A 134,716-nucleotide genomic window follows, 5' to 3' on the forward strand; every position below is an offset into this window, starting at 1 on the left:
AGAGTGAAACACAGAGACTGAAAGAGAGAGGGCCGAGATTAAAAGTGAGAGAGGCAGAGAGTGAGAGAGAGGCAGGGAATGAAAGACAGAAAGATACAGACAGAGGCAGAGAGTGTGTGTGTGTGTGAGAGAGAGAGAAAGAGAGAGAGAGACAGACAGACAGACTGGAAGGTTGGTAACCATAGGACCCAATTTAAGATAATTGGCAAAAAAAAAAGCCTGGAAGATCAGAGTTAATTTGGGGGTGAGGATTTTTGCGGAGAGAGCTGTTGTGAAACAAAACCAAAAATTGTTGGAGAAACTCAGTTCTGAAGGGTCACTGGACTCAAAACATTAACTTTGCTTTCTCTCCATTGAATTCGCCAGAGCTGCTGAGCTTTTTCATCAACTTCTGTTTTTGTGTCAGATCTTCAGCATCTGCATCTCTTTGTTTTATTTGATAGTTGTTGTAAACTGCCTGAAAGGGTACTGGAAGGAAGTCTAATTGCAACTTTAAAAAGTGAGTTGGATAAATATTTGCAGAGGGAAGACTATGGAGTCAGGACAAGGTTGATTGATTAGCTAACTCCTTCAAAGGGTTGGCAAGGTTCAAAAGCCTGAATGACTTCCTCTTGTGCTGTGTGATTTGATCATTTTCTGAAGTTGTTCAGGACGTGGTGTGCTCAGCAAAATGGCAGGTATTACCATTGGATGCCAACTCTTGATGGGGCACACCCTCATAGGCAGTGATAGCCCGACAGACAGACAGACTGACAGACACACACATATGCATACACACATACACACACACACACATATATACACACACACACACATCACTGTGTACCATGCTATTTTCTGAGATAGTGTGATGGAGAATCTTTTACATCGGGAGATGGGCAGACAGATCCTTGGAATAATGGCACCTCTGACAGTGCGGCAATGCCTTTGTATTGCACCAAAGTGTCATTCTGGCAGGAGTCAGTGTATCAAAGGGAATTAATGAAATGCTATATGTCTTAGGGCCTGCTGACTTTTGCATTTAATTGCTGCTGTTTACAGAAGTTTACAAGAAATCCTTGTAGGTTGTGAGTTAAATACATTCAAACTAATTGACTGTCTGTTTACAGTGCCTGTTTACCATCTGTATGGTACAAGGTAGGAACGTGATGGAATATGTGGACGTGTGCAGTGGATCAAGAGAGCACTTAAAATCACCTTTTCAAGGGCAATTAGGGTTGAGCAAGAAATGTTACCAGTAATGCTTACATTCCATGAATTAATCAAAAATGACACCGCATTGTCGCGTTGACAACCAGAGCCGAGATTTCTCTTTGACAGAGAGCTTTATCACCCAGTGAGCTGTTAGGGTCTGGAATGCAATGCCTGAGAGTGTGGTGCAGGCAGGTTTACAGGATGATTTCTGAAGGAAATTAGACTGTTATTTGAAAATGAACATTCAGGGTGGCAAAGAGGTGAGAGAAGGGAACCAAACAAAGTGCTCATTCGGACAGCTGGTTGAGAAACAGTTGGCTGAATGGTTCCCTCTTAATGGTCACAATTCTGTGATTCTGTGTGCAACTCATTGGGCTCAAGGAAACAAAAGATAAATTGAGAGGTTGGTGCCAGTGACTGGCTGGAAAGCCTTTACAGTTTGAATCAGGACAGCTGATTCATCCCAAAAGGGAAAGGTCTTTGCTCCCATGACATGTTCAAAGAGCATTCCTTTGCTGTTTGGCAAGTGGTTTCCAGCATGTGGTTATTTTTGCTGCCTTGAACATTTTGGACTGTGATCTGCACCCCCAAGCTGTCGAGATTTATAGCAGTATGACAGCAGCTCCTACAGTTCAAGATTGGACTTCTGAGGGGGAACTGGAGGAGTGCAATAACAGCAGCACCATCAGGACCAGCAGGAACACCAGCCGGAACTGCAGCAGCACAGGAACAGGGGATGAATACAGATCTCCAGGAAATGATATCATTAACATAGAGTTTACGGCAGAGTCAGCTCTCTGGGTGCAACTGAGCAACAGGAGGTCAGACATTTTTGGCAGGTCACAGAAGCAATTCAGAGGTAGTTGGGCCCATTGTGTCTACACCGATCCTTAAGTGGAGCATCATTACCTCATGCCAATCTCCTGCATTCTCCCCTGGACAATTGCACATTATTTTTATTCAAAGAAATTGCCCTCTGGAATGCTGCAATTGAATCTGCTTCCACCACATTTCCAGGCAGTGCATTCCATACACTAACTACGTCTAGTGAAGATGTGATCCTCACTTTACCTTTGCTTCTGTAAACTTTCAATATATCCCCCTCTTGTTCTTGTTACCTCTCCCTATCTAGTCTATCCAGCCCATTGATGATTTTGAAAATCTCCATCAAATCTTTCTTCTTCAATCTATCCTCATTGCTGAGGTATCCCTGGAAGTATTCCTGTAAAACTTTTCTGCACTCTCTCCAATGTGTTCACATCCTTCCTGCAATCTGATGCCCAGAATTATATACTGGTGCTGCTGATGCTATTGGTGCAGACCAATGCTGACATCTGCCGCCTTCTAGAATGAGAAGGGGGTTTAGATCAGAGTGGTGCTGGAAAAGCGCAGCAGGTCAGGCAGTACCCGAGGGGCAGGAAAATCGACGTTTCGGGCAAAAGCCCTTCATCAGGAATAGAGGAATGAAGGACTTTTGCCCGAAATGTCGATTTTCCCGCTCCTCCGATGCTGCCTGACCTGCTGTGCTTTTCCAGCACAACTCTGATCCAAACTCTGGTTTCCAGCATCTGCAGTCCTCACTTTTGCCTTCTAGAATGAGACCTCAATCCAAGGTTATGACAGCCTTGTATCCCTTCACCTCCTGCTTCGATCAGGGATCTGGAGTACTCCATTGCATCTCCCAGGTGACTGATCCATGTTTACAAGGAATGCTAATGATTTCCACTTTGCTACTGATGAGGCCAATCGGAATGAGAAGACACTGGGGCTTGTTCCATTGGTTGGATTTCAACAAGATCAGCAAGTGACAGTTTGTGGTCATGTAGCTATTCAGACATCCCCAGACAGATCGGAATTATTCGTCAGTTAAGAGAATTTGCTGTATGAACATTCAGTTGATTTCCAGCCACTAGAAGATATTTGCGGATGTCCATGAAAGATATCCAGGAAGCCGCCATAATTAGTTAAGCACACAAATTGAAGAAATGCAAATGTACTTGGCGTAAGAGTTGTCTTGCCATAGTCATGTGACTTCTACATCTGTGTGCAGCCATTATACACATGACTTTAAACATGCTATCAGAATTGGTGCTGCTTGAAATGTGTGGATGTTTAGAGATGCAAAAAGGTCCAACATAAAATCTATGGATTCTCAGAGCTCTGAGTGAACCAACCCCGAAGAAAAAGGCAAGAAAGTGAAAAGAAAGCAGCAATGTGGAAGTTTGAATTGCAACGTTACTCAGAATAGCAGCGCACTTTGCACTCCCTGCTGCTTGGATGTGAAAGGAGCCAGGAGGCAGAATTGAAATTTCTTTACAATCTCAGTCGAAGAAAACAATAAAATATCTGCATTGCACTGAGATACATACCAGGCCGAACAGGAACAATGTATTTATGAGGAGAAATATTTTCTGAAGAATAAATAATGGAAAGACCCAGGCCAGAGGACAGGACATTGCAGAAGACCTTCATTTATTTATTTATTCATTTTGTGGGCTGTAGGTGTCGCTGGCTGGGTCAGCATTTATCACCCACCCCTAGTTGCCCCTTGAGAAGGCGGTGGTGAGCTGCCTTATTGAACCGCTGCAGTCCACCTGCTGTGGGCTGACCCACAATGCCATTAGGGAGTGAATTCCAGGATTTTGACCCAAAATCATCACACGAAAGAAAGGAAAACATCTCTAAGGTGAAGTAAGTAGTGCTCTAACTGAAAGAAACTTAATTACTCTATATCCAGGGGCATGCTGTTCCATTACAGAAAGTCACTTGGTGAAAGACAGTGCTACAACCACTTTATTGTCTTACATTTATTTAAAGTGAAACATTAACCACTGTTGTATTTTGTTGTAATAGGTCAAAGGATATTTTATGGGCTGGAAGAAGGTTTGCAGTGGAGTTCCCCAGGGACTAGAATTGGGACCCTTATTTTTCTTAATGTATATTAATGATCTAGATCTTGGTGCACAGGGGATAATTTCCAAATTTGCAGATGATATCATATTTCTAATTTGTGAGGAGTACAGTGTGGAACTCCAAAAGGACATGGACAAGTTGGTGGAGTAGGAGGATAGGTGGCAGATGATGTTCAACGCAGGGAAGTGTGAGGTAATGCACTTTGGTCAGAAGAATATTGATAGACATTATAAACTAGAGGATGCAATTCTAAAGGGGGTGTGGGAGCAGAGGAACCAGGGTCTATTTATGCACAGGTCATCTTAAATAGTAGGACAGGTAATAAAGCATATGGTGTTCTTGGCTTTATTAATACAGACATAGGGTAAAAGAGCAGGGCGGTGATGCTGAACTTGTACTTGACACTTTGACCTCAGCTGGTGTACTTTATACTGTTGTGGGGTGCCACGTTATGGGAAAGATACCAATACACTGGAGGGAGTGCAGCAGGGATTTACTAGAATCTCATACCAGGTATGGGAGATTTCAGCTATGAGGCTTGATTGGAGAAGTTGAGAATGTTCTTCCCAGAGAGAAGGAGGCTGAGACAAGATCTGATTATGAGCAGACTGAACAAATTAGTTAGGGCGAAGCTGTTTCCGCTTGTAAAAGAAACAAGAGTAAGAGGGCAGAAATTTAGAGACTTTTTCACACAGTGAGTTGATAGGTTATGGAATGCACAGCCTGGAAATGTGGTGCAAGCAGGTTCAATTGAGGTATTCAAAAGGGCATTGGATGGCTATCTGGACAGAAATGGTATGTAGGGACATGAGGAGAAGGTAGGAGATTGGCACAGGCTCATCAAACTGGTGTAGGCACAATGGGCCAAGTAGTCTCCTCCTGTACTGTATTAAGTCTGTCTTATGGTTGGTATGAGGTATACCTTTAATTAACATGCTCATACTATCATCACTGTATAATAGCATGTGACCTCAATATATAAAGATCTCTTAATCCATTTTACTGAGATCACAAAGCATGACATGCCATTGAAGGCATACTTTTCTTTTGTTACCTATTAACTCAAAATAATGTGAAAGAAATGTCTATATATAATAGCAAATTGTAATAAGTATGTAAGCGCGTGTATAGCAATGCCTGTTTTGTTCTTTGCTATTCTGATATCCACACTTCGTTTTACATGTTACTAGGGACAACATAAGCATTGCTCCATCAGGTACAATTGTACACAAATTATTAAAAGGGAATGATATACTTCACAACTCAGGTCAACGACTTGAACTCCTTCCACGCGATCAGTCCAGTGGAATGTAACCCTCAAGTTTACGTTAGAGATGATCCAACTGGGAAAGTTGGCCCCATGATTTGTCCCTCAGGAATCTCCAGTAATTGACCAGCAATGAAACATTATGGAGCCCTGCCTTTTAAATTAAATTAAAACAGAAAATGCTGGAGGAATTCAAGATGTCTGATAGCATCTGCAAACAGAGAAACAAGACACTTTGAATTTGAAACTTTGACTGTTTCTCTCTCCATAGATGTTGCCAGATCTGACAAGTTTATTCAGCATATGTTGTATGTTGCTTTTACACTGACTTATACCTTGCGGGGACATCATCCTAACATTTAATAATTGGTTTTGCTGTTGCGAGGTTGACATGCTCGGTTCTTAATCACAGTAACCACTTGCCCTTAGTATCTCAGACGAGAATACAGACACAAAATAAAACAATAAACTGCAGATGTTGGAGGTCTGACACAAACTAAAACAAAGGACTGGAGAAACTCAACAGTCTGGCAGCGTCTGCAGAGAGAAAAACAGAGATTGTCAGAACTCATTGGTCACTGGACTTGAAACAATAACTCCTTCTTCTCTTTCCACAGATGCTGCAATAATACAGTGACAGCTGTAAGTGTTTCTTAATCTGATAATAAACAATTTCTCTATTGACTGAATGGCCTTCTTCTACACTATAACAATTCTGTGATTCTATCATGACATGCCTTTCCCAGTGAATTCTAGTAAGAATCCAGAAGGCTTCATGGCTGGAACACTTTGGATGAAACTGCATTTTCTTGCACAGAGACTGCAGTAATTCACCGTAAGCTTTAATTGAAAAACCAGTTTGAAAATGATCATTAACTGACTATTTATACAACCATCTGTTTCAGGATTGCTAACTAGCTTAATATTGTAATTTTATTGGTATATGTGGTTAATGAATAGTGTGAAATAGTTCATTTGACCATATTGGTTATTATGTTGAGTACACTGTAAAAATGGTCAGAACGAAACAACACAAAAAATGATTAGTTTCACATTGAGTTACTGCTAGATGGGAACTTTAGTGTGCACTTTTGCAGACTTAACCTTCAAAATATTTTATTTGTCTGTAAACCATTCTGGACTTTAGGTTGTTTCATCTTGGTGCTTAATTACACCACAGCAAAAGTATAATCTGGGTTTGGTTTGGGTACATAACCTGTTCAATTGACCAATCAAGCTTTGCAATTGCGCTGTCTCTTCTGCATGCATTTTGTTTTTGTACTGACCGAACATAATTAGCTGGAATGTTCTTTAAATAGGATTGTTGATTCAAAGTTGTTCCAAACCTACACTGCTTTGTATCTAAATCAACGCAGTTCAAACAATTACTTTCAATCTTAAATGCTTATTTTATTGATTATCCACGTGAAATTCCAGAGAAGCGTTCCATAAGAATCAGCAACATGCTATGACGAATGCTTACTTTTCCTTCATAATACCAATAAACATTGTGAAATATGTTTTTAGCTGAACATAATCTATTACGTACAACTGATTGAATAAAGAGTAGGAAGCCATTCAATCCTTCCAGCCTGCTCCGCTATTTTATAAGATCACGGTTGATATGGTTGCAGTCTCTCTCTCTCTACTTTCTCTTGACTCCTTTGTCGACTGTTGGCTTTAAAAGGGTCATGTTGCCACAGCTTTCTGGGAAGAGAATTCTTGACCATCAGAAAATAATTCTGATCTCGGTCTTGAACCAGAAGCCCTTCATTTGTAGAACGTTTTGATTGGTTTTAGCTTCTCTTAGGTTACGTATTAAATATTAGCTTGGATAGTGAGGTCACATATTGGAAATGAATAGAAGAAACCCCTCCCCCTCTCCACCAATTGGTGCATACCTCTATTTATTTGGCCCCTTTAGAATACATGTCACCCAAGTGCCTGTTCTGGTGTTTGAAAGTGATGGCTCTATCATAATCATGCACATTATCATTATCCTGTCCTTGATCTAATGTATACTATTCATCAAGAATCCCAGCACTGAACATATGGGCCCTTGTAACTGGTGCCTTGAATACTCCCAGCAACGCGGTCTGAGGTTTTGTAAATGAATCAGAGGAAGGAGTACCTCTTTAAGAATTCATTCATGGGATAGAGGCATCCCCCCACTTGAAAAGCCAGCATTTGTTGCCCATCCCCAGTTGCCCTTGAAAAAGGGGTGGTAAGCTGCCTTGTTGAACCTCTGGAGTTCATGTGGTGTAGGTACACCCAGTGTCGTTTGGAATGGAGGTCCAGGAGTTTGACCAGGAGTAATAATGAAAGTACAGCAACACAATTCTAAATCAGGATGGTGTGTAGCTTGGAGGGGAACCTTACAGGAGGTGAATTCCCTTGTATCTACTGTTCTTGCCCTTTTCGAAGGCAATGGCCACAGGTTTGGAAGGTGAGGTTGAATGAACCCTTGGTGATTTGCTACAGTGCATCTTGCAGATGATATACACTGCTCCCACAATGGAGCACAGGTAGAGGGACTGAATCTTTGAGGTGGTGGATGGAGCGTTAATCAAATATACGACTTTGTCTAGACAACTGAGTTCTTCAAGTGGTGTTAGAGGTGCAATCCTACAGACAAATGGTGAATATTCCACTGCACTCCTAACATGTGACTTGTAGATGGTGGGTTGGCTTTGGGGAACCAGGTAGTGAGATACCTGCTACTGAATTCCTAGCCTCTGAACTGCTTTTGGCTCTGCAACATTTATATATGGCTCGTCTAGTTCAACATCTGGTCAATGGAAACCCACAGATTATTGAAAGTGAGGGATTCAGCAATGGTGTGGTAATGCCATTGTATGTCAAAGGGAGATGCAAAATTCCCTCTTGCTGGAGATCATCATTGCCTGGTACTTGTGCAGCACGAATGTTACTTGCCACTTATCAGTCCAAGCCTGGATAGTGTCCAGGTCTTGCTGTATATGGACATGGGCTGCTTCAGTATCTGAGGAGCATAAATGGTGCTGGACATTGTGCAATCATCAGTGAACATCCCCACTTCTGACCTTATGATGGAGGGAAGGTCTTTGATGAAGAACTCCGTAGTTGTATCCTGGACTGAGATAAAAACAATGACTGCAGATGCTGGAAACCAGATTCTGGATCAGTGGTGCTGGAAGAGCACAGCAATTCAGGCAGCATCCGAGGACAGGCAAAATCGACGTTTCGGGCAAAAGCCCTTCATCAGGAATAAAGGCAGAGAGCTTGAAGCATGGAGAGATAAGCTAGAGGAGGGTGGGGGTGGGGAGAGAGTGGCATAGAGTACAATAGGTCAGTGGGGAAGGAGATGAAGGTGATAGGTCAGGGAGGAGAGGGTGGAGTGGATAGGTGGAAAAGGAGCTGGGCAGGTCGGACAAGTCAGGGGATCGAGTTTCTGGAGGTTAGAAGCTAGGATGAGGTGGGGGAAGGGGAAATGAGGAAACTGTTGAAATCCACATTGATGCCCTGGGGTTGAAGTGTTCCGAGGCGGAAGATGAGGTGTTCTTCCTCCAGGCGTCTGGTGGTGAGGGAGCGGCGGTGGAGGAGGCCCAGCACCTCCATATCCTCGGCAGATTGGGAGGGGGAGTTGAAATGTTGAGCCACTGGGCGATTTGGTTGATTGGTGCGGGTGTCTCGGAGATGTTCCCTAAAGCGCTCTGCTAGGAGGCGTCCAGTCTCCCCAATGTAGAGGAGACCGCATCGGGAGCAACGGATACAATAGATGATATTAGTGGATGTGCAGGTAAAACTTTGATGGATGTGGAAAGCTCCTTTGGGGCCTTGGATAGAGGTGAGGGAGGAGGTGTGGGCGCAGGTTTTACAGTTCCTGCGGTGGCAGGGGAAAATGCCAGGATGGGAGGGTGGGTCGTAGGGAGGCGTGGACCTGACCAGGTAGTCACGGAGGGAACGGTCTTTGCGGAAGGCGGAGAGGGGTGGGGAGGGAAATATATCCCTGGTGGTGGGGTCTGTTTGGAGGTGGCGGAAATGTCGGCGGATGATTTGGTTTATGCGAAGGTTGGTAGGGTGGAAGGTGAGCACCAGGGGCGTTCTGTCCTTGTTGCGGTTGGAGGGGTTGGGTCTGAGGTGCGGGATGTGGATGAGATGCGTTGGAGGGCATCTTTGACCACGTGGGAAGGGAAATTGCGGTCTCTAAAGAAGGAGGCCATCTGATGTGTTCTATGGTGGAACCGCTCCTCCTGGGAGCAGATACGGCGGAGGCGGAGGAATTGGGAATACGGGATGGCATTTTTGCAAGAGGTAGGGTGGGAAGAGGTGTAATCCAGGTAGCTGTGGGAGTCGGTGGGTTTGTAGAAGATGTCAGTGTCAAGTCGGTCGTCACTGATGGAGATGGAGAGGTCCAGGAAGGGGAGGGAGGTGTCAGAGATGGTCCAGGTAAATTTAAGGTCAGGGTGGAATGTGTTGGTGAAGTTGATGAATTGCTCAACCTCCTCGCGGGAGCACGAGGTGGCGCCAATGCAGTCATCAATGTAGCGGAGGAAGAGGTGGGGAGTGGTGCCGGTGTAATTGGACTGAGATGTCAGGCAAGTGTGACTGGACACAAATACTTCACTGGAGGCTTGCTAATGCTATTGCCTAGCATGGTGATGAAACATCTGAGAACAAACCCACCAGCTCAGCGAACAAACAGACAACCTGAAGAAGGGGTTAGTTTATAAGAATAGGTTGAGCAGGTTGGGTCAATGTCCACTGCTGTTTGATAGAATGAGAATTGATCTTACTGAAGCACTTAAAGATCCTGAGGAGACTTGACTGGAGGCTGAGAGGATGTTCCCACTTGTAAGGGGGTCTAGGGTGAGGACACACAGATGGATATGCTTTCTCTAAGAGGGCTTTTGGCATTCTCTTTCCCACTTGCAGTGGACGCTGAGTTACTGAATATATTCAGGGTTGTGTTGGACAAAGTTTTGCTTGATAAAGGAGACAAGGTCAGACAGGAAAGTGGAGTTTAGACCACGGTCATATCAGCCATGGTCTTATTAAATGGCAAAGTAGGCTAGAGAGACTGAATGAGGCCCTCCTCTTGTGTTCTTGCTTCGAGTAAAAACTCAGACCAGAAAAACATTTTACAATGCAAGTTGATCCAACTTGAAGTTCCCTCAAATGAAGGCTTGCAAAATGAGGAACACGTTCTTTCAGAAGTCAAGCTGAAATCCGTCACAGCACCTAAGGAAGGAACAAATAAAATTAGAGAATACATTAACACGGATAAACTATATTACCACAGTCCATTTGAAAAGAACATAATGGGAACTTTGTTGAAACATCCCCTCCCACAAATGATAATTTGTGGTGGAACAGCCATACAACGCCTGGGTCATGCCGATAAGAAGATTAACCAGGGAAATTAAAGCAATATCAGTTCACAATCAATGTTGTTAGACTTAAAGGCATAAAGATTGACTGTGAATCCCACGTACTGAATTGAATGTCAGAATTTCTTATACCGCAGGCATAGCCCATTTTTGTGATTTTTTTTCTCTTAATGTCAATGGGAAGATACAATGTACCACGAATAGTGTAACAGCAATTTTTCAGGAAGGTGCCCATTCTGAAGGAGGCCTTGCTTAGGTGTAGATTATATGGAAAATTGATTTGGTCAGATCAAGAATCAGTATTCACCACCAGTGAAACAATGTTGCCAGACTTTCAGCAAATTAATAATAGAAGGAACCAAAGTAGGCAACTGAACTCCTTCAGCCTGTCCCGTGATTCAATGACATCACATCCAACCTGTGACCTCTATTGTAATAACGTTACATTATAATAATATTGTAACTGATGAAGTAATTATTTGACATATCCACTATTTCCTTATTTTCCTTGTCAGTACTACCATCAATTTTCATTTTGCTCTTGATTGCCATATTTTTCTATTAGAGTTATTAAACATTTAACATTCTTTGCAAATTTATTTTTTGCACTCCCTTTTTGTAACTCTTACAATCTGTTTGTCACCATTCTTTTATATCTTTCCCATTTGTGATTCTCTGTCTATCTCAAGTTGGGGAAGAAAACAACAACATAGCAGTAATTGGGCATAGCATAGTTAAGGGAATAGATACTACTCACTTCAGCCAGGAGAGAGAGTCCCAAAGGTGGTGTTGCCTACTTGGTGCCAAGGTAGAGGACCTCTCTCCTGGGCTGAGAAGAAACTTGGAGAGGGAAGGAAAGGATCCAGTTCTCATGGTCCACATAAGCAGCAACGACATACAGAGGACAAGCAAAGAGGTTCTAGAACATAGAACATAGAAAAATACAGCGCAGTACAGGCCCTTTGGCCCTCGATGTTGCGCCGATCCAAGCCCACCTAACCTACACTAGCCCACTATCCTCCATATGCCTATCCAATGCCCGTTTAAATGCCCATAGGTTCTGCTGAGAAATTAACAGCTGCTAAGGTTTAAATTAAAAAGCAGCACGAGAAAGGTAATAATCTCTTGATTCCTACCTGAAATATGTGCAAATTGGGGAAATAAAGTTGAAGAGGTAAATGGGAGGGGGCTGAAAAGTTGGTCTGTGAGAAATGAATTCCAATTCATGGGGCATTGGCACCAGAACTAGGAAATAAGAGAGTTGTTCCATTTTGATGGACTTCATTTGAATCATGCTGGGATCCATGTCCAGGCATCATTATGGTTACAGGTCGGGCATAGACTAATTAGTTGTGGCAGGGCAGATTCTTGACATTGACAAAAATTTTCTTGATTGTCCTCAAATTTGTTCTTAAATGGCAACTTCAGAATCTTGACCATGAGTGCTGACTATCTTATAGAGTCATACAACAGAAAAGAGGACCTTCGGCCCATCAGATCTGTGCCAACCTATTAACACTAATCCCACTTGGCACATAAATTTGAATGTTACGACATTTCAATTGCTCATCTGCATGTGTTTTAAAGGTTGAGGTTTCCCACCTCTCTGCCAAGGCAGTGAGTTATCATGCATTTATATCTCATTAAAGCCTCAAATCATCACATTTACATCACACTTTCAATTCTCCACCTCCAGCACAATAACAAGTAGAACAAATTGCCAATGTGTAAAGTACATTGGATAACAGATGGTACATTTTAACACATCCTCTGTGCAATGTGTTAAGCCCCTGTGTTGTCCACACTAAAGTGCAATTCCTTGGCAGTAGTCCTTAATTTCATGACTCAAAAAGCCATGACATCGGAGATTATTTGCAGTTCAGGAGTAAGTTGCTTGTGAGAGATGAACAATGTTTGGTGATTGCAACTTGTTTCAGCCTTGGATGTCTAAATAGGCTGCTCAACTCTCTGATAGGTGTGACTTAACCAGGTCCAAAAACAAATATTACACCACAGCTGGGTTCTGTTGGAGGTCAGCAGGAGGAAGAATGACCCTCTCAACAGCATCTCCAGATCCCTATCCTAGAAGCAGGGAGCTAGCTTGCCTTTTCCCTGTGATACTTTGAAACTTCAGAGTTTAGCATCGCAACTTGAGAGGCAGTTTCTGGCTTGCAGCATCTGAACTGGTGTGCAACTGGGCTTTGCACCAGAGATGTGCAAGTTGAAACATCCCCGGAGCGCCGAGCATTTCTGCCTCTCTGGACACACAATTCCCTGAGAAAGGCATCCAGCAGTTTGGTTGCATAATTAACAAAGGGAGAAGCAGGAAAACTGCATGAGAGTTAGCCACAACGGTTTGAATCCATCAACCTGCCATCACAAATGGGAAATTTCAGTCCTACATTAAACTTGATTATACCTTGCATGATATTAGGTAACTATTTAGGCACAGTAGGGCTGTTCACTAAATCTGACTTAATTATTACTACAACAGCCCTCTTATTTGTTTTGGGAGTTAATGGTTTGGGTTCAGTGACCTTGAAGTTCTGAAGAAGGGTCACTTTCTCTCCACAGACGTTGCACGATTTGCTGCATTTTTCAGGCAATTTCTGTTTCTATTTTCCAGCATCTGCAGTTCTTGGCTTTTTTTTAAGAGACTATTTCAATTTTTTTTAAGAGGCATTTGTTTTTGACTGGCACAGACCTGATGAGCTGAAGGGCCTTGTTCTGTGCTGTAGACTTTTACGACTCTACAAAGTGTCCTTTGCTAATATGCCAGCAGTAATTTCTAAGTTGTATAGTTTCCACAACATATCAATAGTTTTGTTGACTCTCATGGGAGGAGGAATAGTTTATATCTGCATCTGAATTTGGTGTCCTTTGAACATTTTAACAAATACATGTACAGTAGATGAAAATAAAGCAAGTTTCCATATGTCCAGATGTCATGGTCTGTGATTTATGAATTTGACTAACATATGGAGTTGACTTCCCTTCTCTTGCTTGAAGGGAAAAGTGTTAGGATTGAACAGTCATTTTAAATACGGAAAGCAATGAACCAGGTCTAGACCACTGAAAGTTGCAGGGCAAATCAACTTTATTGTCTTGGTGGAACTCAAAGCCACAAAGTATAAAAATTAGGGCTACGGCTCTTTTCCTCTTTATAGCTGGAAATTCTATCATAATCCACCTCTTACAGTGCAGTTCTTTCATTGTACACTCTTGAAATCCCTACTCATGTTGCATTTGAGATTAGGTTAGATTCCCTACAGTGTGGAAACAGGCCCTTTGGCCCAACCAGTTCACACTGACCCTCCAAAGAGTAACCCACCCAGACCCATTTTCCTCTGACTAATGCAACTAACACTACGGGCCATTTAGCATGGCCAATTCACCTGATTGTGGGAGAAAGCCGGAGCAAACCTACACAGACAGGTGCCCGAGGCTGGAATTGAACCTGGGTCCTTGGCACTGTAAGGCAGCAATGCTAACCACTGTGCTACCGTGCCACCCATTTCATGACAAGTATTCAACATGCAGGAAATGAAAAATGACCTACCTTCAAATAACTGTCACATTGATGCAGAAGCTGTTTCTCATTTTTGTACACGTTCACCTTAACACCCATCATCTTCAGTTCTTTTCCTGTCTCACAGGACAATGTTTTTGATGGATTGAATATGATAACATTAATTTTATCTGAGTGATCTGCTACAGTGATATAAAGTGGAAATGCATCTTTTTTTTTGGGTGCATTTGAAACCTACAACAAACAAGATACACAAATACAGGTTTATTCAATATAACTTGCATCTTCTTTAAGAACCGCGTTAACTTGACCCCAAATAAACACAAACAGAAATTGCTGGAGAAACTCAGCAGATCTTGCAGCATCTCTGGAGTGTAAACACAGTTAATGTTTTGAGTCCAGTGCCCCTTCAACAGAATCGATAGCATCTAGGAAAAAGTGGCATTCATGCTGATTCTTGAAGGGATGGAGAAGGACCTCAGACAGAGAGAAGAAGGTTGGCAAAGGAATTGTTGATAGTGAGCATGGGAAGGAGAGACTTGAAGCTAGATGGGTGACAATGGGGACAATAAGTAGGTGAAAATAGGTTGACTGTGCTGAAATCAGCCCATTTCACAACAGCACCTGCATTGTGAGGGGTAGGTAACAATAATGGAAGCAAGTGGTCATATGCTGTAAAATTGTTAAAACTCAATGTTGAGTTGTAAAGGCTGTAAGATCTCCAAGCAGAAGATAAGGTATTGTTCATCCAGTTTGCGTTAAGCCTCATTACATCACTATACTAGGAACATGGCAGTGTGTTGAACTGGCAGGCAACTGAAAGCGAAGTCATTTTTACGGACAGGATATAGGTCTTCGTAAAAGTGTTCACCTTGTCGGTGTTTTGTCTCCCCAATGTGGAGTAGACCGCATTCTGAGCAACAAAGAGAGTGGACTAACTTGATTGAAGTGCATTTGCTGCTTCACCTGGTAGGTGTGTTTGGGGCCTTAGATAGTGAGGAAGGGGGTGGTAAGCAGGCAAGCGTTGCACCTTCTATGATTAGGAGAAATTGAGGACTGCAGATGCTGGAGATCAGAGTTGAAAAGTGTGGCGCTGGAAAAGCACAGCACGTTATGCCCGAAATGTTGGTTCCCCTGCTCCTCGGATGCTGCCTGACCTGCTGTGCTTCGCCAGCGCCACACTTTATCGATACCTTCTATGACTGCATGGAGAGGTGCTACAGGAATATGGGAATCTTGACTTTGTCTCATTCAGTAATTAATCAATTTTTACAAGGGATATAAACCTTAAGAAAGCAAGAAAGTTGCATTTATGTTGTGCTTTCACATTCCCAGATCATCTTAAAGAACTTAATTAGAATGAGCTGACTTTTTTGTTGTTTTGTTGCTCCTTTCCAAGGATCTATTGTAACTATTCACACCTCCTGCAGACCTGTCTTTCCTGGTTTCATTACTGCCCCCTGCATTCCACCACCAGCACCATCATTTCTTGCCCCATTTAAGCACACACCCTGTCCTTTATTTCTTCTCTGACAATCTCCCCGGCTTAAGAGCTGTTAAACATCAATGCCACAGCAAAAAGGGGGAAGTAGTAGAGAGATTGGATAGGATTAAAAAAAATACTTTAAACACATCAATAAAAAACATCACCTTCTATGATTCCACCATGTCTTGATGGAATTCATTCAAAGTTGCTGAATGAGTATGAGGGTAGAAATTACGGAGGCTCCCAATCAAATCATGTTTGGAAATTGGGATAGTGCCAGAAGGTGGGAGGATTGTAAATGGCATACTTCTGTTCAGGAAAAAAGGCAGTGGAATAATTCCAGCAATGTAGACGAGTCAGCCTAACATTATCGGTGGAAACATTTTTAGAGACAATAACCTGGGGTTAAACTAAGCACCCTACTTGAAAATATATGGGTTAATTATTGAAAACCAGCACAGATTTTTCAAAGCAAGTTCCATTTGGCTAACCTGATTAAGTAACAGAAAAGATTGGTGTTGTATATGGAGACATCTCAAAAGGCATTTGATGAAGTGCCAATCAGTAGACTTGTCAGTAATTGTGAAGACCATGGAATTAGAGGAGTAGCAGATTAGAGGAGCTGTGTAGATACAGAATTAGCAGTGAGGCAGAAGGCAGATTACTAGCAAAAAATGGTGTTTCAGGCTGAAAGTATGTTCTCTGCTGCCCCACTCCTATTTTTGATATGTACTCGTGATATCCACCTTAGTACACATAGTTTCAAAGTTTGCAAGTAAAGTAAACTCGGGAAAGTAGCAAAGAGTGAGAATGATGACAACAGACCTCAAAACAACACAAGGACTGAGGAAAAGGGCAGATATGTGATGGATGACAAATTGTGGAACTTTAAAGCTTGCAGGGATGTGTTTCAAATAAAGTGGCAAGAGAACTTGAGAAGTTTGTCAAAAGGATTCTTGGCTTTATAGATGGAAGCAGAGCCCAAAAGGCACATGTTATGCTAAATCTGTAAAAGATTGGTTAAGGCTCAGTTGAAATTTTATGCCCAGTTTTGAAAACCCCCTGAAAAAAGATATCTTATAGACAGAGTCATAGGGATATACAGCATGGAAACTGACCCCTCGGTCCAACTCATCCATGTCAACCAGATATTCTAAATTAATCTAGTCCCATTTGCCAGCACTTGGCCCACATCCCTCTAAACCCTTCCTATTCATATACCCATCTAGATGCCTTTTAAATGTTGTAATTGTGCCAGCCTCCACCACTTCCTCCAGCAGTTCATTCCATACATGCACCCCCCTCTGTGTGAAAAGGTTGCTCCTTAGGTCCCTTTTTCATCTTTCCCCTCTCACCCTAAACCTATGCCCTCTAGTTCTGGAATCCTCCACCCCAGTGAAAGACCTTGTCTATTTACCCTATCCATGCCCCACATGATTTTATAAACCTCGATAAGGTCACCCATCAGCCTACAACGAAAATAACCCCAGTCTATTCAGCCTCTCCCTATAGCTCAAACCCTCTAACCCTGGCAACATCATTGTAAATCTTTTCTGAATCCTTTCAAGTTTCACAACATCCTTCACAACATCTGGTCTTCCAAAGAAGACCAGAATTGCACACAATATTTCAAAACTGGCCTAACAAATGACTCATCCAGCCGCAACACTACCTCCGTATACTCAATGCTCTGGCCAATAAAGGAAAGCATACCAAACGCCTTCTTCACTATCCTATCTACTTGCGACTCCACTTTCAAGCAAGAATGAAACTGCACTCCAAGGTCTCTTTGTTCAGCAACCCAGGACCTTACCATTAAGTTTATAAGTCCTGCTCTGATTTGCATTTCCAAAATGCAGCACCTCACATTTATCTAAATTAAACTTACCATCTGCCACTCTTGGCTCATTGGCCCATCTGATCAAGATCCCATTGTACTCCAAGGTAAACTTCTTCGCTGTCCACTACACCTCCAGCTTGGGTGTCATCTGCAAATTTACTAACTATACCTCCGATATTCACATCCAAATCATTTACATAAATGACAAAATGTAGTGGACCCAGCACCTTGTGACACCACTAGTCACAGGCCTCCAGTCTGAAAAGCAACCTTCCACCACCACCCTCTGTCTTCTATCTTTGAGCCAGTTCTGAATCCAAATGACTAGTTCTCCCTGTATTCCATGAGATCTAACCCTGCTAACCAGTCTCCCAAGAGGAACCTTGTTGAACGCTTTACTGAAGTCCATATAGATCACATCTACTGTTCTGCCCTCATCAATCTTCTTTGTTACTTCTTCAAAAAGCTCAATCAAGTTTGTGAGACATGATATCCCACACACAAAGCCATGTTGGCTATCCCAAGTCAGTCTTTGCCTTTTCAAATACATGTACACCCTGTCCCTCAGGATTCCCTACAACAATTCACCCACCACTGATGTCAGGCTCACCAGTGTATAGTTCCCTGCGTTTTCCTTATCACCTTTCTTAAATAGTGGTACCACGTTAGTCAACCTCCAGTCTTCCGGCACCTCACCTGTGACTATCAATGATACAAATATCTCAGCAAGGGGAACCAGCAATCACTTCCCAAGCTTTTGGGGTATACCTGATCAGGACCTGGGGATTTATCAACCTTTATACATTTTATGACATCCAGCACCTCCTCCTCTGTAATATAGACATTTTTCAACATGTCACCATCTATTTCCCTACATTCTATATCTTCCATTTTCTTCTCCATAGTAAACACTGATGCAAAATACTTGTTTTGTATCTCCCCCATCTCCTGTGGTTCCACACATAGGCCGCCTTGCTAGCTTTGAGGGACCATGTTCGCTCCCTAGTTACCCTTTTGTTCTTAATATACTTATAAAATCCCTTTGGATTCTCCTTAACCCTATTCGCCAAAGCTATCTCATGTCCCCATTTTGTCCTGCTGACTTCCCTCTTAAATATACTCCTATACCTTTATACTGTTCTCAGGATTCACTCGATCCTTGCTGTCTACACCTGACGTATGCTTCCTTATTTTTCTTAACCAAACCCTCAATTTCTTTAGTCATCCAGCATTCCCTACATCTACCAGCCTTGCCTTTCACCCTGACAGGAACATACTGTCTCTGGACTCTCGTTATCTCATGTTTGAAGGCTTCCCATTTTCCAGCCATCCCTTTACCTGTGAACATCTGCCCCCAATCAATTTTAGAAAGTTCTTGCCTAATACTGTCAAAATTGGCCTTCCCCCAATTTAGAAGTTTTAGATCTGCTCTATCCTTTCCCACCACTATTTTAAAACTAATAGAATTATGGTTGCTGGCCCCAAAGTGCTTCCCCACTGAAACATCAGTCATTTGCCCTGCCTTTGTTCCCAAGATTAAGATTACTTTACAGTGTGGAAACAGGCCCTTCGGCCCAACAAGTCCACACCGACCCGCCGAAGCGTAACCCACCCATACCCCTACATTTACCCCTTACCTAACACTACGGGCAATTTAGCATGGCCAATTCACCTGACCTGCACATCTTTGGACTGTGGGAGGAAACCAGAGCACCTGGAGGAAACCCATGCAGACACGGGGAAAATGTGCAAACTCCACACAGAAACTGGTGAAGTCCACATTGATGTCCTGGGGTTGAAGGGTTCCGAGACAGAGGATGAAGCTTTCTTTCTCCAAGCATTGGGTGGTGAGGGAGTAGCGATGGAGGAGGCCCAGGACCTGCATGTCCTTGACAGACTGGCAGGGGGAGTTGACATGTTCGGCCACAGGGCAGTGGGGTTGATTGGTGCGGGTGTCCCAGAGATGTTCTCGGAAGCGCTTTGCGATAAGGCGTCCGGTCTCCCCAGTATAGAGGAGACTGCATTGGGAACAACAGATACAATAAATGACATTGGTGGAAACTTTGACGGATGTGGAAGGCTCCTCTGGGGCTTTGGACGGAGGTAATGGGGTAGGTGTGGGCGCAGGTTTTGCAATTCCTGCTGTGGCAGGGGAAGGTGCCAGGAGGGGATGGTGGGTTGTTGGGGGAGCGTGAATTTGAATAGGTAGTCGCGGAGGGAATCGTCTTTGCAGAAAGTGGAGCGGAAGGGGAGGGAAATATATCCCTGGTGGTGGGGTCCGTTTGGAGGTGGCGGAAATGTCAGTGGATGATGTGATTTATGCGGAGATTGGTGGAGTGGAAGGTGAGGACAGGGGAGTTCTGTCCTTGTTGCAGTTGGAGGGGTGGGGTTTGAGGGGGGCGGTGCAGGACGTGGATGAGATGCATTGGAGGGCATCTTCAATCACATGGGAGGGGAAATTGTAGTCTTTAAAGAAGGAGGCCATCTGGTGTGTTCTGTGGTGGAACTGGTCCTCCTGGGAACAGATGCAATGGAGGCAGAGGAATTGGGATAGCATTTTTGCAGGACGTAGGGTGGGAGGAGGTGTAACCCACTTCTAACTAGGAGAGGAGCCTACTAGGAAAGACAGCCGAACAGCAATGGCAGGAGTTTCTGGGAGTAATTCAGGAGACACAACAGAGATTCATCCTGAGGAAAAGGAAGCAAGGTACAGGGAGGATGAGGCAATCCTGGCTGACTGGGGAAGTCTGGGACAGCATAAAAGCAAAAGAGAATGCATTTAATGTGGAAAAGGGCAGTGGGAAACCAGAGGATTGGGAAGCTTACAAAGACCAACAGAGGGCAACAAAAAAAAAACGAAATAAGGAAGGAGAAGACAAAATATGAGGATAAGCTCACCAGCGATATAAAGGAAGACTGTAAGAGTTTCTTTAGATATATAAAGGGCAAAAGAGAGGCAAAAGTGTAGATTGGGCCGCTGGAAAGATAACAGTGGGAAACAAAGAAATGGCTGAGGAACTGAATAATTACTTTGCATCAGTTTTCATGGTTGTACACATGAGTAACATCCCAAACATTCAAGAGAGTGAGGGGCAGAGCTGAGTATGGTTTCATAGTAATAAAAGTAGGAGTAGCCATTTGGCCCACTGAGTCTGCTATGCCATTCATTAAGATCATGGCTGATCTATCTATCATCTCAGCTCCTCCCACCTGCATTATCCTCATAACCCTAATTCCGCTACCATGCAAAAACCCATCCAACTGTGTCTTGAATACATTTAATGAAGCTTCCTCTACAGCTTCCTTGGGCAGAGAATTCCATAGATTCACTACTCTCTGGGAAAAGCAGTTCGTCCTCATCTCTGTACTAAATCTATTCCCCCCCCACTCTGGGTCTATATTCAATGGAGTTTGGAAGAATGAGGGGAGATGTAATTGAAACATACTGAATGCCTGGACAGAGTGGATGCTGGGAAGATGTTTCCATTGGTAGGCGAGACTAGGATCCATGGGCACAGCCTTAGGGTAAAGGGAAGACCTTTTAGATTGGAGAGAAGGAGAAACTTCTTCAACCAAACAGTAGCGAATCTATGGAATTTATTGTCACAGAAGGCTGTGGACGCCAGGTCATTGAGTATGTTTAACAGCGAGATAGATAGGTTCTTGATTATCAAGAGGATCAAAGGTTACAGGGAGAAAGTGGGAGAATGGGGTTGAGAAACTATCAGCCATGATCGAATGGTGGAGCAGACTCGACGGGCTGAACGGTCTGCTCCTACGTCTTATGGTCTTAATTGAAACATACAAGATCCGGATGGGAATTTTATAGGGTGGACTTTGAAGGGATATTTTTCCTCTTGAGGTAGAATCTACAACTAGGAGTCGCCGTTTAAAAATAAGGGGGCACCCATTTAAAACATAGATGAGGAAACTTTTTATCCTCTCGGAGGGTTCAGAGTCTTTGGATTCCTTTCCTGAAAAGGCACTGAATGCAGAATCTTTAAACAGTTTGGCGGCAGAGGTTTTTAGAATCTAGATTGCCAACAAGGTAAAAGATTACTAGGGATATGGAGGAATGTAGAGTTGAGGTTAAAATCAGATCAGCCATGACCTTACTGAATGGTGGAGCACATTCAAAGGTTTGAGTGACCTACTCTTGTTCCATGTTTATAACCAGATATGACATGAGGAAAACAATCTCACAACAGGCTGTTGTGATCCAGAACACATTACCTGAAAAGGTTGTTGGAGACAAATTCAACAGAAACTTTAATAAAGGAATTGGATAAATACTTAAAAAGAGGAAACGCTATGGCATTTTGGTTTTAAAAAAGTAAGGGGGTGAAATTAATTGGGTGACTCTTTCAAAAACTGGAACAAGCATAATAAATTGAATGGTAGCCATGAAGCAGAGGAGCTGGTGTTGGACTGGGTGGACAAAGTTAAAAATCACACATCAGGTTATGGTCCCACAGGTTTATTTGCATGACACTGTAATCTTTTACCATAAATTCTGTCTTATGGTCCTGCTTCACAACCACCTGATGAAGGAGCAGCGCTCCGAATAAACCTGTTGGGCTGTAACCTGGTGTTGTGTGATTTTTAAAATTGAATGGTGTCATTCAGTGAGAGCTGTCTCTGTTAAAGTTCAGAATACGCACTCAGTTTCTCTCTCCACCGATCCTCAGTGTTTCAAGAATTTTCTGTTTGGCTTTCAGGTTTCCAGCATCCTTAGAATTTTCCTCATGTTCCTTCTTCTCTTCCTTATAAATTGTTAGATGTGTTTAAATAATATTTAATTCAGCAATAATAAATGCCTTGAGTGTGATGGCACTCACATCCCCAAATTCAGCCTGGATACCTCCTGAAATTTGCAAACTCGAGCTGAAACAAATGCCAAATCAAACCTGGGATCATTGTGACCAAGACGGGACTCTTTCACACACTACTCAGTAAATTAATGACATGCACAATGTTCCCAAACTACTCGTCATTTGGAAAAGCACTCCTTGCTGAAACATACCTTTATGATCTTGAAACATCCGCTTACAAATGTTCCTTCAGGTTTTTGTTTGATTTCTCTCACACTCAGGACTGGTACATCTTCTAATGGCTTGATCATACCTTTCGCCAGCTTGGTGATTTGCGAGACTTTTGTTACGGTCATCACCCCATCTGAAAACCTAAAATCAGTGATGTGAACATTGTTGCCTTTACAAAATTCCGTCTGTTCTCTGTTATACACCTTTACTTGGATGGTGTCGGTTTCATCCGCTATTGTTGCATGGAAAACCTTCATTTTCTTTTTTTTGGCATTTATGTAATTGTGGGTCAACTTCTCAATAATCTTCCCTCTGGCAATCAGATTTTTCTGAACATCCTTTTCATTTAACTGCAGTGCTTTCAGTTCCTTTAAAGTTATGATCTGAGCTCCAGGTTTCTGTGTAAAATGTAATTCATTGACTGGGGTATTTATACAAAACAAAACATCAGCACACCTTTCAAACACATTTCTTTAAAAGTGTTAATATAATATCCCTTAAACATAATGTCCTATTAAAATGCTAATATATATAAAGCAAACTCTATTGGCTTAGTGCCTAAAAACACAACTGGATGTAACATTAAGCTATCGAGAGCAAAGATTGTGCTTATATTAAGTTTGCCGAACTCAGGCAAAGTTTCTGCAATTGACTTTCTGGGATGGGCAGATAAAATCATCATGATTCTTGCTCCTCATCAAGTGAAGTCAAGAACTGACTACTAGCTCAGCACTGTCTAACAGTGTATTGACGCTCATTATTTCAGTCAATGGAATGTTAACAATTTGGGTGAGACACTGGAGACCTTGGATGGTGTAGTTAATACAGAAGTGAACAGACAAAATATTGGAAGACACTAATAAATTTGCATAATAAGCATAAGTCGGTAAATAAAATTCAAGGTAAATAAATGGAATTATGGTCTTTAAGAAGTGTTAAAGAGACCCCACACACTTTAAATGAAGAACCTAAATGAGAGAGAGGAACACAAGGGTCGGATAACTAATATTAGTGTACAGCTTAATATGGCTGTTACAAGCAACAGAGGACTGGGGTTCCTTTTGAGAGAAATATAACTTTCCTGATTGACAATTCTGTTAAATTTGTGTAGAATTCTTGTAAGATTACACAGACTACTGTAGACTATAGCTCTCCAAACCCGTAGATGAAAAAAACCTGGAAATATTATGGACTGTGAGGAGGGAAAAGATGGACCTCACTGATAACCACAGGCAATGGTTGCAGACAAAGGCAATTAATGAATGCGGAGAAAAAGATAATTATATATTTTGATAATGAGAACAAGAATGTTGTGAAACTTGAAAGGGTTCAGAAAAGATTGACAAGCATGAGCTATAGGGAGAGGCTGAATAGGCCGGGACTGTTTTACCTGGAGCCTCAGAGGCTGAGGGGTGACCTTATAGAGGTTTATAAAGTCATGTGGGGCATGGATAGGGTAAACAGACAAGGTCTTTTCCCTGGGGTGGCAGAGTCCAGAACTAGAGGATATGGGTTTAGGTGAGAGGGGAAAGATTTAAAAGGGACCTAAGGAGCAACTTTTTCCACACAGAGGGTGGTACATGTATGGAATGAACTGTCAGAGGAAGTGGTGGAGGCTGGTACAATTACAACATTTAAAAGACATTTGGATGGGTATACGAATGGGAAAAGAGGGATATGAGCCAAGTGCTGGCAAATGGGACTAGAATATCTGGTTGGCATGGACAAGTTGGACCAAAGGGTCTGTTCCCATGCTGTATATCTTTCTGACTCTAAGTGGCAATAACATGTGAAGGATTCAGTTCTAAAAAGGAATGCTGGAGCAGAGGAACCCTAGTGATTAAGGGCAAGTTGAAAGATTGAAAAGCATATAGGATCCTGAGTGTTACAAATAGAGACATTGAGTACAAAAGCAATGTGTGGATAGCGAACCTTTATAAAACTGGTTCAGCCTAAACTGGAGCATTGTGTCCATTTCTGGGCTCCACACTTAAAGTACAAGAGGCATGAGACATTGTAGAAAGCATTCATGAGAATGATTCCACTGCGGGGGAGTTGTGGGGTTCTTCAATTATGTGGCTAGATAGGAGCAGCTGAGACTGTTTTCTTTAGAGAAGGGTGAGAGGAAATTTGATAGAATGTACAAAATCACAAGGGGTGTAGACAAAGAAGACTGGAAGAAAAACTGTTCACAATACTGGAAAGACCAAGAAACAATCTAAGATGAACACCAAATGGAACGTGAGGAAAATTTGCTTTAAAAATGTAGTAAGTGGTTAGGTTCTGGAATGCACTGCTCGAGAGTGCGGGAGATGCAGATTCAACTGTGGCTTTAAAAGGAAACGTGATGATTTTCTGAAAACAAATTACCTCAATGGCTACAGGAAAGACAAAACAACATAGTGACAGCATTTCTCTGATTCATTTCTTAGGATAGTGACTTGATCAATCAGAGTCAATCTGTCTGGTTTCAAATCTAAACAAGGCCTGACAGTTAACTGTCGGTCATCCAGCTGCTGCATTCTCCATGACATCATCTCTATCAGAGTTTACTTGTCAAGCAATAAGCACTCTCCTTGTACAGTTTTGATGTTTTCATCCCTTTGTTTTGGTACTTCTAGGAAATTGTCCTGAGGAATGGATGACAAAAAATGTGCAGCAAGAGGAAACAAAGTGGTCGACAATATTAATATTCATTTTTTATAATTGTAAATGGTACCTTTACTGCTGGGGTAATGTTTTGATTCTTTGCCCTTGACTTTTGCTGTAATAGGGCCAGACGACGTAATGATGTTTTGGTACCTTTGACCACCTTTACTTTGGATTCAGTTTTTCCTTTCTTTGTGCTTGACATTTGCTGTAAATCTTGTGCATTTTTGCGTTTTAATGGACCTGTAATACAAAATCTGTTACCTCTATTTAATAATAAAATTGGAACGATTGGAACACAGCAACAGGAGTAATTCATTCAGCACATTATATTAATACCTCTTGTTTTAATGCCAATTGTCTGTTTGCACGTTCCTTCCTGCTTGTTGCACCCTTTAGCGTAGAAAGACAGGTCCATTAAGAAGGTCAAGCATTTCAAGCAATTAAAACTACATTAGAAAAAAACACAAGGATCAATCTTGCTCTCTTCAAAACTAACAGCAGTGAAACTTGCAATGAAAATAAGCAAGTGTTGGTTATACTTAATAATTACCTTATTTCAGTATTTACAATAAGGAAGAGGTAAATGTACCAGATGTTCCAATGAAGTAAGGACCGGGACTGAACAAAAATCAACATGAGGAAGAAGGCAGTAAGAAGAAAATAATGGCACTGACTTCTGAACTTGTCCACCCCAGTCCAATACAGGCCCCTCCACATCAAATCTACACAGTAAAAAGGACCAGTCTATCCCCAAAAAAAAGCCACAAGAATAGGCCCTTTAGCCTCTCAACCTTGCTCCGACATGGCTGATCTGACATTTGTCATATGTACTTCCCTGCCTTTTCCACATAACCCTCAATTCTCCTAGTGATCTAGCATCTACCTCTCTCAGACTTAAACAGACACAACAACTCTGGCCTTACAGCTCTCTATGCAAGGAATTCTAAAGGAGTCAGAACAAATTCCTCCTCATCTCAGTCATAAATTGACATCCTTTATTCCCTCTGGTTCTAGACTCTCTAATGAGGGGAAACATCCGCTCAGCATTTACCCTGTCAAGCCCCTTAAGAATCCTATGCATTTCAATTAGGTCACCTCATCTCTCATTCTTCTAAACTCCAGTGAGTAGAGCCCCAACTTGTGGAACCTGTGTTTGTGATGACAATCCTACGACAATGGGGATCATCCGAGAGAAACTTCTTTGAATTGCCTCCAGTTAAGTTATACTTGGTATTTAAAAAGTGGACCAAATCTGCTCACAGAGCTCCAGATATGGTCTCACCGGCACTTTGTCCAGTTGCAGTAAGACTTCCCTACTCTTATACTTCAACCATCTTGAAACAAGGGCCAACGTTCGATTAGCATTCCTGATTCCCTGCTGCTCCTGTGTGCTAGCTTTCTGTGTTTCACGCACAATCACCCACAATTGCAGCTTTCTACAATTTTTCTCCAATTAAATTATACATTGTTGTTTTGTTCTCTCTTCCAAAATTAACAAGTTCATATTTGCCCACTTCACATTTTATTCCAGCTGCCAACTTTTTCCCCACTGATTAACCAATTGATATCTTTCTGTTTGTATCCCCGGTCTTTCATCCTAAATTTGTGTTGTCTGCAAATTTGGCTCCGGTACATTCGCTACCTTCCTCCAAGTCATTAGTATATATTGTAAACAGTTGCAATGCCAGGTCGCCAACCTGAAAAAGAACTCACTACCTCTATTCACTGCTTCCTGTTTGCTCTCCAATTCTCTATCTACACCAATATACTACTTTGGACACCATGGCTCTTATCTTATGACTCAATTTTTTGTGAGGTACCTTGTCGAATGCCTTCTACAAGTCCAAAAACAACCTATCTACTGGTTCCTGTCTATGTATTCTGGATGAGACTTTCTCCAAAAACTCTAATAAATTAGTCAGACATAATTCCCTTTCACGAGGCCAAGCTGACTCTGCTTGATTAGATTATGATTTTTCAAATGTTCAACTGTTACTTCCTTGATTATTGATTGCAATACTTTCCCAGCAATGGATGTTAGGCTCATCAGCCTATGCTTACCTTCATTCTGCCTTGATAAATTGATTGATTGATTTATTGTCACATGTACCAAAGTACAATGAAAAGCTTTGCTTATGAGAAGTACAGGCAGATCATTCTAAGCAAGGATGTACAGATCAAAAGGACTTAGACTGAGGCATACACATTGCATTGCACAGAGTGTGTGCTAGGTGAGATCAACGCGAGCAAGATCACCATTATTTGAGGCTAGAAAGTCCATTCATCAGTCTAATAATGGCCGGGAAGAAGCTGTTCCTGAACTTGTTGGTGCATATGTTCAGGCTTCTGTACGTTCTGCCTGATGGAAGAGGCTGTAGGAGATCATCACTGGGGTGCGTTGGGTCTTTAATGATGTTGGTAACCTTTCTGTGGCAGTGAACTGTGTAAATGGATTCCACATATGGAAAGTTGGTTTCTGTGATGGTCTCGGCTGTGTACACCGCCTTTAGTTTCATACCAGGCCGTTGTGCATCAGAATGTATACATAGTGCATATGTAGAAATTAGTGAGGGTCCTTATGGACATGTCAAATTTCCTGAGTGGCCTGATGAAATAGAGGCGTTATTATGCCTTATTGACCGTCACATCTATGTGGGAAGTCCAGTACAATTTTCGTCACTCTGAGGAACTTCATGCTCTCCATCCTCTCAATCTCAGTTCCATTGACGTAGATGGAAGTGTGTTCTCCTCCTTTCTTTCTGAAGTCAATGATCAGTTCTTTAGTTTTTCCCTTCTTGAAGGATATCACATTGACAGTTTTCCAGTTCTCTGGTACTTCTCAGAAGTTACCAGAAACTGGAGGTTGGCTAACACTCTGTGCTACTATTTAAGAAAGGTGGTAAGGAAAAGCCAGTGAGCCTGACATCGGTGGTAGGCAAGTTATTGAAGGGAATCCTGAGGGACAGGATTTACACGTATTTGGAAAAGCAAGGACTGATCAGGAATAGTCAACATGGCTTTGTGTGTGGAAATTGTGTCTCATTAACTTGATTGAGTTTTTTGAACAAGTAACAAAGAGGATTGATGAGGGCAGAGTAGTGGATCTGATATATATGGAGTGGATGGCATTCAACAAGGTTCCTCATGGTAGACTGGTGAGCAAAATTAGTTCACATGGACTGTAGGAAGAACTAGCTATTTAGATACAAGACTGGCTCAAAGGTAGTAGACAGAGGGTGGTGCAAGGTTTGTGAAGGTTGGTAGTTCGGGTTGAGGTTTAGGGTGCTCGGTTTGCTCGCTGAGCTGTAGGTTTGATATCCAGAGAGTGGTGGTGGAGGGTTGATTTTCAGACCGGAGGCTACTTCAAAGACTGTAATTTTCCCTCCTCAGTGATCAACGGTGTGCTCAATTGCATCTCCTCCATTTTCCACACTTCTATCCTCAAACCCCACTCCCCCAATTCCAACAATTCCACTGGTCCTCACTTTCCGCCCCACCATTTTCCAAATCCAGCGCATCATCTGCCACCGCTTTCACCACCTACAGTCAGACTCTACCACCAAAAATATATTTCCCTCCCCACCCCTATCTGCATTCTGCAGGGACCATTACCTCCATGACTCCCTCATTAGGTCCACACTTCTCACTAACCCCCTGTCTACTCCTGGCACCTTCCCCGCTACTGTAAGAGGCACAAAACCTGTGCCCACACCTCTCCCTCAACTGCATTTTAGGCCACCCAGGATCATTTTAAATCCAGGAGAGATCTATTTGTACATTCTCCAACCTCATCTATTGTATCCGCTGCTTTCAGGGTGGTCTCCTCTACACCAGAGAGACCAAACACAAACTCTCGGAATGATTCAGAGAACATCTCTGGTCCGTATGCATCAACCAATCCCACTTTCCAGTGGCCATCCACTTCAACTCCCCACCCCACTCCTCTCAGGACATATCCAATCTGGGCCTACTCCATCACCTACACAACACCACCCGCAAACTGGAGGAGGAACACCCTATCTTGCACCTCGGGAACCTACAACAACATGGCACCAACATTGAATTCACTAGTTTCCAAATATTCCTTCACTCCCACTCCATCCCAGATCCAACCCCCCAACTCAGATCCACCCTCTTGACCTGGCCTATCTGTCCATCTTCCACTGTCCACTCCACCATTCCCACTGACCCATCACTATCATCTCCCTTCTTTGACCACCTATCGCTTATCTTTCCCCTAGCCCCACCTCCTATTCCCCCCCATTTATCTCTCAACCCACTTCCCCACCCCCCCAAACCTGAAGAAGGGTCCTGCAGAAACATCAACTCTCTTGCTCCTCAGATGTTGCCTGACCTGCTGTGCCTTTTCCAGCACCACGCTTTATCAACTGTGATTTTTCCAGCATTTCCAGTCCCCACTGTCTCGTTTCAGACTAGAGGTCTGTGACCAGTGCAGTGTCACAAGGATCGGTGCAGGGGTCCAGTGCTTTTTGTGATTTATATAAATGATTTGGATGAGGTACAGTTAGTAAGTTTGCACATGACACCAAAACTGGAGATGTAGTGGACAGTGAAGAAGGTTACCTCAGAGTACAACGGGACCTTGATCAGATAGGCCGAGGAGTGGCAGATGGAATTTAATTTAGCTAAATATGAGGTGCTGCATTTTGGAAAGGCAAATCAGGGCTGGACTTATACACTTAATGGTAAGGTGCTGAACAAAGACATCTTGGAGTGCAAGTTCATAGTTCCTTGGAAGTGGAGTCACAGGTAGATAGGATAATGAAGAAGGCTGGTATGGTATGTTTTCCTTTATTGATCAGTGCATGTTACGGCTGTACAGGACATTGGTTCAGCCACTTCTGGAGTATTGCATGCAATTCTTCTCGCTCTCCTATAGGAAGGATGTTGTGAAACTTGAAAGGGCTCAGAAAAGATTTATGCAGAGTTTGTCAAGGTTGGAGAGTTTGAGCTGTAGGGAGAGGCTGAATAGGCTGGGGGCTATTTTCCCTGGAGCGTCAGAAGCTGAGGGGTGACCTTATAGAGGTTTATAAAATCATGAGGGGCATGGATAGGGTGAATAGCTAAGATCTTATCCTGAAGGTGGGAGAGTCCAAAACTAGAGGGCAAAGATTTATGATGAGAGGAGAAAGATATAAAAGGGACCTAAAGAGCACCATTTTCACACAGAGGGTGGTGCATGTATCGAACGAGCTGCCAGAGGGAGTGGTGGATGTTGATATGATCACAACATTCAAAAGGCACCTGGATGGGTATATGAATAGGAAGGGTTAGAGGGAGATGGGCCAAGTGCTGGCAAATGGGACTAGATTTATTTAGGATATCTGGTCGGCATGGACGAGTTGGACCAAAGGTTCTGCTTCTGTGCTGGATATCTCCATGACTCTATGAATCTAAGAATATTTTGGAAAATTACAACCAATGCATCAAATATCTCTAGCAACATTGTTTAGGATCCTCTGACACAAACCTTCAGGGCCAGGGAAGTTATCTGCCTTTAGACTATGAGTGTGTCCAATACTAGGTCTCTAGTGATGGTTATCATGTTAAACTGGCTGCAATGGGGCCACCCACCACTTTAATATGGTAACTTGACGTGAAAGTGGCAGCAGGGATGCCCCACTAGAGTGCGAGGTGAAGTTAGTGTCTCAATGGCTTTGGTTGTGAGCCAAACATCACCCACTCTGTGCACTGTGATACCTTCTAATGACAATACATGGCTCATTTCCTTGACATCTGCTATGTGCCAGACTTTGGTCATCTTGCTAGCCATGTCCATCAGTCACCTTATTCAGAGCAGAGGACTGTTTGGCCCAGAATCAGTGTTATGATCTCAGCTGTTGACATGGCTGTAACTGGTTTCTGAAGCTTTCTTACTAATATCTAAGCACTGAAAGAGCAAATACTTGTGTTTCTAAACCCTCAGCTTCAAGTAATTTTGTATGTCTGGATGATGTCTTTTAAGCCACTCGGGGCTCTTTGCATAGCCTTGACCTTTGGAAACTGCCAAACTATCAGCACCTTTTCACTGCAACCACGTCATTCAATGGTTTTGTCTCTCTGTGACACCAGATATTTATCTCTAGGCAACAAAAGTTTTTCTCTTCCACCATAATTTCTAATGTACTGAACTGTTATCGCAAATCCTACACCGAGCTGTAACCCTTCATCAAAATATATGTATTAGTAGAATTCAGCCATCTGGCACCACTCAGAACAAATCTGTAATCAATCAGAAACTATTAGTCCCCTTCTTAGTATGCGCAATATAGAAACACAAATGAAAAGTAAAGTTATACAACATTTGTCCTCCATAGAATCCAAGATCCCAAATAACAATATTATGAATCTTTGTCACCGCATGCAGAACTGATTAGGGTGTGCCATACAGGCCAGCAAGTATGGCCCTATCCCAAGTAATAAATAATATATAATGAATCTTTGTCACAGCGTGCAGAACTGATTAGGGTGTGCCATATAGACCAGCAAATATGGCCCTATCAATGATTTTGCAGTCTACATAGAGGTACGAGACCAGGGGCCTGTTTTTAAAGAGGTAAAGATGAGTTTTTTCTGAACATGACGGTCATTTTCTCAACTGACAGACATTACAGCTCTTCCACCCCCCCCCCCCCGTGGGGTTCCATGGCTCGCTCATCTAGCAGCAGGAACTTAACTAACAAGAGTAAGAGTCAGCTGCATCAGTTCAAGCACAGCTTCAAGTCATTGAGTATCTCTAGGCTGACTTTTGACAGGTCTTCACAAGAAAACTCTGCCAGCGTCATCACTGGACACACCCAGAAGGAACAGAGGTCTGTAACCGGCATGCAGCTTGCATTGATGTTCTCTGGATCAGAAAGCAGGGGTTAATCATGGTCAGAAGTCTTGGGATCTGCTTAGGGAACCCAGCCAATAAGAGAAGGGAATATTCCTTAAGGAACCGGATCCACAACCTCACTTCCACATCACATTATTTGACAAATAATACTCACTGACTTTGATCGGAAGAAGATCCCGGCGAGGTAACTCTGACAATACTTCTGTCACAATCTTGACCGCCTGTTTGTCATAGTAACCAACTACTGTTTGTACAAGCTCCACTTTTGATTTGTTTTTCAGATTTCCTCTTGGAATTTTTATTTTCTCAGGGATTTCTTCCAGAAAAAACAAAAGTTTGGCATACTCCTCATCTGACAGTTCTTCAAATACTTTTAATAGTGTTGACTGAATGCTGGCCATTCTGAAACCTTTGGAACATGTTATAAAACAGACACATTAGACAATAACAGTATTACTTGTATTTATATTTTAATTATAATTGACTACATTATTTACTTATTTTATTTCCTCAATGATCATTTTTTAAGGCCCACAAAATTTGCTGTATAGTGCAGCAGAGAAACCACATTTAATAGTTGTGCTCACTCATAACTGCAGATATAATCCTCCAACCATCATGGTATTTATCTGCAGCAAAGGGGAAAATTAATATTCAAATGCAGTACTTAATTCAAAAAATTAAGCCAAGTTTCACAAAGCTTTTCAGGGGCATTAACCATGCAGGTCAAATTGAACTATAACATACAAGGAAGTTCAAGATTTGGAGATACCAGTGTTGGACTGGGGTGTACAAAGTTAAAAATCACACAACACCAGGTTATAGTCCAACAGGTTTAATTGGAAGCACACTAGCTTTTGGAGTGCTGCTCCTTCATCAGGTGATACCTTTGACTTGGAGCAGTCTCATGAACTCCCTTTCCTTGATGCATTAGTTGATAAATATGCTGATCATTCTCCACTACAGTCTACTACAAGCCTACTGATCCGTATAGAGGATGGCATTCCAATAGCTTCAAGATTGGCCTAATGGTAACCTTGTAAATACGGTCTAATTCATTTTTTTCACAGCACAAAGTTAACTCCAAAAGCAGGGCATCAAGCTCTTGTTATGGTCCAGGCCAGATCACCTCAAAACATTTCAAGAAAGAAGCCCAGACCCTAGTTGTGTTAAGCAGGTATAACACAGACATTCCAGGAGGGATACAGTTGGTCAAACCACTTAGTTTTAAACAAAACAGAATTTATTTGCAAGATTACTGAATGAAACACAAACCAAAGACAGCAGAATACCCAATAACATAACCTATCCGTAAACACAACAGATTATCCCAACTTAATGACGTTGTTCCCAATACTTGCAACAATTCCCATAAAAATCCCTTGGCACAAAAGGTAAAATCAAACCCAGGGTCCAACAGGAGAGAAGTCAGAGAGAGAGGATCAGCACGGACCTGCTTCTTTAGGTCCAGCAGCTTCAAAACACTACTGTGTTAAAACCAAACCAGAGAAAAGCTGGGCTGGGAAAACTGGCCTCTCCCCTTTCATTATACAAGTGTCTTTTTTAAATTTGAAAGGCTTTTTCCTGAGGCAGCATCTGTTAGCTATAATCAAAATGGCGCTAAAACCCTTCAACGTAGATTTCTCTGAAAAAAAAACAAGGACAACATAACCTTGTTAAAGTAGCAGCATTGTCACACTATCCAAAGGAGTAATGAATAGCCAATCAGATTGTTGCTCAATGCATGCTCATGACTCAACCCCAGGTAATTACTTTAGATCTGAATTTTTAAAAATAATTCCTCATGGGATGTGAGCATGACTGATTGGTGCAGCACTCATTGTCCAATGCTAATTGCCCTGGAGAAATTGGTTGTGAACTGCCTTCTGAACTTTACGGACCTTGTGGTGCCCAGATATTTGCAATGTTGCTTGGGGAGGTGGTTCCAGGATTTTGACCCAGCTTACCTCAAAATACCTTGGAAGGGTAAAACATCTTAAAAATTTGAGCAATGCAAGGAAGCACATTATAATGAACTGGATGTAAGAAACAACACCCTCCCCCACCCCCCCCGGGTCTCATGGGGTGGTGTAGATTGGTGATGAAGCACATCCCCTAAGATTATCTCACAAAGGTGGTGTACCAGAAAACAGAACTATTCTATAAGACTTGGTGGCCCGTTTTAAATTACATCGATACGGACTTGTCGGCAGTACTGACCAGGGCCTTTACATAACCGAGAAGGCCGGATTTGGTGGTCTTGTGGCCCAGAGTCTGCAAAAGTCCAGAAGGTAGTTCATGACCAATTTCTCCAGGGCAATGTCATGCTCACATCCCATGAGGGATTATTTTTTAAAAATTCAGATCTAAAGTCAGTCGGTAGATTCCTGTTAACGTTTTTGTAAGATAAGATTGTAATATTGTTTTTCTTTTTTGTATTTTTTAATTTTGTGAAAGAATAACAACTTCTTCTAATAAAAAAAAATTTGAGCAACACTGGAAGCTACCTTTTTTCCTGCTACATGTACAGGATGCAACCGTCAAGCCACATTGACCTGCTTTACACACAGATGAGTAATATGGGGTGTGAACTTGAGTGCTGGTGTGATGCCAAGTCAGGGTCAAAATATTTCTTTCCCTTTCAAGGAAAGTAGACTTGAGGGCCAGTGTTTGGATTTTAATTCCTCTAACTCCTTTACTAGCTGATTGAGTTACATCGTAACACTGCCTTCTGTATTTATGTCAATGAACGGGGGTTTGGGCTCACACAGGAGCAGAATTAGAAGAATCCAACTACATGCTCAGTATTGATTCTTGTTTCATTAAATCTAAAGCCACACATATCATGAAGACATTAAGTTCTTGGATACCACAGTGCTTACATTTACTAACTTTTACAGATGTTGACTAGCGCAAAGTTTTTCTTCAAAATTATTCGACACACACCTTTACATAAAAAACCATCAGCATTTGTTGCCGGTATCTAATTTCCTCTGGTGGTGAGCCACTTTCTTGTTACAGTTAGTGGCTACCTGGCACTCTCTGCTGAAAAGGGTAGTAGAGAAGGGGGTTAAGTAGTATTATGCTTTAAGTAGTATTTAGATGAACACTTAAGCATACATTGCTTCGGAGAAAGTGAGGATGGTAGATGCTGGAGATCAGAGTCGAAAAGTATAATGTTGGAAAAGCACATCAGGTAGGCAACATCTGAAGAGTAGGAGCATCCATGCTTTGGGCATTAGCCCTTCAGTCTGGAATCTACGAGGAGGAAGGGGGCAGAGAGATAAATAGAAGGGTTGGGGTGGGGTGAAGGTAGCTGGGAAAGCAAAAGGTAGTGCAGGTGGGCGGTTATAGTGATAGGTTGGAGGGGAGGGTGGAGTGTATAGGTGGGAAGGAAGATGGACAGGCAGGACAGTTCAAGAGAACGGTGCTGAGTTGAAGGATTGGATCTGGGATGAGGTGGGGGAAGGGCAGATGAGGAAACTGGTGGTTGAAGTGTCCCACTGCGGAAGATGAGGTGTTCTTCCTCCAATTGTGGCTTGGATTTGGCAGTGGAGGAGGCCCAGGACTTGCACGCTCTTGGCGGAATGGAGAGGGGGAGTTGAAGTGGTCAGCCACAGGGTGTTGGGAGTGTTTGGTCTGTGTGTTCCAGAGATGTTCCCTGAGTTAATGTCCTGTATCCCCAAAGTAGAGGAGACCACATCTAGAGCAACAGACACAATAGATGAGATGTACAAAGGTGAACAGGAAGGTGTGGAAGGTTTTAAACCTCTTGCGGCAGCAAAAGGTGTAAGACCTGCACCCAGATTCCCCTTTCACCTCTATCCAAGGTTCCAAAGGATCTTTTCACATCCAGCAGAAACTTGCCCGCACATCCAAACATCTCATTTATTGTGTCCGTTGCTCTCAATGTGGTCTCCTCTACGCTGGGGAGACAGAATGCTAACTCACGGAAGACTGCAGAGAACATCTCTGGGACATGCGCACAAAACAATCCCATTGCCCTGTGGCTGAAAACTTCAACTCCCCATCCTCCCCCTCCCCCTCCCCCCCCACCCCAGCCCCCCCCACTCCTCCAAGGACATGCATTTGTTGGGCCTCCTTCACTGCCAAATCAAAGCCACCGGACAACTGGAGGAGAAACTTCTACGTTGGGACCCTTCAACCACCCGGCATCAACGTCGATTTCACTAGTTTCCTAATTAACCTTACCCTCCAGATACAACCTTCCAACTCGGCACCACCCTCTTGAACTGCCCTACCTGTCCATCTTCCTTTCCACGTATCCTCTCCAAACTATCACCTTCCACCTGCATCGACCAATCGCCTTCCCAGTTACCTTCCCTCCACCCTCCTATTTCTCTCTCAGCCCCCCCACCAACACCAACACCCCCACCTGTCACACACATTCATTATGAAGGGCTTCTGCCGGAAACGCGACTCTCCTGCTCCTTGAACACGGTCTCACCTGCTGTGCTGTTCCAGCACCACATTTTGATTCATTGTTTTGGACCAAGTCTTGGAAATTGGATTTCAGTTGCTGTGGATATGATGTGCCAAAAAGGCTCTTTCGATGCTATGACTCCAAGCTCTATGATTTTGAAGGAACAGTGATATATTTTGAGTCAGTATGGTGATTGACTTAGAGGGGGACTTGGAGGTGGGGTTCCCATGTGTTTGTCTGCAATTGTACCAGCCTCCACCACTTCCTCTATGAGTTGTGCAATGGTGTCATGAGCCTAGGTCACTGTGGGTAATCCTTGTCCGCAGTCATCAGCCTCGTAAGTCACCTGGGCTCTCAGATGTACCAGATACACAAGAATGCTCCAGGAGTCATAGTAGCTGCCAGAGTAGGAGACACACACCTCCAGAAGTGGTGACAGTGGTCACAGATCACCTGAACATCAATGGAATGGAACAGGACCCCTTCCTGTTGATAAATTCTGCAGTGTTACAATACAGCCTTCTCAGTGCCATCGCTACTTTGTTGAATAAACGTGCAGTGTGTTTATCGCACAGGAAGCTTACACATGCTGTAGGTGCCAAATTGACATCTGTGTCTTCTAGGAGAAAGTGAGGATTGCAGATGCTGGAGATCAGAGTTGAGAGTATGGTGCTGCAAAAGCACAGCAGGTCAGGCAGCATCTGAGGAGCAGGAGAATTGATGTTTCAGGCATAAGCCCTTCATCGGGAATGAAGCTTGTGGGCCGGGGGAGGCTGAGGGATAAATGGGAGGGGGTGGCGGCAGGAAGGGTAGGTGGTGGCACATGGCGTCTTCCCCTTCCCATTTATCTCTCAGCCCCCGAACCCCCAAGCCTCATTCCTGATGAAGAGCTTATGTCTGAAACGTCGATTCTTCTGCTCCTCAGATGCTGCCTGACCATCTGTGTCTTATAGCAAGATGTCCTCCCAGCCCTGGACAATTCCCAACTGACAGGCAGCGTATTTGTGTGTGTGTGCAAGAGCACATCAACACAGCGGTATTGATATTCTTTAGGCTCCAGATGAAGAAAAATCACACCAACAAGCAAGGCACAGCACGTCAAGGCATGGACTCTGTGAACATGCAGGTTTGCATTAATTGGGTGAGCACTAAGAGAGCAAGCAAACATCTCCAAGTTGCAGCTTGGCGTAATCTGTGTGACTGGCATCTGTCCTTGCATAAAAAGTATCCGTGCAGCAGCTTTCCAACCTTACTGCTGCCTTTTCTTCATGATCATGAGGGATTAGCAAAAGTAAGATGCCAGTGTCCATGTGGGAGCTGGTGCCAAGGGATCATGCTGAGACGCTGTTTGGTGCTGTGCAACATGAAGGCTTTTTGCAGCCATCACCTGCTCTGACTTCCATGTTGATAATTCTCAGTGTTTAGTTTGTTCAGTAAGACAGGAAGCTGAATATTAAAATTGAGTTGTGGCATTTATAAGATTCTTAAAGAACTATAATTCCTTAATTGGCAAACTCACCTCTGCCTAGTCAGAAACTCAGCTCTCAGCAAATGCATAAAAGATGCAGGAAGTTGTTCCTGACATTGAAATCACTGCAATTCTCTCACGATTCTGTTACAAATCTTACTTCACGCAGGTGCCTACAGATTTCCACACACTGAAATCTGCATTTCTCCTCTAACACACACACACACACACACCCCTATTCTCCACATCCTTACCCCATTCCACCCCTAATACACACCAATCCCTTTCACAAATCTTATCCCATTAATTCATTCAGCAGGCCTTCTTTTTGAGCCATCATCCCACACACTCACTCACAAGCCCCTTGACTTAATATGACCCTTTCACAAATTGCTCATGTACTCATTAGACCCTCATCCTATTATTTCATTCATTAATGGCAAGACCATCATAGAGATGTACAGCACGGATACAGACCCTTTGGTCCAACTTGTCCATGCCGACCAGATATCCCAATCCAATCTAGTCCCACCTGCCAGCACCCGGTCCATATCCCTCCAAACCCTTCCTATTCATACACCGATCCAAATGCCTTTTAAATGCTGTAATTGTACCTGCCTCCACCACTTCCTCTGGCAGTTCATTCCATACATGTACCACCCTCTGCGTGAAAAAGTTGCCCCTTAGGTCTCTTATATATCTTTCCCCTCTCACCCTAAACCCACTACCACCTTCTGAATTCTATGGGCCAGGCAATTTTGTATCCAGACTGCCAAATTTCCCTGTACCCCATGCTTCCTTACTTTCTGAATGAGTCTACCTTGGGGAACCCAATCAAACGTCTTGCTAAAATCCATGTACACCACATCCACTGCTCTACCTTCATCATATGGTATTGATAAAGCAAGTGAATTTGCTTGGGCCTAGAAACTCCCAAGGAAATCCTATAGTGGTGTGCTGGAGCTGAAGCGATTACCTTCAGCAATCATAACAATCATCTTTAGAAATCATAAGGTTTTGCAACACTGATAGAGGATCTTCAGTCCATAGTGTTTCTGCTAGTCATCAAGTACTAATCTACCTTAAACCCATTTTCCAGCACTTGGTTCATAGCCTTGTAAGTTATGGCATTTCAAATGTTTGCCTGCATACTTCTTAAGTGATGGTTCCACCTATACCACCCTTTCAAGCAGTGAGTTCCAGATACCCACCACCCTCCAGGTAAAACCTTTTCCTTAAATCCCCTCACTTTAAATCATTGCTCCCTAATTATTGAGCCCTCTAAGGGGGCAAGTTTATTCTTATCTACCCTACATATTCCCCTAAATTTTATATACCTTCCTCAGGATTCCTTCTGCCCAGCCTTCTCTACATGAAGGAAAACAACCCCAGCTTATCAAATCTTTCTTCATAGCTGAATCACTCCAGCCCAGGCAACTTCCTGGTGAATCTCCTCTGCACCCACTAGTGCAGTTTTAATCTCCTTATCAGAGGAAGAATGTCCTGGCTATGTAGGGATTGCAAAGGTTTACCAGACTGATTCCTGGGGTGGCAGGCCTGACGTTTGAAGAGAGACCAGATCGGTTAGGAGTTTAGAAGAATGAGATGAGATGTGATCTCATCGAAACAGGATTAGATAGGCTAATGCAGAAATGATATTCCCCCAATAACTAGTGAGTCCAGAACCATAGATCACAATCTAAGGATATAGGATAGGCCATTTAGGGCTGCGATGGGGAGAAATATTTTCACCCACAGAACAATGAGCCTGTGGAAATCTTTGCCACTGAAAGTGGTTAAGTCCAAAGCATTGAGTGTTTTCAAGAAGGAATACAAAAAACTCTTGGAAAAGGAATCAAAGGGTGTGGGGAGAAGGTGGAACATGGAACTGAGTTGGATGATCAGCCATGATCATAGTAAAAATTGTGGAGTAGGCGCGAAGAGCCAAATGGCCTACTCTTGCTCCTAGTTTCTATGTTTCAGTTTCATTCACATCCTTTCAATAGTGTAGCAGCCAGAACTACAGCACTCCAGCTGGGGAGGAACTAACAACTTTTGTAGATCTCTCATTACTCGTCAAGGCATTGAATACAAGAGGTAAAGGCAAGAATTGTATATGCCTGCTTAACCATCTTGTCTGCCTGTCATGCTACCTTCAAGGATGCATGTACATACAAAGGTACTTCCTAGGCTCCCACCATTTATCAAGTACTCATTTCTTAGCGGAAATGACACCAGCCAGTGAAGACCTTTCCATCTGATCTCAATTTCACCAAATCTCCTTGATACCACACCTGACCAAATGTTCACTTGGTCTAAGTCATGTGGAGATATATGAAAACAGATCCTTTGGTCCAACTCGTCTATGCTGACCTGATATCCTAAATAAATCTAGTTCTATGTGCCAGCATTCATCCCATATTCACATAACCATCCAGATGCCTTTTAAGTGCAGTAATTGTATCAGCCTCCCTCACATCCTCTGGCAGCTCATTTCATACATGCACCACCTTTGGATTCTCCATAACCCCATTTGCCAAAGTTATCTCATGTCCCCTTTTTGCCCTCCTGATTCTCCTCTTAAGTATACCCCTACAGTTTTATACTCTTCTCGGGATTCACTTGATCCCTGCAGTCTATACTGGACATATGCTTCTTCTTTCTTTTACTTGACCAAAACCTCAATTTCTCTGGTCATCCAGCATTCCCTACACCTACCAGCCTCACCTTTCACTCTTACAAGAACATACTGTCTCTGGACTCTCATTATCTAATTTTTGAAGGCTTTCAATTTTCCAACATCCCTTTACCTGCAAACATCCACCCCCAATCAACTTTTGAAAGTTCTTGCCTAATACAGTAAAAATTTCAAAAAAACAATCAATCACTCTCTTCTCAGTGAAATAACTCCACGAAGGCCAGAATCCTGTCACCAAGTCACCCTTTATATACACCTGCACACTACATGACATTGATCGAGCTAGCTCAGAACCAGCTAGCAGAGTGAACAGCACCCCTGACATTCCTGTTTTTTTCTGTCAACCAGGGATCCCTGATTGGACCAGATTAACAGCCCCAGTGAGGGAACTCATTCTATGAGGTCAACCTGACTGACCCTTGTTACAATCACTACATCCCTATCCCCTCTTTAAGTCCTGGGATGTAAGCCTGTGCTTTTTTCTGAGACTTCTCCTGGGGTGTATTCACAACAGGTCCACTTCCTCCAATTCTGCATCGGATATTGTTGGCCTGGATGGGAGCACAGCTCGCCTCTTGTGCCCAGAATGTCTAGGAAGAAGTTCTTCTTCTTCAGGAGGTAATGCCATTAAAGTTATGTCATCAACTTTGTCCATCTCGTCCTCAGAGGTTTCCTCAATGAGGGAGAACCCACAGGTTTTGACAGCCTTCCCAGATGTTCTGAGGGCCTTTTGCTCCTGTCCCATTTGCGAGGCTGCAGCTTTCATGTGGTTCAAGTGCCTGTTCAGGACTGCCTCACCTTCTGTGAGGAGAAGGCTAGCTGGGTTAAGGATGTTACATCACTTTATTGTAATGTTAAGCACCTCCAATAACATGGTGTTGTATCTAAGCCAAAGTGCTGCTGTCAGGTGTGCTGTCTTTTGCTCGGAAAGCAGTAAAGATACCGCATGTGGGACCAGTAGGGTCAATTCACCAGTAGCGTCCATGGACTATGTCCCTGGACGCTACAACAGCTTTTTAAGCTGCAGCCACGGCTCGCATGCATTTAGGTAATCCTGCCGCTACGGGGTCAGGTTTAGCCGAAACATAAGCTACCGGCCTCAATTTCCCCCCCATGATCCTGCAACAGCACAGATGTCATGCAGCCACGCCTTCTCATCCACTGTTTGTACAAGGCTTGTTTGGGTTCAGAATCCCCAGTGTAGGTGTAGTTTGGAGCGCCTTTTTAAATTCAACAAAGTCACTCTCGGCCTCTGGGGTCCACTGCAATGGACTCTGCCAAACAACCCTTTGCCATGGGCTATGACACTTAGGGGCGCCTCAAGAGTTGCGTAATGTGGGATAAACATTCTAGAGTAGGAGCACATCCCCAAAAAGGACAGCAACTGTTTCTTCATCTGAGGCTCTGGAATTTGCTGGATTGCTTGAACTCTATCTTGACCAATGGCCTTCCCTTGTTCGGATATTGAGTGACCTAAGAACTTCACCTGTTGTTGCACAAATTGTAGTTTCGCGAGACTGGCTTTGTGCCCTTCCCTCGCTAGGTGGCAGAGCTAAGCAAGGGAATCCTTCTCACATTGGTGCTGCTATTAAGCAGTTATCTACATACTGCAAAAGCGCTGAGCCCGGGGCTAAAACAAGAGTCTCCAGACTCCTACGTAGAGCCTCCTACCTATATATGGTGGGGGACTCACAGTAACCTTGACAGTCATGTGAAGGTATACAATTTTCCCTTGAACAAAAAAGCGAACCAGAATTGCCTATCTGAGTGTACCGGTACACTAAAGCAGACATTTGCTAAATCCACAACAGAGAACCATTTCCTGTCTGGTGGAATTTGAGCCAATATAGTATAGGGGTTGGGAACACATGGGGCATGCGGAACAACAGCGTTATTGACTGCCTGCAGGTCTTGAACAAACCTCCATTCCTCCGGTTCACCTGGAATATTCACTTTTTTGACCAGAAAAATGGGGGTTCTCACCAATGAGTTTTTACAGGGGACTATCACCCCAGCCTTTAGGAGGGATTCAAAGACTGGAGTAATTCCTTCTATAGCCTTGGGTTTTAATGGTATTGTGCTCTGCAAGGACGATACTCAGACTTCGGCGTTATTCTTATGGGTTCACAGCCTTGTATGAGCCCCACATTATGTTTGCCTTTTGTAGGGACCTCTCTCAATCTTCAGTTCGAGACTTCTACCTTCGGAAAACGCCAGGCTACCTTCCTAAGCTCTTCAGGGCTAGCGGGGATTACCTATATTGCCCTGTCTGCCTGAGTTAACCAATTTAGTTTCTTCCTATATGTCCGCATGTCCTCACTGAACCAGATACCCACAGCGTCCCTCAAGACCCAATCTCTCGTTTTTTTGTGCCCACGGTCCCAAATCCTGCCACCTGTCGCTGGACCCCTTGGCCAACGACACATCAAAAAGATTGGGCCTACTTGCCATTAGAGACCTTGGATAAGTCCACACTGACTGCACGTCTGTGATCATTCCAATAAAGCTCGCACAATAGCAACTGATCTGGTTTAACCAATCTCCTGAACCAGTCCCTCTCATTCGTCAAGCCCACTGTGGTTTATATAAGCTGTGCAATGTAGCATGTCTCTCAGTAGAAAATCGGTGTTACTTGCAAGCCTGGAGGGGTGCTAAATAGATCCAATCCCAATCTCACTATGAGATCCCAAGCCATCAGATTTAAAGGACAGAATTCCGATAACAAAAATGAGAATTGGAATGTTTCCCCATTACTGGTTTTGCACAATAGGGATGTGGTAAATCTCTCTCGTATCACGACTCCTGATGCAGCCATTGAGTTCAGGAACCTTCCACTCATCCTTATTTATGTTGAATTGCTGAACTGGCTTGATTTAAGGACTGAATATGTTGCCCCTGTATCTACCAAAAAGGTAACTGGTGCACCTTCCACATATAACATAAGAGGTAGGCATTGACTTATACACATCGTTATACTGAACATATAGTCCACGCTCGGCAATCTCAGCGCTCAATATGGAGGTGGGACATGTTCCAGTACCCTTAAAGTTAGTAGAAGAGATTAGCATAAACGAGTTTGTTGTCAAGCATAAAGGAAAGAGGCTTACCTGTCCCTTGTGGGCTGCCCACCTCCACCTCAGCCTTCCCCTGTCAGTCACCCTGTTGTACAGCCTCCAGGGCCAATTGAGGCTGCCTGTGTGGGCACTGTCTCACCCAGTGGTCCATTGCTCTGCAAACAAAGCAGCCACCGGATCTACCTCTGCCCGCGCCTCTTCCTCTTCTGTGACCTCCACCTCTGCCCCTCCCTTTTCCTGCAGCACCTCCCTCCATCGGTTGGACGACCATTTGCATCATGGTAAGCTGAGCTTTATGTGTTTGCTGTTTTAACTTTAGCTTCCGCTTATCCTTCTCTTGGGCCAGCAATTTTTTAGTATGTGTCGCGTGTTGTTCAATCAAATTCAGCTTTCCCACGTCTCAGGTAATATATGTGCCTTTTACCTTTTTCGCTATTTCATCCTTCATTCCATTGATGAAGCTGTTCCTCAGGTGTGCCTCATACGGCATGATTTCTGCCACCGTTACATCCGCGGGTGGTGTCAGTCCATGTGGGCGTTATGGACTTCAGTGAGGTGCCTAAGGTACTGGGACACTGTTTCACCTTCTGGTTGTTTATACATTGCAATCTTGGTCATGTCCATTCGTACTGGAAATGCCTCTCCACAGGCAGTTGCCAGCGCTGTGACAAAATCATTAAAGTCTCTATTCCACTCCGCTTGCGGGTCGGCTGCTCTGGCATGGATGTTTAGCGGCTGGCCAGTTATACCTGATCTTGGTGACATCGGCACCCAGTTTTCATCCCAGGAGACGTCTCATCTCATCTGACGTGGGACGTAACTCGGTACAGAATCTTGCCACTTCCTTGGCGAACTTAGTACCTTCAACCTCGCGTGGTTCAGGCAACTGTCCATCGGCACTTTCCAAATCCTTCATGGTCCATGGCCGGTGGACCAACATCAGGTACCCTGCTGGGCCCGCAACTTCAACCACTGGGGCTTGCAGAACCACCTGGTTAGGTGATCATGTGTCAGTACTCTCACCGTCTGACTCATCGTCCGTCGTGGGGTGATCTCGGACAGGCCCTGGATGCCTTTCTGTCTTGGAGTGGCTGTCCTTCCTTTGGCCTTCTTGCATTGATCTGTTGCGGGTATGAGATGCTACCGGTGATTCAGTGGACCCTGAGGCGGTGGCCGCTGACTTTGAAATCTTTGGGTCTCAGGTATAGATGTTGTCCTGTCACTGCCTGCTCTCTTTCTTGCTCGTATGGACGCAGATCTCGTTGCGGGGAGAACTTAAGACACTGTACAGCTTCATTATGTTGTTTTCCGTCCACGTCTGAGCTGGTGTTTGTATGTGTATTTGATCGATCTTTCACTTGAGATTTCCTTTCCCTGATATCGGCCTCAGCCTTCCACATGTTATAAGCACTCCCATTCACAGGTTCTATTTTTGTCTTCCGTTTCGCCTTCTCTCTCTCTCTCTTCCAACCGTGACTTCAGTATCTCCAAATGCCTTTTATTAAAACTTCCTCCCTCTGGAAAACCACATTTTTTGATCCACAATTCTAACTGCTTTACAGATTCTGGGCTGTAATTATTTAACATGCATTGTTTTTTAGTTGTCTATTTCAAGTCTGCTGTGGACCCTCTTTGTTTGCTCTTGCCAGAACCCATTTTTCACCGTTATTGGAAAAGTGTTCAGCTCTCTCTCTCTCGCGGTACCGTTATCTTTTCCCTTTGACTTGCTTTTACCTCCAGAGGTCCCCTTTCATTGGGCGCGTCCACCTCAATGCCTTGGTTTTCGTAAACCAAGAAAGCATGTACCCGGTACGTCTTTGGCGAGTGCAACTCACTCAGTGGCGGTTCCAAGTCTAAAACCACCCTTAGACTTGCTATCTCTTAAACACTCTAGAGAGGGCAATCCTTTCCCTTGAGCTTTGCTCAAATACTGCACGAGAGTTCACTGGACCCTCCTCCTGATTTATTTACTATCTTAGAACGAGTCTCTATGCTAAGCCTCGACTCTTACCCTGAACCTATTTGATTCGGATCCCGGCGCCGGGGCGATCCACAGATTCCCAGCCCTCTCGTGCAAAGGGGCCAATTCAGCACTCGAGATGAAGTGAAAGGTGCTGGCACCTACGCCTCCTGGGATTCTTCAGAATCTTCCCGAGTCACGTGATCCTGGGCGAGCCCCCAGGTTTACTGTCGTTGAAATTAAATCAACTTGACTCAAATGCTAGCAAGAGCAAAGAAAAAGTTTATTTCAGACCTTTGCAAAGGGAGCCAGTACATCGGCAAGACACCTCATGTAAGGGACATTTGATAGCTTTCGCATACTCCCTTTATACTATAGTTCGCTTCCAGGCCCGGAACATTAGAGTTCCTTTCCATATTTGGAGTTGGTTTTCTCATTTCTTGACTGCTGATATGGCAGTACAACTGGCCTTGTAAGTTTGCAGTTAGGTCGGATCGCCTTTTACATTTTTGTTTGTTTGCAATACTCCTAGTTTCAGCCAAACCCTTACTTCTTTATTCCCTATGCTTTTATAAATTTCACAATAAATGTTAACTTTCCATTACACTCCCCTACCCAAACTTACGGGACCTGACCACACATGCCTCTTACCCGTACAAGGCCATTCCACGGTTTTGACACCAAACCTCATCTCCTGGAGTAAATGGCCTCTCTTGCTTAGAGGTATCTTGTGACCAGCATTGGCATTCCTGATGCCGTTTCACCTTACATCTTTGAGACTCTGTTTTGAAAAAGATGCTCAAAACTTTTCAACCGTCTCCATATTTCACGAATGAACTCTGTGCACATCCAACCATTTTGAACGAGTGCCCACAATGACTAAAAACAGAACCCTTGACAGGGCCCACGGCCGATGTGTAACAACTCCAGGGTTTACCCAGTCGTTTACATGAATGATTTGGAGATGCTGGTGTTGGACTGGGGTGTACAAAGTTAAGAATCACACAACACCAGGTTATAGTCCAACAGGTTTAATTGGAAGCACACTAGCTTTCGGAGTGATGCTCCTTCATCAGGTGATTGTGGCGGGCTCGATCGTAACACAGAATTTATGTGTTATTTATTTATTTATAAATTCTGTGTTACGATCGAGCCCTCCACAATCACCTGATGAAGGAGCATCACTCCGAAAGCTAGTGTGCTTCCAATTAAACCTGTTGGACTATAACCTGGTGTTGTGTGATTATTAACTTCGTTCACATGAATGTGGGACAGAGCTGCTGGTGGTTACTTTTGTCCTTGTTGGCACTCTGCGCATTGCTCCATCAATACGGCATCCAAACCTGGCCACCAGTCTTAACATCTTGTCGATACCTTCATTTTGGAAACTCCTGCATGACCCTGGTGGAGTTCAACCAGTATTTGGCAATGACCTTTGCTTGGAACAATCACTCCTGCTCTCCATAACATGCTGTCCTCACAGTGATTTGGTCTTGCAGAGTTCAGAAAGGTTTCGATTCTGCTTGTGATGGCCCCTTTGTTTTGCCCATCACCACCAGCTGTTTTAGTTTTGCCAGGGTAGGATCTTTTTGGGTCCACAGTCTGACATTGGCAGCAGTGACTGGAAGGATGCTCAGAAAGTCTAAAACGTCTTGGCTACAAGACCATTTCCAATGCTGACCCATTTTCAGTAGCCGATGTAAGGGTGCCAGGATGGAGGCCAGGTTATGTATTAATTTTCCATAATAATTCACCAACCCGAAGAAAGACCTAAGCTCCGGTATAGATGTGAGGGGCATGGTACCTTTGATTGCCCTGACTTTATCATCCAATGGATGTAACCTAGTCTTGTTGACATGACAATGCAAGTAGTTCACTTGGGGTGCCTGGAACACATATGTTTCCCTCCTAAGGTGTACACCCACCTTGGTGAAATGTTTAAGCACAATGTCCAAGTTCTCTAAATGCTCTTCATTGGTCTTCCCAGTTATTAGCACTGATAAATGGCGATCTGGTGTAGCCCTTGTAAAGTGTTCTCCGTTGTCTGCTGGAAAATGGCACAGGCTCATGATACCCCAAAAGGTAGTTTCATATATTGGCACCAACCCTTATGGGAATTCATTGTAGCGTTCATCTGAGAGTCCTTATCGAATTGTAATTGCAGGCATGCATGACTTATGACTAGCTTCATGTAGGACAGCAGAACCCCCACTGCTCCCCACCCCCCACCCAGTTCTGTGTATAAGTAGTTAATTTGAAGAATTGGGCATTTATCTAGCTGCGAAAAGTGGTTCAACATTTATTTGGAATCCCTGCAAAGGTAAACTGAAACATTATACTTCACAATTGTATTTGTTCCATTCTGCAAAATGTACTGGTTTGATGATTCCTTTGCTTTCCACCCTCCTGATTTCTGTCTCTACTTTTGCACATAAGGCAAATGTCACTTGGCGGGCCTTATAGAAATGTGGAATTGCTTCTTGATTAACATGTAAGGTGGCCTTGGCCCCCTTGTCGGTCCAGAGACCTCCCTGTAAAAATTCCAGGCATTTAATTATGACTTCACTGGGGCAGCCATTTTCTAACCAAAAAATGTTCAACCAATCAAATTGAATCAACCTCTTTCAGCCCATCAAACTTGGGCCTGGGCCTTTTACTACAATCAGTGTTATCTGAACCAGGAACCAGAACCGAGAGCCTTAATCTGTAGAGGCTCCCCAGTATAAGGCCTTAACCTGGTTGAGGTCCTACACAAACTTAAGGGTTGGAATCCAGAGTGAATTTTGGTAAAGACTAGTTCTGCATTCACTGATATAGCCACGCTGGTATACGGTTCTGATATGGATGTTGCTAAGCAATATACCTATTCCAAACCAGATATAGGTGCACTTTCCTGGGTGTGCACTCTTCTGGATACCGGCCTATGAATTCTCTTATTCAGTTCAGGCCTAGTGGGATTATTTTGCTGCCTCGAGTCCGCATACCACTAGCAACTACAATGGCCTGCCGGCCCAGATCCTTAAGAAAATTTCAACCCTTTGACCGAGGCTTTGCTTTGTTTTAGGGTTTTGCTGTGGGCTGATCGGGGGTCCATCTGTTCAGGATACGTTTTGAATGAGGCTACACAATTGCCTTCACTCAAGTGGTGTCCCTCAAGCTCTGTCAGCCTGGCAAAGGTGTCCACTTCCCCCATCATACCTTGTAACTCATAAGCTCCATTTACTGCATTTTCTATCAAACAAAGCCAGTTGCAATGCCTGTTTAAAGTCCAGTTGGTTTTCAGCTAGTAAGCACTTTTGCATGTTGACAGTAATCCCACTATTGTCACCACTGAAATAACTCCACAAATGCCAGTATCCTGTCACAAAGTCACCTTTTAATTATACACGCAAAGTATATGACACTGACTCAGCTAGCACACAGCCAGTTCCAAGAGTGAACAGAACCCCTGATGTTACTGTTTATATCTGTCAGTGAGGGCTCCCTGATTGGATCAGACTAACAGTCCCAATCAGGGAATGCATATTCTTTGAGATCCACTGGCTGACATAGCTCCAATCAATACACTCAGCTCTAGAATTCAGTTCTTTTTGTAGAATTACAGGATGATTACAGCACAGAAAAAAGCCATTCGGCTGAATGAGCACTTTAAGACAGCCTTGCAAATTCTCTCTTTTTGTTCTTATTTCATTTCCTCTCAAAAGCCACAACTGACTTTATCTGAAACCATTCACTTGAGACACAATGGGCAACAGAAGCAGACCACAGAAAGCAGCAGCACACGGAGAAGATAAATTGAAGGGCACTGGAGAATGTTATTGAACAGTGAGATCTAGGGGTTCGGGTGCATAGTTTGCTGGAAGTTGCATCACAGGTAGACAAGGTGGTAAAGAAGGCACTTGGCCTCATTGCTCAGGCCACCAAGTTTAGGAGTTGGAACATCACATTGTGGTTGGTTAGGCCACTTTGAGTACTGTATACAGTTCTGTTCACCCAGCTAATGAACATGATAATCTGATAGCTAGACTCCAGGCTAGTGTGTTATCTGCTCCGTTTGAGTCTCTGGCTAAGAAATGTGAAGGCTTGGAGGCCCACTCCAGGTGGAATAATATTCAACTTGTAGGTTTACCAGAGGAATTCGAGGGTCCTCACCCCACAGAATTTATGGTTCAACTTATACAGGACTTGTTCAGACTTGAGGCTAAACCCATGTTCGATAGGGCTCATCGCATGCTGTGTGCTAAACCAAAAGAAGGGAAGCTACCTTGCCCGATGGTCGTCAAGGTGAACCAGTTTTGAGTGAGAAATCACATTCTAGGCCATGCTGGAGATGCTTTTCCCATTGTACATAATGGAAAGAGAGTACACATTTTTCCGGATTTCACCTCAACTGTGGCTAAGCGGGTGCGGCTTTTGCCAAGGTAAAAAAGAAGCTGCACTTATGTCCTAACGTTAAATTTGGTCTTCGTTATCCAGCAATATTACCTATCATCTTACTGAGCAGCCTAACTCATAGGTTTGATGACCCAGGTTGGGCTATGGACTTGGTGAATAAAAACCTTGAAAAGATTGCGGTTCCAGAGCCGGATTAATAGTTGGGCCTAACTAGGCTGATAGCTGGTATGCTGTGTTTACGGACTTGGATTTAGTATTCTTCTTATATTTGACTTCATTCACCAAGAGGTATTGGTTTTCTTACTCAAGATATTATTTTGTCGAAAGGTTGCTGTATTGGTACCAAAGCATGTAGAGTTTAAATATTTAAGTATATATAGTATATATTTTTACTACATTTTTTTCTTTGTAGTTTCTGTACAGTTGGCTTTTACATTCCTAGGTCGCCGTGTAGTTTCCTTGAGCTACAAAAGATGACAGGTTTTCTTTTTTACTATAGGGGAAGACAACACTCACCCATCTAGAGGATACTTTTGCTGGGAGAGGGAGGGGTTGGTGGAGTTTGTTTTGTTCTGATGGGGATGGGGAGGGGTGACACACACCTCACGTTTACAATTGTTTATCTATTATTGCATATTTGGGATTTTGCATGTGATTATTACATATGGCACAGTTTAATGCTTCACCACCTTTTGTAGGTGGGGGCATTAAATTTGCCAGTCTGAATTGCAGAGGCCTGAACAACCCAAATAAACGCTGTAAAGTTGTTTTTTATGCCATCTTAATGCTCATATGATTTATTTACGAGAAACTCACTTGAAAAATATAGACAGCCCTAAGTTGAAACGAGGTTGGGGATTGGACAAGTGTATTTTTCCTCTTCTTCTAACAGATCTTGAGGAGTTGCTATTCTTTGACATAAATCTATTCCTTTCATCCATGCTAAAACTATCTCTGACTCTACTGGCAGATTTATTATTATTGGACAGATTTTTCACATTGATGTAATTTTGGCTAATGTTTATACTTAAAATGGGACAATGACGCTTATTTCAACGGTTCCTTTCAATGTTACAGGATTTATCTTCACACCAACTAATCTTGGGTGGAGATTTTAATTGTTGTTCGAATCCTCACTTAGACCTCTCTTCCTCTGTTCTGAGTGCCCAGTCCAAATCTGCTAAAATAATTCAGACTTTTATGGAGGAGTTTAATGTTGTTAATTCCTGGCAGTTCTTTAATCCCTCTAAAAAGGAGTATTCTTTTTTTTTCCCACATGTCCACCACATATTGATTTCTTTTTGGTGGATGACAGACTGCTCACATTCCTTTCTGGTTGCAAATATGATTCAATTGCTTTATCAGACCATGCATCTGTCTCAATGATTGTTCGTTTTCAGAAGTTTCTTAATACACGCCCACCTTGGCATCTCAATACACACTTGTCCTTAGAGGAGGATTTTGTTAATTTTGTTTTAAATCTAACCACTGAGATACAAGATTAACAAAATTTTCCTCTAAGAACAAGCGCGTACTGAGATGCCAAGGTGGGCGTGTATTAAGAAACTTCTGAAAGCGAACACTCAGAGACAGATGGATGGTCTGAAAAAAAAAATCATATTTTCAGATTTTGTTAATTTTGTATCTCAGCAGTTAGATTTTTATTAAAAAATTAACAAAATCCCAGGTCTTACAGCTTCCTTGCTGTGGGAAACCCTGAAGGCACTCATCAGGGCTGAAATAATTTCTTATGCAGCCCACAAGAAGACTTATGAAAGAGAAATTGGCATGGTTAGCACAAGGTCTTTCTCAATTGGAGTCTCTTTATGCAATCTCCAAGTCTTCAGAAGTATATAAAGAACGCATATCACTACAGGCAGAGTATGATGTTGTAATGTCACAATACACCACCGAGATTTTACTTCACTCTTGGTCTAAATTTTCTCAACAAGGAGATAGAACAAGTAATTTGTTGGCAGATTCAGTTGCACCAAGTATCCTCATCTCAATTAATACCCCAATTAAGGCTAATTCAGTTGTCACATCAGACCCATTAGAAATCAACAAGGCTTTGAAGGAATTTTACATTTCACTTTATTCATCTGAATGTTCTTCAGCTATACTGCAGATTTTGATACCTTTTTTGATAAGATTAACCTTCCTACTATGTGGCAAAGGAATTGGAACAACCAATCACAGCAATAGAACTTGAGGCTGCAGGTAGATCACTACAAAGTTGTAAAAGTCCTGGTCTGGATGGTTTTCTGGTCGAGTTTTATAAAATGTTTTGGAAGAGGCTAGCTCTGCTTTTGGTAGATGTGTTTGTTGAAGCATTTAATTCTTCTTCAAACTTTAACTCAGGCATCAATTTCTTTGCTTTTAAAGAAAGGCAAAGATCCCTTATTGTGTGGTTCATATCGTCCTATAAGTCTGCTAAATGTTGACTTTAAATTATTGTCAAAGCTATTGGCCCGACCCTTGGACCATCCTTTCAACTATCATATCCTTGGATCAAATTGGATTTATTCACAACAGGCACTTCTTTTTTAATCTTAGGTGGGCAATTAACATTGTTTACAATTCTTGCCCATCCACTCTCCCTGAGGCATCACCGCAGATCGCTGTTAGGCCCAATAACTTGAATTCTGATTATTTCCACCTTTATCACTCCAAGATAAGGTTGTCCTTTGAGTCCACTGCTGTTAACCATTGTAATTGAACTCTGTCTATTGCTCTACGGACTCACCCTGATTTCTCTGGCGTTATTAGAAATGGTGTGGAGTCAAAGGTTGCCCTCTATGCAGATGACCTTTTGCTATTTGTCTTGAACTTATCTCTCTCTCCATTCCCACCACACTTTCAGTTTAGAATCTTTCAGTAAGATTTCTGGGTATAAATTGAATTTTAGCAAAAGTGACATATTTGTTATCAATAGGCCTGGCAGGGAATACCCACTAGATAATTTACCATTTAAAATTGCCAACTCTGCTTTCGTTTATCTTGGTATACGTGTTGCAGGTACATTAGATAATTTGTACAGGAAACATTTTGAACCATTACTGGTATAAATTAAATGAGCAATGACTTCAAACGATGGTCTCTCCTTGATTTTCTTATTTATCTAAATGCATACCAATTTTTCTCCCTCTTTCCCTTTTCCATAGATAGTCTCATTCTTGAATTTATCTGGAATAAATTTATGTAAACAGTTGTTTCAGAGACCTAAGACACTAGGTGGAATGGTGCTGCTGAATATTTTGTTGTATTATTATTATGCTATTTATTATAACATTAGAAATTTGAACTATTGGCTCCAATATGAGAACCTTGATGCTCTCCCAAATTGGTTGACCATTGAGGCAAATTCCACCCATCCGGTAACATTGCATTCACCTCCTTTCTTCAACCTGTATTTACATGAACAATGTAATTGTTTTATCCTGTCTTAAAATCTTCAATTTGGACATCAGTTTGCCTTTCAGTCATTTTCCACTAAGACACCACTGTCGGCAAGCCATATTTTTTCCCCCATCTTTAATGGACAGTGCCTTTCCTGGTTGGTCTAAGTTAGGAATAAAAACTGTGAAAGATTTATGTTGATGGTATTTTTGCATCTTTTCAACAATTAGTTGATAAGTTTTCACTTCGTAAAAGCCACTGCTTTAGAACCATCCAAGTTGGCAGTTTTGTCCATGGTTCATTTCAGGTTTACCCCACCCTTCCTAATGATACTGATTTTGACATCTTTCTAGAACCGCTTCCTTAATTAAAAGGGGCCTATTTCAGCTATTTATTCAGACATTCATAAAGTATGCTCAGATTCTCTTGATTCTATTAAAGCTATTTTGGAGGCAGATCTGGAAGAGGTAATTCCAGGTGATGTGTGGAATGAGATTTGACAAAGGGTGCACAGATCATCTATCTTAACAAAATGGCATAGTGGCTCAGTGATTAGCACTGCTGCCTCACATCACCAAGGACCTGGATTCGATTCCTGCCTCGGGTGACAGTCTGTGTGGAGTTTGCACATTCTCCCCATGTCTGTGTGGGTTTGCTCCGGTTTACTCCCTCAATCCAAAGATGTGCAGGTCAGGTGAATTGGCCATGCTAGGTTGCCCATAGCTTTTCAAATTCCCTACAGTGTGGAAGCAGGCCCTTCAGCCCAACCAGTCCACACCAACCCTCCAAAGAGTAACCCACACAGACCCATTTCCCTCTGACTAATGCACCTAACACTATGAGCAATTTAGCATGGCCAATTCACCTAAGCTGCACATCTTTGGACTGTGGGCGGAAACCAGAGCACCCAGAGGAAACCCACGCAGACACGGGGAGAATGTGCAAACTCTACACAGACATTTGCCCGAGGCTGGGATCGAACCTGGGACCCTGGTGCTCTGAGGCAGCAGTGCTAACCACTGAGCCACTGTGCATTAATAAGGGGTAAATATAGGGTAGTGAATGGGTCTGGGTGCGTTTCTCCTCAGAGGGTCGGCGTGGACTTGTTGGACTGCAGGGCCTGTTCCTATACTGCAGGGAATCTAAAACACTGCACTAAATAAAACAAGCTTCTACACTGCACACACTACACTAAAACTAGACTTGCAAAAATATTTGAGGAGGTGTCTCCATCCTGTGATCAGTGTCAATAAACCCCAGCAAGTTATATGCACATTAGATTGGATTACTTACAGTGTGGAAACAGGCCCTTCGGCCCAACAAGTCCACACCGACCCGCCGAAGCGCAACCCACCCAAACCCATTCCCCCACATTTTATCCCTTCACCTAACACTATGGGCAATTTAGCACGGCCAATCCACCTAACCTGCACATTTTTGGACTGTGGGAGGAAACCACAGCACCTGGAGGAAACCCACGCAGACACGGGGAGAATGTGCAAACTCCACACAGACAGTTACCTGAGGCAGGAATTGAACCCGGGTCTCTGGCACTGAGGCAACAGTGCTAACCACTGTGCCGCCCACATGTTCTAACCTTGCCCTTCTTTAAGTAGATATTGGACTGATACCTTTGACATCTTATCCAAGGTAGCGGGTGAAAATCTTACTCCTAATGCTATTACTGCTTTGTTCGGGATGTCACCCTCTTTACCTAATCTTTCTTCCTCCAAAAAAAGACAAGATAGCATTCACTACCCTATTGGCCAGAAGATTGATATTGTTAAAATAGAAATCTCTAATTCCACCTATTCATGAACACTGGGTTAGAGATGCGCTATACTTTCTTAAGTTATCATTATCTGGCTCATCTAACAAATTTACAAAAATCTGGAATCATTTTCTTTCAATCTGTTGAGGGTATTGTCTTTTTAACTGCTCCAGACTGAGGTATCTTCTGTTGTGGTGATTTTTTCTTTTTCTTTTGCTAAAGCAGTTATCTTACAGCTGGTCTAATTTATTATGGTTTTTGTGCTTTGTATATGTTTATATTTATTAGAGTTTTTTTTTGTATTTTGGGGGAGGTATGTGCCATGGGGAGGGTGGTCAGGGTATTGCTTACAATTGGTTATTGCTTGTGATTGCACCTTGTTCTGCTGTCATTTTTTGGGAAAAATTAATAAAAGTTAAGAAAAAAAAGAACCTGAGCAGCAAAATTTTCACACAGAAGATGGTGCGTATGTGGAATGATCTGCAGAAGAACTGGTAGATGCAAATATGGTTACAACATATAAAGACATACATACAGGTACATGAATAGGAAAGATTTACAGGGATATGGAGCAAACACAGGCAAATGGGACTAGTTTAGTTTGGGAAACCCAGTTGGGTTTCTGTTGTATATGACACTAGTTAAAAGTCACACAACTCCAGGTTATAGTCCAATAGGTTTATTTGGAAGTGCAAGTTTTCGGAGCACTGCTCCTTCATCAGTTAGCTAGTGCAGGAGGATCAAAGGACACAGAATTTATAGCAAAACATCATAGTGTCTTACAACTGATGCGATATATTGAACAAACCTACATTGCTGTTAAGTCTTTCATCTTTTAGAAAGGGTTGCAAGTTTCAATTCATTAATACGTAAATCCCAGAATTTTACATATTAATGAATCAAAACCTGCAACTCTTTCTCAAAGACTTAACAGCAATCCAGGTTTGTTCATGATTTGGAGATGCTGGTGTTGGACTGGGGTGTACAAAGTTAAAAATCTCACAACACCAGGTTATAGTCCAACAGGTTTAATTGGAAGCACTAGCTTTTGGAGTGCTGCTCCTTCATCAGATGATTGTACAATCTTATACTCCGCAACCACCTGATTAAAGCTGTTGGACTATAACCTGTGTGGATTTTTAACTAGGTTTGTTCAATATATCACATCAATTGTATGACACTATGATCTTTTGCGATAAATTCTGTGTCTTATGATCCTGGCCCACTAGCTACCTGATGAAAGAGCAGGGCTCCAAAAGCTTGTACTTCCAAATAAACCTGTCGGACTATAATCTGATGTTGTGTGATTTTTAACTTTGTCCACCCCAGTACAACACCGGCATCTCCACACCATGTCTCCGACTCTGTACTTACCTGGAAAGACAGTCCACCGCAGGAGAAAAAAAAATTTTTTGCAGCCTTGCTCAATTTTCTTGGAGCCTTCTTTTCGATTCTCACCAACTCCTTTATTAGGTGATGGGATCACTCCACCAAGTTATTCACTGTAGACGAGTCTCTATGACAATGAAAATAAAATTGTGCAAATAATAATTCACATTACAATAGCATTTACTAGTTCTTTACTGAAAGGTGTGCATCCGCACTCACCCCTTTAGAATCCATTCTGCCCAAAATCCGCAACCTTAGTTTGCCCCTTTACAGCAAGCACCCGAGAACTTCTACTCCCTCAGCAACCTAATGGGAACTGCTTTTCCATCAATGTACCAGCCCCCACCTAATTCTTCATCATACCTATCTTTCTCTCCTGCTTCTTTTGTCGGTGCAAGAAAGGTGACCCGGAAAAGTGAGACCACCAACACGCTCGCTGCTGACAGGCTAGGCACCAGGGACGTCAACCTTGATTGGCCAAGCTCTTCGCTCCGTTCAAATTAGTCGGAGGGAACTTCTCTCATTGGCCGATCGTATTCCCCGCCCTCTTCAACCCAGTCAATTTTGGCGCCTCAGGAGTTCAGCTCTGGTTTGAAGAAGGGTTATTAGACTAGTTTAAAGTCAAAAATCACACAATACCAGGTTATAGTCCAACAGGTTTAATTGGAAGCACACTAGCTTTCGGAGCTCCTTCACGACTCGTTTACTCTTTCTCGCCAAAGATGCTGTCAGCAATTTTCTTGTTTTTGCATATCCAGCACCCGCAGTTCACTATGAAAACAAAACCAAAGATCTGCCGATGCTGGAAATCGAAACAAAAAACGTCTGGCAGGATCTGGGGAGAGAAAGAGTTAACATTTTGGAGCAATATCTGATTTGGATCCGCAGTTACCAGAGTCAGAACAATCTACCTACTTAGAGAGTCAGCATTTAGCAACGAGATAGGGAGTGGATAAAGTTAATACGTATCAGGACATTCACTCACTTGGAGATATGGAGCAGATAAAGAAAAAAGTGAATCCCAGACTGGGAGCATTCATTTATATAACGTCAGCAGGTGCAGCAGCAGTGTCCATCTACATGATTCGCGACAGAAATTCACCAAAGCTCGTTGGAGAGCAATGACCATTATTGTCTAGAGGAAAAAGGGGGCTGCAGATACATAGGAACACACCACCTGCAACATCCCCTCCAAACTACTGGCCATCCTGACTTGGAAACATATTGCCATCCCTTCTTTGTTGCTGGGTTAAAGTTCTGGCGCTCACTAACAGCATTTGGGGGCAGTTATATCACACATCCATTTGGTTCATGAAAACAGCTCAGCACCAATATCTCCAGAGCAACCTGGGATGGGCAGTAAATGCTGACCCATAAACACTGAATGAATGATTTAAAACATAATGGGATATACTTTACTCAGGTTATACTTTGAAAACTCCATCTTCTCACAGACTGAGTGTACCTAGAAGCATAAATGTAATTTTTATGCCAGCTTATCTATATTTTGGGCACGAGTGTCTCCACTCACAAGCTACAAGAGAAATATAAGCAATGTATATACCTCTTTACCTTATACTTCATCCTGTATTAAGGCATTCAACCCTGTCAACAGAACAAACTCCACAAGATGTTGGGGAAATTTGGCTGTCCATCAAATCTCCTAAATCTTATCCGCAACTTCCAGGACAACATGTGATGTATAATTTGATGGCTTCACTTCAACAGTTTGAGAGTGAAAAATAGAGCAAATAAGGCTTGTGCCATAGCCCACATTTTGATTGGCAGCTTCTGCTCCATGTTCCTGACCATTGCCTTCCCTGCAAATAAAACAGTAAGCACATAATAATAAGAGTATTTTGATTATACTTGTCAGTGAATTTATCTAATAAATAAGAGTACAGCTTGAGGTCCAGGTTTTGGAGCATGGCAACCTGATGTCGTCATGCAGTTAATCAATGAAGATAAGAGTTTCATGGGTAATATGCTTCAGGGAGCGACCACCCTGTAACCTCACAGAGTGCAAACTGAGAGGGACTGGGTAGTTGCCAGAGAATTAAAAAAAAAGATCAGGTAGTTCAGAAGATCCCTGCTTTCTAACCAACGTTTGGTTCTATATATAGAATGGGAAGAGGGTTCTCTTGGGGAATACAGCCAGAATTAAGATGACAGTAGTATAAATGCTCAACTGTACAGGAAGGAAGAAGGAAAGTCAGGAGACTGATAGGTTTGAAGATTAAACAATTTTGGAAGCAAATAGATGCTTGTGTGGTGACTAGGGCAACTAGCTGGTATGTTACATCCCTGATGCCAGGTTCAAAGATATTACCAAGTGGCTACAGAAAATTCTGGAGTGGGTGAACAGTTAGAGGTTATGGTTCATATTGGTAACAGTGATGTAATCAAAAAAAGAGGTTGAGGTTCTTGAAGTAGATTTTAAAGAGTTAGGAAAGAGATCAAGAAACAGGAGCTCAAAAGTAGCAATTTTAGCATTACGCCATATCATGAACTAGTGAGTGCAAAAGCAGAGCAGATGAATGCGCAATAGAGTCGACAACACTTTAGATTCTTGGTGCAGTGGGGCTAATTCTGGGAAGGTTGGATCTACACAGGCCTCAAGGGTTGTACCTCAGTAGGGTTGGAACCAATGTTATTCTGGAAATAAGGAGGGAAAGAAAAACAAGGAACCAAAGCCCTGATAGCTGGGAAATAGATTCTGTTGTTAAACATGTGATAACAGCACAACTGTATCTATGTGACTGAGCAGAGACGACACAGATTTATGAACAGGAAATGGTATTTGATACTAAAGCATAAATTTCTGGTGAAACGCAGCAAGTCTGACAGCATCTGTGGGAAGAAATCCATGGTAAAGTTTTGAGTCCAGTGACTCTTCATCAGAACTGATAGCAGCTAGGAAAAGAAGTGGTTTTTATACAGAGGTGAGGTTGAGGTGTAGCAGGGAGGCATGGGGGCAGGAGGAGGGCAGTGGTGAGCAGATAGATGGAGATGGAGTCCTGAGAGATCTATAAAGCGGATAAGTAAACAAGGAGATTATGGAGATGTTAGATCTTCTGCAATTGCATGAGAAGGTATCGGAGGTGTTGGGAATGGGGAAGGAGTGGATCAGAATACCAGGAAGGAATGGTCCCTGTGCAATGCTGACAAGGAAGGGAATGGAAATATGTGTCTGGTTGTGGCATTTTGTTGGAGGTGATGGAAATGGTTTACAATCCTTTGGTTGTGGAGGTTGGTAGAGTGGCAAGTGAGGTCCAGGGGGACTCTATCATTGTTGTGGGATGGAATATAGACATGAGGGCAGAAGTGTGGGAGGCTGATCAAACACAGCTTAGAACTCTGTCAACCATGGTATAGTGGAGAATTCACAGTTGAGGGAAAAGGTGGACATTTTTGACATCCTACTGTGGAAGGTGGCATTGCCAGAACAAGTGTAATGGAGATGTAGAAACTGGGAGAATGGGATGGAGTCCTTTCAGGAATCAGCGTGAGATTAGAGTTGAAGTACCTGTGGGAGCCAGTGCATTGTAATGGATGTTGGTGGCCAGGGTATCCTTAGAAATAGAAACAGAGATGTCGAGGAAGGGAAGGGGTGAATCAGAGATGGACCAAGTGAAGGTGAGGGCAGAGTGAAAATTGGAAGCAAAATTGATTAACTTCTCCAGTTCAGAACAAGAGGAAAGTAGCATCAAAGATGCCATTGATGTACTGGAGAAAGAGTAATGGGGAGGGAACCGAGTGGATTGGAACAAAGACAGTTTGATGTACCTGAAACAAAAACAGAAATTGCTGATGAAATTCAGTAGGTCTGGCAGCAGCTGTGGGAAGAAAGCAAAGTTAATACTTTGTGTCCGGTCGGGCAGAGGGTAGAGAGGATAGGTGAGAAGGAAGATGGACAGGTGGGACAGTTCAAGAGGGCGGTGCAGAGTTAGAGGGTTGGATCTGGGATAAGGTGGGAGGAGGGGAAATGAGGAAATTGGTGAAATCGACATTGATCCCGTGTGGTTGGAGGGTCCCAAGGCGGAGATGAAGTGTTTTTCCTCCAGGTGTCAGATAGCTGGAATTTGGTGACAGAGGAAACCTAGGACTTGCATGTCCTGGCAGAGTGGGATGGGGAGTTGAAGTGTTTGGCCACAGGGCGGTGGGGTTGTTTTGTGCGTGTGTCACAGAGATGCTCTCTGAAACATTCAGCAAGTTGGCATCCTGTCTCCCTAAGGTGGAGGAGACCACATCAAGAGCAACGGACACAGTAGATTATGTGTGTGGAGGAGCAGAGATTTCCCCTGCCATTTATCTCTTGCCCATCCCCCAACCCGCCACCAAACTGCAGCCCCCCCTCTCCTCACATTCCTGATTAAGAGCTTATGTTCGAAACATTGACTCCCCTGCTCCTTGGGGGCCGACCTGCTGTGCTTTTCCAGCACCACACTTTTTGACACTGATTTCCAGCATCCGCAGTCCTCATTTTCTCCCTATGGATTACTATTAACATTACTTTTACGCCATCACCTCCCCATAACGTTTGCTGCATTTCCCAAGAAAAGATTAAGCCCTTTTCTCAGTCACAACATCTGAAATACAATCTACATTAACTAAAATACTTGAATCAGTCAGGCAATTGCAATTTGAGCAGGTAATTTGAAGGACTATTCACCTGCAAGTGATATTCAGTCTTTCATCTATAGATGGAGCTATTGCTAGTCATCTGGTATTTTTCAATTCGATTTTCACAAAGGATGCTTATGTGATGAGTAAATGTTAAATCATTTTGAATACCAATATTCATGAGAATCCATGTACAAATTTACCAGAATCAGCCCCAAATGCACATGCACATTTTTCAATGCAGTGTTTGAACTAAGCAAGGAAAATCAACCAAGAGTTCCAAGACCCTACTCCAAAGAGAATATGGATAGTATGTGGAAGTGTGATTTCATTTAGTTGTAATTAGATTAGATTCCCTCCAGCGTGGAAACAGGCCATTTGGCCCAACATGTGTACACTAACCCTCCAAAGAGTAACTCACCCAGACCTATTTCCCTCTGACTAATGCACCTCATATTATGGTCAATTTAGCATGGTCAATCCACTTGGCTTGCACATCTTTGGATTGTAGGCGGAAACCGGAACATTCGGAGGAAACCCACACAGACACGGGGAGAATGTGCAAACTCCACACAGACAGTTGCCTAAGGCTGGAATTGAACCCAGGTCCCTAGCACTGTGAGGCAGCAATTCCAACCACTGAGCCACCATGCCACCTGTAATGCTTCACTTTGTGTGATATCTCCTGAGCCATTTATTATTGCAGAATTCAATTTACCAGGAGCAGGAGGAGACCACTTGGCTTGTCAAATCTCTTCCCCATATAATCAATTAGATCATGACAGTTCTGTATCTAAACTCCATCCATCTCCCCCAATTGGTTCTGTAAAACTTCATATGCTTACTCCACAAAAACCTATCAATTTTCATTTGAACTTTGTTAGTAATTGACCACCAGCCTCAACAACCTTTTAGTGGATAAAGCTTCAGATTTCCGCTACCTTTTTGATGAAGAAGAGTTGTTGGCTGTCAGTTCTGAACGGTTTGGTTTAAGGCTATATCTCATGTTTTCAACTCCCCTCGTGAAAGGAAATATGCTACAGGGGAAAGGAAGGGGTGTGGGATTAGCTGTGTTGCTCATGTGAAGAGTTAGCATAGACCACAACAAGTAAAATGGCCTTGGCTTGTGCAGCAACCATTCTATGATTCATTCCCTTATTCTATCCATCTTTTTGAATTCCTTAATTGTCTTAAGCACTTTACGTAACATCAGTATTAACATTATCAAGATTACAAGGTGTAATAAAATCATTGCATGGGATTGTAATAACAGAAAGGACATGCAGTGAGGGGGAAATTTTGTGGCAATTGTAGTGGAGAAAGTGAGGACTGTAGACGTTGGAGATTAGAGTCGAGAGTGTGGTGCTGGAAAAGCACAGCAGGTCAGGCAGCATCCGAGGAGCAGCAGAATCGATGTTTTAGGCATAAGCCTTTCATCAGGAATGAGGCTTGCGGGCCAGGGGGTTGAGAGATAAATGGGAGGCTGAGAGCTAAATGGGAGGTGGGTGGAGTTGGAGGGAAGGTAGCTGAGACTGCGATAGGTAGAAGGTGATAGGTCGGAGAGAGGGGTGAAGCAGATAGATGGGAAAGGTGATGGACAGGTCTAGAGGGCAGTGCTGAGTTAGAGGCTTGGGACTGGGATAATGTGGGGGGAGGGGAAATGAGGAAACTGTTGAAATCCACATTTATCCCATGTGGTTGCAGGGTCCCAAGGCAGGATATAAGGCGTTCTTCCTCCAGGCATTGGGTGGTTACAGTTTGGTAGTGGTGGAGGCCCAGGACCTGCATGTCCTTGATGGAGTGGGAGGGGGATTTGAAGTGTTCAGCCACTGGGCGGTGGGGTTGGTTGGTGCGGGTGTCCCAGAGATGTTCTCAGAAACAATCTGCAAGTAGGATTCCTGTCTCCCCGACGTGGAGGAGACTTCATCGGGTGCAATGGATACAGTATATGACGTTGGTAGAGGTACAAGTCAATTTCTGTTGAATGTGGAAGGATCGTTTGGGACCCTGGACGGAGATGAGGGGAGTGGTGTGGGCGCAGATCTTTCACTTCCTGTGGTGGCAGGGAAAAGTGCCAGGAGTGGGGTGTGGGCTGGTGGGGGGGCATGGATCTGATGAGGGAGTTGCGGAGGGAATGGTCTCTATGGAACACTGATAGGGGTGGGGAGGGGAAAATATCTCTGGTATCTGCCGGTTGCGGTGGATCCTGCGGTGGTAGGGGTGGCAGTCATTCCTCCCAGCAATTGTGGCGGCGTGGGTGGAAGTGACGTCATCGTTCACCTGGGTGGTCGTGGAATGAGCAGCCACGTGGCTAATGGCATCTGAGCAGTTCCAGAGGCCAGGGGAAGGTTCTGAAACGTTCAAGGAAACCCGTGTATTGAGATAAGTGCATGAAAGTTTGTTTAACATATGCTCTTTTATGTCCATCGTGATATATTTCTCTCCTCACCGCTATCAGCGTTCCAGATAGACCATTCCCTCCGTGTCTCCCTCACCCGCCACCAGCCCACATCCCACTCCTGGCAGTTTTCCCTGCCACCGCAGGAAGTGCAAAGCCTGCGCCCACACCACTCCCTTCACCTCCGTCAAAGGCCTCAAAGGATCCTTCCACATCCTACAGAAATTGACCTGTACATCTACCAATGCCATCTACTGTATCCGTTACACGCGATGTGGTCTTGTCTACAGCAGCGAGACAGGATGCCTACTTGCGGATCGTTTCAGAGAACATCTCTGTGACACCCGCACCAACCAACCCCACCGCCCAGTGGCTGAACACTTCAATTCCCCCTCCCCCTCTGTCAAGGACATGCAGGTCCTGGGCCTCTTCCATCGCCAAACCATTACCAACCGATGCCTGGAGGAAGAACGCCTCATATTCCGCCTTGGGACCCTGCAACCACATGGGATAAATGTGCATTTTAACAGTTTCCTCATTTCCCCTCTCCCAGAATTACCCAGTCCCAAGCCTCCAACTCGGCATTGCCCTCCTGACGTCCATCACCTTTCCCATCTGTCTGCTCCACCCCCCGACCTATCACCTTCTCCCTCACCTTCATCTACATATTGCAGTCTCAGCTACCTTCTCCCCAACCTCACCCCCCTCTCCCATTTATCTCTCAGACCCCTGGCCCACAAGCCTCATTCCTGATGAAGGGCTTATGCCCGAAATGTCAATTCTCCAGCTCCTCGGATGCTGCCTGACCTGCTGTGTTTTTCCAGCATGCCAATTGTAGTGCTCTTGCTTTTAAATCCAAATATTGAGGACTCGAATTTCCACTTGAAGGTCTTGGTTGTCCATCTAGTGCAGGACTCAGGGAGTTTCAGAAATATTGTCTATTAGAGGCAATGATTAACACTTCAATTTGATGAAGATAAGCGGAGCAATTCCCCTTGTATCTCAATTAACATCCATGAATACCCACGTAAAAACCCACAAAATCAGATTCTGTGCTGAACTGTTTTGAAGATCAATATATCCTTCCTGAGTGGTGCTACACAGAACAGAATGCTGTATTCCAGAGTAGAGTTGGCTGAGGGTGCGACCTTAGAGATTTATAAAATTATGAGGGGCATGGATAGGATAAATAGACAAGGTCTTTTCCCTGGGATGGGGGCGTCCAGAACTAGAGGCATAGGTTTAGGGTGAGACGGGAAAGACATAAAAGGGATCTCAGGGTCAACTTTTTCACATAGAGGGTGGTGAGTATGAGAGGGAATGAGCAGCCAGAGGAAGTTGTGGAGGCTGGTATAATTACAGTATTTAAAAGGTATCTAGATGGATATATGAATAGGAAAGGTTTAGAGGGATATCGGCAAGTGCCGGCAAATGGGACTAGATTAGGTTAGGATATCTAGTCGGCATGGACGAGTTGAACTGAAGGGTCTGTTTCCGTGCTGTACATCTCTATGACTCTAATGTAGTTTAATCAAAGATTTATATAATTGAAAAACAGTGGTTATTATTCAACTAGCCTTTCAAATTATGGTGTAAGCATGTGCAAAATATATTTCTTAAATATAAATCCACCCCAAGATTTTTGGTCAAAAAATCTGTAATTTTTTATTTACTTTATGTAAAGGTGGATCCTAATTTTAAGAGGTCAAAGCCCAAAGAAAATTCAGAAACAAAGAATGATACGATCACACAAAAAAAACCTCAATTCTTTGTTCATTAAAAAAAATGTCTTCAGCTTGCCTTCGGTTCCTAATTGTCAATTTGGACAGGAAGAATGTGGATCAGTTTTAATGTTTTTAATTCTTTCATGTGATAAGGGTGTAACTGGCTAGGCTGGCATTTATTGCCCATCCCTTATTTCCCTGAAGAAGGAAGTGGTAAGCTGCCTTCTTGAACTGCTGTAGTCCTTATGAGGTAGCAACACCAGGAATGTTGATAGGGTGAGAGTTTCAGGTTTTTGAACCAGTGACAGTGAAGGAACGGTGATATGGTTCCAAGACAGAATGGGAAATGACTTGGAGGGGAACTTGAAGTTGGTAGCATTTCCATTTATCTACTATCCTTGTCTTCTAGAGGTCATGGTTTGGAAGGTTCTATCAGATGAGCATTGCTGAGATATTTTAGTACATTCTGAAGATGGTACACATGTAGGCGCCAGTGTGCATTGGTGGGATGATAGTGAATAGCGAATGTAAATGTGAACTAAGTGGGATGATTTCCCTGGATTTTGTTGAGCTGTGCCCATCCAAACAAAATTGAGAGTATTCATCACGCCCCTGACTTGATTCTTGTTGATGTGGACAAGCATTGGAGAGACAATTACACACTGCAGAATTCCTAGCCTGTAATCTGCTCTTGTATCCACTGTATTTATATGGCTAGTCCAGTTCAGTTTCTGGTCAAGGGTAACCTGCAGCAATTTGATAGTTGGGTATTCATTGATGGTAACACTTTTGAATATCAAGGTATGATGGAGATATTCTCCCTTTTTGGTCTAAGTCATTGGTACTTGTGTGGTGTGAATTCTGTTTGCCATTTATCAGTCCAGGCCTTAATGTTGTCTAGGACGTTTTGCATATAGACACTGACTGCTTCAGTATCTGAGGAGTTGAGAATAATGCTAAACACTGTGTACTCATCAGTGAACCTCCTCATTCTGACTTCTTGATGAATTCCTGCAGCAATGCCCTTTGGCTGACATGATTGTCCTCCAGCAATCACAATCATCTTCCTTTGCTCTAGATAAGACTCGAACCAGCAGACAGCTTACATCCCCCCACCAATTCCCAATGACACCAGTTTTGTTAGGGCTCCAGATGCCTTAGTTAGTCAATGCTACCATGATGTCAAGAGCAGTCACTCTCACCTCACCTCTGGAGTTCAGATCATTTGTCCATGCTTAGATCAACGTTGTAATAAGATTAGGAGTTGAGTGGCCCTGGCAGAACCAAAAGAGAGAATCATCAAGCAGATTATTCATTTACAAGAACCACTTCATAGCACAGTTGACAACTCTATCCATTACTTTACTGATGATGAAAAGTAGATTGATGGGTTGTAATTGGCTATGTTGGATTTGTTCTGTTTCATGTGGACTGGACATAACCAGGCAATTTTCCATATTGTTCGGGAAGGGGCCATATTGGACCTGGTGTTGGGGAATGGGCCTGGTCTGGACAAAGAGGAGAGTGGTCCTAAAGGAAGAGTGCTAAATAGGGGGAAGGCCAACAATTGCAAAGTTTGGCAAGAGCTGGGGAAAGTGGATTTGGAGCAGCTGTTTGAGTGTAAATCCACATTTGTTTTGTGGGAGGCCTTTAAAGAGAGGTTGATTAGAGTGCAGGAGAGACATATTCCTGTGAAAATGAGGGATAGAAACTGCAAGCTTAGGGAACCCTGGATGACAGGTGAATTTATGAGACTAGTTAAGAGAAAAAAGGAAGCATACATAAGGTCTAAGTGACCAAAAAAGATTGAAGCTTTGGAAGAATATTGGGCAAGTAGTACCAATCTACAATGAGGAATTAAGAGGGCTAAAAGGGGTCATGAAATATCTTTAGCAAACAGGGTTAATAAAAATCTCAAAGCCTTTTATTTGTATATAAGGAGCAAGAGGGTAACTAGAGAAAGATTTGGCCCACTCAAGGACAAAGGAGGGAAGTTATGCATGGAGTCAGAGAAAATGGGTGAGTTCTTTAATGAGTACTTTGCGTCAGTATTCACCAAGATGTGTGACATGACGGATGTTGAGGTTAGGGATAAATGTTTGTTTATTCTAGGTCAAGTTAGCGCCAGGAGGGAGGAAGTGTTCAGTAGTCTAAAAGTCATTAAGGTGGATAAGTCCCCATGTCCGGATGGGATCTATCCCAGACTACTGAGGGAAGTGAGAGAGGAAACAGCTCAGGCCTTAACAGATATCTTTGCTGCATCTTAAACATGAGTGAGGTCCTAGAGGACGGGAGAATTGCTAAGAAGGGTAGCAAGGGATAATCCAGGTAATCGTAGATTGGTGAGCCTGATGTCAGTGGTGGGGAAGCTGCTGGAGAAGATACTGAGGGATAAAATCTATTTATATTTGGAAGAAAATGGGCTGATCAGTAATAGGCAGCAGGTTATGTGCAGGGAAGGTCATGTCTTACCAACTTAATAGAATTCTTTGAGGTAGTGACTATTGATTGAGGAGGAAAGTGCTGTAGATGTCATATACATGGACTTCAGTAAGGCATTTGATAAGGTTCCCCATTGTAGGCTGATGGAGAAAGTGAAGTCACATGGTGTCCAGGGTGTACAAGCTAGATGGATAGATAACTGGCTGGGCAGCAGGAGACAGAGAGTAGTAGTGGAATAGAGTTTCTCAAAATGGAGAACTGTGACCGGTGATGTTTCACAGGGATCTGTGCTGGGACCACTGTTGTTTGTGATGTACATAAATGGAGGAAGGTATAGCTGGTCTCATTAGCAAGTTTGCAGATGACACTAAGATTGGTGGATTAGAGATAGTGAAGGGGACTGTCAGATAATTCAGCAGAATATAGATAGATTGAAGAGTTGGGTGATGAAATGGAGGATGGAGTTCAATGCAGGCAAATGAGAGGTGATGCATTTTGGAAGATCCAATTCAAGTCTGAACTGTACGGTAAATGGAATATCCTGGGGAAAATTGATATACAGAGATATCTGGGTGTTCAGGTCCATTGTATCCTGAAGGTGGCTATGCAGGTCAATACAGTGGTCAAGAAGGCATACGGCACACTTTCCTTCAAAATAGAAACAAAGAGTTGCAACAGTGTGGAAACAGGCCCTTTGGCTTAACAAGTCCACACGACCCTCCGTATTTCCCTACCCTATTCCTCTACATTTACTCCTGACTAATGCACCTAACCAACACATCCCTGAACACTATGAGAAATTTAGCATGGCCGATTCACCTAAACTGCACATCTTTGGATTGTGGGAGGAAACTAGAGCATGTGAAGGAAACCCATGCAGACACAGGGAGAATGTGCAAACTCACACAGATTGTTGCTGGAGGCTGGAATCTAAACCTGGTCCCTGGCACTGTGAGACAACAATGCTAACCACTGAGCCACTGTGCTGCCCCATCGGGCAGAGTATTGAGTACAAGAGTTGGCTGGTCATGTTACAGTTATATAGGACTTTGGTTCAGCCACATTTGGAATACTGCGAACTGTTCTGGTCGCCACACTACCAAAAGGACGTGAATGCTTTGGAGAGGGTGCAGAGGAGGTTCACCAGGATATTGCTTGGCATGGAGGGCGCTAGCTATGAAGAGACGTTGAGTAGATTGAGATTATTTTCATTAGACAGAGGTTGGAGGGGACCTGATTGAAGTTTACAAAATCATGAGAGGTATAGACAGGGTGGATAGCAAGAAACTTTTTTTCCCAGAATGCAAGGAGTTGTAAATAGCTGTTGTTTTAATGTTCTCTGTTGGACTTAAAGAATAAAATTATTAATTTTTACTTTAAATTGTAACATCTGGGATAGTTCTTTGCCTCTCAAAATTTAACAGATTACAGCATGAGGTGGGCTTCTCTGTTTGTCAGGTTTAAATTAGCAGAGGGGTTTACCCCATGTCGTAACAGGGGACTCCAGTACTTTTTCCCAGAATGGAGGTCACGAGTTCAAGGTGAGAAGGGAAATGTTTAAGGGAGATATGCGTGGAAAGTTCCAGTATTTAACTGGAAGAGGTGGTAGAATTGGGCACGATAGCGTCATTTAAGATGTATCTCGACAGATATATGAATGGGTAAGGGAGCAGAGGGATACAGGTCCTTAGGAAATAGGCGATAGGTTAAGATAGAGTTTCTGGATCGGTGCAGGCTTGGAGGGCTGAAGAGCCCGTTCCTGTGCTGTAATTTTCTTTGTTCTTGTTCTTGTACCAAGATGGTAGCTAAGTCCTTTAGGAGTCGATTAGCTTAGTCAGTAGTGAAGCTGCTAAATCACTCTTGGTGATCAACTTTGAAGTCCCCACCCAGAGTACATTCTTAGCCCTAGCCACCCTTGGTGCTTACTTTCAGTGGTGTTCAACATAGAGAAGTACATATTCATTAGGTGAGGGGGGAGTTGGTGCCAAGGGTAGTAGTCAACAGGAGGTTTCCTCGCCCAACTTTGATCTAATGCCATGAGACATCATGAGCCCAGAGTAAACATTGAAGACCCTTAGGTCAACTTCCTTCCAGTAGATACCACTGTACCACCACCTCTGGATGGGTCTGTCTTGCCAGTTGGATAGAACATACTTAAATACGTGGTATCAGACTTTTCAAATGTCAGGCTGTTGCTTGACCAGTCTATAGGAGATTTATCCAAATTTTGGCCCAAGCCCCCAGAAGTCAGTAAAGAGTACTTCAGAGAGTTGACAGGGCTGGATTTGCATTGTCATCTTTGGTGTCTGCTTGAGGCTCGTTTATTTCTCTGTACTTTGTATTGGTTTTGGTACTGACTGACTGTTAAGAGTCCTTCTGAGGGAAATTGCTGTGGATTTGGAGTCAGATGTAGGAAACCAGGTAAAAACAATGAATTTCCTTCATTAAAGAGCATTAGTGAAACAGATGGGTTTTTATGATCTTTGACAATGGATACATAGTGACCAATTGTTTGAGAAGTGACCTTATAGCGGTTTGTAAAATCATAAGGGGCATGGATAGAGTGAATAGCTAAGGTATTTTTCCTAGGGTGGGGGATTCCAAAACTAGAGGGCATAGGTTTAAGGTGAGATGAGAAAGATTTAGAAAGGACATGAAGGGTAACCTTTTCACGCAGAGGATGTGCATGCATGGAATGAGCTGTCATAGGAAATGGTGGTGGTGGGTACAATTACAACATTTAAAAGGCATCTGGATGGGGACATGAATAAGAAGGGATTAGAATGATATGGGCCGTATGGTGGCAAATGGGACTAGATCAGTGGGGATGTCTGGTCAGTGCAGACAGGTTGGACTGAAGGGTCCACTTCTGCGTTGTATGTCTCTATGACTAATTCAAATTTCACCATTTGTCATGATGAAATTAAAACCTATGTCACCAAAATATTAAATTGGGGCTCTAGATTACTGGCCCAGTGACATTATCATTAAGTAATAGCTCCCTCAATATTTGAAAATAAAATAAAAGTGAATGGCTGGAGCATTTGTCCTTAATGTTACCCTCAACTATCCTAGGGAGATAATAGGAGAGAATCAGGCTTTGCCAACTGGGCATTGCAAATGCTGATTTGGTGCATTCCCCCTGCCCCAAGGTCCAAATCAATGTCAGGGGCTATGGTTTGTTTTGAGAATCACATTAAATGTACAGGATTGCTGTGTTTTGTGGACAGTAAGGCCCTGAGAGATAATACCAGTGTAAACATCATCCCCTTAACTTTCTGCCTGAAACATTCACCTCAAAATATTGATTTTTAAATAAACATATAAAGTACTTTTGCATCACTAGTTTTCAGTGCTTTCTGTATTTGGACCCCTAAGTCTCTCAAGCCATCTGCTTCTCACTACTTAGAATGTACCCTGATCAATCTTTCTCAAGTCCAAAGTGGATGACTTCACAGTTTTGCCCACTCACCTAATCTATGTTTGTCTGTTTGTATATTTCTCTTTTCATCTGCATTCATTAGTGCCTCCTAATTTAAGTATCTGGAAACTTTGATATATAAGTTAGTATTCTTTCATCCAAATCATTGATATTTGTAGTGAATAACTGTGATTGTAACACATATCCTTGGAAAACACTGAGTTATATTCAGCCAATCAAACCAATACTTTGCTCCATACCTTGTAAACAATTCACTGCCTATGTTGAAAGGTTGCCTCCAAGTTCAAGTCCTTTCACATTTTCTATGTTTTCTGTGGAAAATGTTCCATCTATTACAATAAACGTACTTCAAATAAATCAACAGCTCTTATCCTTGGGATTTGAAGTATGTTAAATAAATGCAAGTTTAGTTTGTGAATAGCACAGCCCTGATTTAACCATTGTAAAAGTGAGTTACTAGTATATACGTTTAATCACTAATACAGAAATATGTTCCTTAGTTGTCTTAAACAGTAGTTTGGGGGAGTGTGTGAGGTAAAGAGGGATGTCCTTGGGCCAATATTTCCTTGTTAGTCTGCAGCACCATAGGCCCTTAGGATCAGAAAGGTGATTTCTGGGGTTTTAGAAAAACTTGATTCTCATGGCATTTGTAGGAGCATTGCTGGCATGTATAATCCATCACTAATTGTCATTGAGAAGGTAGATGGTGGTGAGCTGCTTCGTAGACCACTGCAGACGATCCATTTGGTTGAGCTGTTGCTAGGAAGCTCCAGAATTTTGACCCAGTGATATATTTCTAAGTCAGGATGGTGAGTGATCTGGAGGGGAACTTGCAGGGGGGTGGCGTTCCCAGGGATCTGCTGCTCCTGTCCCTCCAGGTAAAGCTTCAATCCAATTCCAGATTAAAAATAAATCTCAAACATCACGTTCTCAAAAAGATGCCAAATCGGAGTTTACCAATATGGATTGGGAAGGAAAAGCAAGTTTAAAAGGAGCCGTGTCTTCAGCGACTTGCTCTAATTTTCTCCACTGTTTTGACGAATGGCATTGTTAGAAGTGGGGAAAAGTGTTGTTTTTGCAGATATAGAAAAAGCATACAGAAAAGGGGTACAGCAAGAGAACTACTAACTCTGCAGGTATTTAGGGAAGAGTATCTCTACTTTTCAGTGCATAATTATGGATAATTAAGTACTAACTTTAATGTAGATTTATTAAAGAAAATAATTCCTTTTACCTTAATGTTTAAAACAACAGCTTCAGCAAAAAGCTAAGATTACTGAAACATATAAGCGAAGCATGAAAAAAGATACATTATTAAGGTGTATGTACAAGAATGGAATGTACCTATGGATAATGAAAGAAGTTACGAAGGGGAACTTCGAGATAAGAGTTTAGCCTTATGACAGCACGTGCAAGGGGGAAATTGCCAACTTGGAAAGAGAGGGGCAATGGGCGTGGAGCATAGATGGGTAGAGGCGAAATAGTAAGAGAGGTTGGGTAATTAGGAGTCTGGAGAGATGACCTCACTCAGCTCAAAGGGTATAGCTGGACACTAACCTAAATTCTAATTTGCTTTCATTTGCTTATGCAATTGAAGCCCTTACTTGCAAGTTCGTAATAAATTGTCTTGTTTCCAGCTTTGGTGGTCTGGTCTAAATTTTATTGATTTTTGTTTCTAACAGATTTGGGGGCTCGTTCCGGGATCCCAAGCTCCGGTTGCTCGGCACTCTTGGAGAAACGGAGAAGGTGCACCTCGCTGATTTCGGTGATCTCTAGTTTCCCCCTTGTTGCTGAGGCGGCTTTGGCCGAGCGAGATCTGGACTGAGAGACCCTGGAAACAAGACGGGTTGAGAAGCGGCGGGTTCGGTCGGGTAACTCTTGTGCACAGGACCCGGGTAAGAAAAAGGTTTTGAATAAGTACTATCCGGGCGACCGGGGTAGACAATGGTATTTGCTGCTATCACCACGGGGCAGGGAGCACTGACACACGGCGGGTCGAGTCACTCTTTTATACACAAAACCCGGGTAAGATATATTTGTATATCTCCGGGCGACCGGGGCAAGCAATGGTTTTTGCTGCCATTGCCGTGGACTGGCGTGCGGCAGGTTTCGTTGGGTAATTTTTGTGTACAAAAGACCCGGGTAAGATATATTTGTATATCTCCAGGCGACCGGGGCCGTGGGACAGGGCACGCTGACACACAATAGATTTGGTCAGGACAACTCTTGTGTATAGTGTATACAAGACCCGGGCAACCGGGCGAACCGAGTTGAGCAGTGATAGTTGTCTGCATAAGCAACAGTGGTTGCTGCCGGGTATTGCCGCGGGACAGAGCGCATTCGACCAGGTAACTCTTGTGCACAGACCAAGGTATGAAAAGGGACCTTTAAGTATTACCTTGGTGGTCAGGACGACCTTGGTGGTCGGGGTGACGTACGAGAAGTACGGGAAATTGGCAACTTTTAAAATAAAGTGTTTAATTGGCTAGATTAATCTGATGAGTAAGGTGTCTACCTGATTCGATCACCCAGCCTTAGACCGGTTGTTAAGAGGGGAAATCCCCCACGCGAAGGTCAGGATCCTGAAGTGGGTGTGGAAGAAGGTGACACCAGACCTCAGTAAAGTTAATTTAATTACATAAAGAAACGGCTGAGTATTAAAATGGGAAATAAGAATAGTTGTTTAAGTATCGAAGGGGACATGAGAGGGATGTCCGAGGACCACATCCCAATGAACAGTCCTTTAGGAAAAATGTTAAGAGATTGGAAGTACAATTCTCGGACGCGAGGAAAGGATAAAAAAACAAATGATAAAATGTCAATGAAAAACAGCCTTACAGTCAGGAGGAATCAGATTATGCTTCCTGTCAGAAGGGCTAGTAGTTGAAGGGCTACTGAGGGTGCACTTCGTAACTAACTTATGGCCAGACGTCCAGAAAAATATTCAAAAGCTAGAGGAGTCGTTGCGGGAAACTCAAAGTGTCTGTGAGACATGGTGTCTGTGTGTGTGTGAGAGAGAGAGAGAGAGAGAAAAGAGCCGTACAGCTAGTAGAAAATTTAACCCTTTGTGATTCAGTCTGAATGCACATTTGTTTGTTGGTGATTGAATGTTCCCTGGAGCTTGAGATCCGGGACTGTTTTGAATCTGATTTCTATTATGGAAATTTTAACATGATTTCTTTTAAGGTTAAGGATTTTGCAAGATTATGAAATAAAATGTTCTTTTTACAGGTAGTGACTGCCTTACTATCAGTTTCTAACTAAACTCTTTTATCTTTACGTAAAAGCGATTTATGGAGGACAGTCGAAGTTTTAACTTGAATAGACAAATCCTTTTAAGGCAGCTCTGGTTATTTCACGACCTATAGCACTGTAATTGAGCAATGACCGGTCAGGACTACTTGGGAGGACTAGTTTTGGATTTGAATCAGGGGACTGGAACCGGGTGATTGTGGTGGATTTCAGAGTTGGGAACTGTGTGCATTTTGCATTTTGAATATTAAACACTGAATAAATTAATTTATAATATATAAATATATAATTACAAGTAAAATTCCAAAATGTATAGTTAGGAACAGGCTTTAAAGAAAAGCAAGTATAAATTGATAAATTGTATTTGAGATTACAGGGAGCAAGAAATATTGCAATATTTCTTTAAAAGAATCATGGTCTAAACAAAACATTGGGTGATGAGGAATGGCCAGGAGGTTGCCCTAAAGCTATTCATTTGGTTAAATCGGCTCAGCAATTGATCTGGCAACGTAACATGAGAAGCAGAAACAGAAGGCAAAAATAATGATAAGCCACGGTTGATGAGGTAATAAAGATAAGGGCTGAAAATGTGTTGCTGGAAAAGCGCAGCAGGTCAGGCAGCATCCAAGGAGCCTGAAGAAGGGCTCATGCCCGAAACGTCGATTCTCCTGCTCCTTGGATGCTGCTTGACCTGCTGCGCTTTTCCAGCAACACATTTTCAGCTCTGATCTCCAGCATCTGCAGTCCTCACTTTCTCCTAATAAAGAAAAGGACAAAACTAAAAGGGTAAGGAAACCAGAATGGTGGCGGGCAGCATGTTGAAAATAAAGTGAGGAGAAAGGATCGGGGAGGAGATGTTAAGGGGTCTAGTAGACAGGAACAAAGATCAAAGTGGAAATCCCCACAGGCGGGATGTTATTCCTGTGGAAAGACAGGTCACTTTAAGAGAGAGTGTCCAGATCCGAAAAAGGAAGTAAAGGCAGTGCCGTTTATGAACCTTGATGAAAAATAGGGGTGTCAGGAGTTCCTGCCCCCGGGGACCCACCATGAACCCTTGATAAATTTAAAGGTGGGACTTTACAAAGAGGACGTAGCAAGGTCATCCTTAAATTTTAAGCCCAAGGGAGTGGGAACAAAAAAAAAGTTAATCGGATTATGGCAACAGTTTTGTGGTGAGAGGCACGAAGAATCAGTTTTGCATTCATGACGAGATATTGCCACCAAATTGGAGATTGAATTAACTACAAAAGGTGCTAAATATTAATTATTAATTATATATATTATATAATTCAATTGTGTTAGCCTGAATCAATATTAATTGGCAGGATTCCTTCATACATTCTCAGTGACCTGTCATATTGATTCATGGTTAATTAAAAACATGACTGCATTAATTCATTGTTAATTAAAGAATAGAAAGCTACATTACGGGCCAGAGTGTGTGCAGGCAGTGGTAGCAATCGCCTTATTGGTAGAGGAGAGTCAGAAACTTAATATTAGGGGAGCCTTAGTAGTCAGCACCCCACATTAGGTACGGTCAGGAGAAGAAAGGGGCATGATTAGAAGAGCTGCTCTGAGGGAATGAAAAAAAGACATCCGGTGGGTGAGGGAGTGATACCAGCCAAAGATTCCCCAATGTGGACCCACGTTGGAAGGGTATGGATGAACACGATAGAGGCAAAATGAGAGACTTTCGAGAAATGGTCATTTTGGGTATTAAAGAAGCAGCACCTAAATCTCTGAATTATTTTTTAAGCCTTTGAAGTAAGACAGGAAAAGGAGGAAGCCCCATCAGCCTTTTTACAGAGATTAAAAGAAGCCACTAGAAAATATTTGGGAATGAATCCAGATGATCAGGTAGCACAGGGACTTTTAAAGGTCCAATTTGAGACTAAATCATGGCCCGGACATACAAAAGAAATTACAAAAGTTAGAAGGCTGGAGTGAAAAACAGATAGAAGATCTGTTATATGAGGCACAGAAATTGTGTGTGAAAAAGGGAAGTGAAGAAACAAAAACAAAAAGCTAAAATAATGGTTGCAGCGGTTGAGGAAATTACGGTGAGAAAGTTAGAATCAGAGAACAGAGCAGGACAAGAGAGACAGAGAGCAGATGGTAGGGGAAGGAAGCAACTGGCAGGATGTTATTACTGTGGAAAAACAGGACATTTTAAAAGACAATGTCCAAGGTTAGGATGACAAAGAGAAGCGGTATCATTGATGATTTTTGATGAAGATTAGGGGAGACAGGGGTTCCCTCCTCTTGAGACCCACTGGGAATCCTTGATAAATTTAAAGGTGGGACCTGAAGGGGAGGAAACAGTGTTTTAGTGGATACGGGAGCAGCACGATCATCCCTAAGCTTTAGACCTAGCGGTGTTAAATTAACTAACAAAGGTCTCAAGGTTTCTGGAGTAAAAGGCAAAGAATTCTTAAATCGGAATGCAGGACAACGGCTCTCAGACTCAAGGATCTTGAAATATGGGACAATCTTAATAGAACAGGATGACCTTGTGTTAGTCACAGACAGTTGCTTGAATCCAGCTGCATTTCTGTGGCAGAGAGAGGGGGGTGGCCCCTGGCAACCCAGAACATGACTGTCTTGATATTACCGAATATCAGACTAAAGTGCGAATGAACTTAAGAGACGTACCGTTGCATGCGAGAGCTCGGTTGTTTATCGACGGTCCTCCCAGATGATTGAGGGTAAAAAGCACAATGAATATACTGTAGTAGACAGGATAGAGGGAAGCATTATCGAGGCTGAAAGACTGCCTAATAGCTGGTCAGAGTTCAATGATAAGTTTTTAAAGAACTATATTGTGGCGTTCGGCTCTTCTTTGTTTATTCTTAGGAATAAAGGCCTGTTGGTACAGACACTGCCACTCGAGTTTGCAGTACATCGAATACAACCAGGTCATTGGGTCCTGATCAAGACCTGGAAAGATATCAAACTGCACCCGAGCTGAGAGGGACCATTCCTAACCCTCCTAACTAGTGAAACGGCTATTCGGACTGCTGAGAAAGGGTGGTGTCATCACACTCGCCTTAAAGGTCCTGTGAACGCCCAAAGGCGGAGTGGCACGCTCATCCTACAGACAACCCTCTGAAAGTTAAGCTGAGAAAGAATGAACTGAGACAAAAGACTCTTCTAACGTTTGCTGATATATATATATATATATATAGTTATTGATTGTAAGGGCTGTGTGGACTCACCCCTCCCTGACACCTAAAAGGTTAAGACAGGATGGTAGGCAGGGTTCAGAGAAGGGTAGATACTGGTATAGTATTGTAATGTTAGTAGTACTAACTATTCAAGGAAGTGGGAAAAATCACTTCACTACGCTGTGCCAGAATTATGCTAAACAAGAGGGACTTGCCGACTGTTGGGTCTGTGCAGAGGTCTCACACCATGGTGAATCTGGGATCCCCACCTCGTTAATACCGCTCACTAAAAAGAAGTATACGAAGTACAATAATTTGATGAGGGTTAAAATAATACAAAGTGGAGATCTGAAAGGAGCAAATATAACTTTGCGGGATGGTTCCCAAGGCCAGCCCCAAAAAATCAGGGCGCTATTGATAGTCTTAGAATTTCCCCACCGAAAGGAGCAGTGAATACCACCTGTTTCTGTAATCAGAATAATGCTGCACCTTTCCAACTAGGAAAATCTTCTTGTGTCCACACCAGTCAAGCCACTGCCACGACCACTCCCCGAATATTAAACGGAACATATTGGGTATGCGGTCTGAAGGCCTATCCATTTATTCCCGGGGAAAAATATGTTCGTGTGACCAGAAAGGCTGCTGTTACCTCGCTTATATAGTCCCTCACCTCCGAATAGAAAAGCGTGAGCCCAACCTGAGAAAGGGGGGGGGGGGATAAGATGTAAGACCCAAGATGTCTCTGAAGGAGACCGTCTACTTTGATCACTACTCCCAAACTACGGCACTACAAGGGCAGGGGTGGAAATACAGAAATTGGCGGCCGCCCTTGAAAATTTAATTAATGATACCACCGGCGCAATGGGGGAAATTCAATCCCAAATATCGGCCGTAACCACTGAAATGATTGCCATGAGACGAACAGCTTTACAAAATCAAATGGCTTTAGACTATCTTTTGGCCGAAAAAGGGGGAACCTGTGCTCTGATTGGTAAAGAATGTTGCACTTTCATCCCAGACACCTCTTCCATAGTGGAAGATAAGGCAGAAATAGTAAAGAAAAAGATAAGCAATATAAGAGAAATTGGGGATGAACTCCGAAAAGATGAAGGAAGGGGAAGGGGCAACTGGGGACTGACTGGTTTGGGAAAATGGTTAGTGAATTTAGGCATTTATGTGCTACTAATAATTGTAGGTTTACTGATAGGGTTTAATGTGTTAAAATGGATAATGACTAGGCTGGTAATATCTTTGGGAGGACAACAACCAATAATGGTCATGACAATAGCACAAGCGCAAGAAAGAGAGAGTAACAGATTACTCCTAGAGTTTAAAAAAAAGACAAACTTAGAAGGACAGAAATGACTAGATTGTGAACCTTGACAACATAGGGTGAAAAGAGGGCAGAAACTAAGATTGCAAAAACAACAAATGGTTAAGAAAAGAAATGGGGGAATTGTTAGAAATGGGGAAAAGTGTTGTTTTTGCAGATATAGAAAAAGCATACAGAAAAGGGGTACAGCAAGAGAACGACTAACTCTGCAGGTATTTAGGGAAGAGTATCTCTACTTTTCAGTGCATAATTATGGATAATTAAGTACTAACTTTAATGTAGATTTATTAAAGAAAATAATTCCTTTTACCTTAATGTTTAAAACAACAGCTTCAGCAAAAAGCTAAGATTACTGAAACATATAAGCGAAGCATGAAAAAAGATACATTATTAAGGTGTATGTACAAGAATGGAATGTACCTATGGATAATGAAAGAAGTTACGAAGGGGAACTTCGAGATAAGAGTTTAGCCTTATGACAGCACGTGCAAGGGGGAAATTGCCAACTTGGAAAGAGAGGGGCAATGGGCGTGGAGCATAGATGGGTAGAGGCGAAATAGTAAGAGAGGTTGGGTAATTAGGAGTCTGGAGAGATGACCTCACTCAGCTCAAAGGGTATAACTGGACACTGACCTAAATTCTAATTTACTTTCATTTGCTTATGCAATTGAAGCCCTTGCAAGTTCGTAATAAATTGTCTTGTTTCCAGCTTTGGTGGTCTGGTCTAAATTTTATTGATTTTTGTTTCTAACAGCATGAAACTGACCGGGGTACGTGGGACGCAAATGGGGCTCGTAACTCGTCAGTGCAGAGTAGTCAACCCCAACAGAGTTTTAAAAAAAATAATAAAAATGAATATTAATAAAGACACACAAACTAATTCGGCTCGCGCACGCGCGCACACACATATTTATCAACGGCTCACCGTTCCACAGGTAGATAGGACCATGTCGAGGCGGGAGCGGGAAGGGGCGGGGCGAACGACAGGGGGCGTGGCAGTGAAGGGGGGGCCAGTGTGGGCGGGGGCAGGCATGGAGGGGGTTTGAGAAAGGGGCGGGGCGCAGCGCGGCAGAGGCCGGGCGTTGGAAGACAGGGGTTTTCGCGTGGGGTTGCGGGCAACGGCCGGCAGGGGTCGCCGGCGGGAGACGCAGGCGAGGTACCGAGGCGGGGCCCAGATTGGTGTGTGTGTGGGGGGGGGAAAAACCGAGCGGCGTGTCGTCACTGAGCGGTCGGTCGCGCGCGTGCGCGCGCTGCGGCAGCCCGGCGGCGACGCGCGCTCTGGCCGGCTGACGCGCTTGTTGTGGAGTCTTGTCAGTAAGATGGCGGATGATCGACAGTGAGAGACGATCCCTTGTCCCGACTGAGAGGAGGAAGCGAGCCAGCACAGGGCAGGGAAGACACTGCGGACTCGGCCAGGAATGGTCGTTAACCAGTGGATGCTCCCGACTCGCTGCTGGGATCCGTAGTCCGAGCTTGCGTGTGTCTGTCAAGGGAGGAAGGGAAGCAGGACCATCTTCAGGACACAAACATCGATCATGAAATTCGCCGAACATCTCTCAGCCCACATCACGCCGGAATGGCGCAAACAGTACATCCAGTACGAGGTGAGCTGCGGCAGGATCGGCCAGGGAGCCGCACGGGTTAATGGCACAATGGACAGCTCTGAAGAGAAGAGGATGAGGGAGAGACTGGAGGATGAAGGAGGGAGAGAGAGAGGGAGAGACAGGAGGGTGAAGGAGGGAGAGAGAGAGAGAGGGAGAGACAGGAGGGTGAAGGAGGGAGGGAGAGACTGGAGGATGAGTGAGGGACAGACTGGAGAGAGAGTGAGGGAGAGACAGGAGGGTGAAGGAGGGAGGGAGGGAGGGAGGGACTGGAGGGTGAAGGAGGGAGGGAGGGAGGGAGGGACTGGAGGGTGAAGGAGGGAGGGAGAGGGAGAGACAGGAGGGTGAAGGAGGGAGGGAGAGAGAGAGACAGGAGGGTGAAGGAGGGAGGGAGAGACTGGAGGATGAGTGAGGGACAGACTGGAGAGAGAGTGAGGGAGAGACAGGAGGGTGAAGGAGGGAGGGAGAGACTGGAGGATGAAGGAGGGAGGGAGAGGGAGAGACAGGAGGGTGAAGGAGGGAGGGAGAGACTGGAGGATGAAGGAGGGAGGGAGAGGGAGAGACAGGAGGGTGAAGGAGGGAGGGAGAGACTGGAGGATGAAGGAGGGAGGGAGAGGGAGAGACAGGAGGGTGAAGGAGGGAGGGGGAGAGACAGGAGGGTGAAGGAGGGAGGGGGAGAGACAGGAGGGTGAAGGAGGGAGGGGGAGAGACAGGAGGGTGAAGGAGGGAGGGAGAGAGGGAGAGACAGGAGGGTGAAGGAGGGAGGGAGGGACTGGAGGGTGAAGGAGGGAGGGAGAGGGAGAGACAGGAGGGTGAAGGAGGGAGGGAGAGACTGGAGGATGAGTGAGGGACAGACTGGAGAGAGAGTGAGGGAGAGACAGGAGGGTGAAGGAGGGAGGGAGAGACTGGAGGATGAAGGAGGGAGGCAGAGGGAGAGACAGGAGGGTGAAGGAGGGAGGGGGAGAGACAGGAGGGTGAAGGAGGGAGGGGGAGAGACAGGAGGGTGAAGGAGGGAGGGGGAGAGACAGGAGGGTGAAGGAGGGAGGGAGAGAGGGAGAGACAGGAGGGTGAAGGAGGGAGGGAGAGAGGGAGAGACAGGAGGGTGAAGGAGGGAGAGAGTGAGGGAGAGACAGGAGGGTGAAGGAGGGAGAGAGAGAGGGAGAGACAGGAGGGTGAGGGAGGGAGAGGGAGAGACAGGAGGGTGAAGGAGGGAGGGAGAGACAGGAGGGTGAAGGAGGGAGAGAGAGAGGGAGAGACAAGAGGGTGAAGGAGGGAGAGAGAGAGGGAGAGACAGGGTGAAGGAGGGAGAGAGAGAGGGAGAGACAGGAGGGTGAAGGAGGGAGAGAGAGAGAGGGAGAGACAGGAGGGTGAAGGAGGGAGAGAGAGAGAGGGAGAGACAGGAGGGTGAAGGAGGGAGAGAGAGAGAGGGAGAGACAGGAGGGTGAAGGAGGGAGAGAGAGAGGGAGAGACAGGAGGGTGAAGGAGGGAGAGAGAGAGGGAGAGACAGGAGGGTGAAGGAGGGAGAGAGAGAGGGAGAGACAGGAGGGTGAAGGAGGGAGGGAGAGGGAGAGACAGGAGGGTGAAGGAGGGAGAGAGAGAGAGAGGGAGAGACAGGAGGGTGAAGGAGGGAGAGAGAGAGAGGGAGAGACAGGAGGGTGAGGCAGGGAGAGAGAGAGGGAGAGACAGGAGGGTGAAGGAGGGAGAGAGAGAGAGGGAGAGACAGGAGGGTGAAGGAGGGAGGGAGGGACTGGAGGGTGAAGGAGGGAGGGAGAGGGAGAGACAGGAGGGTGAAGGAGGGAGGGAGAGAGAGAGACAGGAGGGAGGGAGAGACTGGAGGATGAGTGAGGGACAGACTGGAGAGAGAGTGAGGGAGAGACAGGAGGGTGAAGGAGGGAGGGAGAGACTGGAGGATGAAGGAGGGAGGGAGAGGGAGAGACAGGAGGGTGAAGGAGGGAGGGGGAGAGACAGGAGGGTGAAGGAGGGAGGGGGAGAGAGGAGGGTGAAGGAGGGAGGGGGAGAGACAGGAGGGTGAAGGAGGGAGAGAGAGAGAGGGAGAGACAGGAGGGTGAAGGAGGGAGAGAGAGAGAGGGAGAGACAGGAGGGTGAAGGAGGGAGAGAGAGAGAGGGAGAGACAGGAGGGTGAAGGAGGGAGAGAGAGAGAGGGAGAGACAGGAGGGTGAAGGAGGGAGAGAGAGAGAGGGAGAGACAGGAGGGTGAAGGAGGGAGAGAGAGAGAGGGAGAGACAGGAGGGTGAAGGAGGGAGAGAGAGAGGGAGAGACAGGAGGGTGAAGGAGGGAGAGAGAGAGGGAGAGACAGGAGGGTGAAGGAGGGAGGGAGAGGGAGAGACAGGAGGGTGAAGGAGGGAGAGAGAGAGAGAGGGAGAGACAGGAGGGTGAAGGAGGGAGAGAGAGAGGGAGAGACAGGAGGGTGAAGGAGGGAGAGAGAGAGAGGGAGAGACAGGAGGGTGAAGGAGGGAGAGAGAGAGAGGGAGAGACAGGAGGGTGAAGGAGGGAGAGAGAGAGAGGGAGAGACAGGAGGGTGAAGGAGGGAGAGAGAGAGAGGGAGAGACAGGAGGGTGAAGGAGGGAGAGAGAGAGAGGGAGAGACAGGAGGGTGAAGGAGGGAGAGAGAGAGAGGGAGAGACAGGAGGGTGAAGCAGGGAGAGAGAGAGAGGGAGAGACAGGAGGGTGAAGGAGGGAGAGAGAGAGGGAGAGACAGCAGGGTGAAGGAGGGAGAGAGAGAGAGGGAGAGACAGGAGGGTGAAGCAGGGAGAGAGAGAGAGAGGGAGAGACAGGAGGGTGAAGGAGGGAGAGAGAGAGGGAGAGACAGGAGGGTGAAGGAGGGAGAGAGAGGGAGAGAGGGAGGGAGAGACAGGAGGGTGAAGGAGGGAGGGAGAGACAGGAGGGTGAAGGAGGGAGAGAGAGACTGGAGGGTGAAGGAGGGAGGGAGAGGGAGAGACAGGAGGGTGAAGCAGGGAGAGAGAGAGAGGGAGAGACAGGAGGGTAAAGGAGGGAGGGAGAGAGGGAGAGACAGGAGGGTGAAGCAAGGAGAGAGAGAGAGAGGGAGAGACAGGAGGGTGAAGGAGGGAGAGAGAGGGAGAGAGGGAGGGAGAGACAGGAGGGTGAAGGAGGGAGGGAGAGACAGGAGGGTGAAGGAGGGAGAGAGAGACTGGAGGGTGAAGGAGGGAGGGAGAGGGAGAGACAGGAGGGTGAAGGAGGGAGAGAGAGAGAGGGAGAGACAGGAGGGTGAAGGAGGGAGAGAGAGAGAGAGGGAGAGACAGGAGGGTGAAGGAGGGAGAGAGAGAGGGAGAGACAGGAGGGTGAAGGAGGGAGGGAGAGAGGGAGAGACAGGAGGGTGAAGCAGGGAGAGAGAGAGAGGGAGAGACAGGAGGGTGAAGGAGGGAGAGAGAGGGAGAGAGTGAGGGAGAGACAGGAGGGAGAGAGTGAGGGAGAGACAGGAGGGTGAAGGAGGGAGGGAGAGACAGGGTGAAGGAGGGAGAGAGAGACTGGAGGGTGAAGGAGGGAGGGAGAGGGAGAGACAGGAGGGTGAAGGAGGGAGAGAGAGGGAGAGACAGGAGGATGAAGGAGGGTGAAGGAGGGAGAGAGTGAGGGAGAGACAGACAGGAGGGTGAAGGAGGGAGAGAGTGAGGGAGAGACAGGAGGGAGAGAGTGAGGGAGAGACAGGAGGGAGAGAGTGAGGGAGAGACAGGAGAGTGAAGGAGGGAGAGAGTGAGGGAGAGACAGGAGGGTGAAGGAGGGAGAGAGTGAGGGAGAGACAGGAGGGAGAGAGTGAGGGAGAGACAGGAGGGAGAGAGTGAGGGAGAGACAGGAGGGAGAGAGTGAGGGAGAGACAGGAGGGAGAGAGTGAGGGAGAGACAGGAGGGTGAAGGAGGGAGAGACAGGAGGGTGAAGGAGGGAGAGACAGGAGGGAGAGAGTGAGGGAGAGACAGGAGGGTGAAGGAGGGAGAGAGTGAGGGAGAGACAGGAGGGTGAAGGAGGGAGAGAGAGAGGGAGAGACAGGAGGGTGAAGGAGGGAGGGAGAGGGAGAGACAGGAGGGTGAAGGAGGGAGAGAGAGAGGGAGAGACAGGAGGGTGAAGGAGGGAGAGAGAGAGGGAGAGACAGGAGGGTGAAGGAGGGAGAGAGAGAGAGGGAGAGACAGGAGGGTGAAGCAGGGAGAGAGAGAGAGGGAAAGACAGGAGGGTGAAGGAGGGAGAGAGAGAGGGAGAGACAGGAGGGTGAAGGAGGGAGGGAGAGGGAGAGACAGGAGGGTGAAGGAGGGAGAGAGAGAGAGGGAGAGACAGGAGGGTGAAGGAGGGAGAGAGAGAGGGAGAGACAGGAGGGTTAAGGAGGGAGAGAGAGAGGGAGAGACAGGAGGGTGAAGGAGGGAGAGAGAGAGGGAGAGACAGGAGGGTGAAGGAGGGAGAGAGAGAGGGAGAGACAGGAGGGTGAAGGAGGGAGAGAGAGAGGGAGAGACAGGAGGGTGAAGGAGGGAGAGACAGGAGGGAGAGACAGGAGGGAGAGAGAGAGGGAGAGACAGGAGGGTGAAGGAGGGAGAGAGAGAGGGAGAGACAGGAGGGTGAAGGAGGGAGAGAGAGAGGGAGAGACAGGAGGGTGAAGGAGGGGGAGAGAGAGAGGGAGAGACTGGAGGGTGAAGGAGGGAGGGAGAGGGAGAGACTGGAGGGTGAAGGAGGGAGGGAGAGGGAGAGACTGGAGGGTGAAGGAGGGAGGGAGAGGGAGAGACTGGAGGGTGAAGGAGGGAGGGAGAGGGAGAGACTGGAGGGTGAAGGAGGGAGGGAGAGGGAGAGACTGGAGGGTGAAGGAGGGAGGGAGAGGGCGAGACTGGAGGGTGAAGGAGAGAGAGAGAGAGACTGGAGGGTGAAGGAGAGAGAGAGAGAGAGACTGGAGGGTGAAGGAGAGAGAGAGAGACTGGAGGGTGAAGGAGAGAGAGAGAGAGACTGGAGGGTGAAGGAGAGAGAGAGACTGGAGGGTGAAGGAGAGAGAGAGAGACTGGAGGGTGAAGGAGGGAGAGAGAGAGAGAGACTGGAGGGTGAAGGAGGGAGAGAGAGAGAGAGACTGGAGGGTGAAAGAGGGAGAGAGAGGGAGAGACTGGAGGGTGAAAGAGGGAGAGACTGGAGGGTGAAGGAGGGAGGGAGAGGGAGAGACTGGAGGGTGAAGGAGGGAGGGAGAGACTGGAGCGTGAAGGAGGGAGGGAGAGGGAGAGACTGGAGCGTGAAGGAGGGAGGGAGAGGGAGAGACTGGAGGGTGAAGGAGGGAGGGAGAGGGAGAGACTGGAGGGTGAAGGAGGGAGGGAGAGGGAGAGACTGGAGGGTGAAGGAGGGAGGGAGAGGGAGAGACTGGAGGGTGAAGGAGGGAGGGAGAGGGAGAGACTGGAGGGTGAAGGAGGGAGAGAGAGAGAGAGAGACTGGAGGGTGAAGGAGGGAGAGAGAGAGAGAGAGACTGGAGGGTGAAGGAGGGAGAGAGAGAGAGAGACTGGAGGGTGAAGGAGGGAGGGAGAGAGAGAGAGACTGGAGGGTGAAGGAGGGAGAGAGAGAGACTGGAGGGTGAAGGAGGGAGAGAGAGAGACAGAAGGGTGAAGGAGGGAGGGAGAGAGAAGGAGAGACTGGAGGGTGAGGGAGGGAGAGAGAGGGAGAAACTGGAGGGTGAAGGAGGGAGGGAGAGAGAGGGAGAGACGAGGGTGAAGGAGGGAGGGAGAGAGAGGGAGAGACTGGAGGGTGAAGGAGGGAGGGAGAGAGAGGGAGAGACTGGAGGGTGAAAGAGGGAGAGACTGGAGGGTGAAGGAGGGAGAGGGAGAGACTGGAGGGTGAAAGAGGGAGGGAGAGGGAGAGACTGGAGGGTGAAGGAGGGAGGGAGAGGGAGAGACTGGAGGGTGAAGGAGGGAGGGAGAGGGAGAGACTGGAGGGTGAAGGAGGGAGGGAGAGGGAGAGACTGGAGGGTGAAGGAGGGAGGGAGAGGGAGAGACTGGAGGGTGAAGGAGGGAGGGAGAGGGAGAGACTGGAGGGTGAAGGAGGGAGGGAGAGGGAGAGACTGGAGGGTGAAGGAGGGAGGGAGAGGGAGAGACTGGAGGGTGAAGGAGGGAGGGAGAGACTGGAGGGTGAAGGAGGGAGGGAGAGGGAGAGACTGGAGGGTGAAGGAGGGAGGGAGAGGGAGAGACTGGAGGGTGAAGGAGGGAGGGAGAGGGAGAGACTGGAGGGTGAAGGAGGGAGGGAGAGGGCGAGACTGGAGGGTGAAGGAGGGAGGGAGAGGGCGAGACTGGAGGGTGAAGGAGGGAGGGAGAGGGCGAGACTGGAGGGTGAAGGAGGGAGGGAGAGGGCGAGACTGGAGGGTGAAGGAGGGAGGGAGAGGGCGAGACTGGAGGGTGCAGGAGGGAGGGAGAGGGCGAGACTGGAGGGTGAAGGTGGGAGGGAGAGGGCGAGCATGGAGGGTGAAGGAGAGAGAGGGGGAGACTGGAGGGTGAAGGAGAGAGAGGGGGAGACTGGAGGGTGAAGGAGAGAGAGGGAGAGACTGGAGGGTGAAGGAGAGAGAGGGGGAGACTGGAGGGTGAAGGAGAGAGAGGGGGAGACTGGAGGGTGAAGGAGGGAGAGAGAGAGAGAGTGGAGGGTGAAGGAGAGAGAGAGGGAGAGAGAGAGAGACTGGAGGGTGAAGGACGGAGGGAGAGGGAGAGACTGGAGGGTGAAGGAGAGAGAGGGAGAGACTGGAGGGTGAAGGAGAGAGAGGGAGAGACTGGAGGGTGAAGGAGAGAGAGAGAGAGAGACTGGAGGGTGAAGGAGAGAGAGAGAGAGAGAGACTGGTCGGTAAAGGAGGGAGGGAGAGAGAGAGAGAGAGAGAGAGACTGGAGAGTGAAGGAGGGGGAGAGAGAGACTGGAGGGTGAAGGAGAGGGAGAGCGAGACTGGAGGGTAAGAGATGGGGAGAGAGAGAGAGAGACTGGAGGGTGAAGGAGAGGGAGAGAGAGACTGGAGGGTGAAGGAGAGGGAGAGAGAGACTGGAGGGTGAAGGAGGGAGGGAGAGGGAGACTGGAGGCTGAAGGAGGGAGAGGGAGACTGGAGGCTGAAGGAGGGAGAGGGAGACTGGAGGCTGAAGGAGGGAGAGGGAGAGGGAGACTGGAGGCTGAAGGAGGGAGAGGGAGACTGGAGGCTGAAGGAGGGAGAGGGAGACTGGAGGCTGAAGGAGGGAGAGGGAGACTGGAGGGTGAAGGAGAGGGAGGGACAGAGAGACTGGAGGGTGAAGGAGAGGGAGGGACAGAGAGACTGGAGGGTGAAGGAGACGGAGGGACAGAGAGACTGGAGGGTGACGGAGGGAGAGAGAGAGACTGGAGGGTGACGGAGGGAGAGAGAGAGAGACTGGAGGGTGAAGGAGAGGGAGAGAGAGACTGGAGGGTGAAGGAGAGAGGGATACTGGAGGGTGAAGGAGAGAGGGATACTGGAGGGTGAAGGAAAGAGGGAGACTGGAGGGTGGAGGAGGGGGAGAGAGAGACTGGAGGGTGAAGGAGAAGGAGCGGCAGAGAGACTGGAGGGTGAAGGAGGGAGAGAGCGAGAGACTGGAGGGTGAAGGAGGGAGAGAGCGAGAGACTGGAGGGTGAAGGAGGGAGAGAGCGAGAGAGACTGGAGGGTGAAGGAGGGAGAGAGAGAGAGTGGAGGGTGAAGGAAGGAGGGAGGGAGGGAGAGAGAGAGACTGGAGGGTGAAGGAGGGAGAGAGAGAGAGAGAGACTGGAGGGTGAAGGAGGGAGAGAGAGAGAGAGAGAGAGACAGAGACTGGAGGGTGAAGGAGGGAGAGAGAGAGACTGGAGGGTGAAGGAGGGAGAGAGAGAGACTGGAGGGTGAAGGAGGGAGAGAGAGAGAGAGACTGGAGGGTGAGAGAGAGAGAGAGACTGGAGGGTGAGAGAGAGAGAGAGACTGGAGGGTGAGAGAGAGAGAGAGACTGGAGGGTGAAGGAGGGAGAGAGAGAGACTGGAGGGTGAAGGAGGGAGAGAGAGAGAGACTGGAGGGTGAAGGAGGGAGAGAGAGAGAGACTGGAGGGTGAGAGAGAGAGAGAGTGACTGGAGGGTGAGAGAGAGAGAGAGACTGGAGGGTGAGAGAAAGAGAGAGACTGGAGGGTGAAGGAGGGAGAGAGACTGGAGGGTGAAGGAGGGAGAGAGAGAGAGACTGGAGGGTGAAGGAGGGAGAGAGAGAGAGACTGGAGGGTGAAGGAGGGAGAGAGACTGGAGGGTGAGGGAGGGAGAGAGACTGGAGGGTGAGGGAGAGAGAGAGACTGGAGGGTGAGGGAGAGAGAGAGACTGGAGGGTGAGGGAGGGAGAGAGACTGGAGGGTGAGGGAGAGAGAGAGAGTGGAGGGTGAGGGAGGGAGAGAGACTGGAGGGTGAGGGAGGGAGAGAGACTGGAGGGTGAGGGAGAGAGAGAGACTGGAGGGTGAGGGAGAGAGAGAGAGTGGAGGGTGAGGGAGAGAGAGAGAGTGGAGGGTGAGGGAGAGAGAGAGAGTGGAGGGTGAGGGAGAGAGAGAGAGAGAGTGGAGGGTGAGGGAGAGAGAGAGAGTGGAGGGTGAGGGAGAGAGAGAGAGTGGAGGGTGAGGGAGAGAGAGAGAGTGGAGGGTGAGGGAGAGAGAGAGAGTGGAGGGTGAGGGAGAGAGAGAGAGTGGAGGGTGAGGGAGAGAGAGAGAGTGGAGGGTGAGGGAGAGAGAGAGTGGAGGGTGAGGGAGAGAGAGAGAGTGGAGGGTGAGGGAGAGAGAGAGAGTGGAGGGTGAGGGAGAGAGAGAGACTGGAGGGTGAAGGAGGGAGAGAGAGAGAGATTGGAGGGTGAAGGAGGGAGAGAGAGAGAGATTGGAGGGTGAAGGAGGGAGAGAGAGAGAGATTGGAGGGTGAAGGAGGGAGAGAGAGAGAGATTGGAGGGTGAAGGAGGGAGACAGAGAGAGACTGGAGGGTGAAGGAGGGAGAGAGAGAGAGATTGGAGGGTGAAGGAGGGAGAGAGAGAGAGATTGGAGGGTGAAGGAGGGAGACAGAGAGAGAGACTGGAGGGTGAAGGAGGGAGAGAGAGAGACTGGAGGGTGATGGAGCGAGAGAGAGAGACTGGAGGGTGAAGGAGGGTGAACGAGAGCGAGAGACTGGAGGGTGAACGAGAGAGAGAGACTGGAGGGTGAAGGAGAGGGAGAGAGAGACTGGAGGGTGAAGGAGAGGGAGAGAGAGACTGGAGGGTGAAGGAGAGGGGGGAGAGAGACTGGAGGGTGAAGGAGAGAGGGAGAGGAAGAGTGGAGGGTGAAGGAGGGAGGGGGAGAGAGAGACTGGAGGGTGAAGGACGGGGGGAGAGGGAGACTGGAGGGGTGAAGGAGGGGGAGAGAGGGAGACTGGAGGGTGAAGGAGGGGGAGAGAGGGAGACTGGAGGGTGAAGGAGGGGGAGAGAGGGAGACTGGAGGGTGAAGGAGGGGGAGAGAGGGAGACTGGAGGGTGAAGGAGAGGGAGAGAGAGACTGGAGGGTGAAGGAGAGAGAGACTGGAGGGTGAAGGAGAGAGAGACTGGAGGGTGAAGGAGGGAGAGAGAGAGAGACTGGAGGGTGAAGGAGGGAGAGAGAGAGAGACTGGAGGGTGAAGGAGGGAGAGAGACTGGAGGGTGAAGGAGGGAGAGAGACTGGAGGGTGAGGGAGAGAGAGAGACTGGAGGGTGAGGGAGAGAGAGAGACTGGAGGGTGAGGGAGAGAGAGAGACTGGAGGGTGAGGGAGAGAGAGAGACTGGAGGGTGAGGGAGAGAGAGAGACTGGAGGGTGAGGGAGAGAGAGAGACTGGAGGGTGAGGGAGAGAGAGAGACTGGAGGGTGAGGGAGAGAGAGAGACTGGAGGGTGAGGGAGAGAGAGAGACTGGAGGGTGAGGGAGAGAGAGAGACTGGAGGGTGAGGGAGAGAGAGAGACTGGAGGGTGAGGGAGAGAGAGAGACTGGAGGGTGAGGGAGAGAGAGAGACTGGAGGGTGAGGGAGAGAGAGAGACTGGAGGGTGAGGGAGAGAGAGAGACTGGAGGGTGAGGGAGAGAGAGAGACTGGAGGGTGAGGGAGAGAGAGAGACTGGAGGGTGAGGGAGAGAGAGAGACTGGAGGGTGAGGGAGAGAGAGAGACTGGAGGGTGAGGGAGAGAGAGAGACTGGAGGGTGAGGGAGAGAGAGAGACTGGAGGGTGAGGGAGAGAGAGAGACTGGAGGGTGAGGGAGAGAGAGAGACTGGAGGGTGAGGGAGAGAGAGAGACTGGAGGGTGAGGGAGAGAGAGAGACTGGAGGGTGAGGGAGAGAGAGAGACTGGAGGGTGAGGGAGAGAGAGAGACTGGAGGGTGAGGGAGAGAGAGAGACTGGAGGGTGAGGGAGAGAGAGAGACTGGAGGGTGAGGGAGAGAGAGAGACTGGAGGGTGAGGGAGAGAGAGAGACTGGAGGGTGAGGGAGAGAGAGAGACTGGAGGGTGAGGGAGAGAGAGAGACTGGAGGGTGAGGGAGAGAGAGAGACTGGAGGGTGAGGGAGAGAGAGAGACTGGAGGGTGAGGGAGAGAGAGAGACTGGAGGGTGAGGGAGAGAGAGAGACTGGAGGGTGAGGGAGAGAGAGAGACTGGAGGGTGAGGGAGAGAGAGAGACTGGAGGGTGAGGGAGAGAGAGAGACTGGAGGGTGAGGGAGAGAGAGAGACTGGAGGGTGAGGGAGAGAGAGACTGGAGGGTGAGGGAGAGAGAGAGACTGGAGGGTGAGGGAGAGAGAGAGACTGGAGGGTGAGGGAGAGAGAGAGACTGGAGGGTGAGGGAGAGAGAGAGACTGGAGGGTGAGGGAGAGAGAGAGACTGGAGGGTGAGGGAGAGAGAGAGAGTGGAGGGTGAGGGAGAGAGAGAGAGTGGAGGGTGAGGGAGAGAGAGAGAGTGGAGGGTGAGGGAGAGAGAGAGAGTGGAGGGTGAGGGAGAGAGAGAGAGTGGAGGGTGAGGGAGAGAGAGAGACTGGAGGGTGAGGGAGGGAGAGAGACTGGAGGGTGAGGGAGGGAGAGAGAGAGAGACTGGAGGGTGAGGGAGAGAGAGAGACTGGAGGGTGAAGGAGGGAGAGGGAGAGAGAGACTGGAGGGTGAAGGAGAGGGAGAGAGAGACTGGAGGGCGAGGGAGACTGGAGGGTGAAGGAGAGGGGGAGAGAGACTGGAGGGTGAAGGAGAGAGGGAGAGGAAGAGTGGAGGGTGAAGGAGGGAGGGGGAGAGAGACTGGAGGGTGAAGGACGGGGGGAGAGAGAGACTGGAGGGTGAAGGAGAGGGAGAGAGAGACTGGAGGGTGAAGGAGAGAGAGACTGGAGGGCGAAGGAGAGGTAGAGAGAGACTGGAGGGTGAAGGAGGGTGAACGAGAGAGTGAGACTGGAGGGTGAATGAGAGAGAGAGACTGGAGGGTGAAGGAGAGGGAGAGAGTGACTGGAGGGCGAAGGAGGGAGACAGAGAGAGAGACTGGAGGGTGAAGGAGGGTGAACGAGAGAGAGAGACTGGAGGGTGAATGAGAGAGAGAGACTGGTGGGTGAAGGAGAGGGAGAGAGAGACTGGAGGGCGAGGGAGAGGGAGAGAGAGACTGGAGGGCGAGGGAGATGGAGACTGGAGGGTGAAGGAGAGGGGGAGAGAGAGACTGGAGGGTGAAGGAGGGAGGGAGAGGAAGAGTGGAGGGTGAAGGAGAGGGGGAGAGAGAGACTGGAGGGTGAAGGACGGGGGGAGAGAGAGACTGGAGGGTGAAGGAGGGGGGGGGAGGGAGACTGGAGGGTGAAGGAGAGGGGGAGAGAGACTGGAGGGTGAAGGAGGGAGGGAGAGGGTGACTGGAGGGTGAAGCAGAGGGAGAGAGAGACTGGAGGGTGAAGCAGAGGGAGAGAGAGACTGGAGGGTGAAGCAGAGGGAGAGAGAGACTGGAGGGTGAAGCAGAGGGAGAGAGAGACTGGAGGGTGAAGCAGAGGGAGAGAGAGACTGGAGGGTGAAGCAGAGGGAGAGAGAGACTGGAGGGCGAGGGAGAGGGAGACTGGAGGGTGAAGGAGAGGGAGAGGGAGACTGGAGGGTGAAGGACGGGGGGGAGAGAGAGACTGGAGGGTGAAGGAGGGGGAGAGAGGGAGACTGGAGGGTGAAGGAGGGGGAGAGAGGGAGACTGGAGGGTGAAGGAGGGGGAGAGAGGGAGCCTGGAGGGTGAAGGAGAGGGGGAGAGAGACTGGAGGGTGAAGGAGGGGAAGAGAGAGACTGGAGGGTGAAGGAGGGGGAGAGGGAGACTGGAGGGTGAAGGAGAGAGGGAGACTGGAGGGTGAAGGAGAGAGGGAGACTGGAGGGTGAAGGAGAGAGGGAGACTGGAGGGTGAAGGAGAGAGGGAGACTGGAGGGTGAAGGAGGGAGAGAGTGAGTGAAAGACTGGAGGGTGAAGGTGGGGGAGAGAGAGAGACTGGAGGGTGAAGGAGGGAGAGAGAGCGTGAGAGACTTGAGTATGAAGGAGGGGGAGAGAGAGACTAGAAGGTGAAGGAGGGGGAGAGAGAGATACTGGAGGGTGAAGGAAGGGGGGAGAGAGAGAGACTGGAGGGTGAAGGAGGGGGAGAGAAACTGGAGCGTGAAGGAGGGGGAGAGAGAGACTGGACCGTGAAGGATGGGGGAGAGAAACTGGAGCGTGAAGGAGGGGGAGAGAGAGACTGGAGCGTGAAGGATGGGAGAGAGAGAGAGAGAGAGAGACTGGAGGGTGGAGGAGAGGGTGGGAAAGAGAGACTGTAGGGTGAAGGAGGGTGAGAGAGAGAGAGACTGGAGCGTGAAGGATGGGGGAGAGAGAGATACTGGAGAGTGAAGGAGGGGGAGAGAGAGAGAGACTGGAGGGTGGAGGAGCGTGTGGGGGAGGGAGAGAGAAGGGAGAGACGGACGGGAAGGAGATAGAGAGACGGGAGGGTGGAGGAGAGGGTGGGGGAGGGAGAGAGAGAGAAGGGAGAGACGGACGGGAGGGAGAGAGACGGGAGGGTGGAGGAGAGGGAGGGAGAGAGAGACGGGAGGGTGGAGGAGAGGGAGGGAGGGAGAGAGAGACGGGAGGGTGGAGGAGAGGGAGGGAGAGAGAGACGGGAGGGTGGAGGAGAGGGAGGGAGAGAGAGACGGAAGGGTGGAGGAGTGGGAGAGAGGGAGGGAGAGAGACTGGAGGGTGGAGGAGGGAGGGAGAGAGACTGGAGGGTGGAGGAGGGAGGGAGAGAGACTGGAGGGTGGAGGAGGGAGGGAGAGAGACTGGAGGGTGGAGGAGGGAGGGAGAGAGACTGGAGGGTGGAGGAGGGAGGGAGAGAGACTGGAGGGTGGAGGAGGGAGGGAGAGAGACTGGAGGGTGGAGGAGGGAGGGAGAGAGACTGGAGGGTGGAGGAGGGAGGGAGAGAGACTGGAGGGTGGAGGAGGGAGGGAGAGAGACTGGAGGGTGGAGGAGGGAGGGAGGGAGAGAGACTGGAGGGTGGAGGAGGGAGGGAGGGAGAGCGACTGGAGGGTGAAGGAGGGAGAGAGAGAGACTGGAGGGTGAAGGAGGCAGAGAGAGAGAGACTGGAGGGTGAAGGAGGCAGAGAGAGAGAGAGACTGGAGGGTGGAGGGGGAGAGAGAGAGAGAGACTGGAGGGTGGAGGGGGAGAGAGAGAGAGAGAGAGATTGGAGGGTGGAGGGGGAGAGAGAGAGAGAGATTGGAGGGTGATGGAAGGAGGGAGAGAGAGAGATTGGAGGGTGGAGGGGGAGAGAGAGAGAGGCTGGAGGGTGAAAGAGGGAGGGAGACTGGAGGGTAAAGGAGGGGGAGAGAGAGAGAGAGACTGGAGGGTGAAGGAGGGAGAGAGAGAGACTGGAGGGTGGAGGGGGAGAGAGAGAGACTGGAGGGTGGAGGGGGGGAGAGAGAGAGAGAGAGAGATTGGAGGGTGAAGGAAGGAGGGAGAGAGAGATTGGAGGGTGGAGGGGGAGAGAGAGAGAGGCTGGAGGGTGAAAGAGGGAGGGAGAGAGAGAGAGACTGGAGGGTAAAGGAGGGGGAGAGACAGAGAGACTGGAGCGTGAAGGATGGGGGAGAGAGACTGGAGGGTGAAGGAGGGAGAGAGAGACTGGAGGATGGAGGGGGAGAGAGAGAGACTGGAGCGTGAAGGAGGGGGAGAGAGAGACTGGAGGGTAAAGGAGGGGGAGAGAGAGAGAGACTGGAGCGTGAAGGATGGGGGAGAGAGACTGGAGGGTGAAGGAGGGAGAGAGAGAGACTGGAGGATGGAGGGGGAGAGAGAGAGAGACTGGAGCGTGAAGGAGGGGGAGAGAGAGACTGGAGGGTGGGGGAGAGAGAGAGAGAGAGAGAGAGAGAGAGAGAGAGAGAGAGAGAGAGAGAGAGAGAGAGAGAAGGGAGAGATGGACGGGAGGGAGAGAGAGTGACGGGAGGGTGGAGGAGGGGGAGAGAGAGAGACTGGAGCGTGAAGGAGGGGGAGAGAGAGAGAGAGAGACTGGAGCGTGAAGGAGGGGGAGAGAGAGAGAGAGAGAGAGACTGGAGCGTGAAGGAGGGGGAGAGAGAGAGAGAGAGAGAGAGACTGGAGCGTGAAGGAGGGGAAGAGAGAGAGATAGAGAGAGAGAGAGAGAGACTGGAGCGTGAAGGAGGGGAAGAGAGAGAGAGACTGGAGCGTGAAGGAGGGGGAGAGAGAGAGAGACTGGAGCATGAAGGATGGGGGAGAGACTGGAGCGTGAAGGATGGGGGAGAGAGAGAGAGACTGGAGGGTGGAGGAGAGGGAGGGAAAGAGAGACTGGAGGGTGAAGGAGAGGGAGAGAGGGAGAGAGAGAGACTGGAGGATGTAGGAGGGGGAGAGAGAGAGACTGGAGCGTGAAGGATGGGGGAGAGAAACTGGAGCGTGAAGGATGGGGGAGAGAGAGAGACGGGAGGGTGGGGGAGGGAGAGAGAAGGGAGAGACGGACGGGAAGGAGATAGAGAGACGGGAGGGTGGAGGAGAGGGAGGGAGGGAGAGAGAGAGAGAGAGAGAAGGGAGAGACGGACGGGAGGGAGAGAGATGGGAGGGTGGAGGAGAGGGAGGGAGAGAGAGAGACGGGAGGGTGGAGGAGAGGGAGCGAGTGAGAGACGGGTGGGTGGAGGAGTGGGAGAGAGGGAGGGAGAGAGACTGGAGGGTGGAGGGGGGAGGGAGAGAGACTGGAGGGTGGAGGGGGGAGGGAGAGAGACTGGAGGGTGGAGGGGGGGGAGGGAGAGAGACTGAAGGTGGGGAGGGAGAGAGAGAGAGAGAGAGGCATGTGAAGGAGAGAGAGAGAGAGAGAGAGAGAGAGAGAGAGAGAGACTGGAGCGTGAAGGATGGGGGAGAGAGAGAGAGACTGGCATGTGGAGGAGGGGGAGAGAGAGAGAGAGAGAGAGACTGGAGCGTGAAGGATGGGGGAGAGAGAGAGAGACTGGAGGGTGGAGGAGAGGGAGGGAAAGAGAGACTGGAGGGCGAAGGAGGGAGAGAAAGAGGGAGAAACTGATGGGTGAAGGAGTGTGGGGGGGGCGAAGGGGTTTTTAGGTGAGAAGGGAGGTGTTTTGAGGGTGAATTGAAAGAGGTAAGGAATGGAAAGAGATGGCGAGCACATGGGGAATGAAAAGATTGGAGGTGAGACAGATGGGAAAGGGCTTGAGGTCAGTCAGCCAAGGATGGATTAATCGGTGATGCAGTGTGATGGGAACAGTGAGTGAGTGAGGAGATAGGGGATTGGTGTTGGGGAGTGGTCTTTAGTGGTGAAGGTAAAGGGAGGGAGCTTTGTGGTCTGATTGAGGGGTGGGGGGGGGCAGGGAGAGAAGATGAAGTGTTGGAGATGGAGATCTACATGGTCCTCCAACTTAGTAACACTCAAGTCCTCTGGAAATGCTAAGAACTGCAGATAGAGAATGTTGCTGAACAGTGACCTTGGAGTGCAGGTTCATAGTTCCTTGAAAGTGGAGTCTCAGGTAGATAGGGTAGTGAAGAAGACATTTGGTATGCTCTCCTTTATTGGTCAGAACATTGAGTATAGGTGTTGCGGCTATACAGGACATTGATTAGGCCACTTTTAGAATACTGTGTGCAATTCTGGCTTCCCTGCTATTGGAAGAATGTTGAAAACTTGAAAGGATTCAGAAAAGATTTGCAAGGATGTTGCCGCGTTGGGGAGTTTGAGCTGTGGGGAGAGGCAGAATGGGCAGAGGCTGTTTTCCCTGAAGTGTCGGGGGCTGAGGGGTGACCTTATAGAGGCTTATTAAATCATGAGAGGCAGGGATAGGGTAAATAGACAAGGTCTTTCCCCTGGATTGGGGGAATCCAGAACTAGAGGATTAGGGTGAGAGGGGAAAAATATAAAAGGGACCTAAGGGGCAACGTTTTCATGCAGAGGATGGTACGTATATGGAATGAGCTGCGAAAGGAAGTGGTGGAAGCTGGTACAATTACAACATTTAAAGGACATGTGGATGGGTGCGTGAATAGGAAGGATTTAGGGGGATATGGGCCAAGTGCTGCCAAATGGAACTAGATTAATTTAGGATTTCTGGTCGTCATGGACGAGTTGGACTGAAGGGTCTGTTTCTGTGCTGTACGTTTTTATGACTAATATCTAGTGGTGATGTTTTGTGAATGGGAGGAGATTCATTAAATTAAAGATATTAGACACAGTAAATTGATTTTGGAGGGATGAAAGGATAAAAGCAGTGTTGAATTGAAAAATAAACACAATTCGTATTACATTCCAAGACATTTGGGTTTGAAATTGTATAAAAAGCTTGAATAGCTTAGTTCGCCTTTTAATGTGCAGTATTCGGGCCTACTTCTGTAAAGATTCTTCATTATAAGCTATTAGCAGATTTTTTTGCATTTTTGAGCGACTGCTGGGGAGTGGAATTGTAGTGTCAGATTGATAGTAAGCCTTTGTCATTGAACATCATTATTTGAACACTATATATAATGTAAAATTGCAATAGTGATTGATAGATGGAAACACAATTTTTGAGTAGAGTCTAAGTTAAAATAACTACATTATACCTATGTTTGTGTCTGCAAATACTGAAGAAAATCACGAATATTGAATGTAAAAGTCTCGATTGTAAATGATGGGATATTACCACAGCAGAGTATAATCAGTAGTATATCAGGAATTTTCAGTATTCTGCAAAAAATCTGAAGACAAGTGGAAAAGAGGGTCTGGATTTACAGAGGAATGAGAGAGAGAAAGGGAAGACTACTTTTGATCTTTTGTTTTGTTGGTCAAAGTCATTGAGAGTTGCCATGCTTGGTCTCGGCAGCCCCAGCTAGAACTAATTAGTTGTGGCCCTCCTTCTGAGATGACCCATGCCTGGATGTGTCAGTTTACTACTAACAGTTGAATAACTTCATAGAATCACATAGCCATCATGCCTGTGCCAGTTCTTGGAAAGAGCGATCTAGTTGTAACCCTGTCAATCTTTTCCTTTTCAAGGACATATCAAATGTCCATTTGAAAACTATTGAAATCACATCCATTTCAAGAAATACACTCCACATCATTCAAAATTGCACAAAACAATTTTTTAAATACCTTGTCAAGCATTACTATCTCAGCTGAAACTGTGTTGCCAGTACAAAAACTGCACAACCTGTTAGAAACAAGGAAGGGAGAGTTAAGAATGTATTTTTCATGCAGGCTGTTATACTTTTAAAAACAGGCATAGGGTATACACATCATTCCTCAACCAACCCCAAACCAATAATCTTCACTTAAATTTGGATTAATTACAGAACTAGCACTTATGAGTTAATTAGTTGTGTTTGTCTCTACCATATAGTTATTTATAATTCAGCAAAGTATAATGCTATCATTATTCTAATGCTAGGCACACTTGACTTCTGTCAAGGATTACACCTCACCGAAAAAATAAGCTCTGCAAAAGTGGTTTGGAACGACTGTATTGATGAATGTCTGTGTATGTAATATGAAATAAAAGCCAGTAATGCAGTTTAGCAAACAGTGGCTCTTCTCATTAGAATAGGGGTTTATTTTAGAATAGATGCAATGAAAGCTGAAATTTGATGACATTCCCTACAAAACTATTCCCTGATTTGAAGCAAAAAACTCAACAAACACGGAAGAGTTTGTGTGCCTTTTACTGTGGTGGCCCCCCCCTTTGATAATGGCAATACATTTACAAATATTGCTGCAACTTTCTACGAGGTGTTTATAAAAACTAAAACGTGCCAAACATTAAAATAATGATAGCATTATACAATGCTGAGTTATAATTAACGATATGGTGGAGACTGGCATACCTAATTAAATTTAAGTGCAGGTTCTGTAATTAATCCAGTGTGCTGACAATTGTTGGTTTGGTGGTGGATTTTTACATGCCTAAAGATGATATGTATATCCTATACCAGTTTTTAAAATTATGGCAACCTGCAAAAGGGATCTTATTTTGCTAGTTCTATGCTGAGATTTTTCTGGGCTCTCATCAGTGTTGCACAGCTGTTTGCAAAGCCTGGACTATGGTTGAGTACACTGATGTCCAGCCTTCCATATTATACCTTCGGTAAACGCTATTCATGTCCTTTGTCCCTCCTAGCACTGTGTACCTATCATTCCTGTGCTTGCTGACCTATATTGGTTCCCTGTTAGGCAGAGTCTAGATTTGTACCATCTCATGCTTACTTTAAAAATAGTTTTTTGTCTCAGTGTTGAAGTCTACTCTTCTTCTGTCTCACAAGTTATCCTCCGGTCTGCATTGATTTAGTTTTGGCCTCTTGACAATCGCTAATTTGAATTATTCCAGCATTAGTGACTGTTGCCTGCTGCTGCCAAAGGCTGGGCCTCTGAAATTCCTTTCCGAAGCCTTTATACCTCAATTTTTTGCCTTTGACCAAACATTTGGCCATCTGACTTGATATGATCTTAAGAGACTCTATATCAAATCTTGCTTTGTAATGCTCCTGTAAAGTTTAGACAATTTATCATGCTATGTACATGTAGCTTGCTGCTGTTGTTGCTAGGGAAATCACTCATAGTATGGATGTGTGTCCATCTGTCACGTCGTTGAGAAAAGACAATGAGACAAAGACAACTACTATCTCATTGTATGTTATTTGTGATGAAAAAATATTCCAATCAGCATTACAAATCCCTTTTCCAATGCTGACCACACAAAAAAATTACCTGCTTGACTTTCTCCTTTTTTTCTTCAATCAGTATCTGATGGGGGATTCTTCCAAGTTCAGTCGGTGCAAAAATCTTCAGAGGGAGTTGCAGAGAGAATTCATGATGAAGCTACACTGCAACTGCCTTCCCCCTTATGACACTAGCTGTCACATTCTGCATAAATGTGAGTGAATGTGTGAATATGTCGGTGTTTAAGTGGGTATTGGCAAATAGTATGGCAAAGGTTGAGTCAGGAGCTAGTTGGGAATTTTGAGGTGGGTGATATGGATTGGGAGGGGAATTGGATGGTTAGGTTGGTAAGGTCATGGTTAGTCAGTGTTTAAATCAGGAGGTCAGGGTGTTTGGAGGGTCACGTGGGTATGAGTGTTAGGCAAATCAAGAGATAAGGGTTAAAATTTCAAAGAATTGGAGGAGCTGTAAGGTCAAGGGATTATCCGACGATCAAGGGGAGGGGTTGGTGGGGGCTGGAGAGGGTCAGGGTCAAAGAATTCAGAGGATCAGGGAGTCAGCAGAGAAATTGGGAGGGTCAGTTGTATAATTGCCCAGGAGTTAGGTGTAGTTTTAATGTGTGTAATGTTTCTTATATAACTATCCAATTAAGTAAGCTAGATCTTCTCCAAGTCTAACTGAGAGTCAGAAGTATTTATGCAGGATCCTGGAGGAATTGACTGTCGAGAAATGGGGCTTCGGGATGTAATGGATGCATGTCACTCCTTCTCTCCCACCATGATGAAAAGGTATCCTTGAATTGGAGATGGTCCAGCGAAGGTTCAGTAGATTGGTCCCTCCTGGGATGGCAGAGTGGTCTTGTGATGAGAAGCTGCCTAAATTGGTACATCACAGCCAAAGCATTTGGGGCTTTGAAATACATGAAGGCCATAATGAAATTTTATGAGCCTCCTTCAATGAATTGCCATTTCTCTCCTAAATTTGCTGCTGGTAGTTTTACTAATAAGCCCATCAGCAGCAAGTATGGGAAACAGCCTCTGATTGGAGGAGCAGAATGTGTCATTGGGTTCAGGTTGAAGCCTCACAGCAAGAATGGCACCATTGATGGAAAGTCTGCTTGGCAGATGAAAGGGGCATGGCATTTGACACTGTCCTATTCCGTTTGTGGGTGCATGACTATGAAATTCTCCACAGGTTACCCTTTGCTCCCTGTGAGAGGAGCCAAGCATATTGAAGATCAGAGCGGCTGTCACCTTTACAATCTAAGGCAGAGGATATCTTCCCACTCGTGTAACCCTCAGATCCCGCTTTATCAAGAATAGCAGGAGTGCAGGGATGTCATATTTGCTGTGCTGGTGCGCAAAAAGCGGCATGGCTATGGGTGTGGGGGCCAAGGCTGCGCACAAAGAGCGAGTCGAATAGTAGACAAAAATGTATCCCTCTTGTAGAAGTACTGTCTTCCCTGAGAGTCAACAATCGGCACGGTGGCTCAGTGGTTAGCACTGCTGCCTCACAGCGTCAGGGGACAGGGTTTGATTCCAGCTTGGGCAACTGTCTGTGTGGAGTTCGCACATTCTCTCTGTGTCTGCATGGGTTTCCTCCGAGTGCTCCAGTTTCCTCCCACAATCCAAAGATGTGCAGGTCAGGTGAATTGGTCATGCTAAATTGCCCAATGTGTTGAGGGATGTGTAGGTTAGGTATATTACTCTGGAAATGTAGAGCAATAGGGTAGGGGAATGGACTTGGGTGGGTTACTCTTTGGAGGGTCAGTGTGGACTTGTTGGGCCGAATGACCTGTTTCCACACTTTGGGGAATCTATGAATCATGATGGCAGTGACGATCTCTGAACCTGCAAGGCTGTGAGGGGTGTGTGTACACATGACTGAAGTTTGGGGTGGGGTAAGGTCGTGAGGGAGGAGAGATGGGAGAGTGTGTGTGTCAGGGAGGGAGCTCTACCACCTAGAAGCACAAGGTCAATAGCTATATGGGAACACCACCACCTGCGAGGTCCACTCCAAGCTATGCACCATCCTGGCTTGGAAATATATTGCCATTCCTCTACTGTCACTGGGTCACAATTCTGGAACTCCTGCCTAATGGCGCTGTGGATGTATCTATACTATAAGAACTGCAGTGTTTCAAGGAGGGGACTCCTCAACATCATCTTGAGACATTTGAGGAGGAGTTACAAATGCTGGTCTTGTCAGCGATGCCCATATCCCTTGGAATAATAAAAACAGGCCTATATTGTTTGGTGTTTGGAAGAATGAGAGTTCATCTCTTTGGGACGTACAAGATTGCAATGGAGCTTGACAGGACAGACAACTGTTTCTTCTAGCTGGATGATCAAGAGAATTGGGAGCTGTCTCAGAATAAAGAATCAGTCATTTAGAACAGAGATGAGAAGAAATTTCTTCACTCCAAAGGATTGTTAATCAATGGAATTCTTACCCAGAGGGTGATGGATACCCCATCAGTGAATATATTTAAGGCTGCGCTTGATAGATCATTAGTCTCAGAATCAAGGGACATATGAAGTGAGTGGGAAAGTGGATTCAAAGCCAAAGATCAATCATGATCATATTAAAAATTGACAGATTATGTGGTCTACTCCTGCTCCTGTATGTTGTGTTCTTATAGAATCACACAGCGTGGAATGAGATCATTCAGGTCATTATGCTTTAAAGTGGCTACCCAATTCACTTCACTTCTCTTGTTGCTCTGCAAACCTATTCTTTTTTTCAGTATATATCCAATTGTCTTTTGAAGAAACTGCTTCCAGCACTCTTTCAAACAGTGCATTTGAAATCATAACTTGCTGTGATTCATGTCATTGTTCCTCTTTTTTTGGCTAATTATTTTAAATCTGTATCCTCTGGTTACTGAACCTCTCACCAGGGAAACCATCTGTAATTGCTTTAGTATTGTCCCTTTTTTGATTTATGCAGCGTTCAATGATAACTTAGTGAGAATAACCAAGATGTCGAATGCAATGATAATTTTGTTAACTTCACGATTTAATGTGTCCCAAACTGACATTATTATTAGTGCAAAACATATATTGTGCGTGGCATGGTGCCTTAGTGGTTAGTACTGCTGCCTCACGGTGCCGGGACCTCAAGTTCAATTCCACACTTGGGGAACAGTCTCTCTGTGTAGTATTTGCATGTTTTCTCCATGTCTGTGTGGCTTTCTTCCAGGTGCTCTGGTTGCCTTACACAGTCCAGAGATCTGCAGGTGAGATGGATTGGCCGTCCTAAATTGACCGTAGTGTCCAGGGATGTGCAGGCTAGGTAGATTAGCCGTGGGAAATTCAGGGATCTGGCAGGGGCGTGGGTCTAGAAGGGATGCTTTTCAGAGGGTTGGTATGGACTCGATGAGCTGAATGGCCTGCTTCCACACTCTAGTGATTCTGTGATTATTTTTACAAAATAATATCTGTGGGGGAATAAAATGGACAAAGTAATTTCATGAATATTACACACAATATAGCAAGCACCCATAACACTGGGTTTCTTGGCACAGAAGGCTGTGGAGGCCAAGTCATTGAGTATATTTAAGACTGGGAGAAATAAATATGCATTTTACCACCCAGGAAATTGAGAAACTTATCAGCCATGATTGAATGACAGAACAGACTTGATGGGCTGAATGGCTTAATTCCTGCTCTTGTATCTTTTGGTCTTATGGTTTGCCATGGAGGTTTTGGACCAAACACAATCAAATGGGACTAGATTAATTGTGAAAGCTGGGTTGGGCTGAAGGGCCTGTTTCTATGCTGTAAACCTCTGACTCATGAGTTGACCTAGGATAACTGAAGATAGCGATGTATTATCCTTATAGGAACAATGTTACTAATGATTTGGCACTGGAGGCTACTGCTCCTACTTCAGTCAATTGTGACCTTCAACTGCATATCTGTAGGTCTGGACTTCATAGTCTGTCAGTCTGGAATGTTATGTGGCAGCTTTGTATTTTAAAGAAAGGCTAAGCACTTCTAATTATGATTTGGAGATGCCGGTGTTGGACTGGGGTGTACAAAGTTAAAAGTCACAACACCAGGTTATAGTCCAACAGGTTTAGTTGGAAGTACACTAGCTTTTGGAGCGACGCTCCTTCATCAGGTGATTGTCACCTGATGAAGGAGCATCGCTCCAAAAGCTAGTGTACTTCCAACTAAACCTGTTGGACTATAACCTGGTGTTGTGTGATTTTTAACTTTGTACACTTCTAATTACTGTGTACAGTATCCGGTTTGTACAAATGGTGTTCATTAAAATTGTGATCAGTGTCTTCAGCCATTGTTTTCCTCCCTTTCACTTTCATTGATTCTTTTTTGATCATTGTCTTGGGTTCATTTGCAACCTTGACAGGTATTGTTTTGATCTGAGCTGAGCTTTAGACTCTCACCAGTGGTAGGCAGGATAAAAAAAGGTTAACTATCTCTGCATTATTAACTGCCTCCATATATCTGTGTTTGGAGAAACATTCATGACCTCATGGGTTGATTAGTGCATCGAGACAAGTTTTCAATCATAAACCTCTTCAACCTGCTGTGGCTGTTTGTAACCCAATGAGCACAGTTCCTCTGACTTTGGCTCTTTTATTTAGTTATATGCTTCTGTTATCCCACTACTGGTAACAAAGTCATCAGCCATGCCAGTCCTAATCTTTGGACTTTTCTACCTAAGCCCAACTATATCGAAAGGTCCAAACCTCAACTCTTTGATCCAGCTTTTGGCCAGCCCTCGTAACTTTCTCTTGCTGATATAGTGCCCATTATGTTCACCTTTCCATTTGTTATCTGAATGTTGCAATCACTAATGTGAATGCAACTTGTTACTAAATATATTATAACATTTGTACTGTTATAGATATTTGAAGGCAATTTAAGTCTGATCTGGGGATTGAATGTCACAAAAGATACATTTAGGTAACAGAATAAAATAAAACATGCAAGATTTTGACAGGAGACAGTAGTGGTTTACACTAAAGGAAACCGTGTATCTATATAATTATAGAGAGGGATATGTGTTAGTAATTCAGCAGGAACTTTAAAATGAGTGTTTGGGAATGTTGTCATTACTGCTTATGTATAGTACAATTGAAGAGTGTAGATTATGTCAGCAATTCTGTAGGCTTAGTTTGTTTGTGGTTGTCTTTTGGCTGAATCCTAAAATTGGATTACACCTTGGAATAATCCAGGCAGCCATTTTCTTTTCTATGTTATAGAAAGGTTAATGAATTTTAAAAATTAAGAAATCACTTTTTTTCACTGTCATAGCATTTTTAATGACCAGGCACTGCAAGACAATCAGTTGTAGCATTTTGTGATGTTACATCCAGGAAAATATTAGCACATTCTTTTGATGATAACTGAATGAATCTACTCTCTGTTTTGAGAAAGCCTGCAAACAAGTGCCCTGTAAGAGATAGTGATTCTAACTGGACAGCAGTAGGATCCTTGCTCAGTGGCCTCTTCTGGTAATTTGCACAGTTTTAGATAGTTAACTTGCAGCTGCACATGAGGATGACCAAGCCGAAGTTTCTTACCATCTGGCACCATGGATGGATTTGGACAAATGAAGCATATTTCTGCGGCAATGCTGTGCATCTTTATTGACCAAACTGAGGTCTGCCAGTATGGATTTTTTTGGTTGTTTGTAGAAGGCTAAGTACAGACTCTATTTAACGAGAACATAATTGGAAAACCCACAACCAAAATGTCTCCTGTTAGATGATATTTTGTGAATGGGCTGCACTTAGAACGTAGAACATAGAACAATACAACACAGAACAGGCCCTTCGGCCCACGATGTTGTGCCGAACATTTGTCCCAGCTTAAGCACCCATCCATGTACCTATCCAATTGCCGCTTAAAGGTCACCAAAGATTCTCTATCACTCCCACAGGCAGTGCATTCCATGCCCCCACCACTCTCTTGGTGAAGAACCCACCCCTGACATCTCCCCTATACCTTCCACCCTTCACCTTAAATTTATGTCCCCTTGTAACACTCTGTTGCACCCGGGGAAAATGTTTCTGACTGTCTACTCTATCTATTCCTCTGATCATCTTATAAACCTCTATCAAGTCACCCCTCATCCTTCGCCGTTCCAACGAGAAAAGGCCTAGCACTCTCAACCTATCCTCGTATGACCTATTCTCCATTCCAGGCAACATCCTGGTAAATCTTCTCTGCACCCTCTCCAAAGCTTCCACATCTTTCCTAAAGTGAGGCGACCAGAACTGCACACAGTACTCCAAATGTGGCCTAACCAAAGTCCTGTACAGTTGCAACATCACTTCACGACTCTTGAATTCAATTCTTCTGCTAATGAACGCTAATACACCATAGGCCTTCTTACAAGCTCTATCCACCTGAGTGGCAACTTTCAAAGATCTATGAACATAGACCCCAAGATTCCTCTGTTCCTCCACCTCACTAAGAACCCTACCGTTAACCCTGTATTCCGCATTCTTATTTGTCTTTCCAAAATGGACAACCTCACACTTGGCAGGGTTGAACTCCATCTGCCACTCCTCAGCCCAGCTCTGCATCATATCTAAGTCTCTTTGCAGCCGACAACAGCCCTCCTCACTATCCACAACTCCACCAATCTTTGTATCATCTGCAAATTTACTGACCCACCCTTCGACTCCCTCATCCAAGTCATTAATAAAAATTACAAACAGCAGAGGACTCAACTGATCCCTGCGGAACTCCACTTGTAACTGGGCTCCAGGCTGAATATTTGCCATCTACCACCACTCTCTGACTTCGACCGGTTAGCCAGTTTTCTATCCAATTGGCCAAATTTCCCTCTATCCCATGCCTCCTGACTTTCCGCATAAGCCTACCATGGGGAACCTTATCAAATGCCTTACTAAAATCCATGTATACTACATCCACTGCTCTATCCTCATCCACATGCTTGGTCAGCTCCTCAAAGAATTCAATAAGACTTGTAAAGCAAGACCTACCCTTCACAAATCCGTGCTGGCTGTCCCTAATCAAGCAGTGTCTTTCCAGATACTCATAAATCCTATCCCTCAGTACCCTTTTCATTACTTTGCCTACCACCGAAGTAAGACTAACTGGCCTGTAATTCCCGGGGTTATCCCTATTCCCTTTTTTGAACAGGGGCACAACATTCGCCACTCACCAGTCCCCTGGTACCACCCCCGTTGACAGTGAAGACGAAAAGATCATTGCCAACGGTACTGCAATTTCCTCTCTTGCTTCCCACATAATCCTAGGATATATCCCGTCAGGCCCGGGGGACTTGTCTATCCTCAAGTTGTTCAAAATGCCCAACACATCTTCCTTCCTAACAAGTATCTCCTCTAGCTTACCAGTCCGTTTCACACTCTCCTCTTCAACAATACGGTCCCTCTCGTTCGTAAACACTGAAGAAAAGTACTCATTCAAGACCTCTCCTATCTCTTCCGACTCAATACACAGTCTTCCACTACTGTCCTTGATCGGACCTACCCTCGTTCTCGTCATTCTCATGTTTCTCACATACGCATAAAATGCCTTGGGGTTATCCTTGATCCTATCCGCCAAAGATTTTTCATGCCCTCTCTTAGCTCTCCTAATCCCTTTCTTCAGGTCCCTTCTGGCTATCCTGTATCCCTCCACTGCTCTGTCTGAACCCTGTTTCCTCAACTTTATGTAAGCCGCCTTCTTCCTCTTTACAAGACATTCAACCTCCCTCGTCAACCAAGGTTCCCTCACACGACCATTTCTTTCCTGCCTGACAGGTACATACATATCAAGGACACGTCGTATCTGTTCCTTGAAAAAGTTCCACATTTCCACGACATCCTTCCCTGACAGCCTATGCTCCCAACTTATGCTCCTCAGATCCTGTCTTACAGCATCGTAATTACCCTTCCCCCAATTGTAAAACCTACCCTGTTGCACGCACCTATCTCTCTCCATAACCAAGGTGAAAGTCACAGAATTGTGGTCACCATCACCAAAATGTTCACCCACTAACAAGCCCATCACTTGTCCCGGTTCATTACCGAGTACCAAATCCAATATGGCCTCCCCTCTGGTCGGACAATCTACATAATGAGTTAGAAAAGCTTTCTGGACACACTGCACAAACACCGCCCCATCCAATCTACTTGATCTAAAGAGCTTCCAATCAACATTTGGGAAGTTGAAATCACCCATGACTACTACCCTGTGGCTTCTGCACCTTTCCAAAATCTGTTTCCCAATCTGTTTCACCACATCTCTGCTGCTATTGGGGGGCCTATAGTAAACACCCAACAAGGTGACTGCACCTTTCCTATTTCTGACTTCAGCCCATACTACCTCCAAAGGCAGATCCCCCTCGAACTGCCTTTCTGCAGCCGTTATACCATTTCTAATTAGCAACGCCACCCCCCCCCTCCTTTTTTTCCATCCTCCCTAATCTTACTGAAACATCTGTAACCAAGAACCTCCAACAACCATTCCTGTCCCTCTTCTATCCACGTTTCTGTGATGGCCACAACATCGTAGTCCCAGGTACCGATCCACGTCTTAAGTTCACCAACCTTATTTCTGATACTCCTTGCTGAACAGTCTTGTTCAAATGGCTACACTAACAATCAATTTTATGGTAATTAATCAAGCTTGTAATACAGAGTACATATGAACAGTAAGTTCTGCTATAATGCGTGTTTCTTCAATGTGAATTGGCTTTAATGTGGTTGAAGAATTTAGATTGTTATTTGTAGAATACAAACTTTCCTTGCCTGTATTGCCTATAACGCTATTCCGGCCCCATTAGTTTAAATGTGGCTGTTGCGCAATTCCTTATAATGCAGGGTCGCGCAGGAACTGAACGATTGTGTTATATCAAAACCGACTCTATATACAGCACGAAGGAGGCTAAATGGTCCATTGTGTCTGTGCCAATGAAAAAAGAGCAATCCATTTAATCCCACTTTCTAGCTCTTAGTTCATAGCCCTGTGGAATGGGCATTTTAAGTGTATAATTCAGGTATTGTTTCAAATATGACCAAGACTCCCAACAAAAGCATTTCTTCTCAATAACCCTGTATTCCTCTAATAATTATTTGAAATCAGTGCCTTCTGATTAATGACCTTTCTACTAAGGGAATTGAGGGAGGAGGCTCAGAACTTTATGTATTTCAATTAAATCTTCCCTCCACTTTCTCTGTTGTAGAAGAAAAAACAAATGGACATCCTGTAACCTTTTCTCATAGTTAAAATTCTATGATCGTGTCCTTTCTATAAATAAACATGCACAGTTCTCTAGCTGTGGTCTAATTACTATTTTAACTGTTTCAGCATAATCTTTCTGCCCTTATATTCTATTACTCATCTAAAAAAAACGTAGAGTAGTGTGTAAATAGTCCAACTCGGGAAGGGGTCGTACTGGATCTGGTGTTGGGGAATGAGCTGGCCAGGTGGTGAAGTTTCAGTGGGGGATTACTTTGGGAATAATGATCACAATTCTGTACGTTTTAGAATACTCTTGGACAAAGACAAGAGTGGTCTTAAAGGAAGAGTGCCAAATATGGAGGAAGGCCCATAGCAAAATTTGGCAGGAGCTGGGGAATGTGGATTGGGAGCAGTTGTTTGAGGGTAAATCCACATTTCATATGTGGGAGGCCTTTAATGAGAGGTTGGTTAGAGTGCAGGACAGACATGTCCCTGTGAAAATGAGGGATTGAAATGGCAAGATTAGGAAATCATGGATGACAGGTGAAATTGTGAGACTAGCTAAGAGGAAAAAGGAAGCATACATAAGGTCTAGGCGACTGAAAACAGACTAAGCTTGGGAAGAATATCGGGAAAATAGGACCAATCTGAAATGAGGAATTAAGAGGGCTAAAAGGGGTCATGAAATATCTTTAGCAAACAGGGTTAAGGAAAATCCCAAAATCTTCTATTCGTATATAAGAAGTGGGAGGGTAACTGGCCCCTCAAGGACAAAGGAGGGGAGTTATGCATGGAGTCAGAGAAAATGGGTGAGTACTTTGTGTCTGTCTTCACCGAGGCAAGGGACATGATGGATGTTGAGGTTGGGGATGGATGTTTTATTACTCTAGCTCAAGTCAGCATGAGGAGGGAAGAAGTGTTGGGTAGTCTAAAAGTCATTAAGATGGACAAGTCCCCAGGTCTGGATGGGAGCTATTCCAGGTTACAGAGGGAACCAAGAGTGGAAATAGCTGGGGCCATAACAGATATCTTTGCAGCATCCTTGAAACTCTAACCACCTGACTGGGCTCATTCCCCAACACCAGGTCCAGTATGGCCTCTTTCCGACTTGGACTATTTATTATATTTTTTTAAGGTAAGTAATAGAATATAAGGGTAGAGAGATTAGTCCTCAGCAAAGGACTCACCTTCATCCCCCTCCGTCCATGCATCAATGAATTTAATACACGCCGTGACGTCGAACACTTCTTCCTCCGCCTCCGAGCTTACTTTCACAATCAGGACTCCCGCCCACCTTCTGAGGACCCCTTCGCCCACCTCCAACACACTGCATCCACCTGGACACCCTGCACTTACCTATTACCTGCCCTCGACCTCTTCATTTCCAACTGCTGCCGGGACATTAACTGCCTCAATCTGTCTACCCCCCTCCCCCACTCCAACCTCTCACCCTCACAACGTGCAGCCCTCCAATCCCTCTGCTCCAATCCCAACCTCACCATCAAGCCAGCAGATAAAGGCGGGGGGCGCAGTGGTAGTCTGGTGCACTGACCTCTACACTGCTGAAGCCAAACGCCAATTCGAGGACACCTCTTCCTACCGCCCCTCGACCATGACCCCAACCCCCATCACCAAACCATCATCTCCCAGACCATACAGAACCTCATCACCTCAGGAGATCTCCCACCCACAGCTTCCAACCTCATAGTCCGGGAACCCCGCACTGCCCGGTTCTACCTCCTTCCCAAGATCCACAAGCCTGCCCACCCTGGCTGACCCATTGTCTCAGCATGCTCCTGCCCCACTGAACTCCTCTCGACCTACCTCGACACTGTCCTATCCCCCCTAGTCCAGGAACTCCCCACATACGTTCGAGACATCACCCACGCCCTCCACCTCCTCCAAGACTTCCGTTTCCTCGGCCCCCAACGCCTCATCTTCACCATGAATATCCAATCCCTCTTCACCTCCATCTGCCATGACCAGGGCCTCCAAGCCCTCTGTTTTTTCCTCTCCCGACATCCCCAACAGTACCCTTTCACCGACACTCTCTCATTCGTTTGGCCGAACTGATCCTCACCCTTAACAATTTCTCCTTTGAATCCTCCCACTTCCTCCAGACCAAAGGGGTAGCCATGGACCCCAGCTATGCCTGTCTCTTTGTTGGCTACGTAGAACAGTCGATCATCTGTAATTACACTGGCACTACTCCCCACCTCTTCCTCCGTTACATTGATGACTGCATTGGCGCCACCTCGTGCTCCCGCGAGGAGGTTGAGCAATTCATCAACTGCACCAACACATTCCACCCTGACCTTAAATTTACCTGGACCATCTCTAACACCTCCCTCCCCTTCCTGGACCTCTCCATCTCCATTAATGATGACCGACTTGACACTGACATTTTTTTACAAACCCACCGACTCCCACAGCTACCTGGATTACACCTCTTCCCACTCTATCTCTTGCAAAAATGCCATGCCATATTCCCAATGCCTCCGCCGTATCTGCTCCCAGGAGGACCAGTTCCACCACAGAACACACCAGATGGCCTCCTTCTTTAGAGACCGCAATTTCCCTTCCCACGTGGTTAAAGATGCCCTCCAACGCATCTCGTCCACATCCCGCACCTCCACCCTCAGACTCCACCCCTCCAACCGTAACAAGGACAGAACGTCCTGGTGCTCACCTTCCACCCTACCAACCTTCGTATAAACCAAATCATCCGCCGACATTTCTGCCACCTCCAAAAAGACCCCACCACCAGGGATATATTTCCCTCCCCACCCCTTTCCGCCTTCCGCAAAGACCGTTCCCTCCGTGATTACCTGGTCAGGTCCACGGCCCCCTACAACCCACCCTCCCATCCTGGCACTTTCCCCTGCCACCGCAGGAACTGCAAAACCTGCACCCACACATCCTCCCTCACCTCCATCCAAGGCCCTAAAGGAGCCTTCCACATCCATCAAAGTTTTACTTGCACATCCACTAATATCATTTATTGTATTCGTTGCTCCCGATGCGGTCTCCTCTACATTGGGGAGACTGGGCGCCTCCTAGCAGAGCGCTTTAGGGAACATCTCCGGGACAGCCGCTCCAATCAACCACACTGCCCTGTGGCCCAACATTTCAACGCCAGGACATGGAGGTTCTGGGCCTCCTTCACCGCTGCTCCCTCACTACCAGACGCCTGGAGGAAGAACGCCTCATCTTCCGCCTCAGAACATTTCAACCCCAGGGCATCAATGTGGACTTCAACAGTTTCCTCATTTCCCCTTCCCACCTCACCCTAGTTCCAAACTTCCAGCTCAGCACTGTCCCCATGACTTGTCCTACTTGCCTATCTTCTTTTCCACCTATCCACTCCACCCTCCTCTGACCTATCACCTTCATCCCCTCCCCCACTCACCTATTGTACTCTATGCTACTTTCCCCCCACCCCCACCCTCCTCTAGCTTATCTCTCCATGCTTCAGGCTCACTGCCTTTATTCCTGATGAAGGGCTTTTGCCCGAAACGTCGATTTTACTGCTCCTTGGATGCTGCCTGAAGTGCTGTGCTCTTCCAGCACCACTAATCCAGAATCTGGTTTCCAGCATCTGCAGTCATTGTTTTTACCTGGTGTCCAGGGTGTACTAACTAGATGGATAGAGAACTGGCTGGGCAGCAGGAGACAGAGTAGTGGAAGGGAGCTTCCCAAAATGAAGATCTATGACCAGTGGTGTTTCACAGGGATCCGTGCTGGGAGCACTGTTGTTTGTGATATACGTAAATGATTTGGAGGAAGGTGTAGATTGCCTCAATGGCAAGTTTGTCGATGATACTAAGATTGGTGGAGTAGCAGATACTAAAGGGGACTGTCAGAGAATATAGCAGAATGTGGATAGATTGGAGAGTTGGGCAGAGAAATGGCAGATGGAGATCAATGCAGGCAAATGCGAGATGATGTGTTTTGGAAGACCAGATTCAAGAGCGAACTATATGGTAAATGGAAAAGCCCTGGGGAAAATTGATGTATGGAGAGATCTGGATATTCAGATCCATTGTACTCTGAAGGTGGCAACATGGGTTGATAGAGTGGTCAAGAAGGCATACGGCATGCTTTCCTTCATTGGACGGAGAAATTGAGTATGAGTTGGCAGGTCATGTTACCGTTGTATAGGACTTTGGTTCGGCCACGTTTGGAATACTGCGTACAATTCTGGTCGCCACATGACTAAAAGGATGTGATGCTTTGAAGAGGGTGCAGAGGAGGTTCACCAGGATGTTACTTGGTATGGAGGGCACTAGCTATGAGGAGAGGTTGAGTAGATTAGGATTATTTTCATTAGGAAGATGATGGTTGGGGGGGGGGCACCTGATTGAGATCGACAAAATCATGAGAGGTATAAACTGGGATAAAGCTTCTTGCTATCCACCCTGAGTGGGGGGCTCAATTGCTTGGAGTCACATGTTCAAGGTTAGAGGGGAAAAGTTGCAGGGACATGTGCATGGAAAGTTGTTTCCGCAAAGGGTGATGGACACCTGGAACGTGTTGCCAACGGAGGTGTAGAGGCAGGCATGGTAGTTATTTAAGATGTGTCTGGACAGATACATGAATGGGCAGGGAACAGAGGGGTACAAATCCTTGGAAAATAGGTGACAGGTTTAGATAGAGGATCTGGATCAGTGCAGGCTTGGAGGGCCGAAGGGCCTGTTTCTATTCTCTCATTTTCTTTCTTCACACTGTATTGCTTTTTAAAGAACTTAACTTGTTACTTGTTCTTTAAAAACAATTGGGATATGTTCAAGGTTTGTTGCTTTTTTTGAATTACTCTGAAGCTTGAGAGCCAACAATCTCCTCCTGGCAATATTTATGGTTACACCTCAGTCAGTCAATGTTGATTTGCCAACTAGTCAGTGTTGTATTCTTTTGTATAAGTTGTTGTAGTTGTTTGAATTTAAAAAAAATGTATTTTGTTGAAAATATTATATTTTGGATATTACAAAATATAATACAAAACAAAATAATTCAAAACAGTACAAAGGAACCCACTAATTACATGAATAAATAATAACTAAATAACAAATCATGACAATAATAATAATACGACTCAACGAAACAGAGTATTAGCCCTCGACTATCGAGAGCATAAATTGGTTCATGTTTATGTGTTTGTAATTCTTCCTCTTTGGATACCCGATTCATTAAACAGAATCATCATGGCTGTATAAAGGCCCTTATTAGTATGGCAGACAAAGTTATTTAAAATTTAGTATTCTTGTGTTTATCCTGGTGAGTGTAAAGATAAAAACCTTTGGTAACATGTTTGTCTCTTAAGCAATATTCAGATTTTCAGAATCTTGATTTAGGGATTCTTGAGCATGATTATGCATTTACATGCTATAGACAAATGGTTTATCAAAAAAGAATAAGAGATAGCAATCAGCACTTTCAATAATACAAACAAGGTGTAAAGTTTGACACATTTGTGCTATCAAATGATTTGTTTCCATTCTGTTTTTCTTGAATGCGGAGTTTTTAATGGTAAGATTACATGTTTGAGAGGAAGCTGTACCGTATGTGATTTCAGGCAAATGTTTTGTTTGGCACGCAAGTTACAATAACTGTATTTCAGTGACTTCACATACCACCACATATCTGCCTTTCAGTAAACACAGGCTCATCCAATACAGTATAACACCCCGTGGTGACCCTGTGTCTAGCTCTATTCCATCTGAGTTGATGTCTTTCTTAGAGTTTTCTCTTTATTTTTGCTTGAGGGTTTACAATATACTTATTGAAATGCAGCACCACATTTTAACACATGTTTCAGGAAATGATGAACTTTGAACAGGAGCAAGTACTTTTACTGAGGATGGTTCCAAGTAGTCTGTTGCATTGGCTCAAATATTTTGGCCAGAAGTAGTCTTGAAAGAAAGTGTTAACAGTACTCATTGGAGATGAACAGTGAAGCATTATGGATTTTTAATTTGGATTCAAGAGATTTGAGCTCTTTAATAGATTGCATCTTGTGTATAACTGTCTATTGTATGTGAAATACATTAAACCATTGTGAATGCAGCAGGCAGTGTTTGGGACAATAATATAACAGTACATTTCTGATCTTGGCAGAATGCTGCTTAGTATGAGAGACTGCATAGTAAATCAGTTTATTCTGCACAGTGAGGTGCTGGGGACAATACTAATGTTGTGTTGTGCATGCAGTAGTCAGTGTTAAAGTGGTTTAATGAGAATAGAGTTGATAAAATGTGGCACTGGAAAAAGCACCACAGGTCAGGCACCATCCGAAGCGCAGGAGAGTTGATGTTTTGGGCAGGACCATTCATCAGGATTGGGAAGGAGGAAGGAGGCTTCGAAATAAATGGCTGGGGTGGTAGGGCTGGGGGAAATGTAGATGGGATGGCGATAGGTGGATGCAGGTAAGAGGTGTTTGATAGTTCAGTGAGAACAGTGGAGTGGATGGATGGGAAGGAAGATGGACAGGTAAGTCAGGTCAAGAGAATGGCGTTGAGTCAGGAGGTTGGATCTGGATTGGGGTTGAGGATGGGGAGATTTAGAAACAGGTGAATTCAATGTTGAGGCCGTGTAGTTGAACAGGAGAGTCAACCTTTTGGGCAGGACCCTTCATCAGGACTGGGGAGGGGGAAGGGGGCTGAGAAATAGATAAGATGGTGAGGCTGGGGGAAAGCAAGGTGAGATAGCGATAAGTCAGAGGGCAGGAGAGGCAACGTTTTGGGCATGACCCTTCATCGTTGAACTCACCAATTTCCAAATCTCCCCACATCGTCCGAGATCCAACCTTCTGACTCGAGCACTGTGCTTTTGACCTGACTTGCCTGTCCAACTTCCTTCCCACTTATCCATTCCATCCTTTTCACTGACCTATCACAATCACCTCTTACCTGCAACCACCTATCACTGTCCCACCTACCATTCCCCCAGACCCTTTTTCCCCTCCCCCTTTTTATTTCTCAGCCCCCTTTCCCTTCTTCAGTCCTGATGAAGGATCTTGTACAAAACATTGATTCATGCTCCTTGGATGCTGCCTGACCTGTCGTACTTTTTCCAACGCCACATTTTATCCACTGACTCTCCAGCATCTGCAATCCTCACTATCTCCTCATAAGAATAGAGCCAACATCACAGTGGAGTGAAGATGGTATTGATTTGTATATTGTCCAATAGCATTGTGCAGTCCAGGTTGTTTGTTCAAAAAATGAGAGTGAAATGAAATTAGGTTATTTTGCTGTCAAGGCAGAAAGATAGAAATCAAACAGTAATTGCATTTATGTAAGCCATCTCAAAAGTACAGCTCTGCTTTCACTAGTACTGGCGCTAATGCTCCATGAATGGAAACCCATTTCTCCCACACCTGTCTTTGAGCCACTCCTTCATTTTTAATAAAAGCAAAATATAGCAGATGCTGGAAATTTGATACAAACACAGAAAATGCTGGAGAAACTCAGCAGGTCTGGCAGCTTCTATGGAGAGAAAAGGAATCATATTGGATTCAAAATGTCAACTTTGTGTTTTCCCCCTACAGATGTTGCCAGACCTGCTGCGATTCTTCAGCATTTTCTGCATTTATCTGTCATCTTATTTACTCTATACCAATTGGCAATACACCAATAATTCGGAGATTATTACCTTTAAAATTCTCATTTTCAGTTTTGTCCCTAGCTTCATAATGTCTCAACAAAACCTCTTTTCTAGTTTGACTGGTGTTGGTATCCAACTGGACCACAATAACAGGATCCTGTCCTCCAACTTTATCTTTCTTTCTAAATCAGTACAGATGTCCTGAACCTTGGCACTGGACAGGCAATATGGCCATCTGGATTCTCGCACTCACCAACTGAGACTGTATACATTCTGTTTTTTGGATAGTTGATTATTACAATGAAGTTAGAACCTATCATTAATTATGCCATAATAATTGAAAAGCTTTAAATTTTGTTTTGAAATTGCAATAGGTATAAAATGTTTCAAGTTGTTTGTTATTTCCTGTTTCATTTGAAACTGTGACTAGATTGCAGGCATTTCCACACTGGTTTAAAGAGCTGATTAAGTTGGTACTGTGTTAGAATGATTGTAAACAGCCACCTAATTCTGATGAATTTTGAAGATGCAATCTTTTTTTTAAAAAAAAAATTGCCAAATATTGCTTGTCGACTCAATCTGTATTATCCAATATTTCATTATTGGCTCATTCTTTATTATCTAATATTATACTGCTAGTTCGTTCTATAACGTTAGCTTATTTTGTAGTATCATACATGAACTTGCTGACTCATTCTATATTATCCTATGCTACATTGTTGTTTCCATTCTGTATTATCTACTATTACCACTGTTGGCTCACTATGTATTTTCCAATATTACACTACTGACTTATTTTGTACTACTCAATATTCCATTTCTGGCTCATTCTGTATTGATCAATACTAATTTTCTCGTTTATTTTGTGTTGCTGGCTTATTCTGTATTATTGAACATGAACTTCTTGGCTTATTCTCTACTTTCCAATAGTACATGACTAGCTAATTCTGTATTCTCTATTAGTACATTGCTAGCTCATTCTGTACTTTCCAACATTGTATTGTTGACTCATTCTGTATTATCCAGTATTGCTGTGCTAGCAATTCTGTATTATTAAACATTAACTTGTACCTAATTTATATGATCCGACATTGTTTTGCAGGCTCATTCTGTATTATCCAATAATATATTGCTGACTAAGAGACCTAAGAGGCAACGTTTTCACTCAGGGTGGTTCGTGTATGGAATGAGCTGCCAGAGGAAGTGGTGGAGGCTAGTACAATTGCAACATTTAAAAGACACCTGGATGAGTATGTGAATAGGAAGGGTTTGGAGGGATATGGGCTTAGTGCTGGTAAGTGGGACGAGATTAGGTTGGGATATTTTTTCGGCATGGACGAATTGGACCGAAGGGTCTGTCTCTGTGCTGTACATCTCTATGACTCTAATATGTTTCTGGCTCATTCTGTATTATCCAACATTAAATTGTTCATTTATTTTGTATTATTTAGCATAACATTGCTGGCTCATACTACATTATCCAAATTATTTTGCTGGCTTATTCTCATTTTCCAATATAATATTGCTGACTTATTCTATATTTTGCTTGGTTTTTCTACCATACTTTGTAGCACAAACATTTTGATTACCAGGCCTCCTCACTTTACGTTATGGTTATGTTTCTCAGAGCTGTGATTTTAAATGAAGTGACCTGAACAACAGCATGGATTCAGTTCCATTTGAATCAATGTTAAAGCCGGGGTTACTTTGCTGTGAGCATTTCCTGCCCATTGAAACCAATGCTTGAGTTGAAATACTGTACCCTTCATGCACAGCATTATGCATTTTTAGCTAAAATGATGCGCAAAAATGTCACTAATGTTAAACATGATGTGGAAAAGCTGGTGTTGGACTGGGCTGGTCAAAGTTAAAAATCACACAACAGCAGGTTATAGTCCAGCAAGTTTATTTGGAAACACGAGCTTTCGGAGCATTGCTCCTTCAGGTAGCTACCTGATGAAGGAGCAATGCTCCGAAAGTTAGTGTTTCCAAATAAACCTGTTGGACTCTAACCTGGTGTTGTGATTTTTAACAAATATTAAAGAAATAACATCATAATTGAAACAAAACGTTCTAACCTAAGTGGTGGCTCATTCTGTATTATCCAATACTATCAGAGCCCAACAGATCCTATAATAGCTGCAAATAACACACGAGACCCCTTTCAACAGTAAAAGTGACAAAGAAGTGTTAAGTGTGAAGAAAGTTGTACTTATTGAGTAAACTGTGCTGCTTTTATCTCATTTTCTGGGTGTGTTCTTTATTGCCTTGCTTCATACCCAATGTTCCTTAAAATGTGGGGCTGGGAAAACGAGGCTGCAGGTTTCCCAGTGATGGCTGCTGCACCCCTGCCCCTGGTCCACAATGGTCTAGGACCCCCAGGGGTCAGGTCCTTAAACTGTGAGATATTGTGTTATAGGTTGTCTTAACTCGCTAACCAGCTCACTCTATTCATTAATACCAGGTTCCTGTTCATTCATTCATAATCCTTTACTTACCTGTTATTTACTAAAACCGTGATTCTGCAGTATATTTTACTCTTGCAAGATAGACTGAAATTAAAGCAATACTTCCAAACCCATTACTGCTCCTTCACAACTTCAACCCTTTTCAGACTTATCTACATAAAAAGCTATGTCTGAATGAATATCAAAGACCACTAACCAAGTCAGAACAATACCAACCCTGCCATCCTGTCTCCATGACCTATCTAAAACTATGGAAAGATTATAACATTAATCAGCCGTCTCTCGGACATGAATAGATTACAGAACACCAAACATTTTCCCGAGTTAGTATGTACTTGTTAAATATCTTTTAACTGGGCCGTTATCCCTTTAAGAAACTAATTGCCAAAACAGTACTTATGTAATAGCGAGTTTTGAGAAGATTTGTATCTCCGGTTGAGGTTCTGGATATAAGTTTCCTTGCTGAGCTGGAAGGTTCGTTTCCAGACGTTTCGTCATCATACGAATTAACCTCTTCAGTGAGCCTCTGAATGAAGCACAGGTGGTGTAGCCCACATTCTATATATGTTTGGTTTTCCTTGAGTTGGTGATGTCATTTCCTGTGGTGATATCATTTCCCATTCTTTTTCTCAGGGAGTGGTAAATGGGATCCAAGTCAATTTGTTCATTGATAGTTTTGGTTGGAATGCCATGCTTCTAGGAATTCTCATGCATGTCTCTGTTTGGCTTGTCCAAGGATGGATGTGTTATGCCTTACCACCAACTTCACCTTCAACAACAAAACCTACACACAATCAAACAGAACACCCGTGGGATCTCCGATATCAGGGTTCTTAGCAGAGGCAGTAATGCAGAGACTTGACAAACAACTCTGCCAACCATCCAATCCAAACTTTGGGTCTGCTACGTGGATGACACCTTTGTCATCACTAAACAAAACAAATTTGAGGAAACCTTCAAGAGCATCAATCATACCCTTACTGGCATAAAATTCACTAAAGAGGAGGAAAGCAACAACAAACTGCCATTCCTCGATGTCGCAGTAGCCAATGGGGAACTTCAAACCAGTGTCTACAGGAAAACGACACATACGGACCAAATATTGAACTACAGAAGCAATCATCCCAACATCCACCGATTAAGCTGTTTTATAACATTATTTCAATGAGGCGACACAGAAGAACTATGCAGAGCAGAGGAAAATCACCTATACAATGTATTCAAAAAGAACGGGTAGCCAATGAACACAGTCTGCCAATTTCTGAGGAACAAACCAAAACAAGCAGACAAAAAATGTTCAGAAACTCTAGTCACTCTCCCCTACATCAAAGACGTCTCTGAAATGACTGCCTGACTACTCAGACCCATTGGCATCGTGGTAGCCCACCAGCACATTAAAACAGCAGCTAATGAACTTGAACGACCCTGTACAGACAATAAGCAAAACTAATATCATCTACAAAATACCTTGCAAGGATTGTAACAAACACTACATTGGAGAGATAGGCAGAAAACTAGTCACCAGGATACATGAATATCAACTAGCCACAAAAAGACATGAGCTGAAAATGTGTTGCTGGAAAAGCGCAGCAGGTCAGGCAGCATCCAAGGAGCAGGAGAATCAACATTTCGGGCATGAGCCTTGGATGCTCCTGCTCCTTGGATGCTGCCTGACCTGCTGCGCTTTTCCAGCAACACATTTTCAGCTCTGATCTCCAGCATCTGCAGTCCTCACTTTCTCCTACAAAAAGGCATGACCCAATCTCACTGATGAGGACGGACACCACTTTGACTGGGACAACACATCCATCCTAGAACAAGCCAAACAGAGACACTCAGGAGAATTCCTACAAGCATGGTATTCCAACTGAAACTTTAAACACATTGACTTGGATCCCATTTCCCACCCCATGAGAAAAAGAACAGGAAATGACATCTCCAACCCAAGGAAACCCAAACATTTAAATAGAAAGCAGGCTACACCACCAGTACTTCATTTGGAGGCTCTGAAGATGTTACTTAGTATGGTGATGAAACGTCTGGAAACGAACCTTCCAGTTTAGCGAGCAAACCTAGATCCAGTACTTATGTGAATTTGCATGAATGAATAAAACTCTCACTGGTAAATACTAAACAAATCTCTCAATCCAGCTGTGGTAATCAGTTTAATAACCTCTATTCTTTTAGTAAACACAGGTACAATTTCTAATGAATTTAGAGTGTTTGGGTTAGTTTTTTTTATGATGTGGAGGTGCCAGTGTAGGACTGGGGTAGACAAAGTTTAAAAATCACACAACACCAGGATATAGTCCAACAGGATTATTTGGAAGTACTAGCTTTCAGAGTGCTGCTTCTTCGTCAGGTAGCTACCTACCTGATGAATGAGCAGTGCTCTGAAAGCTAGTACTTCCAAATAAACCTGTTGGACTTTGTCCCGGTGTTGTGTGATTTTTAACTTAGTGAATGTTAGCAAAAAATGCTAACCTAAAAGACAAAAGGATGAATATCTCTTAATAATGCAAGCAGACTGAACAGACAGTCTTAACCCTATATGTAGCTTTGCTCGCTGAGCTGGAAGGTTCGTTTTCAGATATTTCGTCAACATACTAGGTAAAATAATCAGTGAGCCATTGGATAAAGCTCTGGTGGCATGGCCCACTTTCTATTTGTGTTTAGGTTTCCTTGGGTGGGTGATGTCATTTCCTGTGGTGATGTTATTTCCTGTTCTTTTTCTCAGGAGGTGGTAAATGGGATCCAAGTCGATGTGTTTGTTGATACAGGTCCGGTTAGAATGCCATGCTTGTAGGAATTCTCGTGCATATCTCTATTTGGCTTGTCCTGGGATGGATATGTTGTCACAGCTGAAGTGGTGTCCTTCCACATCTGTATGTAAAGGATACTAGTGAGAGTGGGTTATGTCTTTTTGTGGCTAATCGGTGTTCATGTATCCTGGTGGCTAGTTTTCTGCCAGTTTGTCCAGCATGGTGTTTGTTACACACCGGGAAGTCTCATCACCAGCCAATCTGCTCTATTATTTTTGGTTTCTATTGTGTATTTTTACTCTTCATGCATAGAAATGGGCATTTACCAACTTCATAAAAAGTTTTCAGCGTGAATTAAAATCTGCAGTTGAATATAACCTATCCATAGAGACAAGTATTGTAAATTATGAATGTTAAGAAATGCATCTGCTGTCAGCAGGTATCCAAATCTTTATAGGAGGTCATACAATTATTATCACAGAAAATATGACAGTCATGGATATGTTCTCCAAAGGCCAGTTGGCTGGACAGCAGGTTTGCAATGCAGAGTAATGCCAACAGAGTAGGTTGAATTCCTGCACTGGCTGAGGTTACCATGAACGACTCTCCTTCTCAACTTCAGCTTAAACCACCGCTGGTCATCTCTCTCAAATGATATTGTAGTCCTTTGGTCTATTGGGCTATGGTGACTTTACCTTTACTTGTCCAAAATATCGGTACAAATTTCCATTTATTATCAACTTTTTAAAAGTTATCGTAAAACAGTGGCTATGAAATCATATACCTTCAGCAACAGATGGATGTTTATAAATTTTTATGCTATCCAGCTGTCTTAAATGATTACGTTTGGGATTGGTTCATATCTAGCTATCTTGAGACAGTAGTGTGAAATAGTGATGGTAAATATCGAGATTAGGTTTAGCATATGTAACATAAACAGTAATTGTGATAGTATTTGAATTGTCTGCCTAATGCAAACACAGCTTCTGTTTACATGATTTGCCAGTCTTCTATTTGCACCAATGACTGATTCGTAAATTGCCTGTTTAATCCAACTGCTGAATCTGTACTGTTGACTTTTTGGGAATTTTTTTTTAAAGTATTGGTAGCCTATTGCAGTATGAATCCGTAAAAGTGATGGTTTGTGTTCTGATACTGTGATCTGATACTAAGACTGTCAAAAAATATTCACTGTATTTAGGTAAGTATTCCAAATTAACAGTTTCTTTTCTTTCTAGATTGCTGTTGAGAATCTACAAAGGTTTAGAGCAATAAATTTATAATGGCCACGTGTTTGAGACTTCCTGGTGGTCTGTTAGGTGAAGCATTAGTTGGATGGTAGACCTCTGGGCAGTTGGCTTAACAAAATCATAAACTTGTTTTTAAAGAACGTTAGTTACCAGAAATCTGTCTTTCTGGTCTCATGCTAAGCCACTTAGAACGAACGGTCACAGAATTGAATACTTTTCTATCCCGAATTCATTAATCTTAACTGAGATGCCATAGTTAACTTCTATGAGCTGGCAACGAAAACTAAGGATGGCTGAGATTTCCTGTAGGCGAAAGTGAGGACTGCAGATGTTGGAGATTAGACTTGAGATTGTGGTGCTGGAGAAACAGCAGGTCAGGCAGCATCTGAGGAGCAGGAGAATCGATGTTTTGGGCAAAAGCCCATGATCAAATTTTCTGTATTGACCCCTTTCAGTGATCAACAAAGAATTGCCATTGAGTACTGCATCTGTTGTCTGCCTGAGCCATGGAGTTGTATCTAAGTTAAATCTGTTTCCTGGTGATGGTGAAAAAAACCTTACCCTTTAATTTCTAAAAGTATCTACTTAGCGCTGTTACATATCTTTTAAAGTATGTACTGAATGTGTAGTGATTTAGTATATTTGACTGGGAAATGTAGGTTTGACTTTGTGCCTGCAACTGTTTTTCACAAAGTGATATTGTACTTTTGTCTTCTGCTTTTGTAGAAGGAAGGAAAGGGAGCACCCCACACCAGGGAGGGAATCTCATAGAGAGGTACACTTGGGAAGATAATTATCAAGATAATTCTTGCCTATCTTCTAGTGGCAAGCTTGGAGTGTCCTTGGGATTTACTTGATGTTAACCTTGATGCCCAAGTGCACTCTCAGTCATTACATGGGTAACATAGAAGATAGGAGCAAGAGGACGCCATTTGGCCCATCACGCCTGCTCCACCATTCATCATGATCATGGCTGATCCTCCAACTCAATAGCCTGAACCTGCTTTCTCTCCATAACCTACTCACCCTAAGTGCTATATTTCGCTGTCTATTGAATACATTCAATGTTTTGGCATCAACTACTTCCTGTGGTAATGAATTTCACAAGCTCACCACTCTTTGGTGAAGAATGTCTTCTCATTTCCGTCCTAAATGGTCTACCCTGAATCCTCAGACTGGGACTCCTGGTTCTGGACACACCCACCATCAGGAACATTCTCTCTGCATCTACCTGAACTAGTCCTGTTAGAATTTTATAAGTCTCTATGAGATTACCCCTCATTCATCTTAACTCCAGCAAAAACAATCCTAACCTAGTCAATCTCTCCTCCTGTGTCAGTGCTGCCATTCCTGGAATCAGCCTGGTAACCCTTCACTGCACTCCCTCGAGAGCAAGAACATCCTTCCTCAGAAAAGGAGACCAAAACTGCACACAATATTCGAAGTGTGGCCTCACCAAGGCCTTGTATAACTGTAACAACACATCCCACCTTACATTCTTAGTTAGAAAAATATGACTCTTACTGCTGATTGTGGGATGTTTTAAAGATATTCTGTAAAACGTATTTCTGTTGCGTTATAGAAAAACTTTGAACTTTGGGGTGCTGACTGTTGGTGGTACACATTGCACTTTCCAGTACATAATTTAGGATATACTTAGTCCTCATAATCTGCTAAATTGCTGCCCATAGATATGCATACTCATTAGCTCAGTCTCAGGCTCCATTTTTTTCACTGACTTGCCCAGTCTGGTCTTGTCGACCATTGCAGTACATTGAAGAGTTACACGGTATCCTTTTTTTTGGTTATCTGCAGGGAATCTGTGTCCCTATCCCCTTTGGATAACAAGGATTTGGTGCAGTTAAATCACCTCTTTGTTTCTGCCCCTTTTTTTGGTATTAATTATGCTTTGTCAGGGATTTGAAGAAACTGAATCAACCATTAGTAAAATAATAACTTTACAAACCTAATAATCTTGTGCTTGGAATTAATTTGTCCTCATTTATACTGATCTGAGGTCAGAGCTCATCAAAAGGGGGGTCATGACTTCTGAGCTCTGACCAAGTAATAATACCTCCACGGCTGTCTTTTCACTCCAGCAGTTCTCCATTTTCAAGACTTGAATTGGGGTCACAGAGGGAGAAAGTCTAGGAAGCACTGACCTATAGCTAATGTTGCATTACTTCTTTTCCCCTCCCCCTCCAAGTGTGTTCTGCAGCAAATATATTTTTTCTATATTATTATGTGCTTTGTGACTGAATTCATTTGTTTGGGACAAGCATAAAACTGTTAAATTTCCTGAAGTAAAAGACGGTGAACTACGTAGCAAATATACAACAGAATGTTGCTGCTCAGATTGACTGTGAACAATAACATGAATATTTTAGACTATTTTAGTTATTAGAAATTTGGGGAATTATTTCAAAGTTTTGCGTTTGAGGTTTTAATTGTGATTATTCAGCTTTTGTTAGATTATTAAGATTTGAAGAATCAAGAACAGTGCTGCCATTTTCTGAATTTTTTCAAAAGCAGGCTGGCCTGATTCACCAAAATATGAGATTATATATTCTTCCATACGTTCTTTAATGCTACCCATATTTAAAATTTTGCTTTGATATTACATGCTCAAAATAACAACATTTTCACTTTGAAAGGTTGAAAAATGCAATTAAGTAAAATAATTATGTGTTGAGTGCATTAGTGCCAATTCCTAAGGGGTTAATTGCACCCTCTTTTCAGAATCTTGACTTAATAAGCACCAAATGGGTGTCTGGATGATCCAATTGAGTTTTATCCTTGTGGCATTATTAGAGGAGAAGCTGTGAGCTCCACATTTTCATCAGTTTTGCTGTGTTTCCATCTTGAAGACTTCGTTTTATGGTTTGAATGGCTTGATTTTACAGTCATTGATGAATGAACAGTGCTAGCCATTCATTACAGTTATACATAATTTTCTATAGATTTTACATTATTATAGAGAAATACTGAAACAAAACTGCAGGAAGACAGTGGTGAACTTGAAGAAGAAGGATGTACTTTGCAAATGAATGACGTGAGAGATTACATTTTGTAGGAAAAGTAAAAGAGGTGAATTATTATTTAGAAAAATAAGAATCTGGGAAAGAGGTGTAAAAATGGTAATGCATAGCTTAACAAAAATAGGTTTTATTTCAAGAGGAATAAAATTGAAAAGCAGAGAAGTTATGTGATACTTGTATCTAATCTTGGTTAGCCCATTCTTGAAATAGTATGTGCAGTTTTCTTACCACATGCGAAAGAGGATATAGAGGAGCAAACAAGATTTATAGAGATAGAAAGTAACTAACGATCAGAAAAGATGAAAAGTTTGCCTCTGCTTAGTCTGGAAGACAGAAATTAGAAGGGCAGAAGGAGAGACAGCCTGTTTCCACACAGTTTACTGTTAAAATTGTTTTTAAAATTGTTTTTTATAGACTAGATGGAGGCAATATGTCCATTTGAGCAGAAGAGGAAAGCAAGAAACCATCAATTAAAGACTACTACCAAGAAATTTAACAGGGGATTCAGAAGAAACTTGTTTAACAGAGTGCAATGAGAATGTGGAACTTAAACTATGTAGAGAATAGTTAGGGCAAATAGTATAGATCAGGCTTGACCAGCTTTTTCATGTGACGGGCCTCATTTCAATTTGTTTCTCCCTCGGGATGAAGGACAAGTTTCTGAAAGATAAGGTTGGCGCACACAACTCATATCTCTCACTACCTTTCTGCCATTTGTATGCACATGGCTTTTCTCTCCCTCCCTCCTTCCCTCCTACCCAGTAGCCCCTCTTCTCTCTTTCTTGCACCCCCTCTTGATCTCTCCCTCTCACACACATTCCCTGCCTCATTCTCCCTCACTCTATCATTTCTTCACCCTTACTCCCTCACTCTCTCTCAACCCCTAACATATGCACTCCCTCATACTCTCAGCTCCCAACCCCACAGTCGAGGCTCCCTGCTCTGCCATATTCATTGCAGTCCTTCATAGGAATGGCAAGTGCACAGGAATGAAAGTGCCTTCATTCACTCCCCAACATACAGCCGCCTCTGCATTCACTTCCTGACTGCTGCCTCTTTCCCATGTACTAGTTCTCTAGCTTAAGGCCTTTATTCCCTCTGCCCACCACATGGCAGACATTCCATCCTCTCATCCCCTAATCTGCAATAGATTTGTCAGTTTCCTCTGTCATAAAACTGGTCCATTTTTTTCTAAAGCTGTTCCTATTCTTAAGGATACTGTGTCCTTGATTTCTTTCTGAAGGGTCATAAAACTCTCCTGGTTCCAATTAGATTGGTTTGGTACAGAGATTAAGGGGTGTTGAGAGGCCTTTTTGTTTTTATGTAAACCGATGAGACTTCTGGCCAAAGTGGTCATGTTTTAGAAGTGACCTGTATAGTGGAAGAGGCGCGGCCAGCTCTCTAGCTGAGCAGTTCAGTCCAGAACTAGTTGGGAGTTTAACAGTAAACTGTGTGGAAACAGGCTGTCTCTCCTTCTGCCCTTCTAATTTCAACCTGTGAGCATTTGTTCCATTTTTTACTGGATTTTAAAGGGAGTTTGCTTATTGGGACTGTTGTGTATATTCGGAACAGCATAATTAGGTCTAGTTTGGATCGACTGAGTTCTGTAGGGGTTCTTTATTCTGTTCTTTGTGTTTTATCGTATAATTTTGTGAATAAATTTTTGTCTTTTAAAACCTGGTAATTAACTTTGCTAACTTACTCCAGGTAATTTTCACTGTACACTTACCGAAACAAATTGCAAAGTTATGGTCTGGGCTGCCTGCTTAAGAATGTTTTGAGTGGTCTGGCTTAGTCCATATCGCCTTGGTGTGCAACCTTAGGCTGAACAGAACTACCCAGCATATGCATCGATCAAATGTCACTTCAAGGTCATTGCTGTTCCTCATTTGCAGTGAATAGGTTCCTACTAAGCTCATCAGCAGCAAACATGGGAAGAAGCATCTGACTGGAGAAGTATGTCATGAAAACATTTTCTAGTTCTTACTGTACTATATTTGGAATCCTGGTGGTTGGACAGCCAGGATCCTTTGGTAGGCCTCCTATTGGGGCCTGGTGTACATGCATTTATAAGCCTGGTACAGGTGCATTTAATGGAAAGATAGACAAGCATGTAAAGGAGAAGGTGGTAGAGGGACAATACTGATGGATTTAGCAGAGGAAAGGTGAGATGAAGGTCAACTGGAACATAAACATAGGCCATTCACCCAACCAGTTGATTTCTGTTTCTGCAATGTACGCTCTGTGCTATGTTAAACAAAACACTCTTTTCAGAGATTCAGGATCTGGGTGAATGTGGTAAGCAACCACATTCTCGCATCAGTTACCTGTAGATTGAAAAATTCTTCCAAGCACATCAGCGTTTAAACAGGATATCTGAGGTAGAGCAGTTAATTGAAAGCAAAATCGTGTACTGACAGTGAAAGACTGAATTTCAAAGGCAGAACTACAAGAGAGAATTGAGACTAAGATGAAGAAAAAAGTAACATTTCACTTACAATTCTTTGGTCGTTTGGTAGCACAGAACTTGAGTATTGCTAGAAAGTTACACATTTTGTTGAAACTTTTTATCTCTTGCTCCGGAGATTCCAATGTAAAGGAGAACAACGTGTTTGCAATGTTTCAGAGGAGAGTGCTGATTGGTTGGCAAGTGGATGCTGGTTGAGGTGTTGCCATGGAAATTGCACCAGTTAGATAACAGCCATCTACACTAGGTTTGATAGGTTGAACAGTCTTTTCTAATTTCACAGTTTATGTGCTGTTGCCACTAACGGTTGTTTCATGCTGTTAAATAAAATGAATCATATTCCTATTACAGGAAAATGCAGGGCAAGTTGCAAATGTCAGAATACTTCTACTTGCATTCAAATTATACACATAAGGAATTTGCTCTCTAAAGGATAACACTAAGATGTTTTTGAAGGCAGGTAAATACCAAGCTGTTGTTCAATATATAGCCATGAATCCTTAGAGACTTTGTTGTAAAGGCAGATTCTGGTTGGAAAAGTCAGATGCAGAAGGTAATTCTAAGTACGAGCTATTTACTTTGCCATAATTTTACACTCTAAAGGATATCATGACTTTTTCAACCAGAATCTGCCTTTACAAAATTTATTGTAAAGGTCCATGACTATACATTAACCTATACATTGGTATACAGCTGCCTTTAAATACAGTTCAATGATAACCTTTAGAAGTGCAATGAATTGTGAACACATTGCAGTAAGAAATTGTAAAAGATACTTCATTTTAAGCAGGATAGTGGAAATATCCTTTAGCCATAAAGCATTTTAACACCCGCTGGAATTGATCAAGTATGCATCAAAACCTTTAAGTTAACAAGAAATGAGGCATGAGCTATTTGAATTCAGGTAAGGAGAAAGGGGATTCTGAATTTGTACACGTGCATTGTAAAAGTGAAATTGATTTAGAAAGGCTTTTCAACAACAGTGTGGAGGTTCTTTTGTAGGTGGTGCAAAATGTAGATGAGTGCAGAATTATGGCAAAGTAAATAACTCTTAATCAAAGTGTCTCATCTACCCTGTCAAACCCAAATGTATTATGATGTGTACTTGTCGGCAGTAGGTAGATTATTATTTACCATCTGTTTCTTCTGCGATCTGGCTCCATCCTTGATTGTAGTGGGGCTGGGAACATATGCACATATGAATTTTGCCGCATGACTGCTTTAAAGATGTCTTTTAAAGTACATGCTCGGTGCAGAAATATGAGCACCGCTGATTTTTAACATGTTTTCTCAGTTGTATTTTAGAACTACAATTATTTGCCTGATCTTAGAGAAAATATTACTGCGTTTTTGCGTTTATAATTCTGAAACTAAGTCTTGTGATGCTTGTTTGGGAGTATATTAGCTTTTCTTTGGCAATTAAGATAAAACAAAACTGTCACTTTCATGTCCTGAAGTGCTTTTTCACTCCAGATTAGGTTTGCTGTAAATCCTCTTAACTTGGTTTTACTTGCACATAGCCTCATTCTCCCTCCTGCAGGCAGCGATGGCCACTGATACTGGCAACACTTTCAATGCATCCATTCCCATGTAAACACAGGTGATGAATGGCAGCAGACCATTTGATCATGGAGAGTGTTACACTCCTGCCTTATCTATCCTCTCCTGATGGCATATTTGCACGTTCCAGAAGGATCCACAGGATAGCAGTCATGGGAAGTTGATTTTTGATCTTCACTGACACCAATCTTAGCGGTTCACTGAGATCAGATAATTTGGCACAGACTTGCAGTTTTACCTGGGAACTTCGGAATTGTGAGCAACAGTAATAAAAATTAGACTGTGCAGAGTGACTAAACTGGCTTATGGAATGTGTATTGAAAGAGGGAGGTTGTGGAAGCAAATTGTTATTTATCAAGAAGCTAAAGAGTAGGAAAACTGTAATAGGGAATACTGTATATTGTAAGTTATTTAGCGATGTCAGAATTTAATGATTTCTGTTTCAAATGATAACCAGTACTTAATTCTGAAATATTCTCTATTACAGGCTTTCAAAGAAATGCTGTATACAGCCCAAGACCAAGCACCATCTTTAGAAGGTAACGTGGTTTCATGTTGTCCTCTTATTGCAGCTACTGACAACATACAAAATCTGATCCATCTAAATAGCAGCATATGGAGTAGTTCACGGGCATACCAGTGGCATCGCACATCAAAATAAGAGTGAAAATAAACTAGAGAGAATTTTTTTTTGGAAGGGGAAGCCGAGTGCCTTAACATTTTCTCATTTACTTATGGGCTGTGGGTGGTCCTGGCTGGGCCAGCGTTTATTGCTCACCCCTATTTGAGAAGTTGACGGTGAGCTGTCTTTTTGAGTCAACATTTATCTTAAAGCAAAACTTGGCTGATCCTTTACAATTCAAAGTTGTTTATTTTTCAGTGAAAAAATAATTCTGACTAATATTTCTATACTGCTACCATTATGGCATAATTAGTCCACACAGTATGAAGGAATTGAATTGAATGCGTATATCTGAAGTGAATAAAAATTGGCTAAAGCAAAGAATCATGAATCACTGTGCTAGTAGTGGGGCATAGGAGTGATCAATAATGAGGCAAGTGCTGCTTATAGTGTATGAATATGGAGGCACTAACCAGGCTGTCATAAGTTCAAGGTGATACCATATTGCAGTTTTAAGCTGAGGTTTTTAGAGCATGGCCAGTTTTGGAGAAGCAAGAAGAAGGGGTTCAGGTAAAAAAAAGATGAAAAGCAAATGCAGAAAAATCTTGAGAAATTGAGAATTGACTGATTCGTAATTAATGGAAATGACAATTAATGACACTAACATGGGACCAGCAGTGAAAATACTGGGTTTTTAGTTAGGATTCAGTGGCAGAGGACGGCTGTTTCAGATGGTTGGAGATTAAAAAAAAAGTTTATCCTGTTCTGACCAACACTACTAAAATTGACTATCCAGTCTTTATTGTTGGGACCCTGTTCTTTACAAATGGGCTGTGCATTTCCTATTTTACAGCAGTGACTATAGTTGACAAGTATTTGATGGATTGTGATGTGTCTTGGCTGCTGAGGTCATGATGTGCAATATAAATGCAAGTTTTCTCTCTGTCTGACACTTAAAGTTTTGTAGCTAGCATGCAGAGGTTAAGGTATAAAGTTATTTAACTCTTCTAAACTAAAGCTGAATTTATAGTAATAAATAAACAAAGTTAGTATCTCCAAATGTTGCTGTTTTTACAGCGACCCAGTGACAAAATTATGGAACAACTGTCCTTGTTTGTTGCCTGCTGTGCTGCACCTAGTTTTGGTGGTTCCATTCAAACTCAGTTATCCTTGAACAAAGCTTCAAACTTCTGATTCTATCAAGACATACCTACCTTCATCCATTAAATTGCTCATCTGGGCTGCCTCATTTGATATGTTGTTGAAATGCTTATTCATGCATTTATTTCCTTGGTATGGACTATTCTAGCCTCATTCTTCACTGTCCATTAACTTGTACTAATCCAAAACTTTGCCCAGATTCTAACTTGCATTAAGTCCCATTCACCAATCATATCAGTCATTGATGACTTACAGTGGCTTTAGTCCAGCAAATTTTAAAATTCTCATTCCTGTGTTCAGATCTGACCTTGTTCCCTCCTATCTCTGTAATGCACTTCGGCCCTTCAAATCTTCAGAACCTTACCTTTCTCTCAATCTAGCCTGTTGGACATTCCTCGCTTATTTTGCTCCAATATTGGGACCATTATTCAGTTTTCTTCAGTCCCTTCATTCTTAAATCCCTCCAAAATCTCTTTGCCTCTCAACCTCTCTTTTCTTTATTAAGATTCTACTTAAAAGCTACCTGTGAACAAACTATTGGTCACCAGATTTAATATCACCTTCTTTGATTCTAGTATTAATTTTATGTCCGACTGTGGACTCTCAAAGTGCATTGGGATATTTGCTCATTTGAAGGTGATGTTTAAAAACTAATTGTGGTATGTTCTATGTTTCCAGTATTTTATAAGCAGGTCACTGCTTTGTATTAATTTTTCTGTTTGGGATTTGGGATTCTGGACAAGTTGGATATTTTTGTCAGTGTTCATAGAGTCATAGAGATGTACAGCATGGAAACAGATCCTTCGGTCCAACCCGTCCATGCCGACCAGATATCCCAACCCAAACTAGTCCCACCTGCCAGCACACGGCCCATATCCCTCCAAACCCTTCCTATTCATATACCCATCCAAATGCCTCTTAAATGTTGCAATTGTACCAGCCTCCACCACATCCTCTGACAGCTCATTCCATACACCTACCACCCTCTGCGTGAAAACGTTGCCTCTTAGGTCTCTCTTATATCTTTCCCCTCTCACCCTAAACCTATGCCCTCTGGTTCTGGACTCCCCGACCCCAGGGCAAAGACTTTATCTATTTATCCTATCCATGCCCCTTATAATTTAGTAAACCTCTATAAGGTCACCCCTCAGCCTCCGACGCTCCAGGGAAAACAGCCCCAACTTGTTCAGCCTCTCCCTGGAGCTCAGACCGTCCAACCCTGGCAAAAGCCTTGTAAATCTTTTCTGAACCCTTTCAAGTTTCATAACATCTTTCCGATAGGAAGGAGACCAGAATTGCACGCAGTATTCCAACAGTGGCCTAACCAAAGTCCTATACAGCCGCAACATGACCTCCCAACTCCTGTACTCAATACTCTGACCAATAAAGGAAAGCATACCAGACGTCTTCTTCACTATCCTATCTACCTGCGACTCCACTTTCAAGGAGCTATGAACCTGCACTCCAAGGTCTCTTTGTTCAGAAACACTCCCTAGGATCTTACCATTAAGTGTATAAGTCCTGCTAAGGTTTGCTTTCCCAAAATGCAACATCTCGCATTTATCTGAATTTATCTCCATCTGCCACTTCTCAGCCCATTGGCCCATCTGGTCCAGATCCTGTTGTAATCTGAAGTAACCCTCTTCGTTGTCCACTACACCTCCAATTTTGGTGTCATCTGCAAACTTACTAACTGTACCTCTTATGCTCGCATCCAAATCATTTATGTAAATGACAAAATGTAGAGGACCCAGCACTGATCCTTGTGGCACTCCACTGGTCACAGGCCTCCAGTCTGAAAAACAACCCTCCACCACCATCCTCTGTCCTCTACCTTTAGCCAGTTCTGTATCCAAATGGTTAGTTCTCCCTGTATTCCATGAGATCTAACCCTGCTAATCAGTCTCCCATGGGGGAACCTTGTTGAACGCTTTCTGAAGTCCATATAGATCACATCTACTGCTCTGCCTTCATCAATCTTCTTTGTTACTTCTTCAAAAATCTCAATCAAGTTTGTGAGACATGATTTTCCACCCACAAAGCCATGTTGACTATCCCGAATCAGTCCTTGCCTTTCCAAATACGTGTACATCCTGTCCCTCAGGATTCCTCCAGCAACTTGCCCACCACTGAGATCAGGCTCACCGGTCTATAGTTCCCTGGCTTGTCTTTACCACCCTTCCTAAACAGTGACACCACGTTTGCCAACCTCCAGTCTTCCGGCACCTCACCTGTGACTATCGATGATACAAATATCTCAGCAAGCGGCCCAGCAATCACTTCTCTAGCTTCCCACAGAGTTCTCGGGTACACCTGATCAAGTCCTGGGGATTTATCCACCTTTAACCATTTCAAGACATCCAGCACTTCCTCCTCAGTAATATGGACAGTTTACAAGATGTCGCCATCTATTTCCCTACAGTCTATATTTTCCATATCCTTTTGCCACCAGTAAATATTGATGCAAAATGTTCATTTAGTATCTCCCCTTTTTCTGGCTCCACACAAAGGCCGCCTTGCTGATCTTTGAGGGGCCCTATTCTCTCCCTAGTTACCCTTTTTTTCCTTAATATATTTGTAAAACCCCTTTGGATTCCCCTTAATTCTATTTGCCAAAGCAATCTCTTGTCCCCGTTTTGCCATCCTGATTTCCCTCTTAAGTATACTTTACTTTCTTTATACTCTTCTAAGGATTCACTTGATCTATCCTGTCTATACCTGACATGTGCTTCCTTCTTTTTCTTAACCAAACCCTCAATTTCTTTAGTCATCCAGCATTCCCTATACCTACCAGCCTTCCTTTCACCC

The 134,716-nt window shown here is 44.7% G+C and overlaps 2 protein-coding genes and 1 long non-coding RNA gene across 5 annotated transcripts in view; 1 reads left to right on the forward strand and 2 right to left on the reverse strand.

Moving 5' to 3' along the window:
- Positions 1-6,765: 6,765 nt before the first annotated feature.
- LOC122554628 (interferon-activable protein 204-like) lies at positions 6,766-57,088 on the reverse strand. Of its 2 annotated transcripts, XM_043699950.2 has the most exons (8): positions 56,969-57,088; positions 56,735-56,876; positions 32,306-32,560; positions 25,629-25,682; positions 25,360-25,532; positions 22,622-23,038; positions 14,303-14,506; positions 6,766-10,594 (listed from the first exon to the last, which is right to left on the reverse strand). In XM_043699950.2, the coding sequence occupies exons 3-8, from the start codon at positions 32,550-32,552 to the stop codon at positions 10,586-10,588; spliced, it is 1,104 nt and encodes a 367-aa protein (XP_043555885.2). In that variant the 5' UTR covers positions 32,553-32,560; positions 56,735-56,876; positions 56,969-57,088; the 3' UTR covers positions 6,766-10,585. The 2 variants fall into 2 exon arrangements, with proteins under 2 accessions (XP_043555885.2, XP_087847053.1); XM_087990927.1 differs by lacking the exons at positions 56,735-56,876; positions 56,969-57,088 and adding an exon at positions 11,501-11,662 and having other exon boundaries at positions 25,629-25,738; positions 32,306-32,421.
- A 1,240-nt stretch (positions 57,089-58,328) lies between these two features.
- Positions 58,329-71,701, reverse strand: LOC148149193 (uncharacterized). Its single transcript, XR_015758063.1, has 3 exons — positions 71,618-71,701; positions 66,697-66,768; positions 58,329-58,569 (listed from the first exon to the last, which is right to left on the reverse strand). It is a non-coding gene; the product is annotated as an uncharacterized LOC148149193 (long non-coding RNA).
- An 8,682-nt stretch (positions 71,702-80,383) lies between these two features.
- LOC122554626 (solute carrier family 53 member 1-like) overlaps positions 80,384-134,716 on the forward strand; it is a 332,318-nt gene continuing 277,985 nt past the window's right edge. The window contains exons 1-2 of one of the 2 annotated variants that reach the window (XM_087990928.1): positions 80,384-80,731; positions 130,613-130,664. In XM_087990928.1, the coding sequence (XP_087847054.1) occupies positions 80,663-80,731; positions 130,613-130,664 (121 nt within the window). In that variant the 5' untranslated portion in view covers positions 80,384-80,662. Of the gene's footprint in view, positions 80,732-99,889; positions 100,002-130,612; positions 130,665-134,716 lie in introns of those variants that run through there. The other variant, XM_043699948.2, reaches the window with a different exon arrangement.

Source organism: Chiloscyllium plagiosum, unplaced genomic scaffold (assembly GCF_037043375.1).
Source record: "Chiloscyllium plagiosum isolate Xiang-an unplaced genomic scaffold, Cpla_swu_hap1 HiC_scaffold_9, whole genome shotgun sequence".
NCBI lineage: Eukaryota > Metazoa > Chordata > Chondrichthyes > Orectolobiformes > Hemiscylliidae > Chiloscyllium > Chiloscyllium plagiosum.

Bases quoted from the DNA above. Each gene is read 5' to 3' on its own strand.
- LOC122554628 (XM_043699950.2), bottom strand. From the start codon at position 32,552: ATGGCCAGCATTCAGTCAACACTATTAAAAGTATTTGAAGAACTGTCA. The intron at 25,683-32,305 runs GTGAGTATTATT...TCTACGCTAAAG, and splicing joins TCTTCTTCCGATCAAAGTCA to GGTGCAACAAGCAGGAAGGA. The intron at 25,533-25,628 runs GTATTAATATAA...TTTGTATTACAG, and splicing joins AATTGGCATTAAAACAAGAG to GTCCATTAAAACGCAAAAAT.